Genomic DNA, 124,571 nt, shown 5'->3' on the forward strand with positions numbered 1-124,571 from the left:
GCTGCCTCATGTGGGTTCACACCGCACAGCAGAGAGAGCATACTGTTTCTCACTGACCCACAAGGAAAAAGGAGAGGGAGACTTAAAAGGTGGACTTTGTCTTATTTTTTCAGGTAACCAGTGCAAACTTGGTCTAATGGGTTAGATCCTCCCAGTCCTATGGGGGACTAAGAATAAAGGAGATAGAGAGAAAGTGGAAATACTACCCATACTTCAGTGTTCTCCCCAGAACCTCAGCATTTTCCCTAGGGCTTCAGCACCCCCCAGTAGTTCAGCATGCTCTCCAGTACTTCAGATCCTCCCCAGAATTTCAGCTCTAGCCTAGCACTTCAGCACCTCTCCAGCACTTCAACACCCTCCAGTAATTCAGCACCATGGGGTTACTTAAGCCTATTTCCAGGGACACATCTCCAGTACTTCAGCACAACCCTGCCTCCCCAGCCCTGCTGCCCTGCCACAGTACGTTCCTGTACTCCCCAGTACTTCAGCATCTTTCCAGAATTTCAGCATCATCCCCCAGTACTTCTCAGAGTATGTAAGATTTGGGGAAGAGCCCTCTTTTGTTGTCCAAGGTAGAAATGTGGAGAGGGAAAGAAAAGTAGTTCCCCTTAAAACAAAGCAAGTTTAATTTCAGAAAAAGAAATACCAAGTGAGGAAACACCAGGTGCACTGTAGATGTTCAATAAATTCTAGCTATTATGATCCATTTCAACCTTACATTCTAGTGATTTATGTCTCTTATCTCCCCTGCTTGACTTTAAGCATCTGACAACAGATGCATATATGATTTTTTATTGTCTATAGGGCTTAGCACAGGGAAGAAGCTAAGTCAATATTTGTGTAATATGTGATGTTTCTCTGTGTGTGTGCATAATTATAAAGAACCAGTCATTGGTTTGTGACTCCTCATTAAATATGAGCTAACAATTTTTAACAGACTCCTGGCATTCTGCATACTGGTGGCAGGCATGAATAAATTCAGAATGACGGGCTTACAGACAAAATTTAAAATGACCAGAAATCCTGAGCCTTGATATTTATTTGCCACCAAAATTTTGTGTCAGGTTCAGGTAAGGTTTATTGAAAACTCTCTGTGTTAAATGTTATATTGTTGAGGCCATATGATCCTTTCAGTTAGAAAATCTCTGCAAAGGAGATGTCATCACCTCCATCTTAGAGATAAAAAAGAAACCTGAAGTTTAAAAAGGTGAAATAATTTGTCTAAGGTCATGTACCTGGTACCACACTGAGCTGATCTGACCAAGGCAGGCACGCATGTTTCCTGAGAAAGACTATGAGTTCGGTAAGTGTAGGGAATTATCTTTTTCATTTTAATAGTAAAATAAATGAATACTCTGATATGATATATTAAATAACTATTTTCTATGAAAAGTAGAGTTTGTTAATTTTCCTGTAATAGTTTTTATGGCTTCACTGCTTCACTGGTTAGTGTCATGGATTTGGGTGAGTATAAAACATTCATGTAACTATATTGACTGAAATGGTGGGGGGCATCGACTGAGGTCTAGAAAACTTTTGGTAATACTTAAAAACTATATTACAGTGAGATGCACTATGTTTTCAACATGCCAGAAGAAAGATTTGAAGGAAAAGTGCCCCAGTAGGTCCTACTGACCTTCTTTAGGCTCTGGGTTTTGCCATACACATGTATCCTTGTCCAACGCAGCAGACCATCTTCTTTAACCAGTTCCTGATTCAGTTTGTCCTCTGCACACTCCGCCACTTTTTGTATCTCCATCATAACCATTCACTGCATCCTGACTTACTATATTCAAGCAAAATAGGATTCTTCCTAGACAATTACAGTTTTCTTAGGGAACATAAAGGCAATAAACATGAAATAGGGGCAAAACATGTAGCCAAGATGAAATGCAAAATTGTGGAAAGGAAATGTAAGCGATCCTGCAGTGCTGTGTGCTGAGAATCAGGCGTACAGATTTGGATGCTAGACAGGCCCAGGCATAACCTTCCCTTGCTCTACTTAGATGACCTGGAGAATTTGCTGAGGTGCTGGTTTTTTTGTTTTTTTTTTTTTTGTTTGTTTGTTTTTTCATCTGCATGATGGGTAAAATTATATATAATGAGCAAAGTGCTTGTTATGATAATATGAGCTCTTTACTTAAAAGTATCAAGCTCAGAGTTTGGTGCAAGATAGGCACTAAAAAAGGGAATAGTTCTTCACTGTTCTCTTTTCTTCTGCCCCCATTTTGAGGGAAAAAAGTCAATAGTCAAAAAGATTTCTTGAGTGGGAAATTGAAAGGAGGGTGTTATAGGCAGGGGACATTTAAGCTTCAGTTGTAAGAAGTTGGATATTTTGAGAACCTAATGAGCTTATGAACACTAGAAATGTACTCATAGCTTCCTGTAATCTATTTTAGCAGCAATCAAAAATATTTTGAACCATGTCCTCTTCCACTTAGGTTAAGTATGCAATGGAGTATAGTATCTGCCTTTATCAATTCTAATAACTAGTCTCACTGTCCCAGGCCTACTAAATATTTGATTATATGATCCATCTGGTTTCTGTTCCTAGAACCGTGAGAAGCGGAGTGAGAGCAGAGCATTTTGTTTATCATTTAACTCTCAGAGACAGCAATGGGTGTACCCTTGTAAGTGAAAATGAAATCCTGAAGGCAGGGAGTGGGAAGGATGGTGTGATTCATTTCCTCATCTTGAAGAATAGCTCCTGAGCTGGCTCTGAAAAGCTGTAGTGTAATTGTAGCCCCTTGATAATCGGTATTGCCCTATCAGCAGAGGCTGGACATTTTGCAAACCAAAAACTGGAGAAAATTAAATTGGATGTGGAGTGCCTCTTTTTCTTAAAACATCAACTTTATTGGGGTGTTACTGATATACAAAGAACTGCACATATTTCATGTATACCATTTGATGAGTTTTAACCTATGCGAAGACTCATGATAGCATTGCCACAACCTAGATCATCGATATGTCCATCACATCCCTAAGTTTCCTTGTGTTTCTTTGATTTTGTTTTCTGTTTCTGTTTTTATTTTTGTGGTTCCAACATTTAGCATGAAGTCTACCCTCTTACCAAATTTTGAAGTGCATGATACTGTGTTAAGTATGGGCACTATGCTGTGTAGCAGATTTCTAGAACTTATTCATCTAGCATAAGTGAAACTATACCTATGGAACAACTCCTCTTTCACCCACCCCCACAGCCCCTGGCAACCACTATTGTATTATCTCCTTCTGTGAATTTGACTAGTATAGATAACTCATATAAATTACATTGCACAGTATCTGCCTCTCTGTGACTAGCTTCATTTCACTCAGCATAATGTCCTCCAGGTTCATTCATGACGTTGCAAATAGCAGCACTTTTTTTTTTAAATTTTAAAGGCCAAATAGCATTGTTTATATATATATATGTATATAAAATACTGTGTACACACATATATGCATACTACACATACACACACTCTCACACAGCACACACCACATTTTCTTTATTCATTCATCCATTAATGAACACTTAGGTTGATTCCATATTTTCACTATTGTGAATAATGCTGAAAAAAAAAGTGGGAGTACAGATGGTCTCTTCAAAATCCTGATTTCAATTATTTTGTATATATATCCAGATGTAGGATTGCTGAATCACCTGATGGTCGTCTTTTTAATTTTCAAGGATCTTCCATAAGGTTTTCCATAGCTCCTGTGCCATTTTACATTCGCGTCAACTGTGTACAAGGATTCTGACTTGACAACATTCTCAGTGATTCTTTTTATTTAATTTTGGTAATAACCAGCCTGACAGGTGTGAGATGGTATGTCATTAAAGCTTTGATTTACATTTCCTTGTTAATTAATGATGTTGAACATCTTTTCAAATACCTGTTGACCATTGGTATGTCTTCTTTGGAGAAATGAATTGTTTATTCAGTTCCCTTACCCATTTTTTAAAAAGGTTATTATTATTATTATTATTAATATTATTTTCGCTATGGAGTTATAGGAGTTTTTTATATATTATAGAAATTAGCTTCTTCTAAAATATCTGATTTCCAAATATTTTTTTCCCATAGTATACGATGCCATTTTTTCTGTTTGTTGTTTCCTTTCCTGTGCAGATGCTTTTTAGTTTGATGTAATCCCCATTCTCTATTTTTATTTCTGTTTCCTTTGCCTTTCATGTGATATTCACTGTCATATTCACTAAACCATTGTCAAGACCACTGTTATGAAGCTTTCCTCCTATGTTTTCTACTAGAAGTTTTACAATTTGAGGTGTTATATTTAAGTCTTTAATCCATTTCGAGTAGACATTTGTGTGCAGTGTAAGTGTAAAAATTTATTTTTCTTGAATGTGAATGTCCTTTTTTTCCTGCACCATTTGTCAAAGAGGCTATTGTTTCCAACTGACAAAGGTGTATTCCTGGCACCTTTGTTAAAGATCAGTTGACCACATATGGGTGGATTTATTTCTGGGTTTTCTATCTTGTTTCATTGGTCTATCTGTCTATGAAAATACCATATTAATTTAATTAGTGTAGCTTTGTAATTTATTTTGAAATCAGAAAGTGCAATGCTTCCAACTTTGTTCTTCTTTTTCAAGATCACTTTAGATATTTTACATCTTTTGTGGTTGCATTTGAATTTTAGAGTTGTTTTTACTATTTCTTTATAAAACATCATTGATATTTTGATGGTGATATTATTGAATCTGTAGATCGGTTTGGTTAGTATGAAGATTTTAACCATATATTTTCCAATCCATGAACATAAGCATTCTTTTTATTTATTTCAGTCTCTTTTCTTTCATCATTCATTGTCTTGTAATATTCAGGTTACAAATATTTCACTTCCTGGGTTAAGTTTATTCCTATTTGATTCTTTTTGATGCCATGATAAATGGGATTGTTTTCTTAATTCATAGGGGATGATTTGTTGTTAGCGTGTAAAAATACAACAAATTTTTGTATATTGATTTTGTGTCCTGAAACTCTACTGAATTTATTTATTAGTTCTTACAGTTTTTTAGTAGAGTCTTTACGTTTTTTTGTACGTATGTTCACGTCATCTGAAAACAGGGACATGTGAAGGTACACTCCTTTTCTACCTGATTTATTGAGCATTTTCTGTCATAAAAGGGTGTCGAATTCTGTTAAATACTGCATCTACTGAGAGATCATGTAATTTGTTATCATTCATTCTGTTAATCTAGTATATCACATTTATTGATCTGCATTTGTTGAAACATGCTTGCATCTCAAGGATATTTATTAAGCTGCTGAATTGAATTTTTGAGTATTTTGTTGAGTACTTTTGCATCTATGTTCCTCATATCTTGAGACGAGTGAAAACAAAGCTGGGGGAACTTATGGGATATATAAGTTGCAGCTTTGATTTACATTTCTCTGTTAATTAAGGATGTCAAACATCTTTTAGTATGACTGGGATGCAGTTTCAAGGACATAGAAAAAGAACAAACTAAGCTCAATGTTAACAGAAGGAAGTAAATAATAAAGATTAGAACAGAAATAAATGAGATAGAGACAAGAAAAACAATAGAAAAAAATCAGTAAAACCAAGAGTTGTTTTCTAAAAAATAAAATGGACAAACCTTTAGCTAGACTAACTGAAAAAATGAAACGGAGTCTGTCTCTTGAAAGAAGCTTCAAGCTTTAGAAGAAAGAAGCAAGCCAAAGATATTGAAAACTGCTCTTTATTCCCTTAAGTGACCATAATGGATTATGAAATATTTGTCATTTGTCTTCCCTCAAACTTTGCTTCCCCTCCAAAAAAGGGATGCTATTTTCAAGAAGTAAAGAACAACAGGAAGAAATAAAACAGAACAGTATGACTATTATTGTGACTATTATTAAATGAATGTTAGCCAGGGGCATGGCTGTCCTTTCAAGAGATAAGCTCCTCCTCAATCCATAAAAAACACTCTTTTCTTTCTCAGCATGTTTCTTACTCTTACAAGTAAGTATTTAGTATGGTGTTTTATCTCCTCATGCTAACATTTGGACATGACAAATTATACATTCAAATGTATGTGTGCATGCATGTATACATCTATGTTTCTAAACAAATACACATTTATGTATTTAGCTTTGTGTATTTAAATACATAGATACACATGTGCATATATGAGTAAATACACACATATATGTATAAATGTGAACACATACACACATTAATGTATGTATGTATAAAATTTATGTTCAAATATCTGTATGTATTCCTTTGTATACTTGACACATACCAGTATAGAATTGTCATTGTATTATTTTGCCAAAGAAAGATGTTCAAAATAAAACAAAATGAAATAAACCGTAATCTAATTTCACTGCTAATGCATAGATATAAAGATTATATTTAATCTCAGAAGAGAAACATATACTTTCAGAATCAAGCCTACATGCAAACATTCTTGTACTATATTTAGATTTCTGAGATGATCTTCACTATCCTCATCTTTGTGTTGCTCATTTGCATGAAGTCTGATACAATGTCACCACAATTTGGCCATATTCAAAGAGTCTCAGCTTTGTGGAAGGAAACTTGAGCAGCATCCACCTCTGCAAGTTTAATAGATTCTTGCTTTTTCAGGTGCTCCCCATTTCTACAGCCAGTTTACTGTGGTCTCCTCATGAACATGTTGTCATCATGCCCAGTGTAACTGCTCCCTCCCTGCAGGAGTTTACTTTGCTACATGGATAAGCCAACAAAGGCTCATCTGGAACTACAGGGTTACATCTCTAGTGTCACTGTATGACACAGGAATCCTTTTCTCACTCTACGGGAATTCTTTGAGTACAAGGACTTTGAGTTTCTATCTTTGTATTCTGCACTGTGCTTAACATAGAATTTAGAACAAAGTGGGTATTTCATTGGCATGTTAATAAATGAGTGAGTAGAGTAGGTAAACCTAAAAACCACATGCTAAGCTAGTTTTACTTAGTTAAGCCTTTAATTATTTATCCATATCTAATTTATAGTTTTCTCGTCAAACGTCGTCATGTTTTGTTTTAATTAACCATTTTAGTTTAATTATGAACAAACTTGAAAGTAATTTAATGAACTTCGTTAGTATCTACCACTCAGTTTGCTAATGCTGATGTCTCTGGTTTCTCTAATATATGATATTTACAGTCAGAAGCAATACTTAGTCCATAAGAATTAGTTTCTCATGAAAACACCTGTGATAGGAATGAAGGTTGATCAAAATAAACACAAACTTAGAATTTGTGTTGAGGCTTAAACTAAATGTTAGCTTCTTAATATCCTTTTCCTACAGTTTATAGTTGCTCAGATTTTGACTTTGGCAAATATGTTTGTTTCACATGATCAAATTTCAGTTAAATTGACTTAGTCAAATTTCCAGGCAGTTTTGGTTAGAGAGGAGGTAGTGCAACTTTACTTGGGATTTATTTTTCAGAATATAAGAGCATATTGGTTGGTATTCATTAGCATTAATGAGTCAACAGAGATGAGTGAAAGAAATTGGCTGATTCTGAAGCCTTTAGGAGAGGAACTCCTTGGGAACAAGGCACCTGTCTCAGAAGTAATGAATGATGAATGGATTCACAGATACTGGTTTTCTGTCTACCTTCTGCTCTCCCTTTAAAATAAATTTAAAAATATATAGACAGACAGACGTGCAGACATAAAGAAGAACTACTCAAACAAGGTAGGAACTTTACAGTGTTTGTTATTAAAGCCCCTGTGGTCTTGTGTGTGTGGAACTGAGCAATAAGGGAATCCCAGCTAGCCATGGGATTAGGGCGTTTGGATGGGCATCCATTTCTAAGGAACATTCAGGGCTAAAAATCTGTAAAAGGTCAGTGAAAGCATGTACTTTTGATACCACTTTCTTTTCTTTAAATTGAAAAACTGGTGTTGTATTAAGTCCTCAGAGCTTAACTCTGTGCTCCTTGGATGGTTTGCTTTTATGCAAATGGGGTGAATCTCCTTCCAATGAGCTAGCACCAAGGCACAATGTCCTGGAATGGGGTGGAGAAAGGCACAGCTGTTTTCCTTTGTAGCTGGAAACTAGCATGGAAGCAAGGAAACAGTTCAAGGCAGGGCCAAGGGGAAAGGAACGTCTTAGGTTTCTGCAAGTCTGTGGAAGGTGGGAAACAGGAGACAAAGACAAATCATAAAGATTAGAGTGTAAGAAGGAATGACTTATGGAGTCAGCAAGGGAGGTCCTTTTTACTGGAGATAGTGGCTTGAATAGGGAGCTACTTAGCCTTATAAAAAAGCCAAGTGCTATCCCTGGTCATCGTTTGCCATAATGTGTCCTTAGTAAATATTTGCTGAATTGAATTGAACCTCAAGAGGTGCTGAGAAAAATGATAGCTCAATTTGCAAACTAGACATATTACACTTATAGCATTTTGGTTTGATAATTATTTTTCCTATTGAAAGAATGAGGAAAATGAGACCAAGTTCACTTTGCTTAAAGTCTCACAGTGAACCAGTCTCTTAGCCATGGTCAGAACCTGCTTCTTTCTTACTCTAAAACCTGTGCCTGCTTCCCTGTGCTCTGTCTCCTTCATAGATTAGGAAGGAAAGAAGCATGAATCTAAGACTACATAAAATGAATGGAAATGAAAGGGAAAGGAAGTCAGGAAAAGATTAAGAAAATTATGCTGTCCGATAGCAGAGTAGCATGACTTTAGTAAAAACAAGGTAGAAGACTTAAACTGTTCTCAACACATAAAAATGATAAACTCTGAAACCCTGACTTGATCATTGCACGTTCTATGCATGTAAAAGAACTCATGATCCCTATAAATACATAAAATATTATGTATCAACTAAAAATAAGATTCAAGTTAAGGAAAATTAAATGTGTGTGTTGCAGGTGAGTAGGGGCTCAACAGAGCTTTCCATTCCAGTTTCTGGGAGATGGTAGTTTGGCCACAAGTCTGCAAATTCTGTAATTAGACTGTAGAAGGGAAAATGGAAAGTAGTGTCATTGACTGGAACAGATACTCTACTATTCCTGGACTGAACTTAAATTAGATAACTCAAAGTACTCAAAAGGGTTGTGGGAGTCCACCCCATAGTTAGCAAACAGTAGATACAAAAGTGAGGATCTGTAATTTGGGGTCAAACAGATTTGAGCTCAAGTCTTGGCTCTAATCCTTATTACTGAAAGGAAACAAAACACATTTAAACATCCGCTGAGAGTCAGTTGGAAAATAAATAAGATAAGAATAATTTCTTTGTCAAAGACTTACTGTAATGATTCAACTAGATAATGCATGTTAGTTGACCTAGTATAATGTCTGGTGCATTGTAAGCTCTCAATATATTAATTTCCCTACTCTTTTTTGTTTGTTTGTTTTAAACAAAATGATGTGATTCCACCTTCAGTGCACTTCATGCTACACTCTCAGCCCTTTCAAAGTTTCTAAGGTAGAACTCATAAGTCAAATATTTGATTGATAGGAAAATAAGAGAGATTATCTAGATCCAGATCTTGACAAAGTTGGAAAGTGAGCAAAGATTGATTTCAGTATAACAGAATGCCTTCCGTGATTTTTTTTTTTTTTTTTTTTTTTTTTTTTTTTTGAGACAGGGTCTCACTCTGTCACCCAGGCTGGCATGCCATGGCATGGTTATGGCTCACGTAGCTTTGATCTCCTTGGCTCAAGGGATACTCCCACCTCAGATCCTCAAGTAGCTAAAACTACAGACATGTGTCACTGCACCTGGCTATTTTTTATTTTTTGTAGAAACGGGGGCTCACTATGTTCTCCAGACTGGAATGAAGTGGGCTGACCATGGCTCACTAAAACCTCCACCTCCTGGACTCAAGGGATCCTCCCACCTCAATCTCCTAAAGTGCTGGGATCACATGCATGAGGCATTGTGCCCAGTCCATGAATTGATTTTTCTTTAAAAACCATCTTCTCTAATCAACTCATTAACAAAATCATTGAGGAACTTACTTCTATCAGGCTCTATCTAAACTTACACCCAATGGAAACTATTGGAAAGACAGGATTTACATTTACAGATTTAAGTTCTACATGCCTTAATTTTTATTGTTAGCATACACAATTATTTCTGTAATTACCATCCTTTTTACCCCATTTATCTCTGTGGAATTAAAGACTGTCCACTGTTAAATATTTTTAAATATCATCAAATAAACTAGGGGAACTTGTAGAATATGGGCACAATACTTTCAAGAGTCCTTATAATTACGACATGCAGGGGTTGTTCGCGTGACAATACAAAATGCCAGCCCCACTCTGAGCAAATGGATTTCCTTTCTGTACAGCTCTCTGTACCAGTTCTTGGCCTGAGGCTGAGAAATACTTAGGATGATAATTGAGTATAGCAATAATAATGCTTGAGATATCCCATTCCAATGAAAAGAACATGGTTTCTATTTCAAATGAGGAAAATGACACCTCCCATACTTCTTTTATAAATTGATATTGAATAATGAATGTAATAGCACTCTATACAACTGGATGTATTACAATGTACCCATACAGAATGTGCTGTTTCTCAGTGGTGCTATTAATCTTCCTTCTACACCACTTATAGTTCTTGGGCATCTGATTAACAATGACCTCCTTATATGTATATGGGGGGGCGTAGATAGAGGTTAGGTATAATTGTATATCTAGTTAGTTTTATCATTGCTTGATTAACCAGCTATTTGACTTTGCATTAGGAATCTCAATAATACTGACTCAATATTGAGAAAGGTGGCAATCCTTCATGGGAGCTGATCAAAACTTGAGAGACAAGGTAACTCATTTGTAAAAGCATATTGAATATACGTATTATTTTTATAAAGCAACTGGAATAATGTAAGACTTCACAAAATCTTCCTGAGAGATGGGTAAGTATAAAATATAAAGAGCTAAATCATATAGAGGATGGGGATTAAAAGAGTTGAAATATACTACATGTAATGATCTTTATAAAACACCACATTCAATAATCTTGAAACTCCATGATAACTTTCATTTATTCACTCATTAAACAAATAATTATTGAACTTCTATTGTGTTCTCATTGCCGCATACCCCAATAATTAATGTTCTATATTACATTTATTGGCTTAGAGTAAACCTGATTTCCCACCCTTGTCATTCTGGGGCTCTTATGAACAAGTTACTGTGTCTCTCTGTGTGGAGATGACTTGTTCTCAGGAAGAATGGGCTCCGGGGTTGCTCCTGAACTGATTATGATGCACTGAATGGCTGGATGATTGATATGTTTTATAAATAGAATGTTGGAAACAAAATATGGGAATAGGAAGAGCCAAATATTTTTAAAAAGCTGTGAAAATAACCATTCAAATGTATGCAAATTGCTTAATTAATTGACCTCATTTGTGCTTGCAGATATCCTTTGCCTTCCCCTTTGTGAATTGGTTTCTTTTCATTGCTCTCCAAAACAATATTCCAAGGCTGATTAAACCTTTTCAAGCTATAGGTTAATATTCAATTCATATGTAAACACATTTATAAACATTAATCAAATCCAAATTGTTTATTTTATAAGTATTGTTTTATTCATTTTCAACTAATAGATGTGTTTTCTGCATTTATTCAGTGTTAGTCTTATGGAGTTTATGTTTGGGGTGATGATAGCTTTTTAAATAGCAACCTAGTGTTTACTTCCAAGACAATTATGATATTGTCTTGTTCCTAATTGTTTCTTTAAAGACTTAGTGCAAAGGCTTCATTTGAAGTGTTGGTGGGGTGTGTAAAATATAATGATGATTATCAGAGAACTATTTCATCTCAGAGCATTTGCTTTTGTTTTTTGGGTTTTTTTTTGAGACGGAGTTTCGCTCAGTCGCCCAGGCTGGAGTGCAGTGGCGCGGTCTCGGCTCACTGCAAGCTTCGCCTCTCGGGTTCGTGCCATTCTCCTGCCTCAGCCTCCTGAGTAGCTGGGACTACAGGCGCCCACCACCACGCCTGGCTAATTTTTTGTATTTTTAGTAGAGATGAAGTTTCACTGTTTTAGCCAGGATGGTCTCTATTTGCATTTGCTTTTAAAAACATGTCAAAGGCGAGACTTGCCACCTGTCCAGGCTAGACCTTGTGGAAGAAAGAATCACAGTGGAGTCACCATAATCTCAGATCTAGTCTTAGCTTGAAAATTCATTTGTCCATTCATTAATTAAATGGCTAATTGATGTGTTTGTTTATATATCCATCCAGCTATTCAAATATTAATTCACTAAATAAATATCTGCTAAATGCCCTTCTATATAAAAATACTTGAAAAATGTTTGAGCCACTGCAAATTCCTGGTTTGCACCATAAATTCACTGAATGTGATATCACACACACACACACGCACACACACATTTTTAATAAACCCCCAAAGTAATTATTATGTACATCCAAATTCAATTGCTTTTGTTTTGCGTGTGTGTGTGTGTGTGTGTGTGTTTATTATATACACACTTGGTTCCAAGCACCAGAATAGGTATTAGGCAGGAGGAGTGTGATCGTGAACGAGGCAGACACTTCTTCCTTAAGACATTAATACTTAAAATTAAAAACAATGAGTACCATGATGGGGAACATATAAGGTGTTATGGGACCATAATCTGAGATCCTAAAGTAGGGGAAGAGTCAGGAAAGGCTTCTCCAAGAATTTCAATTTTAAGCTTACATATAATATTAACCACCATACTCACCCTCTACAGCCAATGCGGGCTTGCGCTTATAGGAGATGGAACCTAGAACCGATGGGGATTGGTTTCACGGGACCTTGCCAGAGCCACCTGAAGCAGTAGCTCTTTGATGTTGGACTTGGAGACATCACAGTCTGGCAGCAGATCAAGGCAGGAAGCTACAGCAGGCAGGAGAGGAAAATGGGGGACATACAGTATGGGGGGCATCCTAAATGGGAAGCACATGGTATGTGGTCACTGAGGTTCATGCCTGAAAGTACACATAATACAATTTTGGAGGGACTCCAGCAATGGGAAACTGGTGAGAAACCTTGAAGTGTTGAAGTGAGGGCAGATCCAAATAATTCTATTTAGTGGTCTGTAACATAATAAGTGTGTGTGTGTTTGTGTGTGTGTGTGTGAGAGAGAGAGAGAGAGAGAGACATTCTGGTGTCATAATCATCCAAGCATTTCACACAATGTTATGCTGAACAGAAAAGGAGTTGAATAATTCAGATTTCTATAAAACAGAAAATTCTCATTGTAATTTCTGGTTTGTGATTGAAAGTGCCATATTAGAGGTGTGACTTGCATTAATAGATAGATGCTGGGGGCAGATTAGTGTCCCTGGATTCTTATGGACTTGGCCATGAGACACCTAAGACCCTATCCAGGCTTGTGAGGCAGTGAGATATCAAGTGAAACACGAGAGAAAAAAAAAAAAAAGATTCACTTTCAAGGAAGGCGGGTCCTCATAGGGACATCCTGTGATTCACACACAATGATTCTGGCTGGATCTGCAACACTTACTCCTGATATTTTTGTAGAGGAAGTGTGGGCAGAAGGTCCATGGAAGGAAAATTATGTTGAGCTTGGCTGGGGCAAAGGTAGCATCAATTTCTTATATAGTCTTTAAAGGTACATAAATGTTCTAACCTTTCTCAATAACACACTGTGGTAGCTACTATAGGTTTGTATTAATAGTAGGTGTTGAAATTGGGTAATGTGAGTCCTCCAAATATGTTCTCTTTCAAAATTATTTAGGTTCCATTTGTTTCCGTGCTATTCATATAAATTTTAGAATCAGTTTAATTAGGAGATTATAATTGGGATCACATTAATTCTATAGATGAATTTGAAGAAAATTAACAGAATGACATTTAATCTTACAATCCACGAAACGGTATCTCTCCTCATTTTTTTGAGATCATCTTTAGTTTATTTCTTTAGTGATTTGTAGTTTTTAGGATAAGATTCTACATATTTTTTTGTCAGGTATACATCTAGATATTTTCTTTTTGGATGCTATCATAAATGGTGATTCAGATGATTTTTAATTTCCAGGTATTTATTGCTAGTATATGGAAATAAATTGATATTTTATATTAACCTTTTAAACTGTGACCTTGATGCACTTACTCATTAATTCAAGAAGCATTTGGTAGATTCCTAGGGATTTTTTCTACATAGACAATTACTACTTCCATAAACAAAGACAATTTGATTTCTGCACCCTTCCCCACAATTTGTATGCTTTTTATTTTTTGTAATCTGACTGTACTAGGTAGATTACATAGTGTGATATTAAATAGCACATCCCTTAATCTCATGTATAGGAGAAGAAAATTATTCATTATTTCACCATTAGGTATGAAATTAGTTGTAAAGCTCATTTGGTTGTGCTGCATTATTCACTTTATATATTGTTGAATTCAACTTATTAATATTTTGTTGATAATTTTGCATCAATGCTCATGAGATTTTTTTGGTCCATATTTTTCTTTTCTTGTAATATTTTCATGCAGGTTCAGAATCAGTATATAGCTGTTCTCATAGAATAAGTTGGAATGTATTCCCTCCTATTGTGTATTCTGGAACAAATTATCTATAACAGATTCTGTTTCCTTTCTAATGTTTGGTTGAATTTACCAGTAAAATAATCTGGACCTGAAGTTTTTTTTGTTGTTGTTGTTATTAGAAAGTTTTACACTATTAATTTAAATTCTATAAGAATATATGACTATTGAGATTGTCTGTTTCTTCTTGGGTTTGGTAGTTAATATAGTTCATATTAATATTTGATGATGGGCATAGCATTGTTTACAGCATTCTCATATTAAAATTTATCAAGTTTATCAATCTTATCACAGAACAATCTCTTTATTTTTTCTCTTAATAAGCTGTTTTCCGTTTTTATTTTAAAGTCTTTATTATTTTCTGTTTTGCAAGTTTTTAATTTAGTTTCCTCTCTATATCAAGCTTCTTAAGGTAAAAGTGTGGATTTTTTTATTTAAGATGTTTGTTTCTTTCTATAAGTTTCTCTAAATGTTGATTTAGCCGCCTTCCACAAATTTAATTAATTAATTACTTAATGTTGTTATTTTTGGCATTGGTTTTTTGAAAGACTTTTAAAAGAAGTTTTATGCTTCATTTTTAAAGGCTATTTTGTAACAATGATCACACATTTTGATATGTTTCATTTCATTCAGTTCCAAATAATGTATACTTTATTTGAAACTTATTTATCGAATCATAATATATTTTAAGTATGATGTTTAATTTCCAAATATCTAGGGACTTTCCGGCTATCTTTATTTTATTGATCTCTAGTTTCTTCCATTATGGTCAGGGAATATGCTTTATAAATTACATTATTTCATTTTATTTAACAAAATTAATGTACATTTTGTGGCTCATAATATATGGCCTATGTTTGTGATACTCCATGTGAACTTCAAAAAATGCATATTCTGCTGTTGTTGGATAGAGTGTTCTACAAATATTGATGAGGTCAATTGGTAATGTAACTTCAGGCTTCTATAGTTTTATCAATTTTCCATTTATTTTTTCTATCAAATATACATACATGTATATGTATGTATGACTAGATATTTATTTCAGCCCTGTATTCACCATTCAGCAAAATAAGCATTTGTTTAAGACATTAAGGGAGGCAAATCATAGACTTTTATTTACCCTGGCTGTGATGCTCTTAACTCTTTCATTGCCACAGTCAACCATAGTCTTTTTGTTGTTGTTGTTAATGGTCTTTGTCTGCCTTAATCAACTTTAAACTGCATGGTTAAACACATTGTGTTTTTTTTTTTTTTGGACATGGTGAGAGCTTAAAGTTTACAACTTTTGTTTGAAAGTGGCATATTACGTCACATTTGTTTCTGGTTTATCTCAGGAGAGTTTCACTTCCATTGAATGTAAACATAGTTACCTGGGCCAGCCTATAAGTAAATTATCAGCCGATTTGTGTAACAGACACTGAAGTCCTTTATGGTATTCAATTGAAGGTCCAAGGTCCATCATAGTTGTTCTATGTTAGGGCATCAGTCGGTCCTAATTTGTCTCTGACAAGTCTCAAACTATAATTGTGTATTTGTCCATTTCTCCATTCAGTACTATTGGTCTTTGCTCCATCCAGTTTGAAACTCTGAGGTTAGGTTCATGCACATTTAGTATTGTTATGTCTTCTTGGTGTTATGGGTTGAACTGTGTCCCTCCAAGTTCATATTCACATTCATAAGGACTATTTGAAGATAGGATTATTGTAGGTATAGTCAGTTAAGATGAGGCCATACAACAGTAGGGTGAACTTCTATTCCAATATGATGAAAGTCCTTACAAAAAGGGGAAATTTGTACATAGGCATGCATGCAAGTAGAATACTATGTGAAGATGATGACAGAGGTTAGGGTGATGCTTCTTACAAGCCAGAGTCTTATGGACTTGGCCATGAGATACCTAGGATCCTATCCAGACTTGTGAGGAGGTGAGATATCAAGTAAAATGAGGCAGCCATTTAAGATTCACTTTCAAGGAAGGCCTGCCCTTATATAGGACATCCTGTGATTCAGGTCCTATGATTCTGACTGGATCTGCAACAGATCTGGATCTGGATCCAGATCCTTCTACAAGCTGAGGATTGTGCAAGACTGCCAGCAAAGCATCAGAAGTTAGGCAAAAGGAAGGACCAGATTCTCTCACGGTGCTCAGAGGGAAGCAACTCTACTGACAACTTGATTTTAAACTTCTAGCCTCCAGAACTGTGAGACAATAAATTTCTGTTGTTTAAACCACTCAGTGAGGTACTTTGTTATAGTACCTTTAGCAAACTAACACAGTTGGTGAATTGACCATTTTGTTATTAATATCTTTCTTGATCCATGGTAGGTTCCTTGCTCTGAAGTCTACTTTATCTGATATCGACATGTCTACTCCAGTTTTTTATTTTTACTTTAAAGTTGACTTTAGATGTCATCCTTTTACTTGTAATTTATCTGTACTATTATATTTAAAGGGGGCATTGTGTAGACAGAAAATAGTTGTCTTTTTTCTCACTAATGTAATTTGGCAATCTCTGTCTTTTAATTGATGTTTTGGCTACTTGATATACATTTAATGCAGTTATTGATATGGCTGAATTTAAGCATATAACTTAAGTTTTAAATTTTCTATCTGTCCACTTTGGTTTTGGTTCTTCAATTTTTTTCGTTTATTTCCTTCTTTTAGATTAGCTGAATGTGTTTTAGCATTTAATCTTAATTAATCCATTGCGTCTTGCACCATATTTCTCACCCTCACTCCTCTTTTTAGTGGTTATTGTAGGGATTACAACATGCATACCTCTCATTGTGCAGTCTGTTTAGAATTACTATTTCAAGTTGATATTTTTATCTTCCCCTTTAGATTATATTATTATTGTTGTTATATCTATATAAACTAAAAGGAGACTAAAAATGATTAGGCATTTATTTCATATCAGAGGCAACCTCTCAACCAGACATGATCAGCTGCTATTGTGGTTCTTGCATCAGCCTCTGGCATTGCCTTTGTTCTGCCCATTGCCAAGCCATTACCAATACCACTACTCAGGATTATTTCAATACCAGGTGGCAACATTGTCTTCAGGAAAGTCATGTGCATTGTTAGAGAAGTCATGAACAAGTGAAGTTTCTAGGTCAAAACAGGGCCTCAGAAGTCTCATCACTTTTTGAGAGTGGCCTACAAGGAATTTGCCTTGGATTCAGGATGTCAATCATTTTGCCTAGTACCCCTATCAAAGTTGTATTCTCAATTTGGTAATGCAACCTAAGCCAGGAGTGTAGAAAGGAGCACCTTGTTCACAGGCCAGAACGTCAGGTAACAAGCGAGTATCAAGGGGCTCAACTCTTGTTCATAGAGGACAATTTGTACTGGGGATCAGTTAATGAGACTCTTGAGCATCTGCCATACTTACAGACACCTTCCTAGCCCAGATCTCCTTGGGAATTACTTGATGATAGCCTGGTGTTCTGTGACTCTTGTCCTGGCCACCTCTTACTGGACTATGAATCTGAACGCACATACAAGCTTTACATAAAAAGGATACTAACATTCCATGCAGTGGCCTCCTGTAAGACCTCTGTTTAGCAGAGATGCCCCAATCAGACTTTATCCTGGAAAGATTTGAATATGAGATACCAAACAGTTGGCAGAAAAAACAAACAAAGGAAAAACCAAAACAAGAGCAATAGAAAATCAGAGAAAAAGACAGAATCAGAATGGGAAACCGGGCGCAGACCGCAGACTCAGAAATCAGTCATCAATTTGAATCCTGGCTCCCAGCAGGACAACCATGGGCAAAGTTACTTAATAATGCGGAACCTCTGTTTTCTTATGTATAAGACTTGGATGATGAGTAATACCGAATATAGGGCTGTTGTGAGGCTTGAATGAGGATGTATTTGTAATGTGTTCAAAATCACAGACGAATCTCTAAGGAGCCATTGCTTTCATCCTTTCCCAGTGCGTTGTACACATCACTCAGAGTCATGGCACCTTCCCAGTCCTATTTCTTACCCATCTCCTCCACCTGTATGATTATCTCTCTGGCTTCAAGGCCACACTCGAATGTTGCCTCTCCCTGTGATTCTTGCGTATTCCTCGCCCCGACACCAAATTTGTGTTCCCAGAATACTTTTCACGTGTTGCTCATCTATTAAATCTTTCTCCTGATTTTCATACTGTGAGTTCCTCAAGGGCAGAGATGGGGTTCTTTTCATCTTTGTATCTCTGCAACAGTGCCAGGCAGCAGAAAGAAAACTCAAAGCTTTCTGTATTATTGATAACATATATTAAATATTACAACAAATTATTATCTTACCAAGGGTACAATGAGTATTGCTGCTAATGCACATAAAGCAGGCATGGTTTTCAAACATGCAGAATCGTTTCTTTCATCTATTCTTTTCTACTCCCTTAGCCCTACCTGGATCTTTTTTCTTTCTTAATGCCATATTTACCCTTGAAATTTGTACAATTTTACGTTTGTTTTATATACGTTGCAATAAATCACTGAACTATGTTTGCTTTTGGGTTCTTATTCCCTAATTAAGTGGTTCAATTATTGTCTATTTGGAGTTCTGATTTATAACTGTTTCCATAGATACCTGATCATAATAGCTAATTATCTGAACATGTTTTCTAAGTCCTCTGAATAACATTTCAGTAATAGTAAACATCCGTCTTTCATTCAATTAGTACGTTTTCCACATTTCTCTCTGGACGCATTCATAAATGCCATAGGATGCCTTGCTTCAATACATAAAATCCAATAGGATTTTGTCTCTATGTAGTGGCTGTTTATGTTCATTGCTCCACCTGAAAGTCATCTTTCTCTATTTAATGAACTCCCAGAGCAAAAGGCTCAACAACAATGCACACTTGAAAACCAGTTTTTGCTTTAAAAAGCACTTTTGCATATGCTAATTCACTAAAACGTCACCAAGAGCCCACGGCTATTAGTACAACCATTGTCTTCATTTCACAGACAGGGTCACTGATGCTCCTTCTTAGAAGCATGGTGCACTACCTTGAAATCCCCAGTGCCTGGTGCATTGTGGGTGTTCAACAAATACTGATCTGTAATCCCAGCACTTTGGGAGGCCGAGGCGGGTGGATCACAAGGTCAGGAGATCGAGACTATCCTGGCTAACATGGTGAAACCCCGTCTCTACTAAAAATACAAAAAACTAGCCGGGCGCGGTAGCGGGCGCCTGTAGTCCCAGCTACTTGGGAGGCTGAGGCGGGAGAATGGCGTGAACCCGGGGGGCGGAGCTTGCAGTGAGCCGAGATCGCGCCACTGCACTCCAGCCTGGGAGACACAGTGAGACTCCGTCTCAAAAAAAAAAAAAAAACAAATACTGATCTGAACTGAGTGACTCACTCAAGGTTATGCAGGTAAAGAGATTTGTAAATGGCAGAGATGCTTTACTAACTATCTCCATCCTGATCTATCACACTTTTGGTGTCATTTCATCTCTCTCCAGTTGTACTGAATTAAGAGCAGTTACCACCTTCTACACTGCATTATTATTTGCACACCTGTTTTATGTAAGTTACAAGAGTCAGATTGGGGCCTTTTCTAGTACATTCATTCATAGCGCATTCATTGATCATCTGCTCTCTAACAGGTATTGTAGATATAAAACTGGACAAACACAGTCCCTGCCCTCAAGGAATCAATTCACTCTTGTGTTCCCCACAGTGTTGCAGGTAGTAATTTGTTAATGATAGCAGCTCAGTAACTGTTTTTTAAAGCAAAAGCATTTGCAGAATGTGTCCCCCAAAGTGGCATTAAGTAAAAATCGATGATCTCCTGCATTTTGTCAAATATATTCTGATGACAATTAATAACCTCACTTTTTCCTGGGTTTTTTTGAGGTTGCCTTCACTTCCTCCATTTTGATCATGGAAGTTCCCTCTAGTTTTCCAAACACTAAATACACACTCTAGAGACAAATTGTCAGAATTGAACTGAACATTTATATAAGAAGAAATATTGACAAAGCTCTCCTTATGATGCATTCTCAGGTTGAATTCTGAAACTGTGACATAGATACCAAGACAATATCCATTCTTTTATTTATTTATTTATTTATTATTTATTTAAGATGAAGTCTCTCTCTGTCACCCAGGCCAGAGTGCAGTGGTGCAGTCTTGGCTCACTGCAACCTCCATCTCTCTGATTCAAGCGATTCTCCTGCCTCAGCCTCCTGAGTAGCTGGGATTACATGCGCACACCACCACACCCAGCTCATTTTTATATTTTTAGTAGAGATGAGGTTTCACCATGTTGGCCAGGCTGCTCTCAAACTCCTGACCTCGTGATCTACCCACTTTGGTCTCCCAAAGTGCTGGGATTACAGACATGAGCCACTGCACTTGGCCTTGAATTTTTGATGTTTATAAATTTATGGAATATAAGTGCAATTTTGTCACATGCATGGTGGTTAAATTAGGGTTTTTAGGGTATCCATCGCCTGAAAAATGCACATTGCACTATTAAGTAATTTTTCATCATCCACCTTCCTCACACCCTCTCACCTTTCTGACTCTCCATTCTCCATCATGGCACTGTATATGTCAATATGTACACCTTATGGGTGAGGGCACGTGGTGTTTGTCTTTTTTGTCTGACTTGTTTCAGACAATATCCATTTTACAAGTGAGGAAATGAAAGACAAGAGAGGTTGAAATAACTCAGCCAAGTTTACACAGTAATTGTCAGGGCCAGACAGTGAACTTCTCCTTTTTTGATCCCAAAGTCTTTGCTCTTAAACTGCAGCCTGGATGTACCAGAGCTCTGTGCTTTGTGTCTCTTGTGCCTACGAAACCATTTCTTATTGTCTTGGAGATGTAAGCAAAATACACAAAGAGACATCCTTGCAAGGGGCAGGGGATTCCCTTCTCTGGGAACCACCTAGTCTGGAGATCACAGAGGTGATGAATGCCTTGAAACCTGGAAGATCCTAAAGGCGTGCTGCTTCACATCTCTTTTTCATTCCATTGAAATTTCTGTTGCCAATGTTGTATTGAGCTGCCTTCATGGGGAGGTGAACTTCACACCCAAGAGGAAAAGGTGTCTAGGCCTTCAGGTGCCTTGAGCAATACTCAAAAAGGTAAGAGAAGCAAGCATCGGGTCAATTGAGATTCCTCAGAGATCATGGATGTCAAATCTTCGTTTTTATAAAAACCTATAAAAACCTAGTTGTTTTTTCTCAGTTGGCAGCTGGTATTTTTTTTTTAAAACATTTGCACCCAGCTCTAACCACTTTAATGTATGATGAAAGGAAGAACTGATAAAAAGAAGAACAGGAGTCTCCTTTTCTGGAGGAGCCACCTGACACTCCCTGTGGCTTTGGGCTGGGTAGAGAGCACCTCCCCTGGGCTCCTATGATTCCCTGATTCCCCACACATCTCTCTCTCTCAGTACATTTGCAATCCTACGTTATCATTATGCGGTTGTGATTCTCTCCCCATCTCCTCACCCCTACCCTATTGTGAACGCATACTATTAGAGATATTTATTCAATTTACAAGCTGGTGTGTGACTTCAGATCTGGCTTACAGTCACTGCCAAACAAATGAGTGCCGAGTGAATAGATGCACTCACGTGACACCGAGGAGAGAAGAAAGTGATGAGTAACACCCTTTAGTGTGGCAAGTGTCCAAGTGCAGAGAATACAAATGTGAGAAAAATAACAAGAAAAGCATGATGAGCACTAAACTTCAAAGAATAAGTCAGAAATCATCATTTCAAAGCTGTGGGGGGTTTCCTCAATGTAGATACATATGAGAGAGAGCATGTCATGCAAAGACCTCTCTCTCTGATCAAAAGCAGAAGGCACGAAATTTCTTAGAGAAAAATAATCAATTGGCTAAAAAAGTCATCAGTCCTCTGTTCTGGGTTGATTAGTGACAGTGGAGCCGGTGCTGCTGGTGGATGAGCCCAAAGTCCATTCGTTGAGCCCAGAGACCTCAGGTAACAAGTTCATCATCTGTCTGTCTACTCATTCTGTGCTGTTTTCTGAAAATCTCAGGTTCCTTCTTCCAGAGTCCTGATCACTTGTGATCTTACACCCTCCAGGTGGGGAGGTAGAGGGACAAGTCTGGATGTGTGTGCTCAAGGCTCAACAAATATTCCTTTGATCAGTTCAAAGAAGAGTGGCTGAGAGATGTGGTTGACTCTGCCAGCAGAGGCGAGGGAAGGCTGGCTGCACAGAGAAGAGGATGCCTGAGAAGGGTCTCAGAACAGACACTTTATTCTTTTTTTTTTTTTTTTTTTTTTTAAGGGATCTACAGTCAAACAAGTAAGCCTGTGAATTTCTTTTTAGGGATAGTGAGGGTAGTAAACATTAAATGGAAGCAGTGTACATCTAACCTTCCAGTCTGGGCAGGAAAGAGTCTCCAGGAATGTGAAGATTGCTGTAATAGTAACTCATATTAACCAGGACAACCACAGATAGCAATTGAATTTCTGGCACCTGTTGGAAAAATATGAGGGCAACAGGAAAATAAAAGTCACAAAAGTTGTGGGGACCCGTAATCACCTGTTTAGCTGGAGGTGTCAAATATAGATCCTTGTCCTCCTCTTCCTCCTCTTGTTTGTTTTTGCCAGGAGAGAGGAGTGAGATGCCTACTGAATTCCGGCCAGCTGTCTGCATGAATATTAATAATTGTTATACATATATATATATTTTTTAGTATTTTATATATTTTATTTATTTAAATATATATAATGTATATATACACACATAAACATATATAAAATTACCATTATTATTAACAGAGGCAGTGTTGTCTATACATTAGGGAAAGGCTTTGCGTCCCAGATTCAAACACAACTTTTGTTCAAATATTTTCAGTCTTTACAGTTTACCTTGAACTTTACAGTCTTCAGTTTTCTCACTTCAAGATGAAGGATAATAATAATACCTACCCCTGAGTTATTAGGAGGGATCTTTAGACAATAGATGTAAAGTGCTTAGATTTCACGTAGTATTATATTAAGAAATGCTTATTAGTATTATTAACAATAAAAGTATCAGTAGCTAACATTTTGCTTGTACTGTAAGTACCAGAAGGAGGGCATATTTCTAATAATCACATAGCCACAACATAAACATTTTTCAATCATTTCATGAATGGAAAAATTGAGTTGAAGGATTGGGTAATGTGATGAAGAGGAGCTGGAAGCAGTATGTCCATCTCAGCTAGAAGACAGCTGGCCACACTGTAAACATCTTCCAGGGCAGAATCCATCAGATGCCCCATGAGTGGTATGCAAAGTTACTCTCCCAGCTCCTTTCAAAATACACCTCAAAACTCTCAAAATACATGTGCCCTAGCATTATTGAAAACTCTCATTAGTTGAGTACTGTCTCATATATCAGTCCCCAAGACCAGGCTCTCTCCCTGCTCAGACATCAGAGAGCCCTCTTGTTGGTGGGCTGCCTTTCCAGGACTCCTCTTGCTTTGCCTATACCTGTGTGAGTAGTAAATATCAGAAATACTTGTGCTCACTTGAGTGGAGTATTCTGAAATAAAGGGGAGGACTGAGTCTGGCTATATCAGGTAACTTGCCAAAACAGCAACCCTACCACGTGTGCTAAGGATGGCAACCAATAACCACGTCCTGCTATTACACCCTTGAGTGAGGCTGCATTTTTTTTTAATTAAAGTAATGTACATCTCACATAAAATGATGCAAATAAATCTGAGTGGAATTGAGGAGGGATTCCTGAGCCATGCTAGCTCTGCACCTCCTTTTGGCTGCTGCTTGGACCCCTGAGGAACCCTGGAGGCCCATGGGCCTGGAAGCACAGTTTGGAAACCATCACACTGGCTCCTTTTCCTCTGACATTCCATGTGGCCTTGTGGATTTAACTGGAAAATAAACACAGTTCAAAATCCAAAATTTATTTAAATTCAGTTGTGCCTGGCCTGGATTCTTTCCAACAAACTGCTTTTTTTTCTGATAATTTTATTGTTTAGTTGATTGCATTTGAAAAAATATAAAATAGAACAAGTAAGCTACATGTTAAAAAAACCTAGTGTACCTACACCAAAAATTGGCCAGAGAAGAAACACAATGCATTAAAAGTTCCTCACAATTGGAATTTGCAAATGTAACACAATCATCTAGGTCTGCATGTTGAGGTATTCACTGAAGGTGCCATTGCATTCATTAATGGAGGGTTAGAAATGCAGGTGGCATCCTAGAAAGATCTCAGGCTTTAGAATAAGTTGTTACTTTGAATCTTTGCTCTGACACCAATTAGCTATGCGAGTTGCACAAGGTTACATTTGTTTGTTGTTTTACATGACCAAGGCTCAGTTTTCTCATATGCAAATTAAGAATGCAATTTAGTATAGAGTATATAATATATCCATTTAACATCCTCCCTTTTACAACCCTCTTGCCATCTCCATTTGGTCCTTATTGGTCTGTCAAACATGGCACTGTTTCCCTACCATCTTTAAACACCATCCTTCCCACTACTACAGGTTGGGCATTTTACTTCATCACCTTGATCATGAGAAAGTGTTAAGGGAAAGTCACTTGCTTTTAAGCAGGTCTAATGAGTACCCTTCCTGGGATTGTTCTGTGGTCACTGGGAAAGAGAAATGTCTTTAATTTGGATCATGAATTACAAAAATCTTGGGACTCCAGGCATGATGTTTTGTTTTCTTGAAATAGCTTGCCTAATGAAAACATCAACCCAAAAGGCTGTAGAGCAGGCAGATTGAAAGTAAAAGCAAAAGCAAAACCTCATTTGAACTTCTGAATGCAGCCATGCCTGGTTCTGGTCCCAACTTTGAACTTCCCAGATAGGGGAACAAAACTGTCTCTTTTGTGAGTTAGAGTTGGGATTCTGTCATCTGCAGTGCCTGAAGTCTTTATAAAAACATCTGACATTCAGGGTTGTTTTAAGAATTAGAGGTATACCATAAGAACTCAAAGCAGATAGGAATCATTCAAAAAATAGTAACTCCTTTTATTATTTCTTTAAATAAATACAAAGGTACCTTGGCCAATTTACCTTAGACTACCCTTGATGTTTTTTCTTCTCTGTTTGTTGACAATATTAATTCTGATTACTCATATATTGAGATTATTTTTAATTTTTACATTTAAATAAATTTGATAGAACCTGTAAATAGTGTGCTATTCAAATTTCCACTTATATGTCATTACACTAATGAAAATCATTTTTATCGAATGAAAACAGGAAGGTTATGAAATTAGTAATAGCTTTAATTTGTAATGCTTCTATCTGTAATACTTTTAAATCTCTTGAATAAGGAAAGAAATTATATTTATTAAGTGCATATTATGTCTCAGGAAATTTACTAAGTGTTTATAAATGTTTGATTTCATTTGAATCTAATGCCCAATATCTAAAGTAGAGCTTTTCATTATTATTACACAGGTGAGGGAACTGAGGTTGAAAAATTTTAAATACTTCACCTAAGTTAACAGAAATAAAGAGAGATGGAGTTGATACTTAAAGTTAATTCCGTCTACCATCAAACCCTTTTTTCTTTCTAGTGTGCCAGACTCTTCATCTAAATAATCAAAAAGAAAACATTTACTGGGAAATTAAGAAACGATAATGTTTTGCTTCCTAAATTCAGCTTTGCTTCTTAATTTCAGTTTTTTGGAAACAGAATTTTGGAAACAAAAGCCAGCATCTATGTGAATGTCCAAGACAAATTTATTGTGGGATGCTTGCATTTAGCTGAGCTTCTTCCCTCCTTGGAGTATCTGAACCAGCTGTTTTCTCGGACTAAAATTCTTTTCCTACAGACCTTGTTGGAAAGCAGGACTGACTCCTGCTTACATTCTTAGCTCAAATGCTCCCTGCTCAGAGAGGCCTTCCCTAAGCACGTTCTTAAAATTATCCCCCATCACCCTCTGTTTCTGGTATGGTTTGGATCTGTGTCCCCACCCAAATGTCGTGGTCAGTTGTAATTCTCCATGTTGGAGGTGGAGCCTGGTGGGAGGTGATTGAATCATGGGGGTGGTTTCTCATGAATGGTTTAACACCATCCCCCTTGATACTGTCATTGTGATGATGAGTGAGTTCTGGTGAGATCTGGTTGCTTGAAAGTTTGTAGCACTAGCCGGGCGCGATGGCTCATGCCTGTAATCCCAGCACTTTGGGAGGCTGAGGTGGGCCGATCATGAGGTCAGGAGGTCGAGACCCTCCTGGCCAAGATGGTGAAACCCCTTCTCTACTGAAAATACAAAAATTATCTAGGTGTAGTGGCACGTGCCTGTAATCCCAGCTACTCGGGAGGTTGAGGCAAGAGAATCCCTTGAACCAGGGAGTTGGAGGTTGCAGTGAGTCGAGGCCACTGCACTGCAGCCTGATAACAGAGTGAGACTCCTTCTTAAAAAAAAAAAGTGTGTAGCACCTCCCTGCCCTCTCTCTTACTCCTTTTCCCACCATGTAAGGTGCCTGTTCCCCCTTCACCTTTCACCGTGATTTTAAATTCCCTGAGGCTCCCCCTAAGCAGAAGACACTATACTTCCTCTATGGCCTGTAGAACTATGAGTCAATTAAACCTCTTTTGTTTATCAATTACCTGGTCTCAGGTATTTCTTTAGAGCAGTGTGAGAACTGACTAATAAAATCTCTTTATCATGTTTTGTTTTTCTCATATAACTTAACACTAACGAAACTTTTAAATTATTTCATATTCATCTACACTCTACTAAAATATTATCTTCATGACAAAAGAAAGTACTTTTGCTCCATTCCAAACCTCCAATTCCTTAAACCGTTTTACAAAGTAAATATCTGTTGCATGTTGAATGAACTACATTGCACTTCAGGATTTAATGAGACAAACATCAATTCAGACATAGTTACCCCACCTTTCTGGTATCTCATCTACTAGGTACAGCTTCACATCTTGTGAACACTGGGGCCATGAACATGGCCAGTGCAGCAGTGGATTGCAGGGTATGCCAGGGGCAGCTGAGATCAGGTCCTAAAGTATTCCCTCTGATTTATGTGGCATCAAAGAGAAATGGCTACACCTTAGTGTGTAGGGATGACATGACAAACACAAGGCCATTTGGAACATTAAACCTGAGCAGAGCTCCAATCAGTCACTTAATCAAGACTTGGAAACTGGGTGGCAGGCTTGGACTAGGCACACTAGAATCTTGAGTGCCAGCCAGGCTGGGAATCTCATCTAAGGTGACTCACAGCAGGTTAGCAGGGATGAGTTATTCCACCCAAGGTCATTGGGAGAGGTGGAGTCAGAAGGGAGAGAGAACAGGAACAACCAACCAGGTCCGAAAGGGCAGGATGAGATGAGAAATATGAGATGGAGTGAAGGATCAGGATGCTGCCTGGGGCCCAGAGGTATGTGTGGGAAGGTTGTTAGCAAGTGCGGAGTATCCAGTGCGAAAGGCTACATTTGTGGCCTAATGTGGTCACTATGAGAACTCAACAGTGCAGGGCAGAGGTCAAAGGACAGGGACAGGTGGGTCCTGACATTTCCGTGCAACCCTCTCTGTTTTGGAGGGGAATGAGTGCTGAGCTGGGAATCAGTACACTTGGGTTCTGTCCAAGGTGAAAATCTACCACTCTGTTGCCCTGGATGCCTCTGTCTCAAAACCCTTCACCTAATATTGTAATTAGGTATCAAATTCAACCTCGAAAAATTCTATTTTTTCCCCCAAATCTTCACTTTCGCTGTCTTGGTCAGTTCTTTTCTCCTGGATTGCTTCAAAAATCTTCTAATTTCTTTGCCTTCAGTGACAGTCTCTTCCAACAAACTTTCATAATTGTCAGTGATTTTTTTTTTTTTTTTGAAATTTAGACTTTATCTTTTATGTGCCTGCCTGTATAAATGCCCTCAATGGGTTGCCAGCGACCACAGGATACAAACTAAGCCTCTCACTTCTGCATAAAAGGTCCTCTGTGTTGTGGTGTCTACCTTCCATGCCCGGCTCCTCTCACTTGTGCTGCATTCCTTCCCCAATTCCGTAATAAAATGCTTGCAGTTGGGTGAACGCATTCCTTCTATCGTGATTTTCCAAGTGCTATTTCATCTGTGGGATATTCATTTTCCTCCGTGTCTATCTGGTGAATTTCAACCACTTGTTGATATCAGATGTACGGTTGCCACTTTCTCTCTGGCACCCTTCCTGAAGAGCTCCCTTAACCCACCCTGGTTTAGGGGTTCCTGCCTGGTTTTCTCAGAACCTCCTGTGCATACCTCTATCGTAGTCCTTGTCACTGTCTTCCATAGATGATCTCTTCCTTGTCTATAGACCCCTCAGTCCCCTAGTCCCTAGCTGGCAAGTAGCAGGGATTCAAATAATTGTATTTGAATAATGAGTGCTTATTCCAGTTGAGAGGGTTGGGGGGATAGGGACGGCATGGGCAAGACCCGAGTGAGGAACTCCTCCCTGGTATTGAAGTTTTCCATTGGAACTCAAGTAGTTACCATGGAGAGAAGCCACTTTGAAATCTCACACTGAGGAATTACATTTGTTTTGTTAATTACATTTTAATTTGTTTCATTAGTTGAGAGCCATGATACAAAGTGCTTGTCCTCAAATTCCTTGTTACAGGGTTGTGATGAGAAAACATGTTTTGGCTAGTGTGTAAGGCAATGCAAAGCCTTGCTATAAAAAAAAATGTCACCTGAAATGAACGGTGTGCATTTTGACAGCTGATTGCATGGAGGCATAAGCCCCTTACCTTGCTGCAGAGAGGAAACACACAGTTTGAGAGTCCTCTGACTGAGCATAGGACAGCAGGCAGAGTCTTAGGAGGAGTCCATTTTTACCTGGAGTAACAGATTGGCACAAAACGTAAGACTATCATTTGTTCACTTCTTTCTTCCCATGGCCCAAATTAATATTATCTCCAGGCTTAAAAAAAGTAATAAGAGGGGCCATGACTAAAAAGAAAAAGAAAAACCAAAGGCCCCAGCCAGCTTTGCTCCTTCTGTCTTTGTGACCTTGTCTAAATCACGTCCTCTCCTTTGTATATTAAAAGGGGCAGATTAATCCCTGTCCTGTGTTCTTTCCTGGCATTTCTGAAGATTAAATGTGATAATGGTTGGAAAAGTGCTTCCAGAACTGTAAATTGATGTACAAATGGAAGAGATTAAGGGATTAGTTTCAATCCAGTAAAGAGTTTCTCTTATGGAACAACCCTGTAAATATCAGTCTGTGTAAGCTGCCGGCATGCACCCACGACACACACCCCAATGCATGCCTTAATGATCTTTCTTTTTTCCAAAGTGGCTGTTTCAAACTTTCCCCTACACTACCCTTTCTCAACACACCAAGACCTTTATTCAACATGACATTAAGGAAATTGTGTTATGTTAAAGGTTTCTCATGCCTAAGGACAACTTGTGTGATAAAAAGTGTGTGTGTGTGTGTGTGTGTGTCTCTGTGCATGTAGTTTTGTTTATTTATTGGTTACTTGGCTTGTTCAGTGAAGACAAAAATCCCAAAACAAAAATTCTAAGATAAACAATAAATGTCGCTGTTTTATTATTACTTGTTGAGGCTGTTATAAACAGAAGGCTGATAAAATATTGTTCCCATCCTATGCTAATTTGTCATGTTCCTCATCTGTTTTAAGTAATTATCTGATTCTTCTTAAAATTTTATTTTAACAACTTCCCCTGAAGCATCTTGCAAATTATCTCTCTTGAAAGAGGATTGTTATTCTGACCCTTTCATTTTAGAATTGCAGAAAGTGAGATTTTCCACTGATGAGCTGTTTGAGTTCAGACTAGTCACGGAAACTGGTCTAACACAAACTGATGCTAGAAAACGGGAGACTTGGGCAAAGAAGAGGAATCTCATGCAGTGCCCAGATGTATTTTCAGGTACTCTGAAATGACTCTTAAAACATCATTCACATTGTAATCGTTCATTTGCAGGTTTATCTCTCTTTCTATGAGTGAGTTCCTTGAGGGCAGGCACTGGCTATTCATCCCAACACTCAGCTGGCTACCATATAAGAACTCTCATATTTTGAATGACTGAAAAAGATATATGTACCTGTATACATACACACATATATTTTGTCCCTTTTCTCATATTTTCAGTGCACATTTTCTTCCATATTATCCATGAAAATGCACCTCTACAATAAATAACTTGATCGATATCTTTCCATATAAACACATACTCAGTATATAATTTAGAAATTATCCTTATTTACTCATTTACATATCTTTGATTTTTTGTAAGAAAATGTGCATTAGCTGCAAAAAGAAATAAATAAAAGAAAAAACCAAGGACATGCAATTTCATTCTCATAAGTTTTCAATTTAACTCCCATGGAGTAGACATGAGCTGATTGAAAAGCAGATCCAAGAAAAAATTCAATTTGTGATTCTCTATTACTTTATATTCCATCTGCCACAGTTGGGCTGGACAAGATGGGAAGGCTGGAAGGTAGAAGATGAGGTGGGAGGAGGAAAAATATTTGAAGGCAGCAGATAGGAAATCAACAAAATGAAAAGGTGTATTAGTTATGGGGTGAGCATTCCAGGCAGTAGTCAGCCAGGAAAGTGATTTTTTCCATTGAAAACTCAGGGAGGGAAATTAAACTCCTCCCACTACAGCTACATAGCATTTCACAGAGGTCGTTGCAATGCTTTTGCATTCAAAGTGAGCCACACTTGTTGAATTTCTGTCATTTTTATAGATTTACAAAATAGCTATTAGGGACAAAATAATTAAAGACCTTGGTAGACTGTTTCTAAATTCTGGATAGTTAAGGCACAATACCTTCATTTTTCAAAAGTTAAAGATTGGGAAAATGCATCTCAAAAACTAGCACTTTATTTAATGCTAAGTTTGACTACTGTGCAATGTAAATAAATATATTAGTATTGGAATTATACAGATTCTGCCTTCAGCACACTAAGGATATAGCCACTGTTACAGTGAGGAGAAATTGCTAAATAGTGTCAGGTCTACTTTTAGGTTATTCTTGTATATGCTTCTATGTTACGTGGAAGTTGCTTAATACGCATTTGTTCGATGTATCAGTAAACCAAAAGTTTGCTGATATATGTTAAGCAGAATATAGTTCATCCTGTGGACTGGGTTCAATTTTTATTTTAAACATTTCTTTTAAAAGTTTCACTTAAAAAGCAACAGAATGGAAGTGAGCCAGTGCTGCTGACATTTATAATGCTGTTCTTTAGATTTTACAGAAGAGTTGAGGAAGCCATTCTCCTGGGTGTGCTGTTGGCTACTCCAGTCTGAGTATAGGGGCAATTTCTGAATGTGATTCAGAGCACTAAGCCCTAGTTTTTACTTCCTTACCAATTATGCAATGTTGGCCAAGTCTCAAGATTTCTTTACTCTTCATTTTCTTATCTGTATAATTAGTACAATCATGTCCTTACAAAGTTGCTGTGAGGATTAAATTAGGAATTATTTTTGAAAGTACTTCCACTAGTTCCAGATACATGAAAGAACTTATAAATTTAAAACTTTATATAAATCTAAAATCAAAAATGTTATATACATTGGTAAGTACTTTATATAAATTATGTCATCTTTATAGATAGTCTGAGAGATAGGCATTCATTTTCCCATATATGTGAGGAAGCTAAAGATTTAAAAGATTAAGTAATTTATCCAAAGCTATATGACTATTAATGAGCTTATATAAAATTTGCATTAATTTCATTTTGGACCACAGTATATTTAGCAGTGCTATAGTCTAAATGTTTGTATTTGCCTAAATTAATATATTAAAATCTTGTCCCCTAAGGAGAAGCTATTAGAAGGTGGGGCATTTGGGGGTGATTAAATCATGACAGGGATCATACATGGTGTGATTGGTGCCTTAATAAAAGAGGGCTGAGAGATCTGCCTTGCCCCCACTACCATGTGAGGACACAGATGCCCTCTGTCAACTAAAAAGCAGGTCCTCATCAGACAAAGAATCTGCCACCACCTTGATCTTGGACTTTCCAGCCCCCAGAGCTAGGAGAAATAAATCTCTGTTATTCCTAAGCCACCCAGTCTATGGTATTTTGTTATAGTAGCCTAACCAGACTAAGGTTAGCAGTTTACTGTAAAATTTGTCCATAATATCCACCTTCTCCATCTTCCTTGGTAGTACATGTAATCATCACATTGCCTTCAGAGGTTGTCCCTAAAGGACAAATATCTGGTGTCTAAATTTCTGATGAGCAAGTTGAGAGTGGATCAGTTTTTAACAGAAGCATGTTTTCCCCACTACTCTGTATTGACTTATCAGAGGAGGCTTGACCTAGTGAGAGAAGAACGTTTGTGTTCCTTGAGGCCTCTCAGAGAATCTTCTCCTCTGCTTTCAGCAATGTCACGATCAAGGCTTTTAAAATGACATGTTTTTGTGTTTTGGGTCAGAGAAACAATAGGGAACACAAATAGAAACCCCAATACGAAAAACCATAGATTATGTGTGGAGTTTTTTTTTGTTCGTTTTTGTTTTGTTTTGAGACAGAATCTCACTCTGTTGCCCAGGCTGGAGTGCAGTGGCATGATCTAGGCTCACTGCAAGCTCCACCTCCTGAGTTCAAGCCATTCTCCTGCCTCAGCCTCCTGAGTAACTGGGACTACAGGTGCCCGCCACCATGCCCGGCTGATTTTTTTTGTATTTTTAATAGAGACAGGGTTTCACCGTGTTAGCCAGGATGGTCTCCATCTCCTGACCTCATGATCAGCCTCCCAAAGTCCTGGGATTACAGGCATGAGCCACCGTGCCTGGCCAGTTTCTGTGTTTTGACAAAGTCCTGCCAGCTAGTGCTTGATAATATGCAAACTGTCATTCTGCATTTTCTCATAGTTGATCTGCTTAGTACACTGACAATCTCAATAATGTCTTATTTTAGAAATACATTGTCATTCTCCTCCTATCATAACTTGGTGATTGGCATAAGCAATTAAGCCCAATCATAATTTATTGCAAGCATAAATTAGAAACACAATTATGTAAGTTTTATTTTATTTTTTCATGCTGTGCAGTTGCTCCTATAACCAATAATTAAGATGGGGAAATGGGCCATCAGAGATTGGTTTTAGAAAGGCCCCATCTGCTCTGGCCCATCTTACCTGGGGCTAGACTCTCTCAGGGCTAAAGAAGACAGATTCAAGAATAGCAGGTGGTATTTAAATTCATAAGTCAAGAATGTTTTGAGTAGGATTAATAAACAGATATAATGAGTTTACTCTGTCTTCAATGTATTATCCCTACATTTTTAACAATACCCTACAACTTTAATTATGGTAAAGTTTTTAGTCAATATGAGTCCTCTCCAAGTGTATCCTGAGAATCCCTGCATGCCACTGTCTGTAGGGGAACTTCATAACCTGCTCTACACAGAGAAGAAAAGTACAATTAAAATAAACATTGGCTGGGCGCGGTGGGTCATGCCTGTAATCTCAGCACTTTGGAGGCCGAGGCAGGCGGATTACAAGGTCAGGAGATAAGAGACCATCCTGGGAACATGGTGAAACACCATCTCTACTAAAATACAAAAAATTAGCTGGGTGTGGTGGTGCGCGCCTGTAGTCCCAGCTACTCGGGAGGCTGAGGCAGGGGAATTGCTTGAACCTGGGAGGTAGAGGTTGCAGTGAGCCGAGATCACGCCACTACACTCCAGCCTGGTGACAGAGTGAGACTTCCTCTCAAAATAAATACATCAATAAATAAAAATTGAGAAAACATCAAAACCAGATAAATATACTATGGTATTTGGATTTTAGAATTTAATATAGCTGCAAATATGATATTGTAGAATATTTAGTCATATTGATAAATGTATAACTGTATTTTGAAGTAAACATATTATAAATCAATATTCAATCAAGTACAGATTGCATAGGCTACAGTGGAAAAATGAACACGTGTGTGTGTGTGACAAAAGGGCAGACGTTATGTTAAATGCTGGGAAGCTATTAGTGGCCATCTCTGAGCAGCACTCCCTGCAGATGGGCAGCAGGTTCCTCTTTCGAAAGGATTAAGGCAGCACATCTCCATATCTACCATGGTCTATCTCTTGTCTGCTCAAATGTACTTCCACATGTACATCTGGGGACCAGAGACTCTAACCCTGCAGAGCTTATAGTTGTAGGGATAGGAAGCACCAGTTTTCTCTGTGGGTTGCTGTAAGTGCTGTGTCTACCCCTAAATTACCAGGACATATATTCTTCCAATTGGCAGAACAATGCCATACAGATTGATTCAAAGCATATAGTGGGTCTTGGAGGATGGCATGCAGTGATCTCAAAGTATTGACTCTGAATTATTGTTTTCAGCTCTGCTTCACCAGGCCAGTTCAACATTCGATCAGGCTAAAAGCTTCTATGTGGTGAAGTTTGGTACAACCAGAGGATCCCATGGTCATAGACCGACTCCCTCAACTCTTTTTCTGTAAAGTGGATCCCTTGGATTTACATGGTCAAATGCTCCAAAACCCATTGAGTAATGATGCTGCCTAAGGCCCTGTGGTAGTAAAAGCAAACATGTCTATTTCTGTGACAAAAAACTACTGGCTCTTTTAGGAAACAGGGGCTCAATACAGTCTGATGATCACCAAGTAGCTTCAGAGTCCCTTACAGAAATTGTCTCCCATTGAAGCTTCGCATTTGTTTCTGTTGCTGCAAGATTTTATATCTGGTAACAGGAGTGGATCAAACCTGGTGAGTGTTTGCTATTGGGCCCATGCATAAGGTCCACCTGTGGCACTGTAGACATTTCATTCCTGAGTCAGCACTGGGCTAACCAAGGACAGAGGTCAACTAGCTGATATTAGCTGGCTTGCTGGGCCTTTTTGTTTACTTGGTTATCTAGTGTCTCTACTACGGTAAATACTCTCTAGTGAATGCTGAGAACTTTACAACTTATTGCCATTTCTATACATCCATCCAAATTTCTTTGTTATTAATATTACAATCTTCTCTTGAAGCCCCTGGAAAGTTGGGAAGACCATCCACTACTGCTCATAACTCCTTATTTATTTTAATATTGGGGAACTTCTCTTTCAACACAAATTGGATGACCATGTGCACTGTCTGAAGCTCTGTTCACCAAGAGGATTTTTGTCATTATCCTTAAGACCATCTCTAAATGAGGCTGCTCTCCATTTTCACCTTGCACGTGTGCACACACACGCACACACACAACACACTGAACCAAGCCACCTGTAAGCTTAGCTTAGGCTTTTACTTCTAGGTAAGATATTTATCCAAGATCTCCCATACGTATGATCATAGAAGATATCTGACAAAACAAGAGTGTTTGTCCAATACAGGTAGGAGCCATGGACATATGAAACATCTGCTCGTGCATCTTGCTTGTGCATTCTGGTCTGGCTCAGGCTAAATTCTGTAGGTACTGCTTTGAAAGCATGATGCATTGTCACTGTGCTCTTGGCCTTATGACTTGGTGGGTCTGAAAGGAAACAGTTCATGGTGCAGTGTCAGACACATGGTCACTTGTCTCATGCTTAGACATTCTGTCTCTACCATAGCCCATTAGCTCACCAGGATTTGTTTCCTAAGTCATCACATTCTTTCCCGCAGTTGACTTGATCTTGTTCCCAGTTCAGGGCACTGAATTGTAGTTCTCCTTTTTGAGCAAGCCGTATACTTCACATAGCATCTTTTCGCATCTGTAATACAAGGGTCAGCTAAATTATACAGCCTAATTGTCATTGCTGGTTACATTAATGCCTGGACGTTGCTGCAAACTCTTTTCTGCTTTGGGCCCACTTAATGCTATAAGTGTTTCACATAATTCTGCCCCACTGAGACCCTAACAGTTTTATGGATGTGGCAAACCCCTAAAACTGCCCGGGTTCATACCTCATCCTCTGGTTCACATGAGTTTCACCAAGACTGCCAGCATGTAAGCCACCTTTTGCTCACTTTGTCCAATGAGCACGATGCCCTCATACAATAGATTAAAATAATATTGTGTGCCCTGTAGGTGGTCTATCTCTCTTTAAACTATTTTGTAACAGAGGACAAGATGGTGAACATAGATCTGGGGTAATATTGTTAAAGTGTATTTTTACCCATTCCATATGAATACAGACTATGTCTTTTCCTCTCTTTTGACTGAAATATAAAAGAACACATTTGCCAAAACAATGTCTCTATAGCATATACCTGAGATTGTATTAATCTAGTCTAGCAACAACAAAAGCACATTTAGCATGCTGGTTACAACCAGGCTTATTACTTGGTTGTTCATGCCCTGGTCTACAGACTTCATTCAGAATCCATCTGATTTCCTCAGGGGCCAGACTGTTGTTAATGTGAGAATCGAAGGGGCCATGACTTCTACATTCTTTATATCCTTGAAGCTGACCCTACTCTGTGACCTTCCTGCTTCCCAGAATGCAATATTCCTTTTGGGTAATTATCTTTCAAGGTCATTGCTTCAGTTTGGCTGTTGGGTCTTGGTGTTTGTCCTCATTGTCCTCCATATTCTCTCAGAGAATGTGAGAGATTTCTTGTATGCAATCAATGGAGCCCTCTAACTTTAACACCTGGCTTTGAATACCATGACACTTGCACTAAGCTCTTCATTATACTTTTGTAATCTCTCAGTGATGCTTAGCAATACTATTTGACAGCATTATCTTTAAAGCTACTCTTTTCTCTGTGTACTTCAAATGCTTGGTACGTTTACCGCACCTTCTAATGAATTCCCTTTCAGCAGTATGCCTTATGAATGCACCACCTGTGCATGTTTTAGCAGTTGGACAGCTCCCTTGTGCCGGGGGCTTTCTGTGTTCCACGTATCACCAGCATAAGGTCCTCATTGCCACACATAGGGTGCATAATCTAGCTCAGTAAGCTTCTGCTTTACTTGGTCTACTACCAATACCAGCCATTTATAATTCCCTGGAAAAGGCAAAGTTTAGGGTGCAGGATGTGAATTAAGAATCAACCCCTACGATGGGAAGAAAGAGAAAGCAGAATTTAGCTTTAGTAAAAATCAAATTGTACAATGCAGATCCAACAAATCTTTGGTAAACCTGGCTAAAATCTTCAAAGCAAGAATTGTCTCCAGCTGCATCCATGTCCCTACAAAGGACACAAACTCATCCTTTTTTATGGCTGCATAGTATTCCATGGTGTATATGTGCCACATTTTCTTAATCCAGTCTGTCACTGATGGACATTTGGGTTGAGCTGGAAACCATCATTCTTAGCAAACTATCACAAGAACAGAAAACCAAACACCGCATGTTCTCACTTATAGGTGGGAACTGAACAATGAGATCACTTGGACTCGGGAAGGGGAACATCACACACCGGGGCCTATCATGGGGAGGGGGGAGGGGGGAGGGATTGCATTGGGAGTTATACCTGATGTAAATGACAAGTTGATGGGTGCTGACGAGTTGATGGGTGCAGCACAGCAACATGGCACAAGTATACATATGTATCAAACCTGCACGTTATGCACATGTACCCTAGAACTTAAAGTATGATAATAATAAAAAATAAATTAAAAAAATAATAATAAAAAAATAAAAACATCCACCACTAAAAAAAATAAATAAATAAAAGAATTGTCCACCAGAGTAGTGTCTTACATTGTAAACTTCCTTCACTCTCCTTCATGGTCCCTTCCTTCCTTTCACCTTAGGCACTGTTTTCTTACTTGTCACCCCGTTGTGTGTTTTCCTTCTCTCTAGTATGTTCTAAGTCTCCTCTGCTGCCCTTCAGGGCTGTCTTTGACTACCATTTCTTTCTCTCTGTTTCTTGATCTCTCTCTTTTCCTTTCCTTTCCTTTCCCTTCCCTCTCTCCCTCCCTCTTTTGTCTCGCTCTGTCTTCCAGGCTAGAGTTCGGTGGCATAATCTCGGCTCCCTGCAACCTCCGCCTCCTGGGTTCAAGCGAGTCTTTTGTCTCAGCCTCCTGAGAAGCTGGGATTACAGGCGTGTGCTGCCACGCCCAGCTAATAAGGAACTAAAATAGAGAAAGAGAGAATATTGTAGAGACTGTATGTGGCCTATAAATCTTAAAATTTTTACTTTTTGGTCTTTTACAAGAAACATTTGTCAATTTTTGTTCTATACCTTTAGTATATTTTTGTGATTGATTTATAATTTTCTTACAGTGACGTATTAAAACCTTTCATTGAGTAGTCTTTACTTAATCAGTTCTCTGCCATTTTTGCTTTTACTTTTAAAGTCTGTATTTTTAAATATGTATAGGTCCAGGATTATTGTATCTTTCTGGTGAATTATTCATTTTATAATTTATAAAGGTCATTTTTCACCATATTAATGCTTTCTGAATTCATTTAATTAGTATTTGTACTTCCTATATTAAAATAAAGCTGGTGTCCAAATATTAATATCAGAGTAAATGTTCTCATAGGGGATATTTTTATTGTGGGTGCTGAAGAGATAAGTTTGGATTTTGAAAATGTTGCCTCAGAAAAATTTGGAGTTTCCTTTACCTGGGTGTTCTAGGGGCATTCCAAATCTGAGGGAAGTTAATTTGTTAATATATGTGTTTAGAGAATACAGAGCAATTCAGATCAACTAATTTGAATTCTATACCAGCGCTTCATGCAGGTTTGGGTTTTTAATAACTTCTGATGAATGGACTTATATTTCTCCCCACCTAGAGGCCTGGCTAGAGAGAAACTTCACTCCCTCTTTCCTTGGCCTTCACTTGCTCTGTTCCGTCCTTCAGTTAGGCATTTGTTTTCTTAGGCCTTTATGGAGGCCTAAGAAACTCCATTTATGGAGGGAACTCATTTAAAAGTCTCCCAATACCATAGTCAAATAGCAAGTCCTCCGTTCTTCTTTGGAGTTAGCACCCCTGCATCCAGCCCTGGGACTCCCGTTTCATGTGTATTTCTCAGCCCAACATTTCAAGATCAACTTAAAATGCCAGCTTTTCTTTTCTTTTCTTTGTTTAAAATTTTACTTTAAGTTCTGGGATACATGTCCAGGATGTGCAGGTTTGGTACATAGGTATACGTGTGTTATGGTGGTTTGCTGCACCTACCAACCTGTCATCTGGGTTTTAAGCCCTGTATGCATTAGGTATTTGTCCTGATGCTCTCCCATCTTTCATCCCCAACCCTGCAATAGGCCCTGGTGTGTGCTGTTTCCCTCTCTGTGTCCATGTGTTCTCATTGTTCAACTCCCACTTATGAGTGAGAACATGAGGTGTTGGTTTTCTGTTCCTGTGTTAGTTTGCTGAGGATAATGGCTTCCAGCTTCATCCATGTCCCTGCAAAGGACATGATCTCATTCCTTTTTATGACTGCATAGTATTTCATAGTATATATGTACCACATTTTCTTTATCCAGTCTATCATTGATGGGCATTTGGGTTTGTTCCATATCTTTGCTATTGTAAATAGTGCTGCAACAAACATACTTGTGCATGTGTCTTTATAGTAGAATAATTTATATTCCTTTGGGTCTATACCCAGTAATGGGATTGCTGGGTCAAATCGTATTAGATCTGGTGCTAGATCCTTGAGGAGTGGCCACACTGTCTTCCACAATGGTTGAACTAATTTACATTCCCACAACAGTGTAAAAGCATTCCTATTTCTCTGCAGCCTCGCTGGCATCTCTTGTTTCTTGACTTTTTAACAATCGCCATAGAATGCCAGTTTCTAGCACCTGGGTCTTCATTCTTTCCCTTTTGGATTTTGTGCTCACTTACGTATTTTTTTTTAAAGAATTTATTTTATTTATTATTTCTAAGCAATATGTAAGAGGGGCATTTTATTTGTTATTTCTAAGCAATATGTAAGAGGGGCATTTATGTTATAGTGTAAACTCGTTCCACCATATGTCTAAACTTGAATCCAGCAATCTCATTTCTTTCATCTCAACAACCCTAGATACCGTTATATTTATATCCACTCACTCAATAATGGATTCTTGGCTTCTACCACATTAGGTAACTTGTACATGATTACATGCCAATTAAATGACAATGTTAAAATGCTCTCATTCTTTCTACTTTGTTATGTTGAAACTCTGATATATTTCAGGAAAATGAATTGTATTGTAAGAATTAGTGAATGAACACAATTGATAGATAAGAAAGTATTCCCCAGTATTCTTTAGGTTTCATGTGACAGAAATGGCTCAAGTTGTTTTAAAAGTTGGGGGAAACATAGCTCGTATACCTGAAAAATGCATTTTGGCATAGCTCTCTACCTTTCAGCCCTGATTTTCTATATGCATTGGCTTTGTTCTTGGGCAAGCTGGCTTGTTGCAGTAGAAGGATGGCCATAAACTGACCTCAGTCTACATCCTGCAGTTGAAAAGCCTCACAGGAAAGAAAACGCCTCTTTCTCAGCATTTTCAGCAAAGATTAAGGGATGTTATTAATACTTACAGTACAGACTTAAGTCGTGGTCCTGTTACTGAATTATACCAAAGAAATATGTTGCTTATTCACACCTGTGTTAGGTAATGAATCCTGCGGTCAGACAGGATCAGGAGTGGCCAGGGGTTATTGCTCGGGTTCAGGCTCATTTGAGGCCAGGCGGTAAATATTCTGCGCATAGGTCATAAACCCTGATGGCCTGAGGCTTGCTCTGAATCTGCTGTTCCCCTAGAAATCTGACACTGCTGCTTTCCTGATTAGAAGCACTGCTTGAACCAGACTCTGTATCATCCAAGATTCTCAAATCCCTTTAAATACAGTACTAAATGCAGTAGTGTTGTATTACTTTTCAAATTATTGATTTATCCTTCTATGTTGAGACTCCAGGAAGGCAAGAGCCATTCTTATTTTGTCCATCATTTTATAATCAGTGCTCAGAAGTTCTTGACACATTATACTCAATAGATGTATTTACTTTTTTGTTGTTTTTTTTTCTTTAACTTTTTTTTTTTTTTAGTTTCAGGGGCGTAGGTGCAGGTCTGTTATGTAGGTAAACAGTGTGTCATTGGGGTTTTGTGTACATATTATTTTGTCACCCAGGTAATAAGCACAGTATCTGATAGGTAGTTTTTTGATCCTAGGGACTATAACAGACAGAACAACAAAGAATCTCAATGTTCTAAAAAATAGAAATTTGTCTCTTCCTCATACACATGTTGACTGGTGATGGTGGTGATGGTAGCTTGTTCAATGCATTTATTCAGAGACCCAAACCAGTGGAGGAGCTCTCATCTTAAAAGTCTGGTTTTTAAGATTGAGGTAGTTGTTAACATCCAGCTGGCAGGCAGATGGGAAAGTGGAAGAATTGAGATTCCTCCAGGAGGATGTTGAGTGGGGCCAAGCCAGGAAGTAATATAAATTGCTCCTACTATTGACCAGAACTCAATTACAAGTTTGTTTGATCATGCAGCAGGGGCTGAGGATTGCAGTTCTTGACTGAGCAGCCATGTCCCAGCAATACTTCTATCCCATTAAATAAAAACTCTAATTTTTGGTGAACAGCTACCAGTCTTTGCCACAATGAGATTTATTGAATAAATGTATAATCACAGCATACTTTGTTCCAAGTAAGACTGGGCTTTGAAGGTCTCTGGAATAAATTCTGTTTCCTACTAGTATTCTTTTTTTGTTGTTGTTCTTCTTATTGTAAAGAAAAGTCAGATATTCTGTCCTTGAATGTGGAGAAAATCAGGAACTTTCAGAAACTGGCAGGAAGCACAGGGCACAGTTACAACCCCTCTGAAGAATCTGAAGACTGTCTTAGGGCAGCTATAGTAGCCAGCAGCTTTCTGGAATGACTTGAGGGGCTGGTCATGATCTTTTTGGATATATTTTATCTTTTATTCTTTCTGTTATTGACATAACTTTCTACCTTTTGGAAGACTTCTGAAGAAAAGGAAAAGGAAGGGAAGGAAGCTAAAATAATGTTTATTGAGCTTCCACAGGATGTCTGCCTTATAGTAGTTGCATTGCATAGGCTATCTCATTTAATTCCCTCAATAACCCTAGAGGTATATGTTAGTATATATGTATTGACATATACAAATAATAAAACTGCAACAACAATACAAATGAACATTCACAGAGATCAGTGTTTTCCATAGATTTTTTACTTATTTATTTATTTAGAGATGGGTCTTGCTATGTTGCCCAGGATTGATGTGAACTCCTGGGTTCAAATGATCATCGTGCCTCAGCTTCCTGAGTATATGGGACCACAACATGTGCCACCACTCTTGGCTTGATGTTCTTCATTAATCTTTTGATAACATCATGAATTTAGAACCTCTTAGAGGTCAAGAGATGTGTTCAAGATTACTCATGTAGTAAAAAGTAGAGAACAAGTTAAGAGCCTAGACAAGTCTTTTAGCTGGTAAAAACCAGACTTGGGATTTGGCCAAGTTTCTGCCCTTTCCAACCAGGCTAGCATGTTTGTTCTTCAGTAGTCACTGCTGCTACTTGCATGCTCCCAAGTGTAGAAAAACCAAAGGTCACGTGGCACTTGAGTGGAATTAGCTGCAGCACGGAAGAAGAAACAGTAGGAACAGGAATGAACAAGCAGGGCAGTGTGCTGGTGGGAAGAGGCCCTGAGAGCAGAGCATGGAAGAAGCTGCCAACTGTGAGCTTCCAGCACAAAGAACTTCCACTTTGGATGTGTTGTGCAATGTGATGTGTGACCTATTGGGTGACATATATCATTGTTTGACTCTAATTCCACATTGTTAGAAATTGTTGGCACCCTGCTTCTTGGGTGATAAATGCCTATAGAGAGCTCACTGGGAGGGTAGCTTCTGTGTATTTTTAAAGAAAACCCATATATCCTTAAGTGATACAATACATTCACTCTCTAGTTAGAGTTCAAGGGTGTGTGTATGTGTATACATATACATATATGTGTGCATACGTGTGTGTACATATACATACATATAAGCACACAAATACATACATATATTGGTCTGTTCTCTCACCGCTATAAAGAAACACCTGAGACTGGGTAATTTATAAAGAAAAGAGGTTGATTTGACTTGTTCCACAGACTATATAGGAAGCCTGATTCTGGCATCTGCTTGGCTTCTGAGGAGGTCTCAGGAAACTTACAATCATGGCAGAAGGCAAAGGGGGAGCCAGCACTTCACATGGCTGGAGCAGGAGGAAGAGAGAATGGGAGAGATGCAACACACTTTTAAACAACCGTATCTCATGAGAACTCTATCATGAGTTCAGCACTAGAGGGACGGTGTTAAATTGCTCTCCAACATATCAGCTTCAAACAACAAGCATTTATTATCTGACATTTAATGTGGGTCAGTACTCTGTTCATAAATTAATTGAGTGCCTCTGGTTCAATCTCTCGTGAGGTTTCAATCAAGGTGTCAAGCAAGACTGTGGTCTAATTTAAAGTTCTGACCTAGAGGAGAGCATCCACTTCCAAGCTCACTTACAAGGCTGTGTGCAGGCTTTGATCCCTAACCATATGGGCCTCTCCACAGGACTCCCACACGACATGGCAACTGGCCTTTTCCAGAGAAGGATATCTGAGACACTGAGAAGAACTGCCTAGGATGGAAGCTAGTCTTTTTTTTGGTGAGATGGGGGATGGAGTTTTGCTCTTGTTGTCCAGGCTGGAGTGCAATGGCGTGATCTTGGCTCACTGCAACCTCCACCTCCCGAGTTCAAGTGATTCTCCTGCCTCAGCCTCCTGAGCAGCTGGGATTATAGGCATGCACCACCATGCCTGGCTAATTTTGTTTTTGTAGTAGAGATGGGGTTTCTCCATGTTGGTCAGGCTGGTCTCGAACTCCAGACCTCAGGTGATCCTCCCGCCTCAGCCTCCCAAAGCACTGGGATTACAAGTGTGAGCCATTGTGCCCGGCCAGAAGCCAGCCTTATTGAACATAATCATAAGTGGCATTCTATCCCTTCATTGACATTCTAATTGCTAACAGTGAGTCAACAACTCCACCCCACAGTCAAGGGGGCTAGGGTACCCCGATCAACGAACACAGGGTCATTGGAGTTTTTCTAGTTGCCCACCACAACATATGTCAGGGCTTTCTTCTGTGAGGCAGGTGAAGGAGGGATAAGAGTAGAGAGTGTCTTGAGAGTCCTCTAGAGATTAACGTGTGAACCAACAAAACAATATATAAAAACAATGACTGACCCACATTATCTTTCCAAAAGCAGATTTGCAAAGATCTGAAGTTGATAGTCTCTGTTCAAAATATTAAAATAATAATAAAATAATGATTATTGAATATCCATACACTAAATTCTAATCTCTTTAGAAGAACCCAAAAGATATTACATAATGTGGTTCTAGTTACGCTTATGGCCTGCTTTTTTGTTTTATTTTCCTATGTTGCTGGTTTGTAAAACAGCAGAATGTATTAGATTTGAAGACGGAAAACTTTTCGATTAGGCTGTGCCATTTTTTAATTCATTGGTGTAAATTTTAATTTTTTCATAGGTAAAATGAGATTAAAATCCCTTGTTCTACCAACCTTATGTGATTATAAAGAAGATGAAATAAATTATGTCAAAGTATTTTTAAAGAATTTGTCATAGTAGAAATAGTTGTCCTGTAGCGTTTATAAATGGAATCAAATGTATTTTTTGGTCTGGGAAAAATGTTCCAGCGGTATGTATACACCGCTCTACCTGGCAGTTCTTGCTGGTTTCTCTATCTGGAGATCTCTTTATTTCACTTCCTACTGAAATGCTGTTTAACTTTATAGGGTGGTTAATCGACCTATCAAGTGATCCACTCAGTCACTTTCTATCTCCCTGAATTAGAACTAATCTGTTTACCAAATGTACTTTGTTGAGAAGTCACATGCTGCTTTTGCCTGGGGTAGGCTTCAAATTCTGATAAATGTTAGCAGTCATGTATTATATCGTCTCCAGGACTACGTACTTCTACAGTGCATGGGCTATTTTCAGCTCTTCTAGGTATATTCACAGTCCCTTACTAAGTTAGTTGCACCCTACTTCATTTCAACAAGCTTTAGGGGCAGATAATAAAAAAATCACGCAATAGTGTAGGTTGAAGTAATCATTTTTGTCCCTGAATTATTTAGTGTCTAACACAGACGTGCCCACTGTAGGTACTCAACCATTTTTGTTGTTGTTGTTGAATTACATAAGCTGGCTTTTATTCTGGAGAGTCCTCCCAGTCCTCCCTTCTTCAGTAATACTTAATATCATCACTTTGCCTCATTCCCATATCCCCTTTAACTGATCCTATTATAGCATGTACCTGCCAGTAAGCTTTAGATGTGCATAAAGATATTCTATGCTTATGGTGCTTCAGGCACGTAATTGAACTTGTTTTTTTCATTTCAGGCTTTGAGTGTATTAATGTGGCTTTTGGAATTTTAATTGATTTTACCTTTGTAAATGAGGCCTCTGTTAATTTTTTGATTCCCCAGTCATTAATTTGAGACACCATTTTACTTCACCACCAGATTTCTTTACCACTGCAGATCCTAGATCATCCAGGAAAGAAGAGTGAACTATGTGTGTGAATTTTATACAGGTGTCTCTTACTAATTTTTCCTCAGTCTTCTCAATCCGGCCATAGGAGTGGATGAAACTATTGGAGTGTGAATGTTTTGAATTAACTTACTCAATTATGAAGAATCCCTTAAACTTTCCTTGAAATCTAATTCAGGCTTCTCTTTCCAGACTGATTCAATTAAGATTCATTTTAACTGCACAACCTTGTCTTCGTAATTGTTCTTTTTAAGTCCTTTAAAAGGCATGTATCACATTCCCAAGTGCTGTCTGGCTTCTAGTTTTACCTCCAATTCCCTACTTAATGAAGCTGAAAAAAGTGGGTGATTATATTGTTCCTTTGTTTTTATTGGGCAGGATCAGGGGAATTGGTCCAATTCTGCTGAAATACTACTAACTTGCAATTTTCACAGGGATTAAGAACACATTCTGTGTATGTCGAGAATGTGAGAGAGTTGTTTTCAGTGCAGTTTTTTAAAAAGAATTTATTGAATGTCCATCATGTGCTAGGCACTCTTCAACATGCTGGCGTTTTAACGACAAAAGAGAAGGCTTTGTTCCTTGCCCTGGGTCTTCGCTTACAGTTATGTGGGAGAAACACAGGGGGCTGTGATAACATGGCTTAAGTGCCATTGCAGAGATATACTCAGAAGACCATATTGGTAAAGAGACAGGGCTCTTATTTTCTACTTGGGGAGGGGGTGTCATGAAAGATTTCCCAGACGAGGTGACACTTAACCTATGTCCAGAGGATAAATATAAATACAAAACACTCAGTGGAGTTAGCTTGGGATCACTCAGTTGCTAGGTAGAGATGACAGAAAGGACAAGATTAAGCACAAACAAAAGTGTATTTTCTGCTATAACTGGGGAGTTCAGGGAACTGTGAAGGTATTGCTCAGTCCAGAGTTTAGACAATTGTCTTCAATTAGCTTGCTCTTACATATCTTTTCAAAATTTTATTGTTTATTGTCTTTGAACTTCCTTCCAATTTAGGCAAATGACAGTCCCTACACAGCTCCAGGCTTGAATGATCCTCATACAAGTGATTCATCTGCCAGGATCCACGTCAGTTCCCAAAAAAGGACTTAATTGGCCCCGCTAAGGCCACACGGTTACTCGCTTGCTCCGTCATTTATTCACTCAGCCAGTGAAGTTATTGTTTTAAGCACTATTCTCGAGTTAATCTCCGGACTCTGGGATTTGTGCACCCAGGCCAGCCTGAATCATCTGACTCCCATGAAGTAGAAGAAACAGGCCATATAATTAGCATTCCCACTATATTGAAGAGGGGAGTTTCTTAAAAAATTATGTCTGGACAAATTAAAACATTATATTATATGTGTTACACCACTCAAAGATAAAGAAAGGACTCCATGGTGCATTAGGGCAGCACTTCTTAAACATTTGTGAACACACAAATCATCTAGGGAACTTGATTAAACAGAGGTTGGAACCTGGGATGGAACCTGAGACTGCGTTTCTGAGATCCATCGTGATGCGAATGCAGTTGCTCCACAGACTACATTTTGAGTAGAAAGGCGTTAATGGTACCTCAAGTCATTTACTGTAGCTGGATATTAGCACATAAGGGTGGGTAAGTGAGGAGGGAAAAATGAGGAGTGTTGCATGGTAAGGCCCGAGAAGCACTGGACCTCAACTTGGCTCTGTGATCCTTACAGGCTTGCTCACATCAGTTTTCTATCTCTTGGCTTCCATGACTGAAAAGTGAGTGGCTGGTGTTAGAAAGCTCCCACCAAAGAAGTGTCATATTTGGGGAAGAGCGCAGTTTTGGGATCCTGTTATAGTTGTGTTAATAAGCTGGCTCTGCCTCTTATTGACTCTCCAGCCTTGGCCACATTATTTAAGTATCTCAAGTACCTTGTCTGGGATCATTTTCCAATTGCCCACCAGATCCCTTTCTCAACTCACTCTGCTTGGTGCCCTGGAAGGCTTTCTTTTGGGGAATACATTACCAGGGCTCTCTTTCTGATTTCTAGTTGCTGCTGGCAGGCTCCAGCAGAAGATTGGAGGAAGGTAGGAGACAGGCCACAGTATTAGTTCTTCTTGCCCTCTCCCTACCAGGCCAGAGCTTTGGCAGCATCCGTGTGCTTCTATCTAAGGTCTCAGCTCCCATCAGGACTTCATTCTCCTGCAGCTCCCATCAGATTCTGGAACATTGCTCTCTCTCCCTGTCCCTTAAGTTTAGGAGTGGCTAAGGAGGCCCACTATGGTTGGTCCATGGGTCATAGCCATCTCTTGATGCTTCTATAAATCCTGCTGGAGTTGTCATGCTGGAGTTGTCATCTATTCCTTTCTGGGACCCTGGCTGGTGTGTTTGTCATTTCTCATTTGTAATATGGGTTAGTAATGCCTATGCTACCTGGTTTATGTGAAAATTAAATAAAACAGTTTATTGAATGTGCCTGGGCATTATGGATTGACTACAACTAACACTAAAAAACCCTCACTGCTTCTTCCTGTTCACATGCTTCTTCTTAGCATCATCTACTCTGCCCCTGAGAACACACCATTGGGAGCCCTTAGATTCTGAGTCTGACTCTTCAAGCCACAGCTGGTTGGGTCGGAAATGATTCAGCAGCCCAAACTCTGCCAGTCAGCCTCTGGGTACAGGGGATCTGGAGTTGGGACTCAGAGTCTCATTGGTCTTTGGTGTGTCCTTTATCTGGGAGAATATGTGAAGCCAGGGTTATGTAAGGGGGACACAATTGGGTTATGTGCTTGTCTTCAGAGCAGATGGGGATGTTGGGAAGAGTGAGGAGAAGAGATAAAAAGTGTGTGTGTGTGTGTGTGTGTGTGTGTGTAATGCCCTGGTGACTGATTGACTTTTTATTCCCATTTCTAATCTTCAGGAGGCCCAGCTTCCTTTACAGTACATGAGTCATCCCCAACATTCTCCAGTATTTGTGAGTTATTGAGTACACAGTGAAACTGGTGATGCCATCATTGTCCCCTGAACCACAAGGTGAAGGAGTAGATGCCTTAACAAAACCTCTGTTCAATTAAGAAGCAATAAGTGTAGACAGATAGTAGGTAGGCAGCTGTCAAAGTAGACACCCAGACTAGGTAAAGTGAAACAAGCACTTAATTTAGTGTGATCTACTCCTATAATGAGGAGCTCTCAAGAGACAGTAACTACCTTACAAAATTTAATTGGGCTTATTATTGGGTCCAGGATAGATGAATAGAAAAGTCCTAGGAGAGCAAGTTTACTGACTCAGAGAGCAGAGTGGTCATTTTTCAGCATTCCCGGGATTATTGTGTTCAGCCAACCCCAATTCAGAAAGTTGGGCAGAATCTATCTGCAACTATATATTCCTCCCAGTTTGTGGCAACTGTATATTTCTCACAATTCTTAAATGTGCCTTTATACACAAAAATTCAGCACAAAGTTTATGAGTGTAAAGTGCAGCTTTTCATCCAGACTTCAGTCCCTTTCACTTTGAAAGTTTAGTGTTCTGCTCTAGAGCCCCCATCCTGAGTACTGGCAAAGCCCTCATCTTTTCCAACGTTCCTGAGGCTGTTCAGGGTGGGAAGAGGGATCACATCCTGCCTTCTGCTCTGTTTCCAAAAGTTTTTGTGTTTCTTGGTTATTCCTTCATCCTACCTTCCATTTTACTTTTAGAAATTGCTACCTTCTGCCTTGCTTCTTCTCAAAATGGAGAATGGTCACATGATTTAGACTTTCCCAAGTCACCAACATAAGGCTATTCCGTGCAAATGTTTTGGCTAAGCCCCAAGGATAATGAAGGATTCTTAAGCCCAGAATAGAGCAGGTAGGAAATGACTAAAGGGTGAGACGTGTTTCCACTGGCTGCCTTTGCCCATATTACCTGACTGATCATGCTGTTGGCCCAGCCCTCTTTGTTCATCCTTAAACCATCTTCTCCCACTGCTCTGGGGAATTTTCAAGATCTTCTGTCCAGAGAACTGATAGAGACACTATTATTGTTTTTGCAACTGGCCTAATAGTTCTACAGACAGTTGGTTTTGGATAAACATAGACATTTACCCTTCTGCTGTTAAAGCTTGAAACTTCTATTTGTTTTATCTGAGTTCCTTCCTCAGGAAAGGACTTTCAAGAAGTATTGAAGAACTGAAACTCACCAGATCATTGCACCAGATGCCTCCTTGCCCCTCCCTAGTTCCTGTTTTCGTATACATTGTTACATTTCTTTCCTGCTATATAAGTCCCTAGGTTTAGTCAGTCAGGGAGATGGATTTGAGACTGAGTTCCCATTTCCTAGTCTGCAGCACCCAATTAAAGCTTTCTTCCTTGGCAACATTTATCATCTCAGTGATTGACTTTATGTGTCGTATGCAGCAGGACCTAGGAACCCCTGGTATTTTGGTAACATCTTGTGCAAAAAACTACCTCCTAATTTCTATCTCTAAGTTTGTTTTATTAAGAGACATGCTTGTAAATTTTTGTAAAGAAAAGAATAATTGTCTTTTTAGGAGAATGTGTCTAAACTACAGCTAACTTAAAATCCCAACACACACAACACATACAGACTAATAAAGTGCAGAATACATCCCACTTATTCTTCATGTGATAGAAGCGGGTTTCAGTCATTGCCTTTCCAGCTTCAGTTTCTCATGTACTGGTGAAAATCAAAGCAACAGTGCCAACAACTGCCCTGCAATCATGCTCCCTTCACCAACAAACTGAAATAGTGTGTCAATTAAGCAATTATCTTTTGTTCCTGATTATGCCTCTGTGCTACACATATTTTAAGGGCAATAAATAATGTTTTGCTGGTGGTTTCTTCGAAGAAAAAAAAGAAATAAATGCTTTAGAATTCCTGGGCTTAGCTTGCTTGCTTATTTGATTTGTTTTGTTTTGCTTACAGGTCCTAACCTTTTCCAAGTTTTTATCAGAATATATCAATTTCATCATCTTCAGCCAATGCAAACCAGATCAACTAGACAGGATTAGGTAAGCAATGTATGAAAAATTGTAGACAGCCAGGAAATGAGTCACTTAGTGAGATGAGGATCTTTATGATTTCAGGGGTTGCCCTCAGGACACAGGTTTTTCTCTGCTGTGACATTTATTCTCTGTCTCATACTCCCTCTATTGCTTCCTGTTTAGGATTACATCTCTGCCTCAGTTTCCCTCTGGTTCCTCACCAAGACTGGGCTTTTTCCCTGAATGGTAGTATGAAGCCCATGGTTACGCTTAGCACTTTCCAAATTTTACTATCAGCATTCCACTAATCCTTATGCAAGGACCTTATAAAAGGGAATTTATGCTCTTCTCCTTATTTACTCTCTTACTTTGGATATATAACTGTTGACCCATTCTTTGTACTAGTTCTAACTTTCTACCTCTCATCCTCTTTTTTAAAAATATTCTACTGCTCAGTACACTTTAGTTTGGATCATGAGAACTATTTTTTCACTCTGATTTGGGTTGTCTCTTTGCTGGTGCTTTCTGGACCTCTTCTGGAGTTTGGTAAGTACCCAATATCCACTCACCTTAGTGCTACTCTCTTTCCAGAATGACTTTCTCCAGTCACATGTCAGAATTGAACATCTGCTTCCTGAACTATCAAGATGCACTGAACTACTCATTCGACTCAAACGGAAAGATTATCAGAACAGCATGTCAGCTTTCTTTCTAACTTCAGATATTATTTGTCACCTGGGCTTCTGTCACTGACCTGACTGACAATGAATGTTTTTCCTGGTTTTAACCTCTGCTGAAATCAGGCCTTCCATTGAATGTTATGCTAATACCACGCTTATGATTATGGCCACAGTGATTGTGGATTATGGTATTTATGGCAACTCAAATATTTCAGGCTTCTTTCTTCAGTGTACATGACAGGAGCACACTTTTTCTGTTTCTTTAAAGTTGAGCATGTGATTTACTTTATCCAACAAAATGAAGTGGAAATAATGATCATTACTTCATAGAAGAAACTCAATTTGCATCATGCTCATATTCCTACTATAATTATAGTGTAAAACCTTATAAAGAGAAGGGTACTGTTGGCTTGGATACCTGGTTGACATGTAAACCAAAAATAAAATGCTTAATGCCCCAACCATATGAATGGACTCATCCTCTCAGCCAAGGGCATTCCAAAGTTAACCTGAAAAACTAGTTGAGGCTCTGGTGGGAAGTGAGGGTCAGACATGCCTCATTATACTCTCTTCCATTTTGGAATTCCGGAAAACCTAACCGGCATTAACATCAACACAGACCTGAAGTCTAATAAGAAACATTTAGTCTATTCTCTTTGACGCCTGCTACCTGAAGGCTTCATCTTCATGGTGAAACCTTATCATAACCCAGACATTACTTTTTATTGATAATAACTCTTTCAACCAATTGCCAATCAGAAATATTTTAAATATACTTATCACTTTGAAGCCCCACACTTCAAGTTGAGCTGTCCTTCCAGATCAAACCAATGTAAATCTTACATGTACTGATTGATGTATTATGTCTCCTTATAATATATAAAAGCAAGCTGTACTCCCACCACCTTGGGCACATGTCGTCAGGTCCTCCTGAGGCTATGTCACAGGTGTGTTCTTAACCTTGAGAAAATGAAGTTTCTAAATTGATTTAGACTGTCTCAGATACTTCTGGGTTCACAGACTACTGTTTGGGTCACAGTATAAGAAAAAAAGAAACTTTTTTAAAAAAAATGTTAAGAACTGAAATGTGGTGTTCCCTATTGCTACGGCATAACCTTGCCAATCCTGATTAATACAGTGACTTTAAATAAATTACACTGTCTCTGTAAGCTAGCTACAGTTTATTAATTTGTTAAAGAAGGTAGTTGGACTAACTTATCACTTATGTTTCTTTTATCTCTGTGACATTCAGAGACTTTACATCTTGACTGACAACATCCAGGCAAGATGTTGACCCACTATTTATTCCCCTTGGAATCTTTCCACAAAACTTGGGAATGTCTAAGATATGTGTCTAGATAACACCCAGTAGCAATAAAATGAGACAGCTGGCTAAATAATTATAAACTGTAATTAGGATGTGTAATTCAGATGCTCAAATATTACTGTCAAATGTCCAAATAAATGCCCATCATAATTTGTAAGTTGAGATTTTTCTTTCTCTTAAAATGATTTTTACTGACTGTCAAACTAATTGTGGAGAGCCCGTAATGCAAGTGCCACATTGTTTTATTAGAGACAAGTGAACATTGTGGGAAGTGTTTGTGAAACCAAGCATGCGGGATAGATAAATAATACAGCAAAGGAATATCAGATTCAGAAGAGCAATTTTTCAAGTGGGAGCACCTTATTAAAATCTAGTGTTTATAATATTTATAAATATGGTTGAATATGTTTTTATACTTAATGTCATCTTCCTTTTGAAACAAAGAATAATAACATGGAGAAAATCTATTTGAAGACTTCCCTGATTTAATTATTTTACAGTAGATTCCACGCAGAAATTTTGAACTCAGACTCATCAAGATGGAAATGTTGATTTTGCCATTGTTAGTAGTGTGACATAAACTTTGTCAGTCTTACATCCTTGAATTGTAAAATGAACATAATGTAAAATATATTCAAGATGGTTTATGAATAAAATTAAAGTATCATGTATAGTGACTAACATAGCATCAAACCCTCAATTGGAAATAGCTATTTCTGTTGTCAGCAGTATTGTCATCATTGTTATCATCACCATCACCATCATCAACAGCATCTTTATCCCTATAGAACAGGCACATGTGCTTGCTTTTGATGACTTTACTGGGCACTGGTAACACATCCTGTAATATCAGATTCTACTGACATCAAACAACCACAGGGTAAGATTCACTGCCCTTAATGCTGCACTCTGTCATTTTCAGCATGACTGCACCCACGGATATCACAGGGGCTTTCTCATAAAACCCAGCGTAGTGAGTTAATCAACCTTCGGGAGGTATTAGAGGACAGAATGGATGTACATTTCAAAGGAGCTTTATCCCTAAATCGTTCCAAATCCCATGTCTGAGCAATTTTCTTCTCTACTACAGTTAAATTATTGGTCAAAATTTATTGAACACCTTTTACTTACTCTGGTTCTAAAATAATCCTTGTTAGCCGTCATCAATTTAGCAAATGCATCCCTCTCTTTCTAAGGCTCTCTGTCTGTGAAAGGGGAGGAACTGCATTTCACCAGAGCTGTGAAGATTTAAGAATTTCAATGGTGGCACCTCCCAGAATTTGAAGGGTCTCCCCCTTTGAAGGAGGAATTGGGAGTCATCAATGCTTATCATGGATAAATTTTAACTGGCTTCAACATGGTTTAATTATAATAATAGTTAATAATTATTGATTATTTACTATGTGCCAAGTACTACTAAGTGCTTTAGATAGATGAAATCATTATATTACATAACATAAATCATGACAGCCTCATGAGTTATAGTGTAGTGTCATCTGCCTTGTTAAACTGCTGAAACCAGTACAGTAGTTTAAACAACCTTCCCAAAGTCTTTTAGCTGGTAAATGGAAAGGAGAATTGAGATTCAAACTTGGCTTTCTAATGCTATATCTTATACTTTAATCTCTGTCCCAAATATAGGAGATGGTTGCTGGTATACTCTGTCCCAAATATAGGAGATGGTTGCTGATGGAAGCAGAGGAAACAGACAAATTCAAATCCAAGTGGCTGGGCTCTATTATCAGACTTGAGCTTCATGTGAATGATGCATATTATTATAATGCATTTTTTTCCATCTTAAGAAATGTTGTGTTAGATACTAAAAACCTGATATGTCTCTTAAATTTTGAGTCCAAGGAAACTCCCTAGGAGTTATGGAGGAGATGTGTACTTTATAGATAATTCATTAACTCTAAGTTCTCAGTTGGGTGCTTATTTCCAAGTATCTTTTAGATTATTGCAGGACACATTGCATGAAGTCAGGGATGTCTGTTTTGTTTGCTGATATATCTCTATGCGTAAAGTAGTTATTTGCATGTAGTAGGGGCTCAATCAATATTTGTGAACTTAATGAGTGCATTATCTCTAGTTTTGGGGCACATCTTTTCCCATTTGGAGCTTCTGCTAACTTCCCTTCATGCTGGTTGTTGTCCTCCTGTGGTTTGTAAGATGTGACCATGAGCTCATCTTCAGGGAGTGCTAGGTGAGCTGGAAAACTGTCTGAGCCCCCAGTTGTGTGGCATCCCTTCAGATAGATCTGTGTTTATCTCTGATTTGGAGGGCTGAGAAAGCACATACTTCATTGATCTGGGAGCAGTTTTTAAATACTATCTTTTGATGTTACAGTTTCCTTAATGTGCAGCATGAATTGGTATCCCACAGACTCTCACAGGACAGCCCTGGGTTTAGTCACATCAAGCATGACTGTCAGCTTTCTTGCTACTTTCTTGGGCCAGTGAGTAGAAGTTTTGTTTTCACCTTTTACATAAAGCCTGGACACTTGTGCTTTTGATCACAAGTAGACAGCTCTGCTAATGATCCTGGTGTGCTCAGAAGCCATGGCCTATACTCCTTGATCTTTCCTGATGTTAAAGATCCATCCCTCAGGCTTAAAACTTTATATTTGGTTTTGATTTCCCTATAAGTTCTTTAATTTTGTCATCTCCTTACCAAAGTGCTTACTCTTTATTCCTTTATTGGATTAGTTTTACTGCGTATATAAAAAATAAATTTTGGTTAGGCTTTCTCTACCATTATATAGGTTTTAGCTTAGAGAGAGAATTCCCGTGTCAGCTCAGTTCATTTTGTTGAATGAACTCCTAAGCTGCACTTTGCATAATAGGAACCCTGCTTGAGATCACAGTATTAAAAGTAACAGTTTTCTTATTAGTTGGCACCGCAACCCAACTCTGGTCTCCTGATGGTTGGGGCTGTCATGTCCGTGGAGCCCAGTACTTTCATCAGCATATCACAGGACACGGAAACATGTGAAATTTGGAAAGTGAGCATTTACCTATTCATTTTCATTCATTCTTCATGATTTCTTGGTCCCTATTTCCTACCTCTATTGCAACCCCCCTGCCATTTCCCCAACCCTAACAGACTCAGGAATATGTCCCGAAGCCTCGTGTGTTTTTAATCTAATGTTCTGCTTCTCCAAACTAAGTTTCAAAATATCATCTCCTGTTGTGCCATCCCTGTACTCCCCTTAACTCTTCCTGACCTACAATTTTTGTTTGTTTCTACAATCACCCATGGTTTGAAAGATCTAGTATTTGTGGTGCTGTATTTTGGGGCATTGCTAGTCAGGACCTGGTACTCTCTTGATGAACTGAGGCAAACTAGATTCTGAAGCAGAACAAGAACTTCTATGTTGCATTGGATATTAAGGATGAATGGCAAAAGGTGAGTCCAGACAGCAGTTAGTAGTCCATGAACCATGCTTAGGACAGAAACTCTAAAAGTAAAAGTACTGAGGATATGGGGACTCAAACACAGAGAAGGAGACTCAAGTCTAGTTGTTAGAACCATGGTATACAGTTAAGGTTCATGTAGCAGAAAATGAGTTGACAACTGAGTTAACTAAAGTTTTTTTGTTTGTTTGTTTTTTAACTCCTTTCTACCTACAACAGGATATGTGCACATATGATAAATGGAAAGGTATATACAAAATATACAAAGTGTATATTTGTATGCATGAGTGTGTCCACATATGTGCTTTTTTTCTTTTGAGATTTTTGTGGCTAAGCTTTCAGGCAGTGATAGATCAGATTGGCCTGCATAGTGGGAGAAGGAAGCAAAGCCTGGAAATAGGTCAGATGGGTCCCGCTATGTGCAATGGAGAATTCAGCAAGGCAAACACACGATTCCTTGTTTCTTACTTCCAATCAGAGGTAGCTAGAATGACTTGGGTGTGACTGGAAAAGGCCCCAGCTGGAAACGAGGAAGAATTGCCTTTATATGTGGATTGAAAAAAAGAAATTGAGGGTATTTTTACCCTCCCTGCCTGCCCTGCTTTTTCCAGGGAAACCTTATTAGGTTGTTACAGTCTCAGCAGATAAATCTGAGAATTCATTTTTATTTATATATGTTTGCTCGGCATTTCCTGTGATAGACTTCAGTTGTAAAAAGAGTTATAAATGCCGTTTCTGCAGGCTGTTTTTACTGCACTGTATCTGTGTTATTTCAGAAGGGCCCATGGAGACCTGATTCCAAAAGGTCTTGTTGTTAGATAGAGGTCTGCGCCTTGTTAGCTGCAGCCCAGAGAATTCTTGATTGACATTCTGGAGCTGTTCCAGTTACCCAGAGCGGTCAGGGGAGGCAACACGCTGAGGCTGTAGCCCTACTTGTGCACCTGTACACACCCAGGCTGTGGAGTTCATATTCATTCATTTATTCATTCATTCATTCAACATGAGGGTGAATCTGAATCTAATTCTACATATACTGCCTACCTATCTATTATCTATCTAGCTATCTGTCATATCCTCTATTAGGATCCAAACTGCTTTAAGCGTGTGGGATATAATAATAGAACGAAAAACAGAACACAACAAAAGTCGCTGCCCTTGTGGAGCTGACATTGTTATGAAACTTGGGGAAAGATGTCATAAACTATGATATCACTTGTTCGATACATGATATAATTTCAGATAGAGGTTACTGTGATGAAAAAAAAAATAAAGCAGTTCTGTGGTGGCTTGAAGAATGACGAAGGTAGAAAAGATTGTTGGAGGGCAGGAGTCTGTTTGAGCAACGTTGACCAGAACAAGCTTCTCCTGAAGATATAAAATTTCCCCGGAAATTTGTGGACTTGAGAGAGCAAGCCATGCAAACCCATCTTCAAAGCAGAAGGGAGAAAAAGTAGAACGCTCTGGGGTGGGAGCATGCTTGACATTTTAAAATTAAAACAAGATAGTGGCGGTGGCTAGAGTGCAGTGACCAACCGACCGCTAGGAGGGGGTGCGTAGGAAGATGCAAGATGATGTAAAATGATATAAGACCTTGGAAAAAGTTTTAAGGAATTTCAGTTTTATTCTGAAGATAAATGTTTAGAGCAATAAAACAACATGAACAGATTTATAATTTTAAAGAAAATTATAATATTTGAATGAGACTGTAGCAAGGAAACCAATTCAGAGGCTGTCACAGTGATGCAGGTGAGAGATGATGGTGGCTTGGGCCAGGGTAGCAGCAATGAAAGTGATGAGTAGGTATTTCTTACTGGATGTTTTGAAGGCATACATGAAAGCCTTATCAGATTGCATGAGGGGTGTAAACAAATAGAGGATCCAAGGATAATTCTTAGTGGGGTGTGTGTGTGTGTGTCTGTGTGTGTGTGTGTGCGTGTGTGTGTGTGTGCGCGCGCTTGGCCTTGAATGCCTGGTTGAAAGGTTACCAGATATAGAGGTGGAAATATTGGAGATCAGTAAGTTAGGGAGAAAAGTTGACAATCAGCTGTGCACATATGGTATTTAAAGACACATGATTCAGTAGGATCATCTAGGGTGTGAATGTGAAAGGAGAGAATAAAAAGTTCAAAGTCAATCTCTGTAATTTAGAGGTTGGAAAGGGGGAAAAGATCCAGGAAAGGAGGCTGAGACAGAGTATCCTGAGATTAACAACCAAGCAGGGAGTTTGCTGTTCTGAAATTCAAGTGCCCAACGTGTATCAAGGAGCAGAGTAATAAGCTGTGTTAAAATCTGCTCTAGGGTCAATCTAAAAGTGAAACTCAGCCACTTGATCTAGCTACCTGGAAGTCATCAGTAATGTTCAAACACCTCTGTCTGTGAAATACTGGTGACGAAAACCTGAACGGAGAAGGTCAGGTGAGAGAAGGAGGTAAGAAAGTAGAAACAACTCAGTAGTTCTTTCACAATGTCTGCTATAAATTCAGAGTAGAAAATAGGATGGAACTTCAGTTTTTGAGTCCCTTCATTCTATAGACCAATTTAATCTAATATTAGAGAGTCTTTCTCCTCTTCCTCCTTTTTCTCCTCCCCTCCTCTTCCTCCTTTTCCTCTTTCTTCTTTATGTGGAAAATCAAGGTTAAATTCTCAGCCCAAGGTCATAAGATGGGTAACTGGTAAAATAAGGTGCGAAGCCTGATTATCAAATTCTATTTCATTTCCACTACAATAACGCAGGAAACCTACATTTTTCTTATAGGAATATACTTACAGGAAGAGAGACTAAGGATGATATCCTTTCCATGTATCACTTCATATTTTCTCCATTCTCCTATTCATCCTCATATCTTGTTCACCCAGAGGCTTAATGTCCACCTATGGACTGATTGACCTGAGGTGATGAAGCAGGTTAGGGTGAATACTTTTGGTTTTAAAAAATTACATTAATATAATTATGTTAGTTTCCCCACCTTTCTTCTTTCTCTCCCTGTCCTCTCCTCCCTCTCATATAGTGTAGTAATTTGTCTGAAAACCTTTTCTCCTTAATCTTCCACTTTGTGTTTCAGAGCTGGTGCCTGCAGAGTTCACAGGTAAAAGCTTAGCCTTTTGGGAGCCATGGATCCCCAAATAAGGTGCTCATTGGTGAACTGTACCATAATGGCTCCTCACAGCACACCACGCCAGCAACTCAGGGATCAACTACTCCCCGAACAGCAGTATTATCTGACGTGATGAATCATTATAGTTTCATTACAGCCTTTTGAGTCAATGATGTGGGAAGAATGGGCTATCATTTTTAGCCCCTCGGGAAAAGAGCTATTTTGCTTCCCCAATGGCGCCTCCTTCCATTTCATCCATGTCCGCTATTTTTGACTTTCTCCCTCAGGCCCTAGTACCTCTACTGTGCTATAACCCCCAAGAAACCACATATGTTTGATTATTTATTAGTGACATTGCTATTGGCTTTGCATCTTCCAGTACATTTGCTGTCCACTATTTTTGACTTTCTCCCTCAGGCCCTAGTACCTGTACTGTGCTATAACCCCCAAGAAACCACATGTGTTTGATTATTAGTGACATTGCCATTGGCTTAGCATCTTCCAGTACATTTTGCTGTGAGGAAAAGAGCACTAAGCTGAAAAACCAGAATAGATGTCAGTCAATGGGAGTCTGGTAATGAAATTTATTTGTAATTTTAGAACAGTGAGTATTTCATGTTGATTGATGGGTTGGTTGGTTGATAGATGTAGACATAGATACAGATAGGCACAAAAACACACATACATGCATATGCACAAACACATATAAATATATGTATTGTCTGTCTATCTATCTATCTATCAATCAATCATCTATCTACCTACTACAATTTGCATCCTCAGAATCTTAGTAGAGGGATGTTTGCTAGGAGAATGCATTCAGTCTAATGCTTCTTTATCTGAAAGTTTTAATCGTATTAGTGTCCCTGCCTGCTCCACAGTGTTAGTGTGAGACTTGACAAAGTCATTTGAGAATATTATATATAGAAGTCCATGTGTGTACCTCATCAGTTTATTTATTTAAACTATAGAGATTCAATAGAAATTTCTTCAACAGACATTTCTGATCATCTGTTATCTGCCTGGAAATATGCAGAGCTCTGGAGATAAGGACTCACACGCTCAAGACCCTCAAAGTCTAAGTGGCGAGTATAAGATTTCTTCTGTTGGGCATGGAGTTAATTTTGGTTAATCTCCAGATCAAGAGTAAATTCAACTGAAAGACCCAGAGATTCTAGTGACAGACTTTTACTTGCAATAAAAAGGATATTTGGTAGTTTTGGGCAGCCTTTGAAATACAGTTGGGTTCATATTTGTATCTCATCAAATAAATATTCATTTAAGTTTCTTCTACTAAGAGTAAAAATAGCAACTCTTCATAACTGTAGAGTGCTTTAATCTAGTGCTTTCACATAATAAGTTTATCTGATGTTCATGATGATCCTGAAATTTTGTTATCCTACTTTTACATATGAGGAAGTGATCTCAGAATCACAAAGAATCTTGCATAAGGAGGTTACGTTGATAGTGAAGTTGGAATTGGGTCTGAGGTGTCCTGTGCTATCCTGGACATTGATCTTGTACCTACTAGACCCTAGAAGAGCCAGAAGGTCCTGGGAAGTTGGGTGGCTGGGTGAGAAGGGACACTCATGGGGCTTGAGAAAGTGGCTATTTACTAAACATAACTGAAATGTTTTAATAGCTTAACAAATTATGTAACCATACCAGAGAGAACTGACTTACCTCTTTCTAAGTCAATTATTAAAAATACAAAAATCTCAAGAGTTAAAACAGATAATAAATATGTCTCCATGTGTATTTTATCACAATCTTAGTACATTTCTAGGATCAAGCAAATTTTGGAAACAGTAGCATTGATTCAGTGTGGGTTCTGGGAGTAGATTGCCTGTTTAAATTCTACTCAGGTAACCTAAGGAAAATCATTTAACCTTGTTAGTTCTCATTTTATTTATTCTTGAATTTGGAATAATTAAAGTGACTATCTTATAGGGTTCAAAAGATCAAGGTTAACCAATCTATGTAAAATTCTAAGCACAGTCACTACTGGATCCCTGTGAACAGCCAGTAAATGTTGGCTATAAAAATATAATGTTAGCTGTATAAATGTCTGTCTTCTAATGCAGCTTTCATCCACATTTATGGAGTGTCATTGAAGTTACATTTCTCACGTGAAGATGACTCACTGTCCTTTAGTTACTGGGACATGTTACATGACTTGTTCACCAATGGTAAAAAGTAAGAATTTGGAGTAGCTATTGTTAAGCTAGTTGGAGAATCTGGAAAGAAGGTTTATTATTGTCCTCCCACTCAAAAAAGTACATATGAGCCAGCAAATAAAGTCCTTTATATAATTTTGAGAGGTTCACAACTTCCTGAGTCTGATTTATTAGATTGGAAAGATATTTTAGCTGCCAACTCATCTCCCATACAATTCTAAAGATGAGCAATGTAAAAGGTAAGACTATTGGGACATGTCTCAGTTTGGGATCTGTGGTCAGTGGAATAGTGGTTTCTACAACAGTGTCTATGTTCTAGTGTTCTTGGGACCTGTGAGTGTGTTACCTTGTCTGGCAAAAGGGCTATTGCAAATGTGATTGAATTAAGAACCTTGAGATAGGAGATTATCCTGGGGAGTGTGTTTTTATGGATACAGTAATTTTCCTTCTGTGTTGTTGGAATCCATCTTCCATAATGATTTAGAAACCACTCTCCTAGGGTCTCAACCCCTAATCCTCCTGTCAGAGAAGAAACTTTGAAGAGGGAGATTAATGGAATAAACTACAACCACACTCCTCCATTAAGTCTCAGGCCTCAGTAGGTATTGTCATTCCCTTCCATCAATTCTAGCCTCCTCTCTCAGCTACCACCTTTGCTGACCTACATAGCTAGTAGCCTGATCCGTATTGTCATAACTGAGGAGTCTAAGCTCCTGGTCCTCATGTCCTTTGTAGAGTGAGGTTTCTATCCCTATCTGTTTACAGTCACTGTACAGTCAACTGATCAGGATATTACAAAGAAGCACCGAAGCAGATTGCCTGCATTCTACATATATTGTTTTTTACCCCATCTCACGTAATGGTAGCCCTAACTCCTTCTGATAACAAGAGTCAATTATTGCTGGTAAATGGTGACTCCTCTACTTGCCTGCACATCCTTAGGAAAAGGAGTGAAGTAACCAGGTGGCGGCCACAGCTTTTAATTCAGTGTGACTCAAGAGGGGGCCCTGGTGTATGCTCTCTTTCAGATCCAGAACCTCCAACTCAATAGTCTGGAATTGCAGGAAGGAGAAGCACAGATTTCCCCAGGGGTCACTAGAGGTCATGGTAAGTGAGGCCACACCTGCTTCCATCACTTGGTTCCTGAACCCGTGTATCCTTCCTACGGAATACACAGCACAATATAAAGGCCTCGGATGCATCCTGGATGACTGCATTCCATCTTCACAGGGTATAACCTCTGAGCTGATGTCTCAACTGTGTCTTCAGCAAGCTGTTCCAGAAATGCATCAGGCCAGCAACTTCCTGGTAATGTGTTATGTAATATCAAACTGGATCTATTGATCATCACTTCATTCCTAAACCTCCTCTGTTGAAATGTTGATTCTCTTGCTCTGACTTTATAAGAAATCCCGTGCTAGTGGATGGAACACTCAAAAAAACCTTGCATTATGATACCATCTGAGCCCTGTGGGCAGGAATGACAAATCTATAAACAGAATACATTCTATTTCTTTGTGAATGAACCACTGGGTCTTTCTAGGATAGACCAATAAACTGAACTTAACATCAAGTAATTGTTTAGGTTTTACGAGGAATGGTGCCACATAGGGGACTCACCCTTGCTCTCTGTTGTAGGTTGGACATTTGGCAGTGGAGGTAGCTACATCAGCCTTGGGAATGGAAAACCTATGCTATTGGGGCAATGCATAGCTTCTATTTGTGCCACTGTGGATATTTATTGTATTGGGCCATCCTAGAAAGACCAGTGGTTAATTCACTGGCATGGTTACTGACTGAGACTGGCTGTTGCCAACTGTCCAAATTATTTTGTCTACCAGCTTAGTACCCTAACTATGGTGGATGCTTTCTGAAGGTAGATACTAAGATACAATGCAATGATTTCCATAATTTATGAACACGCTATATATCTCTTATACGTATTTGCCATAACTTTTTGTCTCTCATCTTGCAATTGTTTCCATCCAAGTCCTTGACCAGATTCCCAAGTCATTCACCAAAGCCAATAAATCCATACGTATTCCAATCTTGGAACACTTCTTATTACAATGAAAGTGAATGACATGGTGTAATGCCTAAAGATCTACCCATTGGGAAGACTTTTCATTATCACTGTTTTACAAGACCACCTCTGAGTGAGGCTGTAATGCAGCCAGGTTCCATTTTTGGCTTATAGCCATGTACTGAGCTGTACATCTGTTAACCAAGCTCAAGTTTTTCCTTTCTCCATTCATAGGTCACTTAGGTACATACTGATTCCTTGTTCCCTCCATTTTGTAAAACCATCCCAGCAGGTTTGTATCAATTTTATTAATCCTTTCAAATAACCAAGTTAGAACCATTGACTTTTTTTCTGTTTTGATCTAATTTTTATTTTATTAACTTTCATTCATTTCTATTCTTATGATCTATTTTGTTTTTAATTTGCTTTTTTTGTATATACCTTAGGTTATTATCTTAGATCACTTCACTACCTTTAACTTTTCTTCTTTTGTACTGTAGGCATTCAAAGTTATAAATACTTCTTAAAAATACTCATTTAGCAAAATCCTACAAGTTCTGACATTGTTACTATTTTTATCTTAAGTGGTCTATCATTTATTAAAAGAGGGTTATTAATTAATATAGTCATACCATCTATTTCACTCTTAATATTTTTGCTATATATTTTTCCATTTTAAAAATTATCAACCTATCTTTATATTTAACAATTAGTTTTTGTTAACAACCTGTTACTGAATCTTGCTTTGTATCTAATTTTACAACTTCTGCTTTTTAATTGGAATATTTTAGTTTCTTTAATTTTTGATATAAATATTGATGTGTTGAAGCTTAATTCCACAGTGATTGCTACTTGTTTTACATTTTTTCCATTTGCATTTGTTTCTTTGCTTCTCCATTATTTTCTTCTGTTTTTGAATTGTTTGTTAATATTCCATTTTATTTCATTGACTTATTAGTTATTTCTTTTGTGTTTTGTAATATTTACTCCAGATGTTACAACATGTGTGTTTAACTTATAATCTTTCGTCAAGTAAAATTATGCTACCTAATGAAAAATGAAAGTTAATATGCTAGTACACTTCTATGTTACTTCTTCTACTCAGTCAGAACAAAGTTGAGGCATATGAGAGACCTCGTTTATAAACATGATCCTGAGGATGAGAGTTTTCTAAAATCATATACTCTAGGCACCTAGCCCACCTCATCCTAGATTGTACTCTCCTCTCTCTTCCTGCCATGTTTTGCCATTATTGTCAAATATTTTATTTCTACATATACTATGGACTCACAATAGTTGTTTTTCTTGCAAGATTTAATAGTCAACCTCCAAAGTAATTTTATAAGTGTGTGTGTGCATGTGTGTGCACACGTGTGTGTGTGTGTGTGTGTATAATAAAAAGGTATATTGACCCTTTTGGTATTTTTTTACTTCTTCCTATTGATCTGGCCTTCATATGGCATTATTTTTCTCTATAACAAATAATTTCCTCTTATCATCATTATATTTCAGATCAACTGTAGCCACATTTTCTCACATTCTATGTAACTGAAAATGTCTTTATTTTGCATTCCTTTTTGAGGAATGATTTTTGTATATACATCATTCTAGGTTGATTTTTTTTCTTTAAACACTTTAAAGATGTTGTAGTTTGACTACTTTATATATGATTCAGTTTGTATTAATTTTGCTTGTGATTTGCTTCTCTTTTTGATTCTGAAATTTTATGTGTTCCAAAAATTTTGGAAAAGTATTGGAAACTTCTTGGTTCTCTCTCTTCTCTTCTTCTGGTACTCCAATTACATGACTTATATTATTAGAATTGTTCCAAAGTCTTGGGTGCTGGAGCTGTTTTTATTCTATCTTTTATCTCTCTTTGTACTTTAGGTTGGGTAATGCCTACTAGCCTGACTTAAAGTTCAGTGACCCTTTCCTCTGCTGTGTCCAAAATGCTTTGAAATCTAAGAAATGACATTTTAAAAAATTTCTAACAGTTTGTTTTCTCTTTTTATTAGTTTAATCTCTCTTTTGATATTCTCTTTGGAAATTTCTCTGCTCACACATGCTAACTTTTCCCATTAGATTTTTAAATACATTTTTTATACTTATTTTACAGTCACAATGTGGTAATTCCAACTTCTCTGCCAACAGTGGGCCTACTTCTATTGACCAATTTATCTCTTGGCCATGAGTTGCTGTTTCCTACCTTTTTCATATGTTCTTAATTTTAAATCAAGTGCCAGATATCCTGTGTAAGATATAGCTGAGAGTAAAGTAGATACTATTTACCTCATCAAAAAGGGAATTTCCTTAGTTTCATCAGACTGCTGCTAAGGCGATTTGAGTTAAACTCTTCTGTAATTGAACTGAGTCATGCCACTGTGTGGAGAGTGGATTAACGATTGCAGAGTCACAGGGTGGCAGCAGGCAGGCCATGGGGAAGACTTTACTACTCTCCAGAAGAAAGAGAATGGTGGCTAACACTAAGGTGTTAGAAGTATACAGGAAAGTGTTCAAATTTGTGACTAATTTCAGACTTGAGTGAGTGTGAGGCAGAAATGAGAGGACACTATAAATGAAATCTGCCATGCTTTGGGATGTGCAGAGTGAGGAGGATGGAAAGAATGAGGAAGGATAACCACAGACTTCACCAGCTGGCTCTGCCTTTTCAGGGCAGGTTGCACATCTCATGTCTTGTACAGGATTAAACACAAGAGTTGGCACATACAGGTAGTAGGTGTACAACAAATGCTTACTGGATAGCACAAATTCAGCCTAATTTGAAATGTCTTTCAAAGTCTGTCCTAATATCCCCTGAGCTCTCTTTGGCTGGCCACATTTACCAGTAAATTGCTATAAATAAAAGATGCAAAATTATTTCAGGGGCAGCAGATACAATGACGGTCCTGATTTTAATATCCTGTCAAGGAAACTGCCTCCAAGTAAAACTCTATGGCTTGTTTTACTTAGTTCTGTTAGAAGAAAAGCTTTGCTGACCTTGATGTATCCTCACTTATAGTTCTGGGACATCTAAATATTTCAAGCCCCTGGTGCACACTATAATCCTGCCCAGTAAGTAGCAAATAGGTCTCAGTATTTTCTTTGCTCAAACTGCATTATACATTTCTGGACTTACAGATCATAACTCTGCAATCACTTGTTACCTATGCATGACAGGTAGGGAGATTAGCACAGAAAGGAACAGACAAAAATGCTTTGAGAGAAAGAAATTCATTCTCAGCAAGACAGAGGGTATCCAGGCAGTGATTTTCAGTGTCCAAAGATGAGAGAGGCAGGTGAAAACTGGATTGGGTGGGCAGGATCTACTATTATTGAGCTGCTTTAAATTAAGCCCTTATATTCTCCCAACTACAAGCATGTTAGTCTGTTTTCACCCTACTATGAAGAACTGCCTGAGACTGGATAATTTATAAAGAAAAGAGGTTTAATTGACTCACAGTTCAGCATGGCTGGGGAGGCCTCAGGAAACTTACGCTTATGGTGGAATGCAAAGGGCATGCAAGGCACCTTCTTCACAAGACAGCAGGAAGGAGAAGTGCCGAGTGAAGGGGGAGGAGTACCTTACAAAACCATCAGATCTCATGGGAACTCACTCACAGTCACCAGAACAGCATGACAGTAACTGCCCCCATGATTCATTTACCTCCACATGGTCTCTCCTTTGACATGTAGGGATTATGAGGATTATGGGGATTACAACTCAAGATGACTTTGGGTGGGGATACAAAGCATAACCATATCAACTAGGTGTTTTTCTTGGGTTTTTGCGTGACTACTGGCTCCTTTTGGGGATGGCTTTCTGTGAATTCCTCAGACCACACACTGTTTTATCTGAATCTTTGTTTCCAAGTATTATGAAGTTACCTAGGGAGGTGTTGTTATTGGGCTCAAGGCATAGCTCTTTTAAGACCAGCAAAGGCACACTCTAAAGGAACTGCCATCTCTCTTACAAGTAAAACCAGCATCCTCAATGTTGTCCCTGAAAGACGTCATGATTTGAGGGATCTATCTTCTTACTATCTCCATCTCTGCACTGCCTTTGGCGGGTGGTGGGAGATGGGGTGGGGGGGTGTTGCTTCTTTGATTCTCTGGACCAAGGATGGTCATTAATATATTCTATATAATCATTTATACAGTGGAAACCAGGCTGAAACATTAAATTAGAGATAGTGAAGCCTTTGTGTTAACCAAAATACCAATGCATCAAGTCATACACAATTCCACAATGTGTTTTCAAGGTATGGCTTGCTTTCTAAGGCTTAGGGGCTAGACTTTTCTTCACATTAATAGACTCTCACTTATGTGTTAGGTGACATCTTAACACCTTCTCCCCAGAATATAAATATTTAAAGTCCTGATAGTCTCCACCTACAAAGAGGGAGGCAGGATCTCTCTTCACCATCTGCTGAAGGATTTCCTTGTGAGACCAGGGTTGCTTCCTACAATTCTGTCCTTATTTGAGAAAACAATACATACTATTCACCCAAATTAGGTTCTATCAATATGAATGTATCCAGAAACACACAGTTTAAATTCCAGATTTATCCTAGAGATACCACAGATGCTGCTAGGATGGAGACTGGCAAATATGCATGCCTGTTAGAGTGGAGCCCAGAACTCTAAGAATAGCTCCCATTAATGTAATCCAACTTATTCATAACAACTCCCCACATTGCTGTCTTCTAACTAACATTGACTGTCTTCTAATCAGGGTGTCAGTGTCCACTAGCTGAAGACCACAAAGTACACACAGTACAACAATATTTATGAGTTGCTGAAGCAAAGGATACCACACACCATGCAATATGGTTTGGCTATGTCCCCACCCAAATTTCATCTTGAATTATAGCTCCCACAATTCCCACATATCCTGAGAGGGACCCAGTGGGAGGTAATTGAATCATAGGGGCAGTTTCACCCCATACTGTTCTCGTGGTAGTGAATAAGTCTCACGAGATCTCATGGTTTTACAAGGGGAAACACCTTTCACTTGGTTCTCTCATTTCTCTCTTCCCTGCCACCAGGTAAGATGTGACTTGCTCCTCCTTGCCTTCTGCCATGACTGTGAGGCCTCCCCAGTCATGTGGAACTGTGAGTCCATTAAACCTCTTTCATTTATAATTACCCAGTTTCAGGTATGTCTTTATTAGCAGCATGAGAGTGGTCTAATACACCATGGAAAACTATGGGGACTCCCACTAGGAGGATGTTGAGAGGAGCTTGCTATAGAATTTGGGCTTATGTTAGTTGATTTTTGGGACAGTTCATGGAAGTGGGAGTTTGCTCTGTTGTGGGTTGTTGTCAGGAATTGGGGTGATACTATGATTGGATAGCAATAATTTTGCTATCTTCCTGTTTCATGATTAATTCCTCCTGCTTCTTGGTTGCAGGATAAATTATTGAAACATCTGGCATTAAAAAAATGGCTGTGCAACTGCATTTAAGACTCTGATCAGTAGACATTGACCAACTGTAACACAAGCAATTACCAGAAACAAAATGGTTCTTCATCTTTGTAGTAGTTCCTGAGGCTAGGAGGCTAGATGTTCAACCCCAGACCAAAAAACAAACAAACAAACAAACAAACAAAAACAAATCTCAAAGTCCAGCTGTGTCTGTTCTGGAAAGTCAGGTGGATTTTTGTTTCATCCTAGCCCCAGTCTGTTCTATTCAACTTGCTTATATATATATAGGCATGGAAAGGTGTGCTTCTAGTAAAACTCCTTGTCTAGCTGAAAGAACATTAAAGGCTATGTAATTATCCGTCACAAACTTTTGGTTGTCAGGTCTTTGGGAAAGTTGTTGTGTCATGTGAATTTTGCCAGGGTCATACATTAGTTTTGAATCCTTTTTTTTTTTTTTTTTCTAATAGCATTATGCCTACCAGGAGAACTGGAACACAAGCTGAACCCTTCTTGGACAATGATGTGGCTACTAAGAGAACCATTTATATCTGCTGTATCAACATGAATGATCTTATTCAAGAAATCTATTCAGAGTTCCAGAAATTTCACTCTGTGCTCTCATAAACACTTTTCCTTTATAAATTACACTTATCACTGAGTACAGGCTACTGGACAGGTACATCTGTACAAAGATAGGAAATATAAATTGCTACCTAACTGAAAACCTTCTGCCACCTGTTTGGAGACACAAAAGCAGAAAGCAATGTATTTTATTTTTAAGGGAAAAAAGAGAACAGGCTCTGAACACCTACTCTGTGCTGCCCACTAAAATATTTTGCACTCATCTATTTTTATTCTCCAAACTACTTTATGAGGTGAGGTTCAAATGCTCAATATGCTATGAAAAGTAGGTAAAGTGGTCTCTGCCCTTTGTGTCTGATCAGTAGATTATGCTTTCTTTATTGGGAAACACTCATAATACCCTTTGAGAAACCTTCCTTCCCCATGTCCATAGGATCCTTATGGAGTTAATCTCCACTCTTTACTTGCTGGGTTGGGAATTTGCCCCAAATCTGGTCAATCAGAGGGGTTAGTTTGATGTGGCACATCAAACCCAAGTTTGTCTAATTAGCATGAGTCCAATAAATGTTTTTGGAACAAATAGGAAAGAGGCCTTTTCCTTGTGGATTTCTAGGCAATAGGGACAATGCAAGTATAGAGATACCAGAGACCATCATCTGAGAAGTCCTGCTGGAGATAAACAAAGAAAACAGAAAAACAAAACCATGATGAGAGCATGATAGTGAAAGTGTGAAATACGTGAATATGAATACAGCTCTGCTTAAAGCCTGTTTTCACTTAACTTCTTAGTTATGCAATCTAGGAAAATATTTTTTGTTTTCCCCTTAGCAATTTGGGTTGCATTTTTCTCTTGGGCAGGTGGAAAGGGAGAGGCTCATCCAGACAGAATTTCTTGCCTAAAAATAAAGTTAGAATTAGGACAACTGGGATTTCACTGAGTCATTTTGAGTCAGAGACCCATTCTCTGCCAGGAGACATGGTAAAGGAGAGTTAGAATAAGTGCTCTGAAAACTCAGGGGAGAAGAAGTCTTCATGAAGAAGATACGAATGATTAATAAAGATTTCATAAACTATGTTCAGTAGAATGTCCTTCGGTATTTTTCACTGTGATATCCTGTCCTTGATAATCGCAACTAAATTTGTCTTTCTTTGTGGCAGGAACACCATTCTAGGGACAAATACAGAATTATCCACAACCCTGGAGGCGATTCACATCACTCATGCTTTTTGTAACCACTGGATTTTGAGACAGTAAAGCCCATTCAAAAGCAATTTGTTTTAATTTTTGAATTATTCCAAGGCAGGAGCAACATCTTTCATCACAGACCCACTAGTTCCCCAATGATTGTATCTCATTTTATTTTATATCTACAATATTTAGCATAGTGTCTGACCTACAAAATATTCCCAATAAGTGTTTGTTAAATGATTGAGTGGATTAATTAATTCTACCAGTGGCATCACATCCAAACACCTGATTCTTATCTGTCTGCTATCAATTTCCCCAGAGTTCAAATAGTGCCAAGTCTTCTCATTGATAAATGAACTCATCGTTCTTTCCATTGTGGATCACAGAACACCTGTCTTCTAGGAAAGGAAAGTCCAGTTCTTTAACAGCCTAAGTTTCCATTACCCTCACAAGAGCAAAGGTAGGTCTCTCCCCTAAAAGGCTATGAATAACAATATGCTCTCCCCTCATGATGCAAAGAGGGCAGCAGACTTAAAATATAAATAATGACCTGAAAGCAAGGTAATTTGCAACTATTTCATAGCTGATGAGCCATTATTCCCTGCTATCATCAATGCATCTAAAACAGGCTCTCCTATCACCTTGTTCAACCTCTATCATAAAATTAATTACTTCTGGATAGACCCCATTTAATTGCTCATAAAATTGATCTTACTTTTCAGATTTTATGGTAACTAGTATGTCATCAACAAAAGTGCCTAGAATAAATGGGATGCTTATTATCCACCTGGAAATAAAGTAAAATAAACCCATGATGGATGTAGGAGTCTTTGACATGTGTGTCTCTAGTACTGTAACAGATACTTGTAGACAAGTACGCAATACCCCCAAAGATCTTTTCCTGGGTAGAGTTTTTATTTTAAAAAAATTATAAAAAGGTACTTTGATTCAGTTAGAACATTAAATGCATTTCATTTCAAATAAGTATAAGGACTATTATTATTGTTCATGCATTTATTCATTGGTTTATTCGACCTAGAGGCAGTTTGGGTATGGGAAGAACTTGTGATTTGGAGTTAGAAGAACCTGAATTCTAACCTCATTTCCTGTATGTAATAACCACTTTCCTTGGAAAATTACCTTTTTAACCTTTTCTAAACTACAGGCTTATCCTCCGTAAATTAATGATTAGAATATTTATTTCTTTCATTTTTTTCTTTTTTGTATTTTTTGAAATGAGGTCTCACTCTGTCACCCAGGCTGGAGTGCAGTGGCATGATCTCGGTTCACTGCAACCTCCGCCTCTCGGGTTCAAGCAATTCCCCTGACTCAGCCTCCCAAGTAGCTGGGACTACAGGTGCATGCCACCATGCCTGGCTAAGTTTTTTTTGTATTTTTACTAGAGACAAGGTTTCACCCTGTGAGCCAGGCTGGTCTTGAACTCCTGACCTCAAGTGGTCTGCCTGCCTCAGCCTGCTGGGATTACAGCCATGAGCCACCACATCCAGCCAATAATATTTATTTCATAGGGTGTTGTTAAATTTAAATAAGATGATGAATACAAAACACCTAATAAAGGTCCTGGTCCAAAAAAAGGCATTTAATCAGTGTTACATGCTATTACGTTACTATCGCTGCTATTAATAAACCAACAAGAAAACCCACATGCCATTGAAGCGAGATAGCTTGAGCTTGATAGAAAGATGATAGGTTTTAATAGATCAGTGTTTGGATTCCAACTATGATTTAGAATCTGTATATCCTTAGGTGAGTTACTGAATCTCTCTCATGCTCCATGTTCTCATATATGTGTGTTTATATATGTAAGTTTAACACAGAATCAGATGAAATGGTGGATGAGAGGGAGCTCAGAGCCATGCTCGCTGTAGGGACCCAATGTATATGGAAACCCTGGCCTCAGCCTCCACACTTTTCCTCCTATTTCTCTTTGGAGTGGTAGGGATGAGGCCTCTGAAATGCATCTGTTGTTTACTTCAGTTGGCTGAAGAGCTGGACAGAGGGGCAGGATTCTGACCAAAAGAAAAAGACCATTATTGCCTACATCTGGTGGAGCTCAGGAGTTGGATAATTCTACTACATTCTCAGGTGATGATTGCCCCAGAAGACAGGCCTGGCCAAGCATCCAGTCCTAGGACTGGGTAGGTGTATCCAGGGCACACATTCTCTATCCTTTACTATCAAACCTTATGCCTTACTACTTAACTCCTCAAACCACATTTTTCAGTTGAAGAAATTTATTTTCCTTCCTCTAAGTTCGTCTCTCTCTTAGCAACTGACTTTAGCCCCCGTGGTTCCCTCTGTCTGCAACACTTGGATTCAGCTTCTGCTTGTTTCACTTAGACATTGCTATTCACTCTCATAATTGAGAGGACATGCTATGTCCTCCTCAGAGTCTTCTCTTAACCTCCAAGTCTAGGTGAGATGCTCTGTGTAATCAGCATGCGGTTCCCCTCCCATGTTGCTTGCTCCACTGCCCTATGAGCTCTGGCTTGTCCAGCTATAATTTACACACTTAAACCCTGTGAACTTACCTGTCTGTTCTATTCACCTTTAGGTTCATTCAGTGCAGATTTTCAGTGACAATTTGTTGAATTGTTAGAAGGAAGATATACTAGAATGGGAAGCTCATAGGTCAGAGAAGTGTCAAGATCAAATGTCAAGGCCACTTGGCTTAGAGCTCAAAGGACAAGCCTCCATCCAGATAATCCACAGGGTGAGGTCAATAAAAACAGCCCAACCAGAACCCAAGATGTCAGAGTAGTCAGAGTGAAGGAAAAAGCAATGCAGTGGCCAAGAGAAGAGGAATAGACTAGATTTGGATTGATGCTGTCCTCATCGCAGTCTTTGATTAGCTGTGATGGCAGTGAAATGGGAATGTTCCCTTATCCCCCTCACAGGGTGTGTGACAGGGATGTGGCTCACTCCTTCAGTGCCCTGCTGCTCAAACCCCTAGGGGGAGCATGCAGATGGGCAGATCCTGGGGAGCGTTTTTGGGCTCCAATCCCACGACAGCATCTAGGGTTAAGTGTTTACAGCACCCAAAGCCCCAGTGGGAGTGTGTTACAGTGCACCCTTTCAGTTTAGCAGTCTGCAGCTCAATTAGACCCTCTGCCTTATCGCAAGGACAGAGGGCTTTCTGTATCCTGGCTTCTTGCCCTAGTGTACCAGAAAAATCAGATCACATGTGGGCTTGGAGGATGGGTGCATGGTTTCACTGGGTTGTGAAGGTTGCTCTCAGTGACGTGGATAGGGAACCATACGGGGGTTGGAGTGGGAAGGTGATCTTCCCCCGGAGTCGGCTGGACTCTCCTCCCACCTCCTGGGCTGAATTCTTCGTTGTCCTGCTATCAGTGGCCTGCCAGTGTCTCCTGGTGTTTGTCGATGTGCTCTTCTGCTCCTCTCGAAGTCCAGCCACTTGTGTCTGTGCCTGCTAGGGTCTTGGATTTTTATGGGCACAGGATGGGGATATGGTGGGCCAGAGTAGTCTTGGAAAATGCGACATTTGGACGCAAAAACAGGAGTGCCTGTTCTCACTTAAATCCATAGGCACAGGCTTGAGGGTGGAGCCCTCGCCTGGGATCCATCCCCACCCTCCTTCTCTACCCAGCACTTCCCTGCTCCCATCTCCTACCAGTAGGCCAGATGTGGCTGGTCTTAGAGGTCTTAAATAAAGGGGTTTGAACCATGGGCTGGGAAGAGAAATAGAGGTGGCTCCCAACTGGCATTATCTACAAGTTTCTACAGGACAGACATAGCACAGTATATGTTATTAAAAGCATTCATTCTACAGAAAAGTTGGTTCTGTGACTAAGAGATTTTAGAAAATGCTGGGTTAAGCCAAGTTAACTATAGTCTTACCAGACTTCTGAGAATCTTTATAATGCTAATATCAATTTTCTAAGCACTGACCATTTACAAACAACATGACCATATAATCCTTTCTCTTTTTTGATGGATAATTTCATTGAGCTAGTATCCCATGAGACACTGGTTTAGAAAATATTGCTATGCACTATTCTTAGTGTTTTGTATTATCTTCACGGCTGCTGTCAATTCATGTGTTTATTTATAGCTTGCCTCATTTTAGAAAAGATTTAAAGCAATCAGTACAGAGATGATCATTACAGTTTAGCTTTCCTTGGGGCTTTTTACACTAACTGTTTTTCTTGACCTGGAATTAAAATCTTCCTTCACAAATTCTATTGAAAACATCAGAAGTTATGACTTTCCTCTGGCAGAAAAGATTCTCAGAGGTATCATCAAGCTAGCTCATGAAGGTGGGAAAGTGAATGAGGGTTTCCAGGATCTAGTTTCTGAGTTTTTGACCTAGGATGCAACACAGACCCCAGTGCCATATAGAGCAGATCTAGAGAGAAGACTAGTCATGATGTGGGAACCAGGGAGAGGGGGAGACTGTGTCATTGTTCCATAATGCCGTTAAAAGTAATGGCAAAAACCGCAATTACTTTTGCACCAATCTAAACATAAGTACAGCTGCCTGACCTTGGCAAAACTTGCCTAATTTTCTGGGTCTCAATTTTATTGTGTGCATATCCTAAATAGTAGTATCTACATCAAAAGGTCATTGGAGACATTAAATGAAGTAAGGTTTATAGACTCCCTACCACAGAGAAGAAGCTTAATTAATATTCTGGCTATAATGATATTGATAATGGCACAGATTCTCATCTTCAAGATTGTCCTAGAGCCAAGGTTTATAGCTCCTTCCTGTTTTGGTCAATCTCTCATTCTTCCCAAATATTCCCTTTATCCATTTACTAGGGTAAAGTTTCCTGCTTTTTCTGGGAGGGTCCTCTGGAACCCTGAAGAAATATGAGTTGTATCTGTACCTGGTCACCCTGAAGTAATATCTTTTCTTCTTCAGCTGAGACCAATTACATGTGGGGAGAGAGATGTAAGGGAGCTGCCCCCCAAGGAGCTCTGTGCAATGTGCTGATGGATTGAGGGTGGCACTTTGTGTCTAATCACTGATGTGGGAGGATAGGGGCATGGAGGAAAGATGAGGAAATTGAATGGCAAAGGAAGTGAGGAAAAGAGACCAGGCATTTTCTGCAAAGAAAGAAGAGTTAGAGGCCAGGCATGGTGGCTCACACCTGTAATCCCAGCACTTTGGGAGGCTGGGGCTGGTGGAACACATGAGGTCAGGAGTTCAAGACCAGCCTGGCCAACATGGTGAAACCGCATCTCTACCAAAAATACACACACAAAAAATAAGCTGAGCCTGGTGGCAGGTGCCTGTAATCACAGCTACTCGGGAGGCTGAGGCAGGAGAATTGCTTGAACACAAGAGGCGGAGGTTGCAGTGAGCCGAGATCTTGCCACTGTACTCCAGCGTGGGTGACAAGAGCGAAACTCCATCTCAAAACAAACAAACAAACAAACAAAAAAAGAAAAAGAAAGAAGAGTTAGAAAAACACAGTATTCCTCCCATGAGTTGCACACACCCACATGTTCTCGAGAAGAAAATCTGGACAGCATGGAAGCTGCTTAGTTATATTGTATGTAGCAATATAACCAGGTATAATATAACTAAAAACATGTTTAACAATGACCCAAATAAAAAAACTGAGCTGTGCATTTCATTCATTTCATCTCCTGTCATCCCCACACACATTCGTTATAAGCAGGTTTTTAAAAATTTTAATCTTTATTTACAAAATGCTTATTTTAAAAATGATGACACTGTTCATTCAGTAATCCCACTTTCAGAAGATATCCTATGAAAATGACCTAAAATGCAAGGAAATATTGGGTGCATTTTGGGTCAGATGGCCTTCCATGCTCAAATGAGTAGAGTACTTTTGTTCAATCAGTTTACCACTGTCATCTAGATTTAGAATGAACTGGTAGTCCATATCTCAAATGATGCTATGAGTAACCTTGATGAGGATGTCTTGGTGTTCCATGATGTGGAGTTCGAGGAAGCTGATTCACTTTTTCACCATGACTTTCAGCTGTGTACCATGCCTTTACCTGAGCCAACTATTGCTCTCCAAATCCTGCTCTGAATGGGGTTCATACATATGCCTCTATGTAAATCCTAAATTCCTGTTGATATTTTTTTCTCAGAGAGTCACATCCATAGGACTCAAAGCAGTTCTTATTTTTTTTGCCTCAGTATATTAACAATCTTATAAAATTCCTCCCCAGAGTATAGAATTAGCTTATAGTCATGAAAGGATGGGTTTCATCTGTGTTCATCAGAATGTCCTATATCCACTGATTAATTTACTTTTTCTTCAGTGACTCAGAGATAATTTTCTCTTCAGAAAACAAAAGAATTTTCTGGCACATCTATCAGGGTAAAAACTTAAACACACATATAAACACAAACACGCTGTCCTCCAATATACATGTAATATTTGCTATTTCTTACAAGTGAGGTTACTTGCTCAATATTTGAGTAAAACTATTGTCAAGAAAGTTGTGACTTTGTGTATCCTCACATTCTGCAGTCTTCTACCTCAACCCCTTTGCAGAAACATGGGGCCGCCAGCTAATTGTCGTATAGAGAAAATGAAAGTGGTATTGCAAAGCATGCGGCTTAAAGTGGGTGCTAAGGAAATGACAAGTGTTAACGAAAATGAAATTGCATGGGATATGATTTTTCTTTACATCTGGGATCAGGCAGATACTGAAACTTTATTTGCCCATGGACAAGAGAAAGACAGGAAGGAAATCCTCCCGTAGTGCCTACTATGTGTGCTGTAATGTGTTTAGTGTTTTACTTATGTTATCAGAAAGTCAAACTTGTTGGACTCATGGAGTCTAATAAAACCACTTTATATTTGCTTCTAACCCATTTTAAACCCATTTAGGGCTAGCTATATTTTTGCTTCCCTTCACTGAAAACTCCCAGTTTCCCTGACTTCCTTGATTACACTTTATTTGCAAACACCATCTGAAGTCAGCAACTGAAAATGTCCAGTCCCCATGAATTTTAACTTGGAAAGCTGGAAGCTTACAAGTGCTCACTCATCCAACTCTCTCCATCCTGGGCACTTAGAAAAATAATATTTCCTTAAGTTTCATTGCAATTAGGTTTGCTGCCTGCTTGTTGAATTCTGGCCGTTGGAATATGAAAAAAAAACAACAAAAAAAAGTGAAGCTGTGACCCAGAGGCCTGCCCACCCCCTCCCAATACATATGCATACCTACTCACAAAATTTAGACATGTTATAGGAGGAGAAATGCAGATCTGTGGTGTGAATTCACTGGCTTTGTGGGGTTTGTCATCTCATCTATCTAGTCTGTCTTTATGAATTTCCTGAACTTGATTTAGTTTTAAATCTTGTGTCTTCTACAAGTTAGCATTGACTTTGAATCGCCCATTTAAAGTGAGAGAGGGTGGCAATGGCAATGTCCTCCTACTGTTTTTTTTCCCCCCACTGGGTCTTTCTCTCTCCAAACTCACAAAATAGTTTTTTTGGTTTTTTTGTTTGTTTGTTTTGGAGACAGAGTCTCGCTCTGTTACCCAAGCTGGAGTGCAGTGGCATGATCTCAGCTCACTGCAACCTCCGACTCCCTGGTTCAAGTGATTCTCCTTCCTCAGCCTCCCAAGTAGCTGGGATTACAGGCATGCACCACCACACCCAGCTACTTTTTGTACTTTATGTTGGCCAGGATGGTCTCGATCTCCTGACTTCATGATCCACCCGCCTCGGCCTACCGAAGTGCTGGGATTATAGGCATGAGCCACTGCGCCCGGCCCCAAATTTCAAAAACAGTTTTCTGACCCCTCCAAGCAGAGAAGTGAGAGTTGAGGTAATGTGAACAACAAAGTTTGTATCTGTTGTTTTCACATTTGGCAGGTGAGTAGAGCTTGCCCTTTTGGTTTGTGTGTGTGTGTGTGTGTTTGTGAGTTTCTGGTATTCTAGCACTGCAATTCCTATGGTGTGGCCTCCTTTGGTTGCCTCCTCCCAAATTACCACTGGGCTTCTGCCATAACAAAAAACTACACAGCCCATTACTGCTAGGTTTTATCACCGTGGAAGGCCGCCCTTTCTGGCAGGACTCCTTTAGAGAGGATACAGGGCTCCCAGCCTACCTCATCTGGTCCTGAGGCCCCACGTATGTTTGGCTGTCAGAGGGAGTGACCTGACTTGACTTCTCACGCGTGGCCCTCCACCCTGCAGCTTAAGGTTATGACAATATTCTCAGACATGGATCAGCACTCATTCTTCCCTCTCTGCCTCAACTGCAGGAACGCATGTCAAACCGCACTGTGCTGCCACAGTCTTCTTATCAGTCTCCCACCCCTCCACATTTGCATCAGCCCCACTGTCCTTTCCAAAAGTCCCCTTTGCAGACTCCTGGATCACTACTCTGTCTATCCTTCTATATCATCATTGTGTGCTAGCTACACAACCAGTCATTTTTCCATGGTGTTCTGTCCCTATTGGCTTTGGAATGTAGCATCTGTTGAATTCATGCCTCATGAAGCATGAAGAGTTCCATTTTAACATCCCGTTACACATACATTGTCTCATTTAAACTCCATACGTGCCCTGTGAGCTGTATTAATTCTTACTTCATTGGTAAGAAACATAAATTTCAGAGAGGTTAACAGGGCCATGTATGTAATAAGCCAGAACATAGGAGGAAAAGGGCTCTGTCTGTCTTACCACTTCTGCATCACTGAACATACAGCAGTAAATGGCACACAGGATATGCTTGAGTTTTTTCCTGTATAAATAAATTATATGAGAATTTACAAATCAGTTGCTCTTTACTCTATTCCAGGGTTTCTCAGTCTTGGCACTGTTGATATTTGGGACCAGACAACTCTTCACTGTGGGGGCCTGCCCTGTGCTTTAGAGAATGATTATCAACATCCCTGGCCTCAACCCATGAGATGTCAATCTCAGCCCTTGTAATCAGGCATATCTCCGAGACTAGTTAGAGTAAATGAAATTGTTTACAGATATAATGGGAACGACTTCAAAGCCTAGCACATAAAAACTTTCTATGTATGATTCTTCCTTCTCTTTTACCCACAGATTGGATGATATGGAGATGAACACCAGGACTATTTTAGAAACTGCATGTTGCAGACCACTGAGATATAAAACTTAGAAACAAAAATTGGTCCTGAGTCAGTGCCTTGAAGACAGTTCCACAGGTTAGTTTGCTGGAGCATATTCATCTTTAGAATGTTTCATAAGAAGAAATAAACTTTTACTCTGCTAAGTCATTGAGGTTTGTTTATTTATATCTTATAGCAGCTAGTGTTACCATAGCTAACTCACTCTTTGCATCGACTTAAATAAGTAAAAATGAGAGCTGATATAAAGAGAAAAAGTGTAGTTAATTATATGTCAAGTGATTCATCGATATGATAAAATTCTAAAAAATACTGCACAACAGTAGATCAGTTCAACTCAAGAGGGACAAAGGTGTGAAGGACAACATGCTGCACACCAGGGGTTCTTTTCAATTCAACTTTTTCTGGTTGATATCAGAAAATAAGGGAAAATAATGAAAAAATAAGGGAAAAACTCTTTGCTTTAAGAAGACCCTCATGAGATTTTTTTTCAGGAAAATAATTAAGATTTATATTAGGTAAGGTAACTGCGTGAGTTTTCTATTGCTGCATTAAAAATGGCCACAAATTTAGCAGCTTAAAACTGCATGCATTCATGCATTCATTATCTCACAATTTCTATAGCTCAGAAGTGTGGGTAGAGTTTAACTGGGTCTTCTGCTCAGGGTCCCACCAGGCTGAAATCCAAGTGTTCAACAGGCTTTGTCCTCACCTGGAGGCTCAACTGGAGAAGAATCTGCTTCCAAGCTCCATCAGATTGTTAGAAAATTAACTTCCTGTGGCTACAGGATTCATGGCACCTTGCTTCTTCAAAGCCAGCAATGGAAAGAGCCGTCTGCTCCAAGACTGACATGTAGTCTCTCAGAAAGGGATCATGTGACTAGGTAATGGCCACCCAGAATAATATCCCTTTTGATTAAGTTAAAGTCAATCGATTAGAGGTTTGAATTGCATCTGAAAAATTTATTTTCTTTACCATACTACATAAATTACAGTTCAGTATGGATTAGCAAGAGGACTCTGCATTTTCAAAGATGTTTGGAAACCAGTGTTTCTCTATCTTTGTCTCCACCTACATTTAAGTTCTTTGAAGTCTGTCCACACAGCTACAAATAGAAAAAGAGAATTACAAATTATCCATGGGAGATTTGTTATTTAATGGGTCAGTTCTAAGGATGAAGCAAGTTACTCCTACTCGTATTTCATTGGCTGGATGTCACCTCTGTGTAGTTGCAGGGAACTTGTAAAACGTAGTCTAGCTGTGTGCCCAAAAAGAGAAAAAGGTGGACATTGTTCTCAGTTACAAGCCCACCCTTCTGGTCACTGCCAAAGTATCTGTTTCCCTTATCTCTCCCACAGCAAACCTCTCATACCTTTCCCAAGAGAATCAGGCTGGATATTTCATGTCCCAATGCATCCTGTTGAAAATCTAATATGGAGCATCTCCAAGATGTGCTCAGCTTCTCCATCAGGTCTGGATAGGTCTTCCTATCATTCAATAATTTATTTTAAAGAAAAAGAAATTGTCTATCCTCCCATCTTCCTCAATTTTGAAGACATTCTAAATCAGAAAGTGAACAAATGGGAAACCACAGAAGAAGCTGATCTGAAGCAATTTGGATGTCCTGCTGAACTGGCTTTATGAAGGTCATCTACCTTGAGAAAGCAGGTGCATTTCCTACTTAAATCCTGCTTCTTTTCTTTGGAAGAAACAATCATTGTCCCTTGTTTTTTATGGATCTTCGCTCTATCTTCTGGGAGTTTTTTCTTGTCCATTTTCCAGGGTGCATATTTCAGATCTGACAGGTTTCTGTAAATCTGTAAAGTCCACTTCTGCTGGTATACACATGGAGTCTTGAAGGCTGTTCTGTTTTTATTTTTGAGACAGAGTCTTGTTCTGTCACTCAGTCTGGAGTGAAGGGGCACAATCTTGGCTCACTGCAACCTCTGCCTCTGAGGTTCAAGTGATTCTCTTGCCTCAGCCTCCCAAGTAGCTGGGATTACAGGCACCCACCACCACGCCAAGCAAATTTTTGTATTTTTAGTAGAGACAGGGTATTTTCATGTTGGCCAGACTGGTCTCAAACTCCTAGCCTCAGGCGACCAGCCACTGGGCCTCCCAAGGTACTGGAATGACAGGCAGGAGCCACCACGCCTGGCCTTGAAAGCTATTTTAAATATCAAAAAAATGATGGTTTCCAGCTTAATCCATGTCCCTCAAAGGACATAAACTCATCCTTTATTATGGCTGCATAGTATTCCATAGTGTATATGTGCCACATTTTCTTTATCCAGTCTATCATTGATGGGCATTTGGGTTGGTTCCAAGTCTGGAAACCATCATTCTCAGCAAACTAATGCAGGAACTGAAAACCGAACACTGAATGTTCTCATTCATAAGTAGAAGTTGAATAATGAGAACACATGGACACAGGATGGGGAGCATCACACACCGGGGCCTGTCAGGGGGTGGGGGACTAGGGGAGAGATAGCACTAGGAGAAATACCTAATGTAGATGATGGGTTGATGGGTGCAGCAAACCACCATGGCACACGTATACCTATGTAACTAACCTGCACGTTCTGCACATGTATCCCAGAATTTAAAGTATAATAAATAAATAAATAGATAAACAAACAAACAAACATCAAATAATCAAAGGCTGTTTGGTAGTATTTTTGCAATATGATTTATCCCCAAAGTAAGGGTTATAATCTACTTGTTGCTCCCTTCCCCATGCCTCTTTCCACTTAATGAGTTGACATTCTGAGGCACGTTGCATAAGCCTTCTCAGAAGGTCTTGTTATGATTGGCACCTGTCACACACAGCAGTGGCCACTGTCATTATATATCTTAGGTTGGAACTTTCTCCTTGCCTGCATTGTTGTCCTAGTCTTTCATTCCTACTCGAATAAGACACCCAAACATAAAACTGTCTCAGGCTCTGCTTTCAAGACAACTAAGCTGAGACACTACTTTTTGCAGAAATGCTAAATCTTCAAGGGTCTTTGTCAATCCAAAGCTTTTTCAATCTTACTTCCTATTTTGAGGTCTCAGAAGTGGTGATTTTACCAACCCTTTAAGGTCCCAAATGTCTGAACTGCCGCTTGTCTCTTTCTTTTTCTACTTATAAAGTAGCCAGTTATTGACTAATAACATCATTTTCTTTTAATACTTTCCTAGGATCAGCCATTATAAAGCAACACACATTGTCACCCCGACTTCTCCTGGTCACTCCTTTAGAGCTATATGCTCAGTCAACACATGTACTGCTCCAAATAAAGTCAAGCAACAGTTTTAATTGAAACTTTTATTAAGATAATTATAAATTAACATACAATTACATTAAATACTACATAGATATCGTTACTATGCTCCTCTCAGTTTCCTCCAATAGCAATATCTTGCAAAACTATGTTAAATATCGCAACAAGGACTTTGAGATTTATACAGTCCACTGAACATAGTTCAAATTGCCCCTGTTTTACTTTATGCGTATATGTGTATATCAAGTTCTCTATAATTTTATCACTCTTGCAGGCGCATATATTTACCACCACAGTCAAGATACTAAGAAATTCCAACACCACAAAGATCCCTATTTTGCCTTTTTACAACCATCCCTATGACTATACTTTTTCCACCCTGCCCAGCTCTGTCACTAATTCCTAACCACTAATCTATTCTCCATTTTTAACATTTTATCATTTCAAAATGCTGTGTACATTTAAGAATACAGAATTTAACCTTTAGGAGTTTACTCTTTTCATGCAGCATAATTCTCTGCAGATTCACTTAAGTTATTTTTCATTCATCCTTATTGCTGCATAGTATTCCATGCTACCGACGTACCACAGATGGTTAACCATTCCACTGTTGAAGGACATTCAGACTCATTCATATTTCTGGTTATTACAAATAAGGTTATTATGAATACTCATGTACACGTTTTTGAATGAAAATAAGTTTTCATTCCTTTGGGAGAAATGCCCAAGTATGTAATTGGCTGATCATATGGCAAATTTATGTGTAGTTTTATATGGAACTGTCAAACTGTTTTTCAGTGGGTACAGTAATATACATTCCCAACAGCAATATATGACTGATTCATTTTCTCTGCATTGTCACTAGCATTTGGTGATGATGTTGTTTATTATTAATTTCACCCCTTCTGATAGAGTGGGTAGAGTGATATATCATTGTTGTTTTAATTTGCATTTCTCTGATGGCTAATGATGTTGGACATTGTTTTTATGTGCTATTTGTTTTATTCATATTCTCTTCAGTGAAATGTCTCTTCATCTTTTTCAGCTGTTGAGTCTAGAGAGTTCTTTATATGTACTAAGCACCAGTCCTTTGCCAGATATAAAGTTTGCCATATTTTCTCCTAGATTGTAGGTTGTATTTTCTTCTTCACATAGACTCTCAAAGAAAGAACTTTTTTTAACCACTGATGAGATGTAATTTATCAATTTTTTCTTTTTTGGATTATGCTTTTGGTGTCTAGCCTGAGAACTCTTAGACTATTCTTAGATCCTAAAGATGTTCCTCTTTCGTCTTAAAGTTTTATAGATTTGTGTTTTATATTTAAGTCTATGATCAATTTTGAGTTGATTACTTTATGATGTGTGAGGTTTACATTAAAGTACATTTTTTTGGTCTATGAATGCCTAAATGCCACTGCCTTATGTGTTTAAAAGATCATCTTTCCTCCATTAAATCACCTGCTTACCCTTGCCAAAACCAGTTGAACATATTTGTGTGCATCTGGTTCTAGGATCTTGATTTTATTCTGTTGATTTATGTGTCTAACCATTTAGTAACACCACACGATCTTAATTACTGCAGCTATATGGTAAATCATTTTCACTTGTATAAAGCCCACAAAATGAGATATTTTCTATATTGTAGTTTTTAGTTTCTTAATTTCCATTTGGCTATTTTTTAGTAACCTCTTTTGCTGAGATTTTTCAGTTTTTCATTTGTCTCAACATAATCTGTGATTGAATTTTGGAGCATTTTTATAACTACTTTCAAAAAATTTGTGTCATGTAATTCCAACATCTGATTCATCTTGGTATGGAATCCGTTGATTTTCTCATTCAAGTTATGATCTGGTGGCGGGGGAGGGTGTGATATTAAAGGTAATTTTCAGCCATATCCTCCTGGACATTTTGTCTGTTACATTAGAATAGTTTTGTTTCTATTTAGATGTTTTATTTTTGGGGCAGTCATCTAGTCTAGGTTTAGAATGCAGGCTTTGGCCTAATTCATGAGCTGTGGTTTCAAGGAGAGTTTAATTTGCAGAACCTTTACAGTGTTACTCTCATCTACTTGGTGCGGTGCTGCTGGGTTCCCACTGGTTCGGGCTAGTGCTCCCTCGGGGTGCAGAAGGGGGTTTTCAAGTCTAGCCACTAGGTGTCTTTCATTGGTGAAAGGTACAGTGGGATCCCCACTTACTGAAGCCCCCAATTCTTCTGCTGTCTCTGGATGGGGAAGGAGAGTCTTGGGTCTGTGGGGACAAAGAGGCTTCCTGGACCTGGCTACTTGCTTTACTGGGTCATTCTTGCCATTATGCCTCACCCGTACAGAATCTTCCAATGGAAAAAGGCAGTCTCAGGCTCAATGGGAAAGAAGGGCTCTTTGCCTGGACTCCCACTATTTTAGGGTCTACCCGTCAACCCCTTTTGATGGTGGTTTTTGGATAAACTGATGTTGTCAGACAGGCTCTTGTTGAATTTGCGGGCAGAATGAGCCTAGCTGGGCTATCCTCTGCTGGTGAGTCAGGGACTAGTAAATGCCAGGTCTGGGTGGCCTTCCTCAATTGAATGACAGGATGAAGGATGCCCTGCTGCTGTGCTGTTCTTCCAGTCTTGGAGTTCCAAATCAGCTCGCCCTCTTCCCACACCCTTCAGCGTTCTCCTTCGGTTATCTCTTCCACCAGTTCTGGGGTTTATAGTGGCATTTCCAGGAGAGGAACAAGCAAAAACTGTGCCACCTTGTTCGTACCAGAAGTCCAAGAAACATTTGTACCAAGTGTTTGGTTATGATATAAGCAGACCCTGTCCTTTTATTCTCTGATATATGTTTCTGCACTACTTATAATAAGTAATCTGATTTGAGGTACATTTTTCTGCCCCAAATAGGATTTGCCCTTTATCAAAGACATGTGTATTGCTCTCTATAGCCTATTGATATAAACACATCATCCTTCACCTAATATACAAGAAGTTCCACAGCCAGGCCATTGTTTCTCTATTTTGTTTTTAATTCCTCCCACATACACACCTCACAAACATTTCTGATTTGCTGGCCTTAACCAACGTTCCCAACTCTATTCAAATTGTCCCTTCTACCTGAAATGTTCTCTCTCCTGTGCTTCTTTGGAAACGCTTGTGGGATTTCACCTCGTGTTTTAATGATTGGGAAAGTCAGGGTCAACTTCTAAAAGACTGTGGATGCCAAGTTAAGGTTTTTGCACTTTAGCCTGTAGGTAAAAGCAATTTCCTGGCTGGCCTCAATCCTCTGAGAACCCTTATTAGTGGTTACTGAGGCTGTACTCTCCGGGTTACTTGATTTGTAGAGGGAAGCATGCCTCACTGCTTTGTTTTGGAAGTCAGTTGACATTCGGTTATTAGACTAATCCAAATTGTGTTTTCCAATGAATGTCTCAAGGGAAAGATTCCAATTCACTTTGGCTACTTAAGAGAAGTTGTCAGAGTGAATTAAGGACTCTGCTCTTGCTCAGGCAGTGGATGTCTCTAGAATAATACCTGTTGTTTTTTCTTGATGTGCGGAATACCCTTGTTTGAAGTCTGATTGGGCCACATATGGCCGGGCGCAGTGCCTCATGCCTGTAATCCCAGCACTTTGGGAGGCCGAGAAGGGCGGATCACGAGGTCAGGAGATTGAGACCATCCTGATTAACACGGTGAAACCCCATCTCTACTAAAAATACAAAACATTAGCCAGAAGTGGTGGCGGCGCCTATAATCACAGCTCTTCAGGACGCCGAGGCTGGAGAATGACATGAACCCAGAGGGTAGAGCTTGTGGTAACCTGAGCTGAGATCACGTCACTGCACTCCAGCCTGGGTGACAGAGCAAGACTCTGTCTCAAAAAAAAAAAAAAAAAAAAAAAAAAAAGAGAGAGAGAGAGAGAAAGTGGTTCTTCTGTAGAGAAATAAACACACATCCAAAAATATAGCTTCCATGCATTTATATGCCTATTATATTTAAGACACTAGGTGCTAGAAAGTGTATGAAAATGTTAATAATACAGCGCCTGTGTTCAGCAGGTATAAAATGATTATTTATTCACTCATGCACTCCTTATTCAATCACCTTTTCATATATTGATTTAATATTTACTCTTTGCCAGTTACATGCCAGTTCTTTTGCTAAGTGCTAGTGTTATAATGAATAAGGCTTATATCCCTCAAGGTGCTCTTCACCAATCAGAGGACAGGTTCTTATACAGAGTCTCATCAAATGATGTGATTAGGACAGTGGCTTACTGCCACACTGTTACCACAGGCATGTAGGACCTCATAAAATATAAACAGGAGATATCTAACTCAAAATGCAGGAAAATTAGGCATTCTAAAAAAGCTATGGAGGAGATTTTAAAGGGTGAATTTTCTTTAAGGCAGAGAAAATGAAGCAGGCACTCAGAGGAGTGGAGAGAAGTTGCATCCTGTTTGTCTGAACACTGAAGAGTGAGAGATAGCCTTGGAGAGGTAGGCAGGAGAGAGTCACTAACAAGCATTAATGGCTGTGATTTGCATGGTGTTTTACTGTTTACAACTTGCTTTGTTTGATTATCACACAAAAATCCTTGATGATTAATTCAACTCGTGTGGCTCAATATACAAGAGTTATATGAAGATCCATTAAATTAAGCACCAATCTAACTGCCCCCTTCTCTCTCTTTTATCCTTCCTTTCCTCATTTGTCCATGTGTTTGTTTCTCCTTTCCTCTTTCCCTCCCTCTTTCCCTCTCTTTCTTTCTTCAAAAAACTATTTACTGAATACATACTAAGTTCCCTGAGCAATGTTAGACAACAGGGACGAACATGAAAAACAATTGAAAAAAAAAAAACCCTTATAAATTTTGCATTCTAGTCTACAAAAACCATATCCAAGTTAAAAGGCAAATATTTAAATATTTAAAATTATTCTGAGTTACCTGTTAGGAAGAAAAAATAAGAGAGGCTGAAATGCTAGATAAAATAATGATAAGGAAATTTTCTAATACAGTGATGTTTCAACTAGATTCAAAGGAAGAAAAGAACCCCCAATAAACATAGTTGTAGAGGAAACAAAGTAGAGAAAGCAAAGTTCAAAATGCCAGAGTGTAGAGTAAGATTTGAAATGAGACTGGTGCAGATGGATCACAGAAAGGGAAAAGAAATACAATGTCAATGGTAATTACACACAGGGGCTAGGTCATCCAGGACTTTGCAGGCATGAGAAGGGGATTTGGAATTTACTTGAAGTGTAATGGGAAGACACTGGCTAGTTTTAGCCATGGACTGGCATCATCCGGTTTGTATTTTGAATAGTATACTCTGAGTGCTCTGTGGAAAAATGGAATGTAGCATACAGTGAGACTGGAAGATCTGAGGCCAGTCGGGAGGCCATTGAAATAATCCAGGTGAGAGATGATAGGGGTCACACTATTGTTGGCAGTAAAAGATGAGAAGAAGTAAAGATGGTGTAAACTTTTTAAGATAGGCTCAAGAGGTCTTCAGAATGGAAAGAATGGGGATTTGCTAGTAAGTGTGAGAGAATCAACAGTTACTCCTAAGATGCTGGCTTAAAAACTGGATGGATGATGTGCTTATTTATTTGCTGAAATTGGGAACTCAGAGTGGATAACAGTTTCCCCACCCAAATGTGTGTGTGTGTGTGTGTGTGTGTGTGTGTGTGTGTATATATATGCATGACAGCAGCAGCAGTGGACTCTGTGAGGATCTGGTTGAGTTTGATTCTGATCATACAAGCACACGAGCTGCAGGACCAGCTCCGCAATCAGGAACATGGAGTTTTTATCAGATTTCTTTGCAGTGAAGGCAGATGGGCACATGCCCTAGCTGCTGCAATTAGATGTGCTCATAGGAGATATCAGGTCAGACTTAGTATCCAAAAGAAGGTGGAGGCATACAGAATCAGTCACAGCAAGACAGACATCTGACTGTCAGCAATGTCAGTGCAGGCTACAGAGCCCTGTTCTCAGTGAGAGCAGATTTTTTATATGTTTTATTTATAACATCTACCTATGATATTGTTTGGCTCTGTGTCCCCACCCAAATCTCACCTTGAATTGTGATAATCCCCATGTGTCAAGGGTGGGACCAGGTGGAGATAATTGAATCATGGGGACGGTTTCCCTCATACTGTCCTTGTGATAGTGAGTGAGTTCTCATGAGGTCTGATGGTTTTATAAGGAGCTTCTCCCTTCACTGGACACTCATTCTCTCTCCTGCCACCCTGTGAAGCATGATTGTAAGTTTCCTGAGGCTTCCCCAGCCATGCAGAGCTGTGAGTCAATTAAGCCTCTTTCCTTTATAAATTATCAAATCTTGAGTATTTCTTCATAGCAGCGTGAAAATGAACTAATGCAACCTATTTATTTACCCATGTGCTCCTTATTCAATTGCCTTATTTTCTTTTTCTGACGCTCCAGGAAAGAACCATGGATCTGTTTAGGACATGTTCATGTTATGAGGCATTAAAGAGATATAAAAGGAACATTTAGTTGTTTTAAGTCTGGGGATCAGAAGTGAGGTTGGGGCTAGAAATATCAATTTGGAAATTATCAACAAAATAGACATTAGAATATATGAGAGCAAGGGGAAAGGGAAAACAGAGTCAATGCCTAGAAAGAAAGTGACAATATATGAAACTGATCATCAAGTTGGTGATATTATTGCAAAATGTAAACTCAGGTCTATTGTGGGCCCTATTGTGGCTATTGGTTTTATTTCAGGATATTCATCTATTACTGAGCCCCACCTAGATGCTCAAAACTCTCTGGTACTTTTATGAACCAACAATACAACTTACCCAACTGTCAACTGTACTGTGGAAAAAATTCAAACACACGCATACATATACACAGAAAGAGAGAGAGAGAGAATACAGACTTATTTATTTAACTGAATGAACAGATTTTAGGAAAAAATCCGTGATTAGTAGCAGCCTTCTGTAAATGAGGCACCAGTGAGTAAGTACTGGTTTAACTGAATCAGTTATTGTGTCAGTATTAGTTGGATAAGCAACCTTTTTGCAAATAGATGAGTAGTAGGGAGAGCAGAAGGAACAATTAGATAAAAGTTAAAGCAGATCTCATGATAAATAATTCACTTAAATGCCATCAATGGTTTTCTATTGCTTAGGAATTATGACAAGATTGGGAGGGTCAAAGTCACAGAATTGAAATAGTATGATGATGATATTTTGACCAAGTGTCTTAGGAATAGTTAAACCTTCCCCTGCCCCATCACACTCCCCTTGCGAGGCCTACATGCACAAGAAGGAAAATAAAACAAATTACCCTTTAGTATTTACTAAGGCTCTGAACTCAAACCTCAATGCAAAACCTTAGATATGAACTAATAAGCAAGGCTGAGCTCAGGGAAAGATCAGTTTTACTAAAACTAAATGTTTCACCAAAATTCACCAAGTCCTTGCTAGGCTATTTCCCTATCTATGATTCCCAAGCACCCACTCCCCAAACCCAACCTGATAGCTCTGATCTTATAGCCATGATGTGAAGAAATGACAACCCCTTTTTCTCTGGTAAAAAGGAGCTAGAACCATAAAATGGGGATTGGCATAGGAAACTGCTCCTGGGTGTGACCTGTCACCAGTCCCAGATAATACAGTCCTCTTGGAATTCTTCAAATATGTCACATCACTGGGTTGAGGCTTTAAGTCTTCTAATACAGTGATGTTTCAATTAGATTGAAAGGAAGAAATGAATTCCCAATAAACATAGTTGTAGAGGAAACAAAGTAGAGAAAGCAAAGTTCAAAGTGTCAGAGTGTAGAGTAAGAGTTGAAATGGCCAGGCGCTGTGGCTCACGTCTGTAATCCCAGCACTTTGGGAGGCCGAGATGGGCGGATCACAAGGTCAGGAGATCGAGACCATCCTGGCTAAAACAGTGAAACCCCATCTCTACTAAAAAGAAAAAAAAAAAAAAAAAAAAAAAAAAAGCCGGGCGGGTGGCGGGCACCCGTAGTCCCAGCTACTTGGGAGGCTGAGGCAGGAGAATGGTGTGAACCCGGGAAGTGGAGCTTTCAGTGAGCCGAAATCATGCCACTGCACTCCAGTCTGGGTGACAGAACAAGAGTCTGTCTCAAAATAAAACAAACAAGCGAAAAAAGATTTGAAATGAGACTGGTGCAGATGGATCACAGAGGGGGAAAATAAATACAATGCCAAGGGTAATTACACAGGGGCTAGGTCATACAAAAATGCCCTCAAATCTTGAACCCTATCTGAATCAAAAAGGTTGGTGTTTGATGCATTGGGAGAGGTATGGTAAGAATGAGCACTCTCTAGAAGCCATTTTATTGATTTTTGTTTTTCATGTTAATCCACTTAAATTAATAGTAATGTTTCTGGGTGATTGGTCAGGGTTGGCTCTAGTCCTGGTAGAAGGAGATGATAGGAATCTTAATGATCTGCTCACCACCTTGGGCAGCTTTCTCCAAACCTTCCTATGTTCTACACATTCTCTTATGGCTATTGAAATGTATCATTCAAATTCTAATAATTCTTAAATAAGGGTTTTGATTATTTTTATTTCTTCAAACTAAGTTTCATATAAGGGACATGATAGTGGGATTTTTTTCTTTTAAATTTTTTAAGTTCAAGGGTACCTGTGCAGGATGTGCATGTTTGTTACATAGGTAAGTGTGTGTAATGGGTGTTTGTTGTACAGACTATTTCACTACCCAGGTATTAAGACTAGTATCCATTAGTTATTTTTTCTTGATCATCTCCCTTCTTCCATCCTCCATCCTACAATAGGCCCCAGACTGTGTTTTTCCCTTCTATGTGTCCATGTGTTCTCATCATTCAGTTCCCACTTATAAGTGAGAACCTGCAGTGTTTGATTTTCTGCTCCTGTGTTAGTTTGCTAAGGATAATGGCCTCCAACTCCATCCATGTTCCTGCAAAGGACATGATCTTGTTCCTTTTAATGAATGCATAGTATTCCATTGTACATATGTACCACATATTTCTTATCCAGTCTATCATTGATGGACATTTAGGTTGATTCCATGTCTTTGCTATTGTGAACAGTGCTAGAGAGAACATATGTGTGTATGTGTCTTCATAATAGATGATTTATATTTCTTTGGATATATACCCAGTAATAGAGTTTCTGGGTCAAATGATATTTCTGTCTCTAGGTCTCTGAGAAATCGCTACACTTTCTTCCACATTGTTTGAACCAATTTACACTCCCACTGACAGTGTAAAAGAATTCCTTTTTCTCCAAAACTTCACCAGCATCTCTTATTTTTTGACTTTGTAATAATAGCCAAAGAATGTTTTTTAGATAATAAGTCACAAAAATATCTTAATTCAAATAACCTCAAAAAAACACTATCCAAAAATTTACCATTCATTTCATTTAGTAGTTTGAATTGTCCAACTAAGCCTTCCCAGTAGGTTATATAAAGTGTATTACTTTTATAATATTAATTGCTAATCACTAATTTTTAATACTAATAGGGCTTTCATAACAAATACTACAGATTGAATAGATTAAACAATGTAAGTTTATTTTCTCACCACTCTGGAGGCTGGAGGGAAGAGATCAAGGTGCCAGTAGAGGGTTGATTTCTGAAGCTTCTCTCCTCGGCTTTCTTCTGCCAGTGTCCTCACATGGTGTCTCTGTGCATATCTGTGTCCTAACTGTCTCTTCTTATGAAGATACAGTCATGTTGGATGACGGTCCACCCTAATGGCCTCATTTTAACTTAATTACTTTTTGAAGGCCTTACCTATCTCTAAACAGTCTGAGGGTTAGAACATTGGCATATGAATTTTGGGAGAACACAGTTCAGCCCATAATACCATGAAATTTCATGTGTTAGAATTGAAATGCAAATAATCATACTCAGCAACATAAATGCCAGAAATGTGAATAATGCAGAATTTTTATTACTGATTTCCTCACAGTCAGATCAGACTTTCAAAACAGAAACCCACCATCCCTTTCAGAAAACTTTAACTCTCAATACACCCCTTTTCTTTCTTGTCTGCTGGGCTTCAGGTAACGGGGTCTTGGGCAGATACCCACATGGAGTCTGGGCTCCGTTTTCAACACCCGAAGCCAGAACCATGTCTACACAAACAACGGATTCATTGACGCTCACCATGATCACAGCCTGTTTTTCCCAACCTCAAGCTTTTCTGACTTTTCCAACAGAAGTCACTTAAGATGGCAGAGGAGTCCCTTGTTATCTGCTCATCCCATTTCTCCAGCTTCATTTCCTGCCATTCCTTATTGCTTCCTATTTTCAGGATGATGTTGCCTCTCATTTGGACCTTTACAGAAATTTACTCTCTGTCTGTAGTCACTGAATTTATTTTTCCTAGCAGCTAGAGCGATCTTTCAAAAATATAAATAACATGTCTCTTCTTCAGAGACATCCTGAGATTCTGTTTCACCTTCAGCATGAAGGGCAAACATCTTGGGATGGGAGAAGAGCCTGTCTATTTCCTAGTGCCTGTCTATGAGTCTGCAGCCTCATCTCCTGAAGGCCCCTATGCAAAAGATATGTTCCAGCAATTTTGAGCTACCTGCTTTTCCCCAAATATGCTATGTTGCACTTCTCCCATTCCCCACTTCACAAAATACATTTATAATCTTCCAGCCTGTTCCACAAGCAAACCCTGAGGGCCATATTACATTTCTACTTTCATTCCTTAACCCCCTTCACATAGAAAAGATTCCAAACCCCTCTGGATTTCTAGAGAACGCTAATTTTAGAAGTTTGTTTTCTCCTCGTGTTTTCGGCTTTCTCCTTAGTGCGTGACCTTATTGTTTATTTTTCAGAATTGTTGAAACAAGAGCAAAATCAGATTCTGTTTCCATAATTTGCAGTGACACCAAAGGAACCACATTGCATGCCATTGTTGAGTCAGTCTTTGTTACCTTTGCTTAAGCACATACTGCTCCTACAGTGGGCTCTTGGGTGAGTCTAGGTAGCATTGATGCATGCCTGGGCACTTGGGTGAACTGGCAGGGTTGGCCTACCTGCAGCCTCTTTGCATGAGCCTTGAGGAACCTCCTGAAAGAGAATTCCTGCTGAAGAAAAGGACACAGTGAACTTGATATGGTGGGAGGCCTTAGTCTTCAAAAGGAAGTCTGATTCTGAGTCCAGGAAGATGACCGTTCTTTTTTTTTTTTTTTTTTTGAGACGGAGTCTCGCTCTGTCACCCAGGCTGGAGTGCAGTGGCCGGATCTCAGCTCACTGCAAGCTCCGCCTCCTGGGTTTACGCCATTCTCCTGCCTCAGCAGCCCGAGTAGCTGGGACTACAGGCGCCCGCCACCTCGCCCGGCTAGTTTTTTTTTGTATTTTTTAGTAGAGACGGGGTTTCACCGTGTTAGCCAGGATGGACTCGATCTCCTGACCTCGTGATCCGCCCGTCTCGGCCTCCCAAAGTGCTGGGATTACAGGCTTGAGCCACCGCGCCCGGCCAAGATGACCGTTCTTAAACAGACCAGACACATTTCGGCTCTGCCCTACATGTCTCACATCAACCACATACATCCTCTGCATCCACACCAGACACTCTGGGTGTCTCTGCTCCTCAATGTTAAGTTGTATTGCTGTATCACCAGTGTTGGGTGAAAGTGTTACTCTCTGCAGGACCTCCTCTCCCAGTTTTTTAACCCATTTTTGCCATTGAGCCTTCATAGCTTCACTATGACTTTGTGTGAGAATTAATTTTCCCTCCTTTTCCGGGGCAGGATGGATGAAAGGCACAAGGAAGGAAGAATGTACATTGATTGTGTGTTATGTATCAAATGCATTATCTGTTATCTATATCATTGTATTATCAAAAAACATACCATACATATCAAGAAACCTACCATACAATTGTAATTATTTTCCCTGTTTTAAAGATGATCAAGCTGAGAGTGAGATGCTGAGTTGTTAATCTAGTTGTTATAGCCAGCAGGTGGAAGAACAGCAATAGAATCCAGATCTTTTCAAGACCAAAGCTGATGCTCTAATGTCCTAATCCAGTCATGGGCTGACCATGAGTCTCCTCTGGACTTCTCTGGGCTCATTGATGTAGGGACACTCATGGCAGGTACCTCAGCACCTGTATCACACATCCTGCTGCTTCTGTCTTTCCAGAGCTCTGCTTCTGTTTCACCTCCATCAATTCTAGTGGACGTTGACTTCATGCTCTCCTTCCAAGGGTAGACTCTTATCGTTCTAAATCAATCAGTGCATTATATTCCCCTATAATCAGAATGACTTAATTAGACCAGGAGAACTGAATGATAAGTCCAACAGTCTATGTCTGGGGGAGAGGCCTCTGTTCTGTCATCTCGAATATGAACATAGAAGCATATTCTTTGCTTTTGGTAGCCCTCTTGTGACTGCAAGGAATACCAGACTCAGAATCAGGAAAAAGCTGGAGCTTAAAACAACATGAGAGAGAGAGAGAGAGAGAGAGAGAGAGAGAAACTTTTGTATTGTTCACCCTTTCATGAATTTTGTCATAATTTTCAACAGTTGCCTCTAAAAACGTTATGACTGATATGGATGTATTGGTCATTATGACTGATATGGATGAATTTGTATGACTGATATGGATGTATATTGGTCAGTATTCTCTAGAGGGACAGGAATAATGGGCTAGATGTATATATGAAAGGGAGTTTATTACAGATAATTGACTCACACAATCACCAGGTGATGTCCCACAACAGGGTGTCTGCAAGCTGAGGAACAAGGAAGCCAGCCCGAGTCTCAAAACTTCAAAAGTAGGGAAACCGACAGTGCAGCCTTCAGTTTGTGGCTGAAAGCCCAAGAGGCCCTGGCAAATCACTGGTATAAGCCCAAGATTCCAAAAGCTGATAAATTTGGAGTCTGATGTTTGAGGGCAGGAAGCATCCTGCAAGAGAGAAAGATGAAGACTAGAAGAATTGTCCAGTTTAGTCCTTCCAAATTATTTTGCCTGCCTTTATCCTAGCCACTCTGGCAGCTGATTAGACTGTGCCAACCCAGGTTGAAGGTGGGTCTGCCTCTCCCAGTCCACTGACTCAAATGTTAATCTCCTTTGGCAACACCCTCACAGATACACCCAGGAACAGTACTTTGCATCCTTCAATCCAATCAAGTTGACATTCAATATTAGCCATCACAATGGCTTATCACAGGGCTTCTTAGTCTCTCTCTTTCTCTCTCTCTACACACACACAGTCACCAGCACTGTGGCAGATGATGGAGGTTTCTCCTAAATAGACAGCCCATCTTGTTACCTGGTTTCCTCCAGCTCGCCTTCATGTCTTTTCCTAAATATCTCTTCCTCAGGGAGAAATCCACTGACCTCCAGGCCCCTAATTGTACATTCTTTTCACACTTTGTACCTTTTCTTATTAGTATTTTTTATCAAAATCTAAACTGATTATTTGAGTGATTACTTGCTATGGGGTCATTCACTAGATGATCAGCTTCCTCAGGGTGGGGCAATATTGGCTAAGCTCGACCCTGTTTCTATAGTCTCAAGCATAATCTGGGCACGGAAAACATTTGTACAACAAGTGCTGAATGCATAAATAAATGAAGAGCCAGCTTTTAATAAATGTGTGTTGAGTGGAAATTGAGATTCGACATATTTATATGTAATGTGGATTCAGGAGTGACTCTGCAAATTAATATGCACTGAGCGCCTTGGATTCGCCTTTGAACTTGATGCATTGCTTTGACTCCGCTGTCTCTGAAGGTGGTGACTGGAGTTCATTGGAAATGTTGTATTTGCCAATTCCACTTTATTTCCTCAGCCTGGATTTCAGAGGCAAGCAGCATGCCTTTCATTTATCCAACTTATCTAGAGCCTATTCAATAGAATAATCAACTCCCAGCATGTTTCACACTTGTTGCTTGTCAAAGCCTCTTACAGTCAAGAAATGTAAGTAATCAGTGCAGTGTACTTGACAACAGGTAGGATGAGAGGTTCAGGATTTTAATTTTGTTCTTTCTTCAAGAACAAGTGTCTCTCTCTGGTAGCTGGAGTGACCTTTCTGTTCTCATCTACAGGATGTGAAAGCATGTGATTGGCCTTTCAGCAAGGCCTCTTTATGTACTTTCTGTGTGTTCTCTCCTTATCTTTTTTGATTTCTCACCATAATGTTTTGTGATATATTTTTACTTGCCTGTCTTTACCAAATCTATCATGACTGACTTAACGATGAAACCTTTGAGTCAATCACCTGGGTCTCTGGTTATTGTTTCATATAAACATGTTTCCTGAAGGTTACCACAGGCACTACATGCTATGACAAGCATGACAAAAACACAAACAAGATGTGTACCTTGCAACATGTTGCTTGCCCAGTACAGGTCTAGGAGGCTTCTGAATGAAAACAATGCCTGAGGGAATGAGTGAGAGTTCTGTACGAGACAATTTCGGGTGCTCAGGAAATATATGTGGCATGAGTCAAACAAATGAATTGGATGAATGAAGGACAAAGGACTGATGGATATTAAATTATCTTGAACAAAAAAAGCCATCTGTTAAGTCTCAGCATATGTTGTATTTAAAAGAAACAGTAGTCTGACATCTGCAAGAGAAATAAAAAGTAATTAGAAATTTACTAGTTTATGTATATAATAAAAATGGAGGATTTTGCATAATTTTAAATACAATTGATCTTTCAAAATCCTGTGTACAATGTGCTTATGCCCCACACTTCAATCTTCCTACTTGCAACCCCACCTAAGTTCTCTGTCTTTTCTCTGTTGTTCCCAAGCCCTCTTTGGACTCTGTTTTGATACTGTCTTGTATACTCCCTGCTTCCCATATACTCTAGATTAATTCGGTCTTCATGAAGGTTGCTTGATGATCTTCTTACTGAATAAACTTGACCTATTATATTAACTTCTGAAATCCTGACTTGTTTTTAACCCTTTTCTCTTACAGCATCAAAAAACCATGGGTATCTAATAAGCAAACACAGAATATTATTTGTTAGATGAAAAAAGGCAAAAGACTTGGTTATCTTTTGTTTTAGTCATACTAGAGAGAAAACTACTGGAGTCTGAAATCTGGTTTCTCTTAACTCAGTAGTTAATTACTGTGCATGTTGGTTCACTATTTTTCTTTTGTTTCCTTTAGATCTCACTGTTCTCGTCTAAAAAATGGGACAGTGAGGCTGGGTGCGGTGGCTCACGCCTGTAATCCCAGCACTTTGGGATGCCGAGGCAGGTGAATCACGAGGTCAGGAGTTCGAGGCCAGCCTGGCCAACACGGTGAAACCCTGTCTCTACTAAAAATACAAAAAATTAGCTGAGTGTGGTGGTGGGCACGTGTAATCCCAGCTACTTGGGAGGCTGAGGCAGGAGAATGGCGTGCACCTAGGAGGCAGAGCTTGCAGTGAGCCGAGATCGTGCCACGCACTCCACCCCGGGGTGACAGTGCAAGACTCCACCTAAAAAAAAAAAAAAAAAAAAAAAAAAAGAAAGGACAGTGGGAAGTAGGGTTTGGGAGTGGTCTACATTGTGTCAACAATCTTTTTCTAACTCTTCCATTCTTTCTTACAATAAAAGTGAATTGAAAGGTCCTAGGGGTTTATTTTGTCTTCTTTTGATGTCACTTGTCACAAGCAGAAGTCAGGAAAGAACACTCTCCCTAGGTGGAAATTCATAACAAAGAGTTCTGAAATTTAGCTGGAATTTACATTTGCAGATGGTGGCTTTGACAGCATCCATCTCAATCGTAATTTGAAAGGGAGTTATTAGATATACAGTTCTCATGTTATTCAAACAAAGGAGTGTCTCCACTGCTCCCAGATCACGTGTTCTAGGAATGGTGATGATAATAGCACCCTACATCTCTGAGATGGAAAATAAGAACCGGTAATGAGAGAAGAACTTTGCAACATGGTTTCCAGTCTCTGGAAAATGCAGCTGGACAGAATCGAGACATGTGTAAAAGCATTTCCTCCATAGTCAGAACTAGTTTTATTCTTACTTTAGTGGGTTACTGACCGTATATCCTGAGGCAAGTTACTACAATTCTCTGAGGGTAAATATCCTCTTCTGTAAAATGAGAACATGTTGCTTTCCTCACAGTATCCTTATAAGGATTAGACCAAGGTAACTTGGGTAAATATTACAGTGTAATACCTGGCTTATCAGTGGATACTTGACAAATGTTCAACAGGATGAAAGAAGGTTAAAGTGAATCCATTTTAGTCACAGTTTCATATAGGTCTCAATATAACACCTTCAAAAAGAGAAGCAAGAAGCACCTGCTGTATCTGCAAAAGAAGGTGACAGAAACCAGATTTGTGCTCTTGTCTCCAGAACAGAGTTCATCAAACATTTTCTGTAGAAGACCAGAGAGTAAATAGGCTTTATGGACAATATCATCTGTGTTGCACCTGTTCACTTCTGCTGCTGCAGAGTAGAAGTATTCATAGGCAATGCACAAATGAATGAATGTGGCTTTGTTGCAATAAAACTTTACTTATAAACATAGGGAGTGGGTAGGACTTGACTAGAGTATGATAGTTCACTGACCTCTGCTGTAGACTATGAAAGATGTTGCAGCAGATGAATAAAAATGTGAGAGATTAGAAGAGGATTTGGGGATTAAAGGACTCACTTATGGTGAGTCCCTTATTACCCTATCACCCGCTTTGCACACCAAGCACAGGGTAACAGGGCAGAGAGCATCTTTCTTCATCTCAGGTGAGAAAGGGTTTGAAGAGACCACTCAAAGAGGAGCCTTTGTGACCTTGTGTCTAACTCGCACCTGAGACATTACCAGCTAGCCCATAGCTTGAAGGGAGAAGAAAGCAGCTGAACTGGGACTCAGTTGAACTCAGCATTTCTAAAAACAAAGGGTGCATTGTGGTCTCTTGTGGACCAATGTGGGCCTCACATAAGAGAGTTGTCTTAGCTCTTGCTTGAGAAGGGTGAGTGAACTTGATTGAAAAATGCCAGAGGCATACCAAAAAGAGGAAGCTAAAAGGGGAGCCCTACATGATCAACTGAAATAGAAATGCACTGTCTCACTGCAAGGGGGAGAGCTCCAGCCATACAGATGGGCTAGCATTATCACAGAAATTCACAGATGTTTGCTGAGAGGCAGAGTTAGACACTTGCCAGCCTCAAGGAGAACCTGTGTTCTCCCTCAATAGTTCTACTCAAGTAATATATTCTCTACCTCTTTTCTCTCTCCTTCTCCCCCATTCCTACTCTCTAGCCTGGAGGGGTCTGAATCAGGCTTAGGAAGATAGGATGAGATAGTAAAAGAGCAATTTAGAAGAAGAAAAAAGAAGCCAACTGTGCACCTCTCTTGGAGTTCAGGGAGCCACACCCAGGAAAGAGAAGTAGCTGCAACATTGGTTAAGTTTAAAGTTTTGGCCTGTAATCCCAGCACTTCTGGAGGCTGAGGCAGGAGGATCACTTGAGCTCAGGAATTTAAGATCAGTCTGGCCAACATGGTGAAACCCCATCTCTACTAAAAATACAACAATTAGCTGGGAGTGGCACATGTCTGTAATCCCAGCTACTCGGGTGGCTAAGGCTGGAGAATTGCTTGAACCCAGGGGCAGAGGTTGCGGTGAGCCGAGATCACACCACCGGGCTCCAGCCTGGGCAACAGAGTGAGACTCCATCTTATCAAAAAAAAAAAAAAAAAAGGTTTTGATTATTTCACTGGAATAGACAAATTAATTCTTTCTTAATTACCTATATGCTACTTACTTATGCATGACCAGAAAAAATATAAGACTTACCCTAAATGTAATCCAGGGGCAGAACATAACCATCTCCACAGAATAAATGCAAAAGAAAAATAGGAGATAAAAATAAAGTTACCTTATGATTGTATCCCATGAGATATGCTTTTCAAGGTAATGGATATAAATGTTAGTGTCCTCTTCATATCCAAGAACATGAACTTAGTTAAAACTGGGCCAGCAGCTCTATATTGTACCATAGTTACTGAACTTTCATTTACTGAAAGAAACATTTCAATGCACATCTTATTCCTCAAACGTTGCTGTTCGATTATAAAACCAGATCATCAAACAGTTTGGGAATCTAAGCTATGGGATATAGACTAACCCCTCACCTCAACACAGTACATTTCCGTGTTCTAGATACATAAATCTAGAAACGTACATTATGACGCGTTAGCATCTTAGAACTGCAGCATTCGTTATCTTAGAATCAAAGCAGCCCTGTTTCTTGGGATAGAGCTTATTAGAAACATAACCTCAAGATACCTTACAATCTAAGATAAAAAGCCTCTCAAGATCTTAACATCATGGAAGCTTAGAAAAGTAGTCTTAGATTTAAAGAAACCTTACAATAAAAAATAGAATCTTAGAAATTTAGAATTGTGACTTCTTAGAATCATATCACTTAAAACCTTACAGGTCTTCTATAATCTTGGGATCATAGAATTGCTAAAGGTCAGAATCCTAGTGTGTTAGAAAACTGAAATGATAGCATTTTTGAGTCCTGCAATTGAATCTTGCTGGGATCTTAGGTATTATCTATTTCAACTTCTACACAATGTAAAGATCCCTTTATAAAAGTGTTAGCAACAGCAGCAATATTGAAATTGTACAATAGATAATTCTTTGCTGGGGGGAGCAGAAACAGGCACTCACCTGTGTGCACTGCCGGATGTTTGTCACAATTTCTGACCTCTACTGAGCGGTTTCCACTAGCACCTCTTCAGTGATCAGCCATTGACAAATGTCCCAACCACTGTTTTATACATCCTTGGTGTGTGGATTTCCCTGGGGGAGGAAATTATCTTCTAAGACTTTTTTCAACATTTAAAATTGAATGTATACTCTGTGCTAGACCTGATCTCATTTGAATCTCTCAGTTATTATCTTTACATTTTACAAAAGAGAAAGTGCAGGTTTAGAAAAGTTGACTTACTGGGTCAGGGTTACACAATTGATAGCGGGTTGGAGAAGAATTTAAAGCTGTAATATTTTGACTACCCCACATCTTTAAAAGCTGAAACTGTCCCGACTTTACTGTTTGGACAGCATTCGCTATAAGAAATCACTTCTTTTGTTGAGCCAGATCCTATTTTTTTTTTCTCCTGTCTATATTCATAATGTCATTATCATATGGTTATGGGTTTATGACTAAAAGGCTATATATGAAGTTAGTTTCTATAATCAGACTCTCTGAAGTCCAATTACAACTCATGACATATCACTGTGACCTTGGATAAGTTCTTCACTATTTTTTTGCTTCACTTTCTTCAACTGGTATCGGGGTAATTTACTGTTGTGTGACGAGAGACTCCCCCAAAACTTAACGTCTTAAATTAACATCTATTTTGATATAACTCATAATTTTCTGGGTGAGAAATCTGGGCAGAGATTGGTTGAGCTGTTGTTTTCTCCACAGTGTTGACAGAGGCCACTTGATGGTATTCCGTTGGTAGGTGGTTGGTTGGGGTATCCAGGAAAGGTTTCTCACGTGTCTGGCACCTTGGCAGTGATGACTGGGAGACTGGCTTCATATGCAACTATTGACCAAAGGGCAGGCAGGGCCTCTCCAGGTAGAGTGGTAGAAATTCTTAGATGATGGTTCTGGGATCCCAAAGTGAGATTTCCAGTAATGAAGGGGAATGTTGCATGGCCTTTAATGACCAAGCTTTTGGAGTCACTGAGTGTCTTTTCTGTTGTTCTCTATTGGCCAGCAGTCATAGCCTGCCTAGATATAAGGGAAGAGGGCATAGACCTCACCTTATCATAGAAGAAGTATCTAAGAATTCACAGTCATATTTTAAAACCACTGCACCTATAAAATGAGACAATAATAATTCTAATCTCATTGAGTTTTGACTCTTAAAAAAAAGCTACACTTGTTAAAGCTTATGACACAGTTTAGCATGTAATGACTGATCCGAAATATAAGCTGTTTTTATTTACAGGTGGGCTCAAATTCACAGGAATATCTCTGCAATTGCAAAATTACAGAGTCCTTCTTGCCTTCTCAGAGCAGTGGAAACATTAAGGGTTGGGTGGAAGCCAGGGTGCTTGAGGACAAGGAGTTAATTTAGACACAGTTCCCATGAGAGGGACTGTGAGATTAAAAAAATAATCCATTTTAGAGTATAAAAGAGCTGCTTCCATAAGTGATCAAGGCAGAAGGGCTGCCCTGGATTTATTCATGTCTGTATTGGAAGTGACGGGACATGTGTGCTCCCCTTATGTAGCTACTGTGCTGGGCACACGTACCAAATACACTTAGAAGGGGAAATAATAAATCATTAACAACTATGAGCTTCTCCTTGAATGGAACCATGAGGGGGGAGGATCCCCCAAGCAATTCAAACTCAATTACTCTGTTCACCGAGTGTTTGAAATAGAAACAAATGAAGAAGGCAATTGCAGAGGCAGGCAGCATTCATCAGTGCAGCTGGATGCATTTTGTCCTGGGCCACTGGTTAGATTTTGTAAAACAAAAACAGGAGTAAAAATAATAAGAGTGACCCCTCACACTTGCAGAGCATGTCAGAATTAGCAAAGTCACCTGCTAGTCGTCATCCCCTTGAGTTTTCCTGTAAAGCCCAAGTGGTTAATTACAATTGTCCAATGGAGTGACTGGATTTTATACACATCGATGGTCTTTCCCATTGTTACAGACTATCAGCTGTCAGGCCTAGAGCCCAGTCTTTTGGGTCCTTGCTTAGGCTTATTCCAGTGTATTACCAGTGCTCCTGTCTAGTAAAGGTTTATTTAGTATAAAATTAGGAAATGGCTCAGCTTTTGTTCTTTCTCTTACAGAGAACAATTCAATAATGAGAACATCCTTGAGGATCACAGAGTCCAGAGTGCCCAGAGAGAGAGGCAGGAATCATGTCTTGTAGATGGCGAGTTACCTACACATATGTCTAGGTAAGGCCATATGTATAGAATGGGTGAGGTGTTTCTTCTACCGTAAACTCTCTCTTGTCTTCCATCTAAGTGTCCTCTGTTCTGCTGGCTTTTTCAATGTCCGGGTCTGGATGAGAGTGACTCACCTGCATGATGGTGGCTCATGAATTTCTGGAGCCCATGGCATCCACCATAGTGACTTTGTTAGTTTGCTTGGGCTTTCATAACAAGCACAGACTGGGTGACTCACACAACACAACCTTATTTTCTCACAATTCTGGAGGATGGAAATCTGAGATTAATGTATAAGCAGGGTTGATTTCTTCTGAAGGCCCTGTCTTTGGCTTGCAAGTGGCTATTATACCCCACTGTGTCTTCATATGGTCTTCCCTCTCTTCATATCTGTGTCCTAATCTCCTCTTCATATTTGGACACTAGTCACGTTGGATTAGGGCCCACCCTATCCTATGACCTCATTTTAATTCATTACCTATCTAAAAATCCTGTCTCCAAATGTGGTCACATTCTCAGGTACTAGGGGTTAGACGTCAACATACAAATCTTGAGAGGGACACAATTTAGCCTATAACAGTGATCTTCAGAGTAGATTCACCTGCCCGTCTCTGTCACTCTGAGCATGTTAATTCACATGTTAGGTACCAGCACTAAAGTGTGCCAGGCTCTGTGCCAATTAGGCCCTTAGCGTACAGCAAAATGCAATGCAACCACAAGCCCAAACTCACAGAGTGAAAGATGAACATATCTCTTATAGTTTGTAATGTAGCTTTCAGCTGCATTACAAATTCCTACCTTAAAGGTTTGTTGTGAATATTAAAAAGTTTACACACGTAGAATGCTTAGTAGAAGCGTAGGCAAACAGAAAAAGACTATTCAGTATAAAATTAGAAAATGGCTCAGCTTTTGTTCTTTCTTTTACAGAGAAGAACAATCCAATAACGAGAACATCCTTGAGGATCACAGAGTCCAGAGTCCCAGAGAGAGACAGAGCAATCATGGCTTGTAGACGGTGAGTTAAGAGACATCAGTCACAACTACTTCAGGCTGACTTGTGATCAGAAACTACCCAAAAAGACAGCACGTAGCAAGTCCTGTGTGGCCCTGATTGTACCTATAGGACCAGGTGTTAGAGAAATAGTTGGCTTTTATCCAAGCAAAGTTCAACTCTGTAGGACAAGGCGTTAGAAAAATCACTGGTCTGAATTTGAGTTAAACTCAAGTCTGCAGGAGGACTTCCTTTTGATGAGCTTTGCCCTCAAGGATAACAAATGGAAGGTATGAACTGTGGGCCTTATATGGGACTATACTTAGAAGGGACTCAGGAAACAGTCAGTGAAGGTAGAAAACAAGGGGGACTTGTGAAACCAAATCACAGATAATTTCTCCATGTTCTAGCTGGGGCAATTTGGTATTACTTAAATGACAAGAGTTGAGAAGGGAAATCAAAGAGTAGAAAGAGGTAAATCAAAAGTGGTATTCAGATCCTTGAGATGCCCATTAGATATCCACGTAGAGATGACTTGTGGGCAGTTGTGTACATAAATCTGACTTCTAGAGAGAGGTCAGAGCTGTAAGCCCTGGGTTAGGAAACCATAAGCATGACAATGTCATTTAAAGCCCAAGGGCTGGTAAGGTTAGCTAAGGAGAGTATTCTGAGAGAGAGGAAAGCAGGCTAGATCAATCTTGGTCCTATGCTGGCATTCTTACAGTTAGAGCTTTAATAGAGAAAGAACCAGAGAAGATGCTGAGAAAAAGTCACCAAGAATCTGGTATGTGAAAAGGATTGGGTGGTGTATTGGAAGTCAACAACAAAAACAAAAGTGTTTTCAGACAGAGGGAGTATTTATTACATTTAATGTGGCTGTGATGTCATTAAATAAAAGAACAGAAAAGCAACTATTGAATTTGGCAAAATGGAGGGAATTATGTCCTTGGTAAGAACATATTTAGTAGAGAGGTAGAGGGAGAAACATAATGGAAGTTAGTTGAAAAGAGAATGTGAGATCAGCAAGTGGAAAAGGTACTATGGTCAACTGCTTTAATAATGTTTTCCATGAATGGGACTCAAATTTTGAATGACTATGAACTTTGCTGTTAGTAGCATCTTACTGCCATCTTACAGATTTGCTGCCAGAGGGGAACAGAAACAAAACTTAATTTTCTCAGTTCTAGTTAAAAAAAAGAAAACCAGTTGGGATACCATCTTGGGTCACTTAATCGTAACCAAGGACTCCAAAAGAATCTGGAAGCTTACAGATAAATCTAAGGCTGGGATGAAAAAAGAGCATTTCTCAGATGTAGATTGACATGAGGGGGAGGGATGTTTTTGAATAGAGGAGGAGTGGTGCTGAATAAATAAAGCAGAATATAAGGACCAGATAATTGGTTCACTAAATGTACGTGACAACTATGTGAGGCAGATAGGGGAGTATTTCATTCACAGTTCATGCAGGAGGAAACAGGCTTCTGTAGCTCCCCAGTGCAGAGTATAAATTCATACCCAGATGTAAAGGGCTTCCAAGAGCTTATACTCATTTCAGATGGTTATATAATGTCATGCACTGAAAGTCAATGCTATATTTAAACAGCAGGAGAAACAGAAGAGGTGGATCTTTAGGTGTTATGCAGTCGTTTTCTGGAAACTCTCCTGTGCCCTTTCAATGATGCCACATGGGTGCTGTTTACTTTGCCCACCCATGAAGACCTCCTGAGGGTCAGGAATAGGTGACATTCTTTTCTAGGGATCTCAGCAGAGTTCTCTTCATGTATGCCTCTGCTAAAGTTGTTAAACCATGAGAAATACTTTTTTGCATAAGTAAGCTTTTAAAATTCTATTTTGCTGTGTTTCTCTTCTGTTAATTTAGCAAGCAGCTCAACATCTCAAGATCTCAAGATAGTACATCTTCTTGACTTGGTCATGTCTAGGCTCATCTACATGCTTTGAGAGGAAAAAGTGAAAAGCGAAGAATCACTGTTGGTTGATTCTGATTCATTATTAACTGTCTGTGAATGTGTGTGTCTTTTTTTTAGGCAACAATATGATAATATCATATTTTATATAAGAGAATAAGCCTATGGTCATAGCAGTATTATTTAAAGAAAAACACACAGTAACAAAAGTGATTTGGGGTTATCTGGAGCTACATTTTAGTTTGTGTGTGATACAATTATATGTGGATTTGATTTTGATAATCTAGCCTCTCCTGTCTATAAAACTGCTAAAATGTCAGGCCCTATTTTGTATTTGCCTTGTCCTGGTAGTTTAAGATAATGCTGATTTCTAAGGGTAGCTGGTAGAAGTGAAGAAATTATAAGAGTATTAGATTTGTTGCTTAGTATATGCTCAGCCTCTTAGATTACACAGTTGAGCTAATCATTATAATTTGTTGTGAGAAAATAAACATTTTTCAACACCAATCTGATTCTTGAATAATCAGAATAATCATCAAACCAAGGCTGGGCTATTTACAGTGACCTACTGTGCATGTGTGTGGTTAATCTACAGTCAGTATTGCATGAAGGCAACCTAGTGTAGCAAAAGGAAATGGAGTTTGGATTCCAACATTTGGAGTCAATCGAGTTACTTCCATGTCTTACTACTTCTTTGATTTGTGGTATATTATGGCCTCTTTGGGTCAAGTTTTCTTATTCTTAAAGCTGCAATGATAATATGCAGGTTCAAGGATTTTCATGAACTTTAAGAAAATTATGGTAAATAGCAGTGTCAATTCAGCCTATGGCAGACCCCAGGAAGGATGTTTCTTTCTTACTATGCAGGCTTTTGTATTTTCTGTCTGCCTATGTCAAATGGTGATCATAGAATCATGAACCCCAACGGAATTATGGTCATCATCGTAAACAAAGCATTAAGACATGAGTAAGGATTGACATTACGAGTACACAGCTCTCCTTGTTCAACTTTCCAAAGTATAAAAAATTGTCGGCCAGGCGGGGTGGCTTATGCCTGTAATCTCAGCACTTTGAGAGGCTGAGGAGGGTGGATCATGAGGTCAAGAGATCGAAACCATCCTAGTCAACATGGTGAAACTCTATCTCTACTAAAAATAAAATATGGACCTGGTGGCATTCACCTGTAGTCCAGATACTCAGGAGGCTGAGGCAGGAGAATTGCTTGAACCCAGGAGGGGGAGGTTCAGTGAGCCGAGACGGCACCACTGCACTCCAGCCTGGACTACAAAGTGAGACTGTCACGAAAAAAAAATATATATATATGTGTGTGTGTGTATGTGTGTATATATAGATAGATAGATAGAGAGTTAAAATTGTACTAAAAAACCAAAAATATATGATCAATATTTTACCATGCAGCATGTCATAATAGCAGCACAATATAAACATCAGGTTTTTTAAATTATAAATAATTAATTGCTGCCCTGACCAAAAAAACTATAGTCTCTTCATACATTGTCTTCATGCTGTATCTAAGGGACAGTGAGTATTCCGTGTTATGCTCCGTATTTGACTATACTGATATCAAGAGATTTCACAATTTCTGCCCTGAATATGAATGGCTTATAAAATTAATAAAAACAGACCAAAAATAGCATTATTTGTAAAATGTCTATGGATTTTCTGAGAAGTAGCTTATATTTTATTACAGTTGGTGCTCCCGGTAATTTTATAGAAGGGCATTAGTATACCCATGCTATTTTAATAGATGAGGAAACTGAGGCCTGAGGAGTTTAACCAAGGCAAGGGGTACCAATGATATTTGAACAAGGACATTTGTCCTTCAGCCCAGCTCAGAGCTTATATTGAAAATAGCAGATTATTGTTGCAAGTCAGTTATTCTCGGTCAGTATTTTGTTTGACACATAGGATATATTCAGCAAAATGACGTGGAGCATTGCCTTAAAAATGAACGTATATGGGCCAGGCGCGGTGGCTCACGCCCGTAATCCCAGAACTTTGGGAAGCCGAGACAGGCAGATCATGAGGTCAGGAGATCAAGATCATCCTGGCTAACACGGTGAAACCTCATCCCTACTAAAAATATAAAAAAAATTAGCCAGGCATGGTGGTGGGCGCCTGTAGTCCCAGCTGGTAGGGAGGCTGAGGAAACCAAATTTTGGAAATATAAAATAACTTGATTAAGGGCACACATCCAGCAGATATGGGAGCTAGAATTTGAATGTAGCTTTCCTTAATACAAGCCCAGTGCCGTCTGTATTGTTTCTGATGTGTAGTTGATGAATACAAAGGCATTTCATCATGCCTATAGAAATTCACAAAACAAACTTATTTCAGAATTTTCTAAGTGTAAGGTATCAAGTGGGTGTGTAATAGAATTCTCTTGCTTATTTGTAATTGTGCATCCACGTAAATCCTTATAATCACAACATATATAAAAATCAAGTGGTGTTTTAAGGATAAGCAGCCAGAAATTGTGACTCTTCATGTTAACACAGAACAAAGATCTGAACTGACAGTTTTCAAGGCCAGTTTAAAAGTCAGACACACGCATAAATGAAGGGTCTTTCTGTGTCTCCTTGTTGGTACTAACAAGAACACAGCAGCCCACGTCACCACATTGCCATTTGTTGTGCACCTGGCAAGCTAAGCAATGAGCAGAAGCTGATCAGAAAACTTTTTATGAGAAAATGCATCCTGAGAATGAGCTAAGTGATGGGAATTTATTTTTAAAGTGTGAGTCAGTGCTTTGAGAGCCAGTATGAAATGCCTAATGCATGGGAGATCCATAATACTGAGAATTCATTACATGTTGATGAATTGAATGAAATGGAAATTTCCCTGTATTACTTCATTGTACACATGACTCTGGTAATCCTAGAACTACATGAACTATGTCTTTCATATTTTGGACCCATTTGGAAGTCACCCAGAAAGACTTCCTGAATTTTTTTTTTTTTTTTTTTTTTAAGACAGTCTTGCTCTGTCGCCCAGGCTAGAGTGCAATGGCTGATCTCAGCTCACTGCAACCTCCGCCTCCCGGGTTCAAGCAATTCTCCTGCCTCAGCCTCCTGAGTAGCTGTGATTACAGACACCCACCACCACATCCAGTTAATTTTTATATTTTTAGTAGAGACGGGGTCTTGCCATGTTGCTCAGACTGGCCTTGAACCCTTAACCTTAGGTTTACCCGCTTTGGCCTCCCAAAGTGCTGGGGTTACAGGAGTAAGCCATTGCGCCTGGCCCTGAAATGTGTTTGATGAGGGTCAGGGGTTTTGGATTCCTGTTATTGATCTATACCAGGTCAATAACATTGAGTAAAACATCTGACCCTTCTGAGCCCACCTCTTTTTGTGTCCTCAGACATAAATAGATTTTCAAATGGAGATTATAGAAATCACCCTTTCATTTTATAAGTGAAACACATGAAGCCCACAGAGCTTGCTTCGTGTCACAGTAGTCTTTACTCTGCTTTACAGTAGTTGAGATAATGGAATTTTAAAATAACAATGAAAATAAATAATATTGTTACCGGTATATGGCCTTGAGCAATTCATTTAATTATTTGGCCTCAGTTTTTTCATCTGTGTAATTGAGGATATTGATAAGTATCGTCACAGAAGTTAAGGATCAGGAATCCGTCCATTGCCCCTGGCGATCTAATTTATCATGAGGCATAATTTCCTCTTTCTTTTCTTATATTCTCTTCTTTTCTTTTCTTTCTCTTCTTTTCTTTTCATTTCTTTTCTTTCTTTCATTCTTTCTTTCCTTCCTTCCTTCCTTCTTTCTTTCTTTCTTTCTTTCTTTCTTTCTTTTCTTTCTTTCTTTTTCTTTCTTTCTTTCTTTCTTTCTTTCTTTCTTTCTTTCTTTCTTTCTTTCTTTTCTCTTTCTTTCTTTCTTTCTTTCTTTCTTTCTTTCTTTCTTTCTTTCTTTCTTTCTTTCTTTCTTTCTTTTCTTTCTTTCTTTTTCCTTCCTTCCTTCCTTCTTTTCTTTCTTTCCTTTCCTTCCTTCCTTCCTTCCTTCCTTCCTTCCTTCCTTCCTTCCTTCCTTCCTTCCTTCCTTCCTTCCTTCCTTCCTTCCATTCCTTCCATTCCTTCCATTCCTTCCTTCCTTCCTTTCAGTCCTTATCCTCACTAGGCTCTGTGCTAGGTGAGAGATATACAACTGTGACAACTACAGATAAGCTCTCAGTCTCATAAATAATGCAACCCAGCAAGGAACACACGCATGATAAAAATGCATATTATTTTAAAAATAGTCCTTGTGATATTTGCTATGAAAAAAAAAAAAACAGGAAAATATAATACCAATTGAAAGAAGAATAGGATCCAAAAAAGTCCTTTAAGGAAAAGTCATCTTTAGGAGAAACCTGAAGAACACCTAAACTGAGAAAATGTCATAAGAAATCTAAATATCAAAAATAAATAAAAACCACGTAAATCCAGGTAAAGAGTGGGCAATAAATGTTAAGTAGAAGAAACAGAAGCCGTCATTCTCAGCAAACTAACACAGGAACAGAAAACAAAATACCACATGTTTGACTAGTAAGTGGGAGTTGAACAGTGAGAACACATGGACACAGGGAGAGGAACATCACACAACAGGCCTGTCAGGGGTGGGGAGCTGGGGGAGGGATAGAATTAGGACAAATACCTAACGCATGTGGGGCTTAAAACCTAGATGACGGGTTGGGAGGTGCAGCAACCACCATGGCACATGTATACATATGTAAAAAACCTGCATATTCTGCACATGTATCCCGGAACTAAAAAAAAAAAAAAAAATAGCGTGTGCTAAAATATGCAAGCATAAGGACTTAAGAGATCGTCACAAGTCCCTCTGTGATGGTCTCCACTCCTGCGTCCCGGGCATGTCTCCCATTGTTTCTCCATGAACTCTTCACTCCAGCTGTACAAAAGTACGATAACTTCTCTGTCAGAGTATATGCTGTTATGGTGTGGGGTACTTCCCCTCTCTTCTCCAATATCTTATTCCTAGTTTCCTTCCAAGATCAGCTGAAACACCTCTCCTGGAAAGTTTGCCTTAATGTTGCTGACTTGAAGATGCACTTTCTGTGACTGTTCACACAGTCAGCATCACAGAACACGCCAGGCTTAATCATAATGGTTTATCCATATGTTCCCTCACTCTATGTATTATGAGCTTCTTAAAATTAGTGATCATATTGCAACCACCATATGACTCTACAAGGGCATATGTGTGTGTATCTTTGTGCAGAGTACATGTTGAATAATGCATGAACACTACAAAATATGTAAGATTCTTATACCGAGGAAAATGATTAAGAATTAGTAATAGTTGCAAAAGGACTCTGAGAAAGCTTCAAAAAATGTCTTCTTTACAATTTTTTTTGACAGAGGTGATCAAAAATGCCATCAATGGTTTATGTTCCACTTCCATAGTCTTATAATTTTTGCTGGCAGCAGATACCCAGCCAGGATATACAAGTCCCACAGCAGTTTATATCTAGGTGGGGTCCTATTACTGAGAAGGTCCTATGACCAAGAGAAGGTAGGAAAAAGTCATATGAGCCACTTCCAGGCTAAACCACTTTCTGTAGCATTCTTCACATCCTGTCTCTCCCAAACTGACTACTAGATTCCCAGAGTGTCTGTGGAAGCCATGTGGTGAATGAAGATGGAAAAGTCTTTGTTATCTACTTCCCTAATTGATTGGATTGGAAGGAATTCCTTCATCTACTCATCCTACGACTGGACATTATTTAAGCAAGAAATACCCTTGTGCTTATGGCAAATTACTGCAAATTTGAGGTTTATCGTTTTAGCAGTAGAGGTTCCCTAACGAATACGCCCTGTATCAAGTGTTTTCTGCGTGCCAGTCTCTGTGCTAATGTTAAAGATACTCAAGTAAAACAGTCTCTAAGCTTGGAAAAAGTAGATATGTAACTGACAACAATGTGAAGTGCAACTGAGCACCACGATGATCTACACACTGAGCCTTTCAGAGCTGAGAATATGGGCCTGTCATTCTCTGTATTTTGTAAATGATGAACTTGTTTCTTTTCACGGTAAGGGTGCTTTTCTAGATAATCCATAGGTGGAGTTGCAACATAACAATAATGGCCGTCTCCAAATATGGCAGGCTGTCGGAATCTCTTGAAAAGACCTTTCCTTTACTTTTTTAAGTGAATATTTTTTGGATCTATTTTGCATAAGTATTATTCTCTAAGTATGAGTTTGGACCAAGCATGTTTATGGACACCATCCAGGTGATGTGGACAATTGGCTAAGTTTGGGAACTACTTATTCAGGTGACCTTTAAAATGTATACTAAATGTGCAATCCCAAATGGCTGTTCGTCAGCTTCCTCCATCTTCAAGCTGCCACTAAGCCCACTGCCTTCTCACTTTTAGGAGATAACCTTGCCTTTTACTTCATGGAGAAAATTGGATCCCTCTAAAAATAATGATTCCATCTTTTCCCTACCAAGCCTTCAGCTTGCACTTCTATACTCTGCTTTCACTCCTGTTAACAAGGTTGAACTGTTCCTACATTGTTGACTCTTCCTACTCAAACAAACACTGTCTGTGTGTGTTTGCGTGTGTGTATATATATATGCGTGTGTATATATGTGTGTGTGTATATATATATCCCCTCTTCTAAAATAATAAAATTTTTTTATTCTGGATGAATTCTGCTTGAATACAAAAATCTGTGATAGCTTCTGTCTTTTAAAAAATAACCTAGCTAATTCCCTTCTCTACTCATTTTAAGTTTTCTTTTTTAACAAAGCTATGGAAAATGTCGTAAATATTTGATTACTCTACACCTTCTGTCTTTTTTTTTTTTTTTTTAACTCTTCCCATTCAGGCTTTTATATCGTAGTTTCTTTGATTGTGCTCTTGACATGATCTCCAAAGACCTTAACCTTACCAGTTCCCTGCTTCTCTGTCCTCTGATGATCAGGCATCTCCACAGCATTTGACATTGCAGATCTCCTTCTGTTTGAAATATATTTTCTACTTGGGTTCTGGGATGCCACTCCTTCTGGATCTCCTCCCACTTTATTGCCCAGTCCTGCTTACCCCTGCTCATCTTTCTTGCCTTGTCTCTCATTACATGATTCCACATACACCACACAGCAGCTCTACCAGATAACATAACCATTCTCTGACACTCTTTTTGTTCTATAGTCAGCCCAAGTGCTCATCTGTTTTTCTCAAACCCGAAAGGGCCTTCCCTATGAGACAGACATTCATATCCTTTGCAATAGGTCTATAAGGGTGGAAATTGCTTGATTATGGACCAAGGTATGGAGTTGGGGAAGAGATAATAATTCCTCCTCAAACATTGATGCACTGGCTCACTGAAACAGGTCTTCCAGTGTTCTCATTATCATTGTTTTCCTCTATAAAAAGAAACACTCATAGCTAAGCTTTCTGTGTATTTGGCATGTGCAGTGCAAGTAGGCTATTCTTCTCCCTTCCACATGCCTATTTTTGTATTTTATTTTATGTAGGAGTGATGGAATATTCTTTTGGGAACGGGCAGAAAGTAACAGAAAACTCAACTCATTTCCACAATTGGGATTAAGACATATTGAGTCTATCTGGCAGACTCCGAGTGAATAGAAAACTCTGAGAAAGAATTAAGTCTAAGGAGTGCTAAAATGTTCAGATTTCCGAGTGACACCAGAGATTTGGAGGGGAAACCTGGTGCCAGGGACAGAATGAGGCTGATGCCTGGGTCTTTTCCAAACTAGAAACTAAAGAAGCTGATGATTGGTCCTGAGGATAAATAGTAATATGCAAGTTAAGCAAATTTACTTTTTTAATTCTTTCAACAAATGTATATTAAGAACCTAGTATTGGAATGTGCAATTCTGGCGTTTGAAATATGTCAAGAAATAAAAGGAATTCTTGCTTGCTTGCTGCTTATGTTTTAGCAAAGGAAGACAGAAAACAAATAATATATTTAACATCAGGTATATTACTTACCAGATGGTGATAAATGATGTGAAAAAGAAAATTAGAATAGCATAAAGGACATGGAGTTGGACTGCAGTTTCAAAAAGGATAATCAGGGTGAGATAATAATCTTTGAACTATTACCTCATCATTTAGGGCTATGGAATACCAGCAATATTTTTGCACAAGTACACACTTCTTCATATAGGCATTAAAAGATAATCAAATAGCACTTTGCAATATTCCAAGACAAAGATGATCTATTGAAGACATATACCTAAACTTAGTGATATCTTGAAAAGCAAGCAAGCATACTATGGAACCAGTTGAAAAGAATTTGGCTCAGAGGAAAGGGAGCTTTCCTTTTCCTTGCAGTTTTTTATTTATTTGTCGTGACACTTGAGGTGTGAATACATCTGTGGTCTAAATTATCAGCTTTGAAGTAATGCGAGGTCTTAGATTGATATGTGTAGTTGAGTAGACACAATTCCAGCTTTGAGTTAAGCAATTTCAACCCTGGCTTAGATGAGAGTTTACTCAGCAAAACAATTGGAGTAGTAGCATTAGTAAACCCTAGACTTGGCAGATCCTCAGAAAATGACAATACCAGTGTTATTGAGAATCAGTAGGGAATGGAGCATATATGCTTTTGATTTACTAAAGAATATAAAGCATGGGAAAGAATAGATTCATGAGAACTTTGTGAGATGCTCAGAAATACTTTCAGAGTCATGGTGTTTGACTATGAATAGTGTCAACTTGACCTGGCTATAATTGAGTTTAATTAGAATATAACATAGTTTGTTCTCAGTGTCAAGTGTGGTTTAGTGATACCTCATTTACAGATACCTAGGCACACTCATAAATCTGGAAGTGACATGCTTCAAGTTCTGGGTTTAAATGCCTGCAAAGGAGTCTTAGTGATGTATTTATCCTTAAGTAAACATACGTTAAGTATCTTCTACTTTCCATTTATTAAGCAAACAGAGGTTTAATAAATGTTTATCATCTTCGATTTTCCAGTATCCATATCACCTAGTTTTGTTTTTGAAAAATAGCATTTCTCACATTGTGTGTAATCCTGGTGGGAGAAAATGCTTAGCTCCTGCTGCCAAAGTTTCTGAGAGCCCACTGCTTTCTCCTTGCACCAGGTGAAACCTGGATTGTGCTGTAATGTGACCCAGTGACATCCAAAATGTCATTCTCTCCAGAGTGTTAGAAATTTAAGCCATTGATGCACGGACACGAAAAACAAATGTAATAAATGCAACAGTGTAGACACTTCCTGCTTTACAACCAACTCTGTGTTTCTTAAGACCTCACCATCTCTATGACTTTATTCCTCTATGTTCCCAACAGCCTGGGGAGATAACTGACATACAGCTTATAAGGGGCTAATGGGCTCTTGTTTGGTATAACTATTTTTCATCATCTGGTATCTTATTCTTAAAATATATATTCAATAATCATTTTAAGGACTTACTTGGTCTGTAAGACGCTACTTAGTGTCAAGCAATGTCCAGGTAACTTAGGTCACACTAAACTGCTTAAGGAATGATACCCACTCTGAGGAAGCTTACAGTCTAAGGCTAGGGGTTATACATTTGCAAAAGCAACAATTGTAACAGTCACATATTAAGAGGTGGTCAGGAAGAGAGTAATGTGAAAAACCATAGATGTAAAAAAGTATTAAAGTATGAGGATCAGGGAAAACGTTGTTGCAGAATTTTGAGATGCTTTTGGAATGGTTTAGTCCTATGGCAATGGGAGAGGGAGCACCACCAAGAACAATAAAATCAGCCAATGCTGTATGCACATATATGCCTGCCACTGTATTATTGGCATTGCACTCTGCACACACTGACTTTTTTTCAACCCAGCCATGAGAAAATGTTTCCTATCACTTTAAATAAATTAAAATATAATTTCTAAAGTCACAATGTTGTCCCTTAGTGTAAGACATACAGCAATACTTTGAATATGAACTAAAAAATAACATATAACTCTTTTAAAGGCAGAAATTCAGACAAAAATAAGTAGTTTATGGAGACAATCCAGAAAAATAAAGAAGAGCCCTGACTATGTCTACAGAGAAGGGTTTTTTGTTTTGTTTTTTTTTGTAAATGAACAATGGAGAAACAGAACTAGCCACTTGGAAGGACTCTAGGGCCTAACATTTATGGGAAGGATATTATGGGAAACATTGCCTTAAGTTCCCTTTAAAACCTGAAGATGGATCTGCTCTTGCAATGAATACCACTTTTTTTCCCTCTCTTTTTGGAGAAAACAAGAGCAATTAATATTCTCTGATGATGGGCTATTTTTCTAACATAAGTCATATTAAGATATATGTGCCATTGCTGAGAAGACAAATTATACACTTTGCAATAAGGGAAAATAACAGGTAAAGTTTGCAACATGCCAATGAAAACCCTCTCTATTTCAGAAAATAATGTGTTCAGTTTAATTAGAGAATATAGTAAAATGTGTATCTTAGTGTTCAAATAACCTCAAAAAGTTATGAATGGAGGTTTTTGTGGCACATTATTTCTGCTCCGTATGGGAAAATAAAGAAATTAGAACATTTTACATTTTGGAAGCCTTTGTGTGTTTGAATCCTTGGATTTGGGCTGAGAGTTACAGGCAAACTCTTAAGTATTCACTCATTTAAAGAAGTAGGTGAGGCCAGATGAGGATGCAGGATTCTACCCATGTTTGAAATAATTTCCTCCTTGCCAAAGTAATAAAATAAATGCAGGAAATAGCTGAGTATTGCTTAATAGAACTATGCATATATAAAAGGAACAGTAAAAGCCTTTTGACAGCTTCCTATATCTTACTATCCCATAACTCACTCTTAATTGCATTTAAAACAATAAAAATGAAGCCTTATCCAGAGAAAGAACTCATGTCTACTTTTGCAAAGATTCTGTAGTTGGTGAATCTTATGTCAAGGGAGTGTGAGCAGTTCTGTAGAATTGTATATATTCTTTAATGTCTATGGCGGTTGTTTATATTCGGTAAAGTTCTGCAGGTAGGTCCGGAATGACTCAGGAGGTTGTGAGTAGCACATCACCTGTGCAGAATAAGCTCAAAGTGTCCCTCCAAGAAGTCAGTCATTCAGGAATACACTCCAAGGCAGAGTGTCCCCTGAGGTCTTCTATTCTGTGTAGGGTCTTGTCAATTCTGTTCATAAAAGACAAGCCAGATAAGAAGCTGCCCTGTGGAGATGGGGAATACCTCCTTCATTTTCTTTCTGGATGAAATAAAGGGATAGTCATTTTGTGTCCAGAATAATTAAAGAGTTGTTAGAAGCTCATGAGTCAGAGAACCTCCTTTAAGAAACGGTTCTTTGAGGTGACTAGGAGCTTTTACTTCTCCCTCATCACCTGCCCTCCAATTGAACTGGGAGCATTTGGGAAACTTCCTAATGTCCTGCTCCCTCTGAGGACCTTGTCCAATCGTATGTAGCCTCTTTTGCTAGACATCAAGATGAAAAATGGTAATTGTTCTGCTATTGAAAATGTAGTAACTTCAAATATTTATGATAATCATTTGTAGTAAAATTGTAAGTATCCCTCCAGAGATGGACTAGAGACCATAATCTAAGATTATGTGAGGGAGAGAGAGACTAGCTTTCCAGAGAGAGAAAAATTAAGCAGAAATCATAGTAATTTATGCTCTATAAGAATGATAGTTCACATTGAGATTTCACGTGTATTTTTTGATCCCTCTTACCAGTACTGGGTAAGGCAATCTAAGATTATCTTCTCAATTGTACAGCTGTACCTCAGAGAGGTTAACAGGTTTCTGTAAGGTCACACAGTCAATTGGCAGTGAAACTGGAAAAGAAAAGACATCTTCTGGTCCAAACCCTGTGATTTTCTGCTACCAGTCAATAACAGTGAAACAAATGGAACACTGTTTTGTTGTTACTGTTGTTTTGTTTTTGCTATCATGGAGAAAGACAAGTTATGTACTTTCTAATTAAATTAATGCCATTTAGAGATAATTTGTTTATTGCTTACGTTCTTAAATTTTGACATTAAAATTCCAGGATTTGAATTTCAGAGTCTATCACCTATTAGCTGTGAAAACCTGGAACATTTAAAACAATTCACTAAGCCTCACTTGTCTTAGTTATAAAATAGGGATAGCCATGGTATCTACCTCATAAGATCATTGCACATTAAACTGAATTTAAAAATGCATATAAAGCACAAAAGAGTCTTCAGTAAAAGCTGGCAGTGAAATGGTTGTGATGTTGATAGTAATAGTGCTGGTGAAGGTGATAACACTGGTGGTAATGGTGATGGTTGTGGTAATGATGATGAGGGTGGTAGTGATGGTTGTGACAGTGGTGTTTGGTGATGTAATGGTAGTGGTGACTGGGATGGTGGTAGTGGTAACAGTGATAATGATGGGATAGTGGTGGTGATGGTTGTGATGGTGGTGGTGGTGGTGATGTAATGGTAGTGGTGACTGTGATGGTGGTAGTGGTAATGGATAATGATGGGATAGTGGTGGTGATGGTCGTAATGGTGGTGATGGTGATTTAATGGTGGATCAGGAAGAAGGATGGATAGTGGTGGATGGATGGTGGAATGAAGGACAAGGATGGTGGATGGAATGGAATGGAATGGATAATGGATGGAAGGAATGGTGGAATGGATCAGGGAACAGTGGATAATGGATGGACAGTGGTAAGGATGGTCAGGATGGTGGTGGCAGGATGGAATGTTAGGTGGTGACCGTGGAATGGATAATGATGGATAGTGGTGGTGGATGGACAGGGATGGAATGGTGGACTGGAACAGTGGATAATGGATGGATAGTGGACAGGGATGGATGGAATGGTGGTGGATCAGGAACGGGATGGATGGATAGTGGTGGTGGATGGAAGGATGGTGGATGGTGGATGGAATGAATGGATGGAGTTAATGATGGGATAGTGGTGGTGATGGTTGTGATGGTGGTGGTGATGGTGGTGATGGCAATGTTGGTGGTGGTGATGATGTTGCTCATGATAGTGGTGGCGGTGATGGTGGTCATTATGGTGGTGGCAGTGATGGTGGTGGTTGTGTTAATGGTGGTAGTGCCAGTAACAGCAGAAGCAATAGAATTTCAAAGGAGTGAAAAGTAATATATTGAGAGAAAACATGCCTAATTTTATGTTAAGCTTAGCAAGACTCTTAATGTTCACCCTATTGCAAATTGTTCTTCTCTGTGAACTGTGATCTGTAGACAAAAATAACCTAAATTTATGAGGCCGTACAAACAAATTTTTCAGTTCTCATTGGGCCGTTCCACTCATGATGGGCTACTGTTGTTAGTTTTGTGCTGAGCATTAGAGGGTGAGGATAATTTCATGTTTGTCCTTGATCTTTTCTATCATAACAGCTCATGGATAAATAATCAATCTGAGGGTTTTATCAACTACTAAGTACGTCCATGATGATTTCTTTTGAGAACCATGAAAATTTCTACTGGGAGAGTTTGTAGCCCTAGCTGACTCACTGCAGTAGATTATATTGTTCACCAAATATCCTAGCTCTGCCCCTGGGATATATCTTCCTGCAAGCTGTTTTTTCTTCCCCATCCTGTTGGTTTTATGATGGTCATAGGCTGTGCATTGAACAATTAAATATGAGCATAAGTGATATGTGTCTTCATCTTTTTCCTCTCTGCCACAGGAGCAGCCATATTTCACATAGAGATTTTCCCATCAACCCTGTCCTGTTTTGAAGACTATATGAAACAGAGGTGAGGCTGAACTACGATATGTAAGTAGCATGACTGAAAAATACATCTTGTTTATTCTGAAGTTGTTGGTACAATATAATTTAGCCTGACAGATACATCACACTGCCTAATAAACTATTTAGTTGCAGACCATGATTTTTGTTTGTGTGTTTGTTTTTTGTTTTTGTTTTTTGAGATGAAGTCTTGCACTTTTGCTCAGGCTGGAGTGCAGTGGCACGATCTTGGCTCACCGCAACCTCCACCTCCCAGGTTCACGCCATTCTCCTGCCTCAGCCTCTCAAGTAGCTGTGACTACAGGCACACGCCAGCACGCCTTGATAATTTTTTATATTTTTAGTACAGATGGGGTTTCACCATGTTGGCCAGGCTGGTCTCAAACTCCTGACCTCAGGTGATCCACCCACCTCGGCTTCCCAAATGCTGGGATTACAGGTGTGAGCCACCGCACCCGGCCAGAACATGTTTTAATTATCATTAAATCCATATTGTCTACAACAATGCCTAGAATATACTAGGTGCTCAATAAAAATATTATTAAATGAGAAGTGAAAGCAACATATCCATTTATTAATATTACCTTAGTTTGAAAATCCATAAATGTATCTGCATTTTGAAAAATTACTAAGCTTTATCTTCTAATCTTCTACAGATAATGGTAAATAACACAAGACTTTATATGGCCAACATTTAATACATACATATTGATTTTCTAAAGACATCCATTTCTTTACCTTCCTGTCTCTCATAGCATCTGTTAATGTATCCCAATGGACTCAAAATTTCTCAAGCAAAAGAATCATTTTGTTTTCTTATTTATTCCCTGAAATCTAGGTTATTCCTGTCACATTTGCCATACATATACACATTTAATATATACTTGTAAAATGACTGACAAAATGAGTGGTTACAAAGAAATATATTTCCCATGGGTATATTTCAGGCTGACAGTCATGAAGTTATCCAGATACAGGTGGGCATTTTTATCTCAAATAGTACCCATTTGTCCACCTTAACCAAGCTAACCAACGATCAAATATTTATTTCATAGTGTCAGTTGTGTTCATAATATTGAGTATTGATTGATTGTGGTTTTATTAATAAAGTGTACCATGTAGGACATAGAAGAGTTAGATAATTTTGGCTGGAAAAATGTTGTTGTTGCTTGTTGTTGATGTTGTATGTGTATGTATGTTTCTTTCTACTTAATTGATAAACATTCCCCAAAATGGGAAATTGTAATTGATGTAGTTTTGATGACTAACCTCTGCTAAATTTAATTATATGAAATGCCAGTTATGAGTGAATTTACTCACATTTATAAAACTTGTGGGGTCCATATGGGTGAACAGATTGCTTTATTCACATGTTGTCCCATGTGGGGGGTTATAGCCAGAGACAAATATCCCTACCTTTCTGTCCTTGATGCCAGCAAGAATCAGCTTGCAGCAGTCAGTGCTTGTGGTAATTTGGAGCGAAGCATATGAATATCAATTACTAAGATGTACCTGGCCTGGACAATGAATTGCCTCTAACCTGCCCCTTTGCCTACTGCCTCTCTAATCTTTCTTCATTTTACTGCCAGATTCAAATTTCCAAATCAACATTTTTATCAGGTTATTTCCCGCCTTCAATAGCTTCACTTTGCTACAAAAATCCAAGCACCTTGGACCGATATTCAAGGTTTTCTGCTAGTCTCGTCTCACTTCAACTACTCTTCCAGGCTGAATCATTACCTCTTATCTGCATGGATGTAGAGTTGCAGCTGAACTTGATCATTCAATATCTTCTTTGCACCTGATTCTTTTCTGCCTCCTCTTACTTGCTCAAGTCATTATCTCTGTTTAGAAAGCACTTTCCATATTCTTCACAGTCATTTGGTTGGTACATATTTATTGAGTATTGGACTATGGGTCAGGTCTTGTCCTCTCCACCAGTGATACAGCAATTAAAACAGCCTAGGGATCTGTTCTCTTGAAGCTTATGAAACAATGTATTATATTTCAAAAATCCTTATAAATTTCCTCATTGGAATATTTAATCTTACAGTTTGTTCAACTGAAAGAATTCTCTCCTTCTAAAAAAATTTAGTGCTTACTATATCTCCCTAATTGTTTGTGCCTGTCTGTTCTCTATACTTTGACAACAAGCTCCTGGCAAGGACAACCATATACATACTCCTGTATATTTCCACACTCAAGCCTGGTTCCTGGAACATGGAACGTATCAAAACCATTTGTTCTTATTATTTTTAAAGTGATTGAAAAAAGGAACCAATACCAGACATATTTTGAGTGTTTGCTATGTACCAAGAATTGTGAAATATACTTAAAATATATCCTCTCTCACCTCCACAAAAGCCTGACATGGTACATGCATTTCTTACAACTTTCTTAATCAGAAACTATTAATGAAAAGTTAAGACAGGTAGTATGTAATTTGTTGAAAGAATGGAACATTTTTAAATTAAACAGTACTTAGTTCCTCTCTTTAACATAGAACTAATCTGTGACCAGACGCTGCCCTTACAGAGTCAATTGTGTTCATGATGACGTATTTGACTCTAGTTTTATTGATTTAGTGGATCATGTAGAGTAATGTAGGCTAATTCTGATTTGAGAGAATTTTGGCTACAAAGTTATTATGGCTGAAGTGGGATCAAACTCAGGTCTATTTTATGGCAGAGCGCACACATTTTCTTTTTCTATACTACTCTGCTGAATAAGTGAAATAGTGGAAAAGTACTCAGAGGTATTCACTGCAGTAGAGGCTGTTGGTACCTTGTCCATAACCCCTAGGCAGCACCTCTAAACTCTGAAGCCTCTTTATTCCATACAACGATAGGGATTTTATCTGGCTGTGACAGTAATGACAAGCCACATTTGTTGGAGGATTAGTGTCTTCAAGATACATCCTCAACCACTACCAGGCAAGGAATTAATGTGTAAATGCCCTAGTGCCCTCCTGCCATGGTGGGGATAGTGAAGAAGTATGTTCTACACCGTATCCCTCATGTATTTAGTGAAATTAGACTCTGGTATCCTATAGGAGTAACTTGCTTGATAATGCACACTGTATTGAATTGTTTTGCTTCCCTATGTAACTTTTTGACTTCCCACCAGTATTCTTGGGATTCCTCCCAACCTCCACAACCAAAAACATGTACTATTTGCACTCCAGGTCTTGTCTAGTTCTGCTTCTGGGACAACCCAGACCAAAACACCTTTCTGATTTCCAGTTGTCAGTGGCTGTCTTGTCACCCCAGCCTGCTTTCTGCTGCCAGAATCCCTGTCTGCTGCTCGTTTTAGGATCCAGAGGTCTGTCACCAGTGAGCTTGCTACTGCTTGGCTCTAGTTTTTAGCTCTCAGCCAATGGGTAGTGATGTAAGACGTTTATTTCCTACTCATGGCTATGATTTTGGAAATGTTTGCCACCCGCCTCCTAAGGTCAGTCGTGCCAGGCTGTGTTGAGCTTCGGAGAACCCACAGGAGCCTGGCGAGGCCGGCCAATTTTCTGGCCACCTTTCTTACATGTGGCCAGCCTGCCTCCTTCCCAGGGCCGTAATTTTATTTTCTCAATTCTGTTCTCTCTCTCTCTCTTTTTTTAAAATATAGACAATTTTTACTTGACAATTTTTAAAATAAAAAATTTTAAGAAGAGAATGGGAGAAGGGGTTGAAAATACTAAGCAATTAACATAAAAATCTTTAAAAAATACTCGATATATGACAAACAGAACTAATCAGTAAAGACAGAGCACTTAACACACACTGTATAGAAAAACATGGAAATCACAGGAAGAAAGAATTCAAAGCTGTTGAAACTGGAGACTGAATTTGGATGGGCTGTCACTGTTTTTTATTATCTTACTTTTCGTATTATTTAATTTACTTAAAAAATATGTGTATGTATA

The 124,571-nt window shown here is 38.9% G+C and overlaps 1 long non-coding RNA gene across 3 annotated transcripts; it reads left to right on the forward strand.

Annotated features, from left to right (window-relative positions):
* The first annotated feature begins 20,808 nt into the window (after positions 1-20,808).
* Positions 20,809-120,819, forward strand: LOC103887164. 3 transcript variants are annotated; one of them, XR_002524039.2, is made up of 6 exons: positions 20,809-22,472; positions 50,817-50,902; positions 62,596-62,674; positions 103,913-104,023; positions 104,942-105,029; positions 120,593-120,819. It is a non-coding gene; the product is annotated as an uncharacterized LOC103887164 (long non-coding RNA). The 3 variants fall into 3 exon arrangements; XR_002524040.2 differs by lacking the exons at positions 103,913-104,023; positions 104,942-105,029; positions 120,593-120,819 and adding exons at positions 69,484-69,891; positions 71,107-72,071; XR_002524038.2 differs by lacking the exons at positions 103,913-104,023; positions 104,942-105,029; positions 120,593-120,819 and adding an exon at positions 69,484-72,071.
* Positions 120,820-124,571: the final 3,752 nt, after the last annotated feature.

This window comes from Papio anubis, chromosome 8, assembly GCF_008728515.1.
Source record: "Papio anubis isolate 15944 chromosome 8, Panubis1.0, whole genome shotgun sequence".
Taxonomy (NCBI): domain Eukaryota; kingdom Metazoa; phylum Chordata; class Mammalia; order Primates; family Cercopithecidae; genus Papio; species Papio anubis.